Source organism: Grampus griseus (genome assembly GCF_964374135.1).
Source record: "Grampus griseus genome assembly, chromosome: 15".
NCBI classification, from domain to species: domain Eukaryota; kingdom Metazoa; phylum Chordata; class Mammalia; order Artiodactyla; family Delphinidae; genus Grampus; species Grampus griseus.
In genome coordinates this window covers 54,087,311-54,231,489 of record NC_139009.1, presented here as the reverse complement: position 1 = coordinate 54,231,489, position 144,179 = coordinate 54,087,311, and the positions used below count along the sequence as shown (strand labels likewise).

The window sequence follows — 144,179 nt, the reverse complement described above, 5'->3', positions numbered from 1 at the left end:
CTCAAGTGTCACGGACTCTTGTTGTTCATACTGAAATTTAGTAGATTTCCTTGAAAAAATATTTCTTCATTTGCTGTATGAACTTAGGACAATTTTCAGAGATTTTAAATGGGTGCTTTTATAGTTTTCACCAGTTATAGTTATTTTGCTGGGGAACAGATCCACGGAGCACCTCGTGCTGTCATTCTGGAGATAGAGCCCCTTAAATTTTAGTTTTTGAAAGAATCCTAGAATAATTAAAGTATCTGAAGCTTTTTTGGGGAAAATATTCTTATTTATAAATAAATAACTCCTTATTATATGCTCAGTTCTTCTGCAAATAATTCTATTGGCTAGATTAATAAGAATTATTTTTTTTAAAAAAACGTGTTCTTTTTAAAGTTATAGTTCACTGCATTCATATTTACAAACCCCATACACAAACATGTATTCCTCCTTTATTAGGTGGACTTAAACAGATACTTAAACATGAAGGCAGTGATGATTATAAAACACAATGAAACTCTAAGTTAAGGCTTTATATTTGTTTTAAAACCCATATTCATAGATAATTGTGTCCAAATCAAACCTTCACCTACAAGATTGAGCTCATCTGTGTTTATCTGGTACCAACAATTCCTTTTACTGGATTGTATGAAATATGAATTAGTAGTAACCACAATCATCTCACTTTAATGAACCGTTGGTTCCTTTCTTAGGTTTTGGTCCTTAGTTTGATGATTTAGCCTTTAGTAGCATAAGCATGTGCAACAGAATGAACAGAGCATTTCTATGTAAACTTAGAAAACCTACAAACTGTACTAATTCTTATTCTCTTGAAAGTTGGCCAACAGTGAACAATTCAGGACATCCTAAATACAGAAAACACCAAAACCATATTTGACCACTCTCCCTTTTCAAAACATAGAACATGTTAAGGTAAAGGTGGCAGGATTTCTTGATGGATAGAATATGAAGTGTGAGAGAAGACAGAGGATGATCTGATCGATGGCTTTGGGCCTGAACAACTAGAAGAATGGAGTAGCCATTAAATGAAGTAGGCAATTCTGTAGGGAGAACAAGTTTTTTGGGGGGCGTTTATCAGAGATATTTTAGTAATTAAAATATTCAGGGTATGTATTAATCACAACTCCAGCTCTTACCTCATTTGAACCTCTTCCCTTCTCTCAGCTCTGGCTTGCTTTAGGCTGAGGGGGGTTTGGGAGCAACAGTGGGGGAGAGGGCATGGTCAGCTCTGAATCTCTTTTCCCACTGTGGTTCTCCTTTTCTCTCCTGGCCCTCACCAGGTTGTCTCTGCTCTTTTTCCAGGACAGGAAGGGACAGAAAAATCTCACTGACAGGTGCCTTATGAAGGTGCCCTCTGGGGCAGGCAGACCCCCAAGGCTAGATCTTCCTCTTATGGGCCCTTCCTTGAGTCCCTCAGAAATTCCCACGCTGGGCTCTTTGATGACAGTTCTTCTGACTCTGGCCATGTCCCTCCTCTAACTGCCATTCTTGACTGCTCCCTTTTGTCTTTCAGGCCACCTCTCTGTTGGGATCTCATGGCTGCTAAGGACAGGATCCAAGAGGGACCCAAGACCTGCATTTGGTCCATAAGAGCCATCCAGCTTTTGCCCTGCCCTCAGAGGGAATGTCACACATTAAATGCAGCCCTCTGTACTCTGCCACAACCGGCCACTTTGGCCTGGAGAAGTTTTTCAGAACTAGGTTTGGCACTCACCTCTGTACCACACCAACTGCAAGGGACACGGGTCAAACTCCAAGGGGTTCTCTTGAAGTCTCTTCTTTATACATTAGAATAAAAAAAAAACACCTAACAACACCAAGTGTTAGCAAAAATGTGAAACAACTGGGATTATCATATACTGCTGGTGGGAGTGCCTCTTTGGAAAACCTTTGATAGTATCCACTTAAAGTGACCTGGCAATTCCATATCTAGTTATACATCTATCATACATACATACAATCAACAGAAGACATATATAAAGGGATGGTCATAGCAGTGTAAAATTCATAAACTGAAAACAACCTAAAAGGCCATCAGCAAGAGAATGGATAAATAATAATGGTATATTTTTAAAATGGAATTTTTAAAAAAGGAATGAACTACGGCTACATGCAACATGGGTAAATTTCACAGGCATCCGTTAAGTCGAAGAAGCAAAAGTACAAAAGGGTACATACAGTTTGATTCTATTTATATGATGTCCAAGAACAGACAAAGCTAATCTATGCTGTTAAAAGTCAGGATAGTGGCTAGAAGTTAGGATAGTGGAGTAAGTAGTGACTGGGGGTGGGCAAGAGGGAGGTTTCTGGGCTGCTGGAATAGTCTATATTTTAATTATATTTGTAATGTAATAGGTTTATATATTTCTAAAATTTCATCTTGCTTTACAGTTAAGATTTGTGTACTTTATAACTTGTATGTTTCACTTTATTAAGTTAAAAACAAAATTTAGAGAGAAACTTGTGTCCTCCAACTATTCATGCATTGCATTTTCATTATTTGATAACATGAGCCCAGGATTATTTATAAAGGGTGCTTCAGTTGTGAGGACATTCTGAGCCCAAAATCCCTGGCAGAGACATTTTGAAAAGTGAAAAGGTCATGTCTAAGTAGAAGCAGCCCTCTTCCTTTGCTGCCGGCGGCTACAGTTTTCACTGACCTTCTGGTTCGACTCAGCCAGCAGCTGGGCTTCAGGGCTTCTACCAGAATTGACCAGCAGGGGTCAGCCCTATACAAACCCCTCAAGCTTGAGCCTTCTGGGAGCTGAAACTTTTCTTCCCAGGTCAGCCAAGTCATCCTGGCCTTTTAGTTTTCTCACTTCACATCTTCAGCCACATTTTCCTCTACTCTGTCACCACTGCCCACTCCCATGATCATAACATGGACCAGAAATTTCCTTGCATTCCTCACTCATTCAAACACGCTGTCCTATCCCTCCTCTTTCTCCAGTAACTCCAGCAACATTCTTTTCACCTTTTACCAAGCCCTTCAGGTCAGTGACCAGCTGTCTTCTCTCCATCCTGCAGTCCCACCCTCTATTCGACCCCTCATCCAGCCCTGACATCATGGGTCATCAGTGTAGTCACTTTTGCAAACACCTTCAACTCTTTGACCATGCCAGGCCCCCGCTTTTAACCCACTAATGATTTCCCATTGCACTTGGGATAAAATACAAAACCCACTACAGGGCCCTCATGCCCTAGCCCTAGGCTGGTACCTCTCCCACCTGCCTCGTATACCACACCCCCTCAACCATACTTGCTTTTTTTTTTTCAAATTAAAAAATATATATATATATTGGAGCATAGTTGATTAACAGTGTTGTGTTAGTTTCAGGTATACAGCAAAGTGATTCAGTAATACATATATGTGTATCTATTCCTTTTCAAATTCTTTTCCCATTTAGTCAACCATACTTTCAATTCTTCTCTCCACCAGTATGAAAGACATATCCTTCAAGTCCATTCTTTTGTTCTCTTTCCTGACAAGGTATTTATTTCTTTTAAAACACAATTTAAAAATTACACCCATACTTGTGTACTTGCTTATTTAATGTTTGTCTCTGATTTGAGACTGGGCACTCAACAAAGGTAGTGATCATATCTTGTTCACACACCTTTTACAGAAGTAGTGCAAAGCATTTTTTGGGTCCACGGTAGATGCTCAATCTGTTGAATTAGAATATCAATCCAGACCTTGACCCTACAAAGACAGGGACAGACGGGGGCCCTCTGTTGCTTTAGAAAAAACCCAGCACTTTATTATTTGTATAATATTTGTCCTTTAAAGCACTCACAGTAATTACTGTAATAATTGCATGATAGGTTACGTAAGATAGACATGTTGTGATTCTCATTTGATAGATGAACAAAATGAGGTACAAAGAGAATCGACTAAAATGTCAGAGTAAGTACTAAAACCAAAATCTCTCACCTACCCATCTACACGTCTTAACTAGGATACGTAAATGTTCTGATTCTTGACCAAACCTGCAGTAGAGAAGATAGCATAATAGTTAAATGCTCAGGCTCTCAGGACAGACTGTTAAGTTTCCAAACCCAGATCCAATACTGAACTTGCAGTGTGACCGTGGGCAAGTTACTTAACTTCACCGAGTTTCAGTTTCTCCATTTCTAAAGTGGAAATAACCATACCTATATGAGGAGGTTGGAGTGAGGTTTTGATATATATGTATAAGATACACACACATAGAGCTGAACATGGTACATGGGAAGCACTTAATCAAAGTTAGTCTTTTGAGAATAATGATTATGTTTCATACTCCTCGGTAACTCTAACAAGAAGTACAGAGCCTTTCAAAGTGATGTTTAATACAAATGTTTGGCATGTCCTTCTGGCAACAATGGGATTTCTGTTTTCTTGAATTCACCCTTATCTGTGAATACTGTTGCCTTTGAGGAGTGAAAAAAGTGTTGTATGTACCCTTGGTGTGACCACTCCCATGTGTATACCCTTTAAAACCAATAATTAGGAGCAGACTTCTAGACGCCTGTTTTCTCTTAGTTCACTCATTTTAAAGTCCATTTTCCCGTCCTTCTTTGAAAGAGTGTAATTGATATAACTTACATCCTCAAACCCCCTTTATTCTGGAATGGGTCATATACTATAACCATGGCAGTTACTGTGAATTGACCTAATAATGCATTGAGCAAATGGGGTAATCTCCACCCACGTAGGACAGGATAGAAAATTATAGAGTAGGATGCAAAGTAGGTAGTTTTCATGACGGTATTCTAAAGAAGTTTATTAGAATGGAAAAGTCACATGCCATTTGAAAAACTGCTTTATGCAGGATAAAGTGATAATTTAAAATAAACCTACAGACAGAAGTAAAGTTCATGACATTTAATTTAATTTGGTTGGTCCTTTTAAAAATATGTAATGCTGTAATATTTTTGTCTCCTGCAGTTTTTAATATAAATGTATAGGAATAATGGCCCACAATGGAACTTGTGAAACATACCAGTGCAAAGTTAAATGGAGATGTCCCTGTAAAACTAACACAAATGACTAATGGGTTGCAATCTGTTAGAACAGACTAACATGTTCTGTTTAACTATGTATGATGACGCCTCTTCCTCTTTATCTCTGTCATCATTCATTAACGTTTTTACATAGCTAACTGGGGTTATGAATCTGCAGTAAAAATTTGTTAAAAATACAGTAAAAGCATTCTTACCCAGTTTCTTTTACAGAATTCAGTAAACTATGAACAGCATAGAACAGAATGATCTCCATCTTAATGTTCAAGGATCCAAGGTAACAAGGTCCAGCCTTCCAGTTTTAGTTGAAAAACTACAAATTAATTAGCTTCAACAGGTTCTCTTGTATTACAGTCCATTTTTTAGAAATAATGAATTGGTTCTCCAGCATTCTCCAAAAATGATCAGTGAGTTTTTTTGAAGTATAATTTTGAACTATTTACACATAATGTGCTTTAATTCATTACAGCTATTATTCTTTTTTTATTACTAAATTGCTTTCATTTGTTTAATAGAACAATTTTTTTTCTTTCTCTCTCTCTTTTTTTTTTTTTTTTTTGGCTGTGTTGGGTCTTCATTGCTGCGCACAGGCTTTCTCTAGTTGTGGCGAGCAGGGGCTACTCTTTGTTGCGGCGTGCGGGCTTCTCATTGCAGGGGCTTCTCTTGTTGTGGAGCACAGGCTCTACGCACACGGGCTTCAGCAGTTGTGGCTCGCAGGCCCTAGAGTGCAGCCTCAGTAGTTGTGGTGCATGGGCTTAGTTGCTCCATGCATGTGGGACCTTCCTGGACCAGGGCTCGAACCTGTGTCCCCTGCATTTGAAGGCAGATTCAAAACCACTGTGCCACCAGGGAAGTCCCTAATAGAACAAGTTTTTGCAGGTTTTTTTACATTTTTAATTGAAGTACAGTTGATTTACAATATTGTATTAGTTTCAGGTGTACAGCAAAGTGATTTGGTTATACATATATATATATATATATACACATACTTTTCCAGATTCTTTTCTATTATAGCTTATTACAAGATATTGAATATAGTTCCCTGTACTGTACAGTAAACCTTTGTTTATCTATTTTGTATATAGTGATGTGTATCTGTTAATCCCATACTCCTAATTTTTCCCTCCCTCCCCGTTTCCCCATGGTAATCATAAGTTTGTTTTCTATGTCTGTGAGTCTATTTCTGTTTTGTAAATAAGTTCATTTGTATTATTTTTTAGATTCTGCATTATAAGTGATATCATATGATATTTGTCTTTGACTTACTTCACTTAGCATGACAATCTCTAGATCCATCCACGTTGCTGCAAGTGGCAATTTTTCTTTCTTTTTATGGCTGAGTAATATTCCACTGTATATATTTACCACCTCTTTATCCATTCATCTGTTAATGGACACTTAGGTTGCTTCCATGTCTTGGCTATTGTAAATAGTTACAGCTATTATTTGTATTGATGCTTATGTTGTCCCATCTTTGGCCAGTAGGAATGTCTTCAAGTTTGTTTCTGACCAATTTTGACATGGTCTTATTAATCTTTGATAACTTCTTTGATTTCTGCTAAGATAAGCTGGTCCAGTGATCATTGTGTATATTTTCTACTTGAAAAATAGACCTGGAATTAGCCATTTCTTCAAGAAGCTACGTTCTTTCTAGTAGGAAACTCTATTTAGAAACTAACTGCAAAAGGTTCATTGTTACTGAGCTAGTCATTATTTGTAGGCTTTTCTAGCAAGCTACTTTTAAAAAAAATTCTAATGATCCATTGATGTATGTTGAATCTCATTCCATGGCCTCATTTTAGAATGTCTTGTTTTCTCCAGGCTTCTAATGTCTCCTTTTATGGTCTTGAACACTCATCTTCCTACCTGGTTTCAGAGAAAGTACCCTTTCTTCCTCTGAATAAAATGTTTTAATTGTTGGAAATCAATAGATTTTGAGGGGCTTCCCTGGTGACACAGTGGTTAAGAATCCGCCTGCCCAGGCAGGGGACATGGGTTCGATCCCTGGTCCGGGAAGATCCCACATGCCGCGGAGCAAGTAAGCCCGTACAACATAACTACTGAGCCCGCACACCACAACTACTGAGCCTGCGCTCTAGAGCCCACAAGCCACAAATACTGAGCCCACGTGCCACAACTACTGAAGCCTGCACGCCTAGAGTCCGTGCTCCACAACAAGAGAAGCCACCGCGATAAGAAGGCCGCTCACGGCAATGAAGAGTAGCCCCCGCTCGAAGCACACACACACAAAAAGCCCACACGCAGCAATGAAGACCCAATGCAGCCAAAGATAAAATAAATAAATTTAAAAAAAAGATTTTGAGAACATATGATGTCTTCAAGGAGCCTGTTGTGGCATAATTCCTAAGGCGGCAGGTATTAGAATCAGATTGCCTGGAGTTTCACTACGGCAGAATGGACACCTCTCCTATTGTGGAGCACAGGCTCCAGACGCGCAGGCTCAGCAGCCATGGCTCACGGGCCCAGCCGCTCCGCGGCATGTGGGATCTTCCCACACCGGGACGCGACCCCGCGTCCCCTGCATCGGCAAGCGGACTCTCAACCACTGCGCCACCAGGGAAGCCCTTTAATCAGTTTTGACAAACACATAAACCTGCATAAACCATACCCCAAAACTCAGAAAGCTACTTGTGCCTCCTTCTCGTCAATCCTCTCCTTCTCGCTTCATCTCCCAGAAACAATCACTGTTCTGATTTCTTTCATCATGGATTAACTATGTTGTAGAACTTTACAAAAATATAATCATTCAGTAGGTACACTTGTGTTTGCCTCTTTGGCTCAGCATCTTTTTGAAATTCATTCATATCATTGTATGTTATCAGTAGTCCCTTCCTCTTTATTGCTGGATAGTATTTCACTTTATGAATATACTTTACTTTATTTATCCATTCTCCTGTTAATAAACATTTAGGTTGCTTCCAATGTTCAGCTCTTATGAGTAAAGCTACTATGAACATTCACAGACAACTCATTTTGTGTCTTTATTTCTTTTGAGTAAATTCCTAGAAGCATAAATAGTTGGGCCATGTGGTAGGTGTATGTTTAACTTTATGAGAATATGATTAACTCTGACAAATAAGAAAAAGACAAACAATCATATAGAAGAATAGGAGAAAGACTTAGATTTTACAAAAGAGGAGATCCAAATGGCCAATAAATATATGAAAAGATGTTCAATTTTATCAGTTATCATGGGAAAGCAATTTAAAATTATAGCGTGATATTCTACAAAATCATAATGCAATACATTATACATGCACCAGAGTGATTAAGTTAAAAAGATGGAAAATACCAAGTATTAGTGAGGAGATGGAATGACTAGAAAGAACTCTCATACACTGCTGGTGTTGAGTGACAGAAATCAGACACACAAAGATTCTTTCTTTATGATTTTATTTACACAAAGTACAAAACCAGTCAAATTAATCTATGAGTGTGAGGTCAGCATAGAAATTATCCCTCTGTGGGAGTTATGGTAGTGCCTGAAAGGGAACATGAGGAAGCTTTTGGAATAGTGGTAATGTGCTGTTTCTGGATCTGGGTACTGATGACATAGTTGTGTTCAGTTCATGAAAATTCAATGAACTCTACACTTATTATACATGCATTTTTTGGGAGATATTGCATATCTCATTCCAGACCACAGCAATAAAGCAAAAATCAAAATAAAAAGTGAGCTACAGGGGAGGGGGAAGGGTAAGCTTTGACAAAGCAAGAGAGTGGCATGGACATATATACACTACCAAACGTAAAACAGATACCTAGTGGGAAGCAGCCACATAGCACAGGGAGATCAGCTAGGTGCTTTGTCACCACCTAGAAGGGTGGGATAGGGAGGGTGGGAGGGAGATGCAAGAGGGAAGAGATATGGGAACATATGTATATGTATAACTGATTCACTTTGTTATAAAGCAGAAACTAACACACCATTGTAAAGCAATTATACTCCAATAAAGATGTAAAAAAAAAAAGTGAGTTACATGAATTTTTTTGGTTTCTCAGTGAGTATAAAAGTTATATTTATACTGTTAAGTGTGCAATAGAATTATGTCTAAAAAGCAACGTACATGGGACTTCTCTGGTGGTCCAGTGGGTAAGACTCTGCGCTCCCAATGCAGGGGGCCCAGGTTTGATCCCTGGTCCAGGAACTAGATCCCACGTGCATGCCACAACTAAGAGTCTGCATGCCACAACTAAGAAGTCTGCACACTGCAACTAAAGATCCTGCGTGCCACAATGAAGATCCCACGTGCCACAACTAAGACCTGGCACAGCAAAAATAAATAAATAATTTTTAAAAATATACATCCCTTAATTTAAAAATAATTCATTGCTAAAAATGCTAATCATCATCTGACCCTTCAGCAAATCATAGTAGTAACATCAAAGATCACTGATGACAGATCACCATAATAAATAAAATAATAAAGAAAAAGTTTGAAATATTGCAAGAATTACCAACATGTGACACAGAGACACAAAGTAAGCACATGCTGTTGGAAAAATACTCCTAATAGACTTGCTTGGCACAGGGTTGCCACAAACCTTCAATTTGTAAGAAGCACAACATCTGCAAAGTGCAACAAAGTGAAGTGCAATAAAACAAGGTATGCCGGTATGTATAGTATAATTCAATAAAAAGTTTAAAAAAACAACCAAACAGAGTACAATACAATACCACGACATACCCACCAGAATGGCTAAAATTAAAAAGACAGAAAATACTAAGTTGGCGAAGATACACAGCAATAAGAATGGCTGTACAGGGGACTTCCTTGGTGGCGCAGTGGTTAAGAATCTACCTGCCAATGCAGGCGACATGGTTTCGAGCCCTGGTCCAGGAAGATCCCACATGCCGTGTGTCAACTAAGCCTGTGCACCACAACTACTGAGCCCTCATGCCACAACTACTGAAACCTGTGTGCCTAGAGCCCATGTTCCTCAACAAGAGAAGCCACCTCAATGAGAAGCCCACGCACTGAAACAAAAAGAGTAGCCCCCGCTTGCCGCAACTAGAGAAAGCCCACGTGCAGCAACAAAGACCCAACACAGCCAAAAATAAATTAATTAATTTTAAAAAAAGAATGGTTGTACAATTCCTTTGGAAAACTGGCAGTATCTACTAATGCTAAAAATATGTATACATATGTGTATATGCAATTATATGTATATCACCCAGCAATTCCATTCCTACGTATACATGCCAAAAAGAAATGTGTGTGTGTACACATATATGTGTGCGTACATATATGTGTACACACACACATATATATGGCTTAAGACTGTTCAAAGCAGCAGTGTCCATAATAATCCAAAGCTAGAAACCGCCCCAATACCCATCAATGATAGAAAGGATAAATAAATTGTGGTATGCACACACCACCAAATGCTATGTATCAATGAGAATGAACAAACTCCAGTTGCATGCAACAACATAGATGAACTTCACAAACTTAAAGTTGAGAACCCAGATATCAAAACATATGATTCCATCTATATAAAGTTCAAAAATAGGCAAAACTAATCTATGATGTCAGAAGGAACATATGATTAACTTAGGGGCCTTTGTGACTGGTTCGCAGAGACATGAGGTCTCTTGTGGTTGTGAAAATGTTCTGTTTTGTGATCTATGAACATTACACAAGAGTGTGAAGTTTGTGGAAATTCACCAAGCTGAGCATTAACGGCCTGTGCTTTGTACTTTTCTGTATGTATATTACACTTCAATAAAAATCTACTTTAAAAATGCCCTCAGATCTGAGATCCAATTAGATCTAACCCTACTCACATGCTATCTTGTCTCTTTGGGTCATCTTTTCTTTTTTCCTTTCAGTGTTACCAGAAACATCGTACTATCAAAAAGGGAAGTTCTTTTGCTCCTTGCAACACTGTGAACATAATATATACTTGTGTTCTAGAACAGTCTAGTGACACAGCATTAAGCTATGTCATCAATGTATAATAGCTGACTAGTTTGGAAAAACAGAAAAAAAATGCAGCGTTGAAGTGGCATATGGTATCTACCCCCGTTAGATAAATCATTAACCCGCTGCTCTGTGGTACAGGGTATGTGACTAAGCTTGCAAACCAAGTCAGGGAGCAAAAGTAAGGACACTGTGGCACTTTCCTCTCTCAGGGAACCAGGGAAGAGAACTAATTTGGTGAGGAGCTCCAAGCACCAGCTGTCTCAGTCCAGCTGTTGGTTCTCTCACTAAAGATGCTTCCCTCTGATCTTTAAGGGAAAAAAACACCTTCAAGAAAGGTTTTTAGGTCCTTCTGTATAGCACAGGGAACTACATTCAATCTCCTGTGAGAAACCATAATACAAAAGAATATTTTTTTAAAAGTCTATACGTGGGGCTTACCTGGTGGCGCAGTGGTTGAGAGTCCGCCTGCCGATGCAGGGGACACGGGTTCGTGCCCCGGTCCGGGAAGATCCCACATGCCGCGGAGCGGCTGGGCCCGTGAGCCATGGCCACTGAGCCTGCGCGTTCGGAGCCTGTGCTCCGCAACGGGAGGGGCCACAGCAGTGAGAGGCCCGCATAACCGGAAAAAAAAGTCTATATGTGTATAACTGAGTCACTTTGCTGTACAGCAGAGGGTGGCACAACATTGTAAAACAACTACACTTCAATAAAAAATTAAATTTTAAAAAAACGTTTTTAAAAGGCTGTAAAGTTCAAACAAAACATCCCTTTCCCCCCCTCAATTAATTCACGGGAAACTTTCTGGGGGAGTTGAATGGGTTGTCGATTTATCTACTACAAACTGTTGAAAAATAATCTAAGGAAAGTTTACACGATTTACCTTTTTCCAAAACGAACTTCCCCCGCCCTTGCGGATAGCAACTTCTCCGTCAACGTCTCGATTAGTGGCAGCTGCAATGAATACGGATCATGCAGGAATGTGCGCTTACTCAGCCGGAAGGGGGCGCGCAGGGACGTTACCGAGGATTTCAATTAAATCAGTTTCTGTTTCTATTCCAGGGTGGCTGCCTGATCAAACTACCTGAAGCGAGCTAGGGTGAAACTGCCTCAGAAACTCGGAACAGCTCACCACCGCTTAAGCGCAAACTCTGTATTCTTCAAAGTTCATTCAGGGTGACTGTTTCAGTGAAAGGTGCCGGTGCATTTTGGTCCTTGCCGGGAAAGTATGAAATCAAATACAGCATATTGTAGGAGTCTGGGTAGTGGGATCAGTGACAATTTTGTTTAGCCTCCTCACTTCTTCCATCCCCCTTTGGTGTTAAAAAGTCCATTGTTCTTGAGGGACAACAGAGCAGAAAGCCAGCATTGGTAAAGAAATAGCAAACGCCCAAAATGGCTTTCTCTGGTATTCAAATTTAAGCAATTATTTTCAGCTATTCTCAATACTCAAACCTGGGCCTTGTCATTACCTGTAAAGAAACTACAATAGTTTCAGGACTACCACATTTTTCAAGTACCACCGGAAAAAAGTCACAGATTAAAAAACCCTCACCTGATTTCATTTTATCAAATGGTTAATATTTCTCAACTTCCTGCTAACAGAATATCAAATGCTAGGTTAGCAGCTGGACTAATTATTTTTAGTTGTATATATTGCTTTCTCAACCATATAGGAAACGTTTGAAGACAAAAGTGGCTCCAATTTAGCTTTCCAAGAGAGTTTTTCAAACTCTCTCCCGGTCCAGTCCAGGATATCCATACGTGTCCCATGTGGTGTCTGGAATATGGTGCTTTGCAAATAAATGTAGATAGAAAAAATAAACTAATAAACAGAAGAAAATATGAGGTAATATTTGTATAACCTTGGGTATAGGGAGGTCTTCTTAAGCAGGACAGGAAACCCAGAGAAATTAAAGAAAAAAAATAGACATGTTTGACTACATAAAAATTAATATTTCTTTGCAAGGCAAAAGATATCATAAACAAAATGAAAAGAAAAAGTGAGGGAAAATGTTTGTAATAAAAATGACAGAAAATGGAAACTATGTTAATAAACTGGCTTCCTACAGGTTAATAAACAAAAGACAACACAATAGAAAAGTGAGCCAGTGTATGAAGACGCAATTCATAGAAGAGGAAATAGGAGAAGATGCTTAGTCTCAGTGGGGGTCAGGAAAATGCAATGAATTCATGAATATAAATATGCAAGAAAAGCCTAAAAATACCCAATCTGTGAGTGGTTGTCTCAGGGCCCAGGGGCCTAGGGGAGGGTAATAGACCTGGGATTTGAAGTCAAAAGGGATTTCATCTTTAACTGCAATGCTTTATTTCTTTTATTAAAATATATTAAGATTTAAGAGGAATGTGACAAATGGTAACAGTTATCAAATTTAAGTTCTGTCTTTCTGTGAACATACATTTGCATTTCTTGGGTAAATGCCTAGGAGTAGAATTGCTAGGTCATAGGAAATGCATGTGTTCCAGTAATGTCCTGTTTCTTAATCTGAGGTGCTGGTTACAGGGTGTGCTCAGATTACGAAAATTCACTGAGATATATCCTGATATGTGCACTTCAATAAAAAGTTAAACAACAAAAATAACAAAAAGTAAAGTTTAACAACTTTATTGATATAACTTTGACATATAAAAATTGTATATATTTAAGGTATACAACTTGATGTTTTGGTATATTGTGATACCATTTTTTCCTATGTGTGATACCATTTTTAAACCATCAGATTGGGGGAAAAATAAATTATGAGAGATCAAAGGTATGAACCTTATACAAATTAAATCAATATACATTGACTTGGGGCTTCCCTGGTGGCGCAGTGGTTGAGAGTCCGCTTGCCGATGCAGGGGACACGGGTTCGTGCCCCGGTCTGGGAAGATCCCACATGCCGCGGAGCGGCTGGGCCCGTGAGCCATGGCCGCTGAGCCTGCGCGTCCGGAGCCTGTGCTCTGCAACGGGAGAGGCCACAGCAGTGAGAGGCCCGTGTACCGCAAAAAAAAAAAAAAAAATATATATATATATATATATATATATATATATTGACTTGGTGGGATGTCCCTGAGGAGCTAAGTGAAGAAAGCAAGCTGTATATAGACTGCCTCATTTTTGTAAAACTAAAGAACAAAGATAAAACTCCTTTTATGTGCATTTGTGTATGTATAAGCCAGAAGAAAAGACTGCAATAGATCTAAATTTTATTATGGAAGGGTAAGATTAAAAGAGGAATGAAAAGAGAGATGATTAGCTTTTCTTTAGTCAGCTCTGTATGGTCCGAATTACTAAAACCAGAATTGTTTCTAAGTATTGTTTTTACACTTTTTTTTTCTTTAAGGTTTTAAGATTTTATTTAAGTCTGTGATCCAGGACATCATCTCTTGCTGAGTTAGATTATATTCTCAAGTGTATTTTCACAAAGGTACATCAATCCTCTTTGAGTATTTAGAATGCCCTTCTACTGACTTTTTTTCATTGAGGTATAGTTGCTGTACAATATTATAAAAGTTTCAGGTGTACAACATAGTAATTCACAATTTTTAAAGGTTATATTCCATTCATAGTTATAAAATATTAGTTATAATCCCTGTGTTTTACTATATATCCTTGTAGCTTATTTATTTTATATATAGTAGTTTGTACTGCTTAATCTCCCACCCCTATCTTGCCTCTCCTCCCTTCCCTCTCCCCACTGGTAACCACTAGTTCTCTATATCTGTGAGTCTGTTTCCTTTTTGTTATATTCACTAGTTTTATTTTTTACATTCCACATATAAATGATATAATACAGTATTTGTCTTTCTCTGTGTGACTTATTTCACTTAGCATAACACCCTCCAAGTCCATCCATGTTGTCATAAACAGCAAAATTTTATTCTTTTTTATGGCTTAGTATTCCATATATATATGTATATAATCTCACATCTTCTTTATACATTCATTTGTTGATGGACGCTTAGGTTGCTTCCTTATCTTGGCAATTGTAAATAATGCTGCTATGATCATTGGGGTGCATGTATCTTTTCAAATTAGTGTTTTCATTTATTTCAGATATATACCCAGGATTGGAATTGTTGGGTCATTTAGTAGTTCTATTTTTAGTTTTTTGAGGAACCTCCATACTGTTTTCCATAGTGACTGCACCAATTTCCATTCCCACCAACGGTGTATGAGGGTTCCCTTTCCTCCAAATCCTCGCCAACATTTGTTATCTGTGTACTTTTTGTCAATAGCCATTCTGACAGGTGTGAGATGATACCTCATTGTGGTTTTAATTTGCATTTCTCTGATGGTTAACGATGTTGAGCATCTTTTTATGTGCCTGTTGGCCATCTCTATGTCTTCTTTGGAAAAATGTCTATTCAGGTCTTCTGCACATTTTTTAATCTGGTTGTTACCAGATTATTTTCTAGGTACTTTTGTTTGAGAAATAATTCACATATGATAAAATTCACCAATTTAAGGTATATAATTCAGCAATTTTTAGTATATTCACAAAGTTGCACAAACGTTACTGCTATCTAATTCCGAACATTCTAATCACTCCCTGAATCTCCCCAAAACCCTGTACCCATTAACAGTCACTCTCTATTCCTCCTGCCTTTCAGCCCTCAAAACTGCCAATCTACCTTCTGTCTCTATGAATTACCTATTCTGCACATTTCATATAAATGGAATCGTATAATATATATGTGCCTTTTTGTGTCTGGCTTCTTTCACTTAGCATAATGTTTCTGAGGTTCAACCATGTCGTAGTGTGTATCACTAATTCATTCCTCTTTATGGTTGAGTAATATTCCATTGTATGGATATAACACATTTATTTATCCATTCCCCAGGTGATCACTTACATTGTTTCCACTTTTTGCCTCTTACGAATAATGCCACCATGAACACTGTGTACAAGTTTTAATGTGGACATAGTTTTCCAACTTTCTTAGGTATACACACAGGAGTGGAATTGCTGGATCATATAGTAACCCTGTGTTTAACCTTTCGAGGAACTGCCAAACCACTTTTTAAAGCAGCTGCATCATTTTACATTTCTACTATCAATGTGCAAGGGTACTAATTTCTCCAGATTCTCTATGACACTTGTTATTGCCTGTGTTTTCTAATATAGCCATTATGGTAAGTATCAAGTGTATCATGTTTGTTTTGATTTGATTTCCCCTGATGGCTAATGACATTGAACATCCTTTCATGGGCTTATTGACCATGTGTATATCTTCTTTGAAAAAAAATATATATTCAAATCCTTTGCCTATTTTTCAATTTGGTTGACTTATTGTTGAGCTGTGAGTGTTCCTTATATATTCTGTATAAAAGTTCCTTGTCAGATATATGATTTGCAAGTATTTTCTCCCATTTTGTGAGTTATCTTTTCATTTTCTGGATTAATGTCTTTAAAGCATAAAATATTTTAATTTTGATAAAGACCAATTTATCTATTTTTTCTTTGATTGCTTGTGATTTCAATGTCATATTTAAGAAATTATTGTCTAATCCAAGGTCCTAAAAATATACACCTATATTTTCTTCTAAGAGTTTTATAGTTTTATCTCTTAAGTATTGGTCTCCGATCCATTTTGAGTTAATTTTTGTATGTGGTGTGAAATAGGAGTCTACCTTCGTTCTTTTACATGTGGATATCCAGTTTTCCCCAGCTTCATTTGTTGAAAAGTCTATTCTTTCCCCCACCTTGAATTGTTTTGCTATGCTTGTTGAAAATTAATTGGTCATAAACATATGGGTTTATTTTTGGACTCAATGCTACTCCATTGATCTATAGGTCTATCCTTATGCCAGCAGCACATGTCTTGACTACTATCTAGGTAATTTTTTTTTTTTTTTTTTTTTGCGGTACGCGGGCCTCTCACTGCTGTGGCCTCTCCCGTTGTGGAGCACAGGCTCCGGACGCGCAGGCCCAGCGGCCATGGCTCACGGGCCCAGCCGCTCCGCGGCATGTGGGATCTTCCCGGACCGGGGCACGAACCCGTGTCCCCTGCATCGGCAGGCGGACTCTCAACCACTGCGCCACCAGGGAAGCCCTATCTAGGTAATTTTTAAAAAGAAACTGATTAAAAATATATATATTTGATTGAATTTAGTCATGTAACATCAAAGGACTTATTAAAGCTCTCTCTGGCCACTTTATTGTTTTAAATTTTATTAATCCAGGTATTAGTTTTCTTTTGCTGCTGAAACAAATTACCACAAACTCAGTGGCTTAACACAAAAACAATTTATTATCTTACATATCTGTAGGTTATAAGTCTGACATGGGTCTCACTAGGCTTAAATCAAAGGGTGAGCAGGGCTGAATTCTTTTCTGGAAGTTCTAGAGGAGAATCTGTTTCTTTGTTCAGCTTTTCGTCCATATTCCTTGGCTCACCCCTTCTGTCTGCTTCAAAGCCAGCAGCATTGCATCTCTTTGACCGCTCTGTAGACACATCTCCTTCTGACTCTCTTCTGCCTCCCTCTTCTACATTTAAGGACCCTTGTAATTACATTGACCCACTTGGATACTCCAGAATAATCTTATTTTAAGGATTGCAACCTTAATTCTAACTGCAACCTAATTCCCCTTTGCTAATTTATTCACAGGTTCTGGGGATTAGGATGCAGACATCTTTTCTTGGGGAGGGGGGGACCATTATTCTGCCTACTACATTCCCCGTCACAAACTTTGAATCATAATACAAATGTTTTTTAGTAGTTTACATCAATGTATGAGTAGCTTTAAGATCATATAGCAAGTAAATGACAGGGCTGAGGGAGGACACAGATGTTTTAATTCCCCAGATGGTGATCCACTTGCCTCATTTTTTATTCAAGAAATATTTAATTGAGCATTTAGATCATGTGGCAGGCAACCTTATGCTGCTTTAATAAAGGCATTTTAGACTTGTTGGGTTTTGAGTTCAAGATCTCCAACATTAAAATTTTTAAAATAATTTTAAAAGAATATTTAAGGAGGACTGATAATTTCTAAAGAGCTAACGGTACAAAACTTATTAATCAAGTGAAGTCAGAAGTCATTCAATTCACAAGGATTGTGATGCCAAGGCAGGAAAGGCTAGTGAGGTTGGTAGGAAAGGAGCAACGGGGGTGGGACTCAATCAAGGATGGATGGCCAGTCCTTGCAGGGATGCTCACAGAATGGACTTGTGGCTTTAAAAACAAAACAAAACAAAACAAAACAGATGCTTTCACATCTACTCTAGATGTTCTGTTACTAGGGAAGAGCTTGAGAAAAAGAGAAGTGTATCCATGCAATGGCAAAAAGGGAAACTCAATATGTGACCTAAGTGGGGAAAAAAAAAAACTTGTAGAAAAGTGTGTATTATAGAGTTAGTTCATTCATTTACTCAATCATTCAACAAGTATAAGCTCCAGGCATTGTGCAGGGGGTCAAGAATATAGCTCTGAAGGATGCATGGAGCCCCTAACGCAGGTTAGGAGCCCCTAACCTCCCTGGCCAGGTCCTCCCTTGGTTGGGTGCTGCCCCTCAGAGGAAGGGTGGGCTGAGAAGGCTGTGTTCCTCCGTGTCTGCCTGCTGCTGGCCCTGTCCTCTTCAGTTCTCTGAGGGCCTCCACCCCTATCTTCTTCCCGCAGAGCATGGCTCCTCCCCTCTCCCAAGTCCCAGGATAATCCTTAAACCATAATGATCCCAAACAGTCCATTTCCCAGGCTGCATTTTTCAAATAAGCATGCCGGGGTGAAGCAGGAGTGGTACACAGGACTGGAAGAAGCCAAGAGAGGGGGTGTACAGGACAGGGTGTGAGGGAGGAGAAGAACCCTCTAGTTTCTGTCTTCTTAAAAGCGCAGTGTAGTGAAATGGTTAAAATCTGGTGCCTGGAGGTCCAAGTTGCCTGGGGGTTGGAGCCTGGGCTTTTCCGCTTGCCACCTGAGCCACCTGAGACACATCCTTGAACACTCTGTGTACCTGTTTTCCCAATCATAACATTGGAGGAATATTGTTATTTCCTAAGGCCGTATTCATAATATGGACAAAGCATTCCAGCAGCACCTCAAACATAATAAACATTCTATGTTAGCTGAAAGCGCAATCTGGGGAGCCCTCTGCCACTGTGACATCAAGGTAGGTCTGCTCAGCTCTCTGTCTTCCTCTGCAGCTCTATTCCTGGTGACCCGTGGGTAGCTCTCAGGCAAAACTCAACTTACTCAATGGCTTAACAACTCCTGGGGACAACAGTCCAAATTCATAATGAGTGGAAAAAGGAAATTTGCATCAAACGGACAAATCTGCAAATGTTTGCGTGGTCCCACTGTGGATAACCTCTGAGGTTATTATGCAGAGTGATTTCATTCCTGTTTTCTCAACTTCCTGCTTCTAGACTTGGCCCAGGAGCCTACCTCTGCCTAACAAAGCCCATTGCAGTGCCTTTCCAACAAGATTCCTCCCTTGGCAGCCCTCCTAGTATGCAAGCAGCTATTTTAAAATAGAATTCTTTTTTCCTTTGGTCCTTCTGCATTTAGAATTCAGGGAACTAAGTGGAAAAATAGAGTCATCATAGTTTTTTCTCCCATTTTCTTCCCTCCTCTGTCCCAACCCTTTTCTTCTGGGTCTCTTTTCTTCCTCTTTTATCGTCTTTGCTCTTTGTTCCCTTGAACTTCTCAGGATGGAGCTGATATTGTCCTGGACTTGATATTGTTCTGAACCAGATAGATGATAGTCTAGCTAACAGTACTTTCTTTTCTGAACTTGGTGCTTTTCTGAAAAAGGAGAGATGAGAGGTTCTTGGATAAAGAATCAGAGCTGGAGAGAGAAGCAACCTACTCCAGGGAAAAGACATTCTGGGAGCTGATTAGTTCATTTTTGGAGCAATCACTCTCCAGCTTCCGAGGATGCCCAGACTTAGTTTCTCTTAGACTTGGAGGAAAATGCATCATGCTGGACCCAAGTGTTCCCCTGGTCTTCAATCCAGTGTCTTTTATCTCTGGGTTTCAGGCTGTAGATGACATCAACTGTTTTATTATTTATTGTAAAGTGACTGTCACATCTTGGATCCACATATGATTTATTTTGTTGGTTATTATTTCCTGAGTCATGAAGGGAGGGGTTCCAGTGTTCAGGAAGCCCAAGAATGGATGAGATGTGCTTGACTGTTTAGGAAACTCTGTCTAAAAATGAATCTTTTCAGAGATATGCCCAAGGACCAAATACAGGGTGGAATTTTGCTCTTAACCTACAGATAACCTATTTATCTCAGTTATGGTTAGACTATGAACAGCATTTCAAGGGAAAGAAAATATTTTTAGTTTTTAACCACAGTATATTTTGTGTAGGTAGATGTGAATAGCACCTTTGGAAAAAAAAAAAAGGAAAGCTGTGTGATTAAAACAAAAAATCAAGTTGTCATCCAACTTCTTTTTTTTTCCCCCCTTTAAATTAGTCTTTTAATTTGATTGATTGATTTGAGTTAGTTCTGAAAACTGAATTGATATTTTACCAGTTCAGACAGCCATGTTGAGACTTGGCCTCCTGCTCCTGTAAAGGAGGAAAAGTAATTTTTCCTCTACTCTTCTGAGTTCTTGGTTGAGACCCCTGTGATGAAAGACAGATGAGTGAGAGAAAAGCAAACAGAAGTCGATTCACATGTATACCTCATGTACACATGAGAGATACCCAGGGAAAAATGAGTGACACTCCGAGGTGGCTTCAGAATTCAGGATTAAATTCCATCTTAGTAGGGAAAAGGGAGTAAGTCCCTTAGGGAGATTAAACGATTTTTAGGAAAGATGAACAGGCCCTTAGAAGAACAGATGGGAGACAGGATAGTTTGACGTCGACTTCTAGTCTCCTTTCCTGTGATAAGAGTCAGTCTTCTCTGGTTGATGAAACTCCTGGGGCAGATTTATGAGAACTGAGCTCCTTTTGGAGGGTCTGTCTTCAGGCAGATAAGAAAAGTCTATCCCAGCATTTGCTGTTTTTCAAGTGCCTTCAGCTCAAAATAATCAACATACCAGAGTTTTGAGGTGGTATATTCTGCTACATTTTGACGCTTCACAGAATCTATGACCTGGGGCTTATTAGGTCGCTCATTTAAAACAATCCAAGGGAGTTACCAGATTCCTCGCATAATGACTCCTGTCTTAAGTAGACCAAGGAAAAACTAAATGATCAGTTCCACAAGTGTGAAGGAGAGAAACTCTGAAGTTAGAAGGACGGGTCCCATGAATGGCTTTTCTGTCTCTTTACTTTTCAGTAAATGTAAGCAGTCAGAAGAGAAGGTCTGCTACTATACTGCAGCTCGACATCTTTCTTGTTTTTTTCCTCCCTCTGTGGCTGTTCCTTCTGGTTCTTCCTCTTCTCCCAGAACTCTTACCCTTGGGGAGCCCCAGGGCTCTTTTCTTGGCCCTAGTCACCATCTGCTTTCATTCCCCTGTTATCTCATTCAGTCTTGTGACTTTACATTCCACTCGGGCATTCAGGAGTGTGTAAACTTGAAGCGACAAGATGCCCGCACTCTCAAATGGTTCTTTAAACAAAGAAAACACAGCGGATGTAAATAGAGAAACATGGGGCAAAATGTTAATAATTTTTTTTTTTTTTTTTTTTTTTTTTTTTGCGGTACGCGGGCCTCTCACTGTTGTGGCCTCTCCTGTTGCGGAGCACAGGCTCCGGACACGCAGGCTCAGCGGCCCTGGCTCACGGGCCCAGCCACTCTGCGGCATGTGGGATCCTGCCAGACCAGGGCACGAACCCGTGTCCCCTGCATCGGCAGGCGGACCCTCAATCACTGCACCACCAAGGAAGCCCGTTAATAATTATTGAATGGAAGTAGAAAGTATATGTACTAAATATATGTACAATTCTGCTTTTATAAACATACATGTTAAAAGAATGGAAATAGGTAAATAAATATCATCTATAATATAGATGATATATACTGACGACTCCCGAATCATGTCTCCTGCCCAGACCTTTCTCCTGAACTCCAGACTCCAACTGCCCCCTGACTTCCCCATTTGGGGGTCAGAGTAACATACCCCAAACTGAACTGATCTGCCCTCCTCTTTGCAACGCCGCTCCATCAGTAGCTTCCCCACCTCGGTTGATAAGAGCTCCATTTTTTGTAGCAGTTCAGGCCAAAATCCTTGGAGGCACATTGACTCCTCTTTCCCTCCCAGCCCACATCCCATCCTGCAGGAAGTCCTGTCGCTTCTGTCTGCAGAGTATATTCAGGAGATGGTCACTTTCCCCAGCACCTCTCTGCACCTCCATCTAAACCGCTCCCAGCCCTTCCTTGGATCACTGCAGTGGTCTCCCAACTGGTTGCCTTGTTTCTGCCTTGTCCCCCTATGTCTATTCTCAACTGAGAAGCCAGAGAGACTCTTTAAAAATGAAGTCTAATTGTGTTCCCTCTCTGCTCAAAAGCAGAGTCTCAGCCAGAGTAAACAAGGAAAGAGTGGAAGCTGAAATCTTTCTACAGCCCCGGGCCCTACGTGATCTACTTCCACTTCCCTCCGGCCCGCTCTGCTCCAGTCACCCTAGACCCCTCACTGTTTCTGGGAGAAGCCAAAATGCTCCTGCCTTCTTGGGACTCTGTACTGGCTGCCCCCCTTTCCTGGAAGCCTCCTCCTCTAAACATTTACACCTTTCCAAGTCTTTGCTTACAGTTACTTCTTAACAAGGCCTCCCCCTGTGACTGCAGCCTGCTCTCCACACAGGCTAGATCCATGTAATCCTGCTCTCATTTCCCTACAGCACTCGCCACATTCTAACACACTCGCTATTTCACTTGTGTATTGATCACCGTCTCTCCCACTTGAATATCAGCTTGGTGAGGCTAAGGATGTTTTGCCTGTCCAAGAATACTGCCTGGGCCAATTATGGAGCCTGGAAGGCAGTAAGTATTTGTAGAATAAATGAATTCAATGAATGGTGACACTTTGGTTGTATTTCTTGAGCCAAAAACCTATACTGTGAACTTTAATAGGCCATAAATTAAACTTAAGTCAAAACTCTTTTAAGTTCAGAACCCTGAGCTACACTCTCCTGCCACTCCAGTTTGTTCTTTATTTTCTTACTACAGTGGTGCAAAGCTGTCTGTGAATGGCCTCTTCTATGAATGATCTCATTGTTCTTTTTATTCCTCATGTTGCAATTCTTGGAACTCGTATCAATTCAGCTGTTTCATTGATTTCACTTAGTACTTCCTTAAGGTGAAACGAAACTACTCAATAGGTGAGAATCAGTGTGAGTTAAGTGTGAGTTAAAGTCCGAATAAGAATAATCTCCCTTTGAACTGGCAGAAATTAAACAAGTGTCCCATGGGATATGAAGATGCACCTTTGATATCTATTCTCCCTAAAACTCACTCCCACCTCTACATCCAATGACAAGCCAGGTTCTTCCTAAATGTTATTAGTCCCTTGAACTAATGCAGGATTATCATTATGCTCCCAGAAAGGGCTATATATGTAATGCAACATTGTTCTTTTCTATAGTAATTCTGCTACTAAAAATAGTCTATTCTAGAAGATGGCCCCACTTTTTTCTAGCTTGACCGTATTCATAGACATTTTAAATGCCTTTCTTGGTTTCTCAAACTAAATCTTATAGTTTTAAATGGATGAAAGCCCAATGGCTACTGAACAGAATAAGTTCATCTTATCCTTTCTACTTCATCTCTTCCCTTTCTATTAGACATGAAAATTGGTGAATTCAGAGAGAAAAGACAGCTAATAAAAGCACTAAATGGAAATGAATTTTACAGCAGTAAGTTGAACAGAGGTTTTTAAAAAGATCTGATCCCTGAGAGAGAAAATGTGGCAATTCATGTGGCAATTCATGTGGCAAAATCCTCACCAAAAGCCAATTGGTGAATCTGGGCAAAGGGTGTCTGGGAGTCCTTTGCACAATTCTTGCAGCTTTTCTCTAAGTTTGGAATTCTTTCAAAATAAACAATTTTTTTTAAAGGTTTGATCCTTTTGGGCTATGTATTAGTAAATAAGGCATCAGCATGTATTAAGCATTTAGCAGTCTTGCTGGGGATACATAAAGATGAATAGCATTCAGATCTTGTCCACATATTGTTCGCAGTCCAGAAGGGGAGAGAAACATGTAAATAAATGTCGCAGGATAATAAAGTGGGGTATCCCTGTCTCAGCTTCAACTGAGGTACCAGTGAATAGCTATCAGTGTAATAAAGAAAGTTGATGGTAAGACTCATCTCTCCCCATGCAGAATTTACACAGGAAATGAGAAATAATGAAGTCCTACACTTCTTAGTCAGTTCAAGGCTATAAAAAAGGTAGAGGGCCAATCCCTGAGAGAAGAGAGTTGGAATACGACCTCCTTAATCTCATGCTTGAGGGGTACTCTGAGCGGATACCTTGGAGGGCTTTCAAATGTATTTTTCCAGAGGGAATAAACAGAAAACAAAAACCCAAATGGCAGACTTAAGCCCAAACACACTGTTAACATAAATGTTCTAAATAAACTGATTGAAACAGAGGGCTTGGTGGAGTCAGTAAAACACATGACCCAACTGGATGCTGTCCACAAGGAGCTCACTTCAAATATAACCGTATAAGTATGCTAGAATGTGTTTCTTCCAGTTGACAGTTGCAGAACTCAAGCCTGAGACATTTCAAACAGACCACAGAACAGGGTTTGAGAGAGGGGGTTGCTGCTTTGGTGGTAGGGTCAGGAGACTGCCCGGCATTGGAATCGTCCTGCACTTCCTCTGTCCTGTCCAGTAGGACTGACTGCCTAGAACAGAAGAGGCTGGAAGGGGCCCCAGAGGCCAAGGGGCTGAGGATGGAGGCACAAGTACTCTCCAGAGGAGCAGCTCATCCCCCTGGGCAGGGAAATGGCAAGGAAGTGGCCCATTCACCTCTCTCCCAGACCCCAACCCTGGCAGTAGTAGGGAAGGAAGTGAGCACAGAGAGAAAATAAAGAAGATCTAAGTTCTCCATCCTAGTGCAGTAGGAAGATATACCCTAGTTGAGGCTCTGAGTTTTGATTATTACAAGAAAGTGGACACTCCGATTTCTGAAATGAGACTGTATTTGCTACTTAAGTTGACTGTAGGAAAAGTGAGCATAAGTCTATCTATTTTCTAAGACTGAGCAGAGGCATCACAGGCCAACTGGAATTTTCAACTAGTGCCAGGAGAAGAGGAACTCCATTGAATAAAAAATGACAGCGTTTGTATGAACATTGATATTATCAAGAAATTATGGTTAATTTTTTAAAGAGTGGTATTAATATCATTATTATGTTTTTTAAAAGATTTCTTGTCATTTAGAGATACATCCTGAGGTACTTATAGATGAAATGATATGAAGTCTGGGGGCTTCCCTGGTGGCGCAGTGGTTGAGAGTCCTCCTGCCAATGCAGGGGACACGGGTTTGAGTCCTGGTCTGGGAAAATCCCACATTCCGCGGAGCAACTAAGCCCGCGAGCCACAACTACTGAAGCCTGTGCACCTAGAGCCTGTGCTCCATAACAAGAGAAGCCCACGCACCACAACGAAGAGTGGCCCCTGCTCGCCCCAACTAGGGAGAGCCCGCACGCAGCAGCGAAGACACAACACAGCCAAAAATAAATAAATTAATTAAACTTTTTAAAAAAGAAATGATATGAAGTCTGGTATTTGCTTCTGAATAATACTGTTGAGGGGAGGAAATGAGTGCAGGCATAGATGAACAGTTTTGGTCATGAGGTGATAATTGTTGAAGCTGGGTGATGGCAACTATTCTACTTCTATATATGTGAAGATTCCATTATATAAAGTTAAAGAAAAAGAAGAGTGGAAGAAAGAAAGTTAGATTTTGATCACTATGTATGATGCTTGCTCAACCTCCTGGTTCAACAGGCAAGTTAAACATGTGACACTAAGGGCATAAGATAACAACAAAGGGTGATATCTGCTCAAAACAGAGAACAACTCATGCAGGGGAGTTAAGAATGGTTTACACAATGGGCTATTTGTTTTGGGTCTGGAAAGTTAACTAGGAGTTTCTAGGCCAGAAGTGGGGAATGACACTGCAGATGGAAGAAATCATCATGATCTGAGGCAGGATTGTGAAGAGACATGGTATGTTCAGAGGATGGCAGCAAGCGGAATATGGCCACAGTGAAGGGTGTGTGATTGCAAGGTGGGGAATGAATGTTCTGGTAAGGATGGGGCAGGCTTTGAAAGCCGCATATAACATGTTGGGGAGTTTGCGTTGTATCCTGTAGCACGTAGAACAGAGCCTGCAAAGACTTTGAAACAAGAGAGTTACGTGATTCAGTTAGGTTATATTTTAAACAGAGACTCTAGTGACAAAGAATGAAAAATGTCCCACTGGGCAGGTGAGGCCAGCGACAGGGAGACCAGTAGGGAAGTTATTGCTGCAATGCAGTGCACACAGGAAAGGGAATAATGGAGTCAAATGGAGTCTTATCAGAGCCTCGGGCATTATTTCATCCTGTCTTCTAATAATCACTCCTCAGTAGAAAACCCACCTAAATTCTCAAGCCACCTAATAATAACAAAGGTAGAACATAGAAAATCCAGAAGCTGAAAGGAAAAAACAGGGAAGAAGACCAGGTAAACTGTGTTGGACACACGTCTCTTGTTTTCTCCCTGGGCACTTGCTAACGTTCTACTAGGGACTAGGCACACAGGAGGCAATTAATAACTACTCTTTTGGGCAACCAGATATTACTGTGTCTTCTGATGTAATGCAAGGAAGTACCAATATCACCTATGACACAGTCTAGCCAAACATGTTTAATTGGAACACATGAAATATTTCAATCTAATTTATAGTTTGTAGGAAATACAGGAGATAGAGGATCAAGCTAATATACACAAGCAAGCAATCAGACAAAAACCAGGAGGTGGGAAACCTGGCCGAGTCTCTTCACTAAGTCAGTGCAATACTGCAGCAGACTAGGCTACATTAAAAGAGACTTAAGTGGCAAAATAACCAGATGGGATTGAAATCCTGGACTGAATCTTCTTAAACAAGATAAGTGATAAAGACAGTTAGGGATGTTGAGCATCCTTTCATGTGTTTGTTGGCAATCTGTATATCTTCTTTGGAGAAATGTCTATTTAGGTCTTCTGCCCATTTTTGGATTGGGTTGTTTGTTTTTTTGATATTGAGCTGCATGAGCTGTTTCTATATTTTGCAGATTAATCCTTTGTCAGTTGCTTCATTTGCAAATATTTTCTCCCATTCTGAGGGTTGTCTTTTTGTCTTGTTTATGGTTTCCTTTGCTGTGCAAAAGCTTTGAAGTTTCATTAGGTCCCATTTGTTTAGTTTTGGTTTTATTTCCATTTCTCTAGGAGGTGGGTCAAAAAGGATCTTGCTGTGTTTTATGTCATAGAGTGTTCTGCCTATGTTTTCCTCTAAGAGTTTGATAGTTTCTGGCCTTACATTTAGGTCTTTAATCCATTTGGAGCTTATTTTTGTGTATGGTGTTAGGGAGTGATCTAATCTCATACTTTTACATGTAGCTGTCCAGTTTTCCCAGCACCACTTATGGAAGAGGCTATCTTTTCTCCATTGTATATTCTTGCCTCCTTTATCAAAGATAAGGTAACCAAAAGTGCATGGGTTTATCTCTGAGCTTTCTATTCTGTTCCACTGATCTATATTTATGTTTTTGTGCCAGTACTATACTGTCTTGATTACTGTAGCTTTGTAGTATAGTCTGAAGTCCAGGAGCCTGATTCCTCCAGCTTCGTTTTTCTTTCTCAAGATTGCTTTGGCTATTCGGGGTCTTTTGTGTTTCCATACAAATTGTGAAATGTTTTGTTCTAGTTCTGTGAAAAATGCCAGTGGTAGTTTGATAGGGATTGCATTGAATCTGTAGATTGCTTTGGGTAGTGTAGTCATTTTCACAATATTGATTCTTCCAATCCAAGAACGTGGTATATTGCTCCACCTGTTTGTATCGTCTTTAATTTCTTTCATCAGTGTCTTATAGTTTTCTGCATACAGGTCTTTTGTCTCCTTAGGTAGGTTTATCCCTAGGTATTTTATTCTTTTTGTTGCAGTGGTAAATGGGAGTGTTTCCTTAATTTCTCTTTCAGATTTTTCATCATTAATGTTTAGGAATGCCAGAGATTTCTGTGCATTAATTTTGTATCCTGCTACTTTACCAAATTCATTGATTAGGTCTAGTAGTTTTCTGGTAGCATCTTTAGGATTCTCTATGTATAGTATCATGTCATCTGCAAAAATGACAATTTTACTTCTTCATTTCCAATTTAGATTCCTTTTATTTTTTTTTCTTCTCTGATTGCCATGGTTAAAACTTCCAAAACTATGTTGAATAATAGTAGTGAGAGTTGGCAACCTTGTCTTTTTCCTGATCTTAGAGGAAATGGTTTCAGTTTTTCACCACTGAGAATGATGTTGGTTGTGAGTTTGTCATATATGGCCTTTATTATGTTGAGGTAGGTTCCCTCTATGCCTACTTTCTGGAGAGTTTTTATCATAAATGGGTGTTGAATTTTGTCAAAAGCTTTTTCCGCATCTATTGAGATGATCATATGGTTTTTCTCCTTCAATTTGTTAATATGGTGTATCACGTTGATTGATTTGCACATATTGAAGAATCCTTGCATTCCTGGGATAAACCCCTCTTGACCATGGGAGAAATGCAAATCAAAACTACATTGAGGTATCAACTCATACTGGTCAGAATAGCCATCATCAAAGAATCTACAAACAATAAATGCTGGAGAGGTTGTGGAGAAAAGGGAACCTTCTTGCACTGTTGGTGGGAATGTAAATTGATACAGCCACTCTGGAGAACAGTATGGAGGTTCCTTAAGAAACTAAAAATAGAACTGCCATACGACCCAGCAATCCCACTACTGGGCATATACCCTGAGAAAACCATAATTCAAAAAGAGTCATGTACCAATATGTTCATTGCAGCTCTATTTACAATAGCCAGGAGATGGAAACAACCTAAGTGTCCATCATCGGATGAATGGATAAAGAAGATGTGGCACATATATATAATGGAATATTACTCAGCCATAAAAAGAAATGAAATTGAGTTATTTGTAGTGAGGTGGATGGACCTAGAGTCTGTCATACAGAGTGAAGTAAGTCAGAAAGAGAAAAACAAATACCGTATGCTAACACATATATACGGAATCTTAAAAAAAAACAATGGTTCTGATGAACCTGGGGCAGCACAGGAATAAAGACGCAGACATAGAGAATGGACTTGAAGACATGGGGAGGGGGAAGGGTAAGCTGGGACGAAGTGCAAGAGTGACATGGACATTTATACACTACCAAATGTAAAATAGATAGCTGGTCAGAAGCAGCTGCATAGCACAAGGAGATCAGCTTGGTGCTTTGTGACCACCTAGAGGGGTGGGATAGGGAGGGTGGGACGGAGATGCAAGAGGGTGGGGACATGGGTTATATGAATACATATAGCTGATTCACTTTGTTATACAGCAGAAACTAACACAACATTGTAAAACAATTATACTCCAATAAAGATGTTTAAAAAAAATAAAATAAAATAATTTAAATTTAAAAAAAGACAGAGATCTGGATATTGAAATAAAATTTACTAAAATGAAAAGATAGAAAGCACTGACTGAAAAGAGAATTAGGTTACAAAGCAGTATGTAAAATATAATCTAATTTATTATGTAGTTAATAATTACAAAGATAAAGATTTTGAATATGAGCTAATGTGATGGTCTCTGGTTTTGAGTTCTGCTTATCTGCATTTCAATTTTTCCACTCCATCTATACTACATCTGTAATAATGAGGTCATTTTTTAAATGTTAGAAAATATTTTTTTTACTTCAATAGGTTGGACCCAGCTCCATTTCCTCTCCCTGTGATTTCTCACAGTTTATTCACTATAAAAAATAATACTGCCATGCAAAAAGACAATGTTTAATTGGTTTAATTGTGAGGGGAATTCAACTTTACATATAACACTCCTGAGTTAGTTATTTATTGAAATTAATGAATGTTGCAACAAATGATGTTTAATAGTGTACAGACAGCTTATGCACAGCAATTATTTGTGCTTCAATTTATATTCCAGTGGCTTTATTCATTGTTATGTATTTGATGATAATTCAATAAATACTTATTGATGATTATGTGAAGGAAAAGTGAAGTTAGAAGGTTTGCTTTTCCTTTTCCATCAGCACTACAGTTTGGAGACCAAATTATATGTTTCTGTCCTCATTTTCATTTTATTCCGTGGTTGAAGCAGATGACCCAGTTACTGTTTCCTGAATTTGAAGTAATTATATGCAGGCATTTGTGCTATTGCTATTTTAACTTCTAATAGATCTATAGAGCAGAGACAGCAGTGGACTCAGAGCTACCGTACTTAAATTCTAATCCCAATTTAGTCACTAGCTAGCTTAGTTTTTCACATATTTGAACAAGGCTAGGTGACATCTAGTGTTCCTCCTAGCTCCAAAATTCCATAATTCTAAAACATTGCATATTTTTTCCAAAGTGAGATTCTCCAAGCAAAAACAAACAGACAAACAACAAAACCCTATATATATTGTAAGAGCTTAGCCAGTAGCAAGTTGTATGAATGGTGTCCCATAATTTGCACACGATGACTCCATAAAGAGATTGAAACAAAAAATTATTGTTATTTTTTATATTTCCAGGACAAATAAAAGCAGTAGTTTGCCTTTAGTTCTACAGATGATCTAGTAGATTCCAAAATAACTGTAGTCTCGAGCAGACTTTAATAAACCTAGCAATATAAAATGCCCTATTATCCATCACAGGGAAATACAAGTTTATAATTCAGGTTAGATCATGTTAACAAATGTAAGATATCTATCTTTTATTTTCGTGGGCCTTGGGGTCAGCCTAACTTGGGCTTAAATGACAGTTTTGTTACTCTGGTTCATTTTCCAAACCTTCTATAGAGTTTTTTTATTTTTAATTTCCAAGACCATTCTCTGAATGTTTTCTTTTTTCCCTAGTAGCATACTGTTCTTGTTTCATAGTTACTGATTGTCTTCTCCCTGCATCATCGCTGTTTCCAACAGTTTCTTTTTCCTGTTTGCTTGTCCTGGTCCACATCTTTGACACTAGAAGCGTTCTTCTGATGTCTATTAATCCTCAGGTGTCTGCTTTTTTTTCAATTGAATTCTTTGCTTTCTTGTTGTTGAGTTGTGACTTTATTAAATATTATGGATACTGGACCCTTACCAGATACGTGATTTGCAAATATTCTCTCCCATTCTGTAGGTTGCCTTTTCACTTTCTTGATAGTGTTTTTTTTTTTAAAAGAGATGTTTTAAAATTTGACAAAGTCTAATTTATCTATTTTTTATTTTGTAGCTTATGCTTTTGGTGTCATATCTAAGAAACCATTGCCTAATCCATGGTCATGCAGATTTTCCTGTTTTCTTCTAAGAATTTTATACTTTTAGCTGTTACATTTAAATCTTTGATTCATTCTGAGTTACTTTTTAAAAAATTAATTAATTTATTTATTTTTGGCTGTGTTGGTTCTTCGTTGCTGAGCGCAGGCTTTCATTGCAGGGAGCGGGGGCAGTGTGTGACCTTCTCATTGCGGTGGCTTCTCTTGTTGCAGAGCACGAGCTCCAAGGCACGTGGGCTCAGTAGTTGTGGTTCGCGGGCTATAGAGCGCAGGCTCAGTAGTTGTGGTGCATGGGCTTAGTTGCTCCGTGCATGTGGGACCTTCCTGGACCAGGGCTCGAACCTGTGTCCCCTGCATTGGCAGGAGGATTCATAACCACTGCGCCACCAGGGAAGCCCATTCTGAGTTACTTTTTAAAATATGATGTGAGGTAAGGATCTAACTTTTTTCTTTTATGTGTGAATATCCAGTTGGCCTAGCACCATTTGTTGAAGTAATTATTTTTTTCCCACTGTTGGGAATCAGGCACACTTGTTGAGACTCAATTGACCTTAGCTGTATGGATTTACTTCTGGACTTTGATTTTATTCTGTTGATCTATATGTCTGTTGGTATGCCACTACTATACCACCTTGATTATCGTAGCTTTGTAGAAAGTTTTAGAATCAGAAAGTGTGAGTCCTCAAAGTTTTTGTTTTCTTTTTCAAGAATGCTTTGGCTATTCAGGGTCTCTTACAATTCCATATGAATTTTAGGGTCAGCTTATCCATTTTTGCAAAAAACGCTGCTGAGATTTTGATATTGAATCTGTAGATCACTTTGGGTAGTATTGTCATGTTAACAATATTTTTTTCTAAATCATAATCATAGGGTGTCTTACTACTTATTTAGTTCTTTAGTTTCTTTCAGCAATATTTTTTTTTTTAGTTTTCAGTGTACAGTTCTTATACTTCCCTGGTTAAATATGTTCCTAAGTATTTTATTCTTTCTGATTTTATTGCAAATGGAATTATTTTCTTAATTTCATTGTTGAATTGTTCATTGCTAGTGTATAGAAATATGACTAATTTTTGTGTGTTGATCTTATATCTTACAACTTTGCTGCATTCATTTATTAGCGCTAATGGTTGTGTGTGTGTGTGTGTGTGTGTGTGTGTGTGTGTGTGTGTGGTTTCCTTAGAATTTTCTATATATATGGTCATGTCATCTGAAAACACAGATAATTTTATCTCTTCCTTTACAGTTTGAATGCCGTATATTTCTTTTTCTTACCTAATTACTCTGGCTAGAACTTCCAGTGTAATATTGAATAGAAGTGGTGAAAGTAGGCATTCTTGTCATGTCCCAATCTTATAGTACTCTTGTTTGAGCGTGTGGGTAGATGGAAAGTCTGATTTGAAGCTTTGAGTGCAAACATGGACCTTACTGACTGAAATTCTCTGTAGTTGATCTGGCTGAGCCAGTTGGTTGGGTGACCTTCAATGTTATTACCTTTAGGTTTCTCTGTTCTGCTAAATCCCTTGCCCCCTGCTTTCCAGCTTCCAAAACTGTGATGCTATTGTCTCCTCTCCCATTCTTCCTGTTCTTGTGAGTTTATACCTTAAAAAAAACTCCCTTTAAAATGTATTACTGGGCTTCCCTGGTGGCACAGTGGTTGAGAGTCCACCTGACGATGCAGGGGACATGGGTTCGTGCCCTGGTCCGGGAGGATCCCACATGCCGCGGAGCGGCTGGGCCCGTGAGCCATGGCCGCTGGGCCTGTGCGTCCGGAGCCTGTGCTCCACAACGGGAGAGGCCACAACAGTGAGAGGCCCGCGTACCACAAAAAAAAAAAAAAAAAAAAGTATTACTATTGTCTTACTGGGCAAAAGTATTTACTATCTTTCCCTGGAACTCTGGGAATGAAATTAATAGGTTTTGTGCCAGTTGCTATTTGTCATTCCTGACTCAAGCGCTCAGGCTTAATCCAGTTCCATGGATAAAATATGCTTTTCATTTCTTAGTAGACTTTCAAAGTTTAGAATGGCCTGAACTTTCTCCTTAGATCTTTTAATAACCCAGAGACACCACTGACATGACCTACTGGCCCTGAGAGGAGTTGTGGTGGACTGTGCCTTGGGAACACCAGAGTTATCCAGCAATAACTCTGGAAGGAGCTAGTCACCAGCTAATGGAAACCTCCAGTGTGGTTTCCATCATACTATTCTTGTGCTCTTTTTGTTTATCTGCACCACAAAATAAACTCTAATTACAAAAACTACTCGTGAATTGGCCTTATATCCCATCAGGAAAAGCCCTTCTCGTAATCTAGTTCATTGGAAAGCTGTGGCACCAGGAAGCCACTAAAGGGCCTTCAGCAGAGCCATATTTAGACACTTATCTTCTGGTCGTTCCTGGGAGTCATTGGTTTCTCTGGTTTTAGGGCATGGGCTCTGAACCCTGACTGCAATGAGAATTATCTAAAACTTAAAAATAAAGAAAAACAAAAGCTTGTCCTCAGTCCTCACTCCAGACTAATTAATTCAGAATATCTGGGGATGGAGCACAGACAGTGGTATTTTTTTTAAGGTCCTCTGGTGATTCTAAAGCACAGCAGGGGTAACAGCCCTGACTCAAGGGGCTACTGGAGGGAAGTGACTAGCTGAAGTTTTGGGGGCTTCTCCAGAGCTTATTAAGATAGTTCCTCTAGATAGGGCCAAGCCAGAGGAACCCAGGCCACCTCACTTCAACTCTGAGAGTTTGGAAATGAAGCAACAAGATCTTTTGATTGTTTTCCTTCTGAGGAAATTGTTTGACCTATGCAGGCTTTTATATATATATATATATAAAAATTTATTTTTGGCTGTGTTGGGTCTTTGTTGCTGCGCGCAGGTTTTCTCTAGTTGTGGTGAGCAGGGGCTACTCTTTGTTGCAGTGTGCATGCTTCTCATTGTGATGGCTTCTCTTGTTGCGGAGCACAGGCTCTAGGCACGCAGGCTTCAGTAGTTGTGGCACACGGGCTCAGTAGCTGTGGTGCACAGGCTTCGTTGCTCTGCGGCATGTGGGATCTTCCCGGACCAGGGCTCAAACCCGTGTCTTCTGCGTTGGCAGGTGAATTCTTAACCACTGCATCACCAGGGAAGTCTCCCTGTGCATATTTTTTAAGGACTTATCCCTTGAGTGTGGCAAGGAGTGCTTAGGAATTTTATGACACTCTTGAGCAGGCCGTATAACATCTCTTAGCCTCAGTTTCCTCAAGTATAAAAAAAGAGAATTAAAATCTCATAGAGCTCAATAAATAGCAACTCTTCAATTGTTTAAAAAATAAAAATAGGGCTTCCCTGATGGGGCAGTAGTTGAGAGTCCTCCTGCCGATGCAGGGGACGTGGGTTCGTGCCCCGGTCCGGGAAGATCCCACATACCGCGGAGCGGCTGGGCCCGTGAGCCATGGCCGCTGAGTCTGCGCGTCTGGAGCCTGTGCGTCTGGAGCCTGTGCTCCGCAACAGGTGAGGCCACAACAGTGAGAGGCCCGCGTACCACAAAAAATAAATAAATAAACAAATAAATAAATAAATAAAAATAAAATAAGAGGCAAAATGAGAGCTTGAAAATGGTACTACCGAGGTCAAATATGCTACTGAAGAGCTGCTCTGAACGTAATATGTCTGGTTAGCACTGTGTCTGGCAGGGATGTTGCAAGGATGGTGTTGCAATAACAGTGCCTTGCACATTTTAATGTTCCTACAAATCACCTGGGGATTGTGTTAGGATGCAGATTCTGATTCAGTAAATCTGAGGTAGACCTGAGAATCTGCATTTCTAACAAGCTCTAGGTGATGCTGATGTTGCTGGTCGAGGGACCACACATCAAAAAGTGAAGCAGAGGACACGTCTGCCAGCCTTGGTATCTGCCAAAACTGACCACCCTCCTCCATCGTCTTCCATTCAGGACTTTTGTGAGGGTTGGGGAGAGGAGGATACTGATTGGACTCGTGATGGGCCTCTGAGCCAAGAAGGTCTTATCCACAGGGAGGGCTTCAAAATATAAGATGGCAGAATGTAAGGGGGCTTGGTCATTAGCTGAGCCACTCAGACTAGGAATTTGCACTAAAGCAAAGGCCAGGCCCCAAAGGCAGTACCTGTAGTTCCCAAAGAGCCAGATAGGCACTAGAGTTCCATTCCATGTGTATCTATAACACCCCTCCCTTTCCTTCAATGAGCCTGGAGGCATTCGCTCACTCACTGTTTGTTCAACAAGTATGTTCCGAGTACCTACTCAACTCCAGGCACAGTTCCGGATTCCAGAGCTACAGCAGAGAACAAATTGAGGCCTCTGTTCTCAGGGAGTTTGATTCTAGGGGAAGACTTCTTGCAACCAAACAGGAGAGCTAAATGCAAGAGGAATCCCACCAAAGGGCATCCAGGGTCGCTCTGTCACGTTCTGTTAAACACTTGGAATGTGTTTAACTACATCAAGGGAGCTTGTTATGGAGGAGACTGTGTAAGCCAAAAGTGTGAACACATTTTAGAAGGATCAGACACAATAAAGTATGATGGAAACTTAACTGTCAACGTATGAAGTATATATGCACTCAGATTACAAAGATAGTGGGACGTACATGCAGGCACCCTTTAATTTTTCCGAACTGTACTTTAGAGAGCATTTGTTTTTAAACAACTGGATCTGAAGATGGTTTAGGATAGGCACTTGGCCTCGCTTTCATGCTAAACGTTTTAAAAGTACTATATAAGCTACAAAAGAAAGACAGTCACTTATATTGAATGTGTAAACTCGTGAGAAAGACGATGAGTCTCTTTCTACAGCATTTAGTAGCAAAATGACAAAATCATGCATATATGCAAACTGCAGCCTTCTTAAGTGTTTTATAAAGCAATAGTTAAAGCATAACATGGAGCAATTAGCAGCATTTGCAATTCTGATGTTCCCAACCTGTCCTTGTTTTCTGCTTTAGGAAGCAGTGAAGCATAGCAGTTATGGACATAAGTTTTAGAGTCAAACATACTTGGGTTCTAATCCCAGCTCTTCCTCTTGGGAGCATGTGGCCTGGAGAAAGTTACCCAACCTCCCTGAGCCTCGATCTCCTCATCAGTAAAATGGGAATAATAAAAACACCACCCTCACAGAATTATTATAGGGGTTAACTTTAAAAACCTATATGTAATTCAATACTCTCTGACTTTTATGAATCACTGTACTCACTATACTCACAAATCACAACACTCCCATCTCCTCCCCGCCCAGTGACCCAGCATTACTAATAGGAGTGTTTCAGTAGAACCTGTCATGACATCCTTCCCCATCTTCTTCTCCATATTTGAATCACCTTATCCACTGCTGCTGTCTGTAGCCTCATGGTGGTATCCTCTGATTCCCATACCTAAGCTGTGGTCTCTGGGTTTTCTCGACATTTCCAAGTTCTCAGAGCCCAAAAACAGTGCTGAAGCAAACAGAAGGGGGAGGAAGGAGCTTCTTCCTCTCTCTTTCCTGTTATTGACAGGTCTCCCAAAGCCCCTCTTGAATAGTTCCATCAACTTCTGCTTCTAACTCTCTCTCACTAGTGAGCTCAAAACCAGTCCAAGGAACTAGGTGGACACCAGAAGCCCTTCTATTTCCTTCCATTCCCCAATTCCTTAACCTCAGCCTCTCCCGGTCCCCAGACTTCCTCTCCACATCCTGTTACAAAATAAGAACTCCTTACATATGAATGTGTACGTGCTAACTGATATGAACCTGGGTGTAGGATTGGTGATGGAAGTAGGGTGTCTATGTTGACAGTAGCCAGACAAAAAATGCCCTGTTTTACACAGAAGTGTTTGGACAGTGATTGTACTTCATCCCACATATGACAACTCTCTTTTCCAACTTTTAATTTCATTGACAAGTGTAGAGTATCATTTTGTACACAATGCACTCTACTAGAGACAGACACTAATTTTTTTTCTATTACTGACGGAACAAATCAATTCCACAGTGTCAGATATTTATCAATAGGGTTTGGGGCAATGAAAAGAAATGGGGTGCTGCTTCCCTTGTTTTCCCAGTGGGTGAGAGAAACAAGGTTCATTCTCAACTCTTAATGATCTGAATGGTTTTTGAGGCTAGTGAACTGAATCCAAGGTTGGCACTCAGAAAAAAGCATAGAGAGGGCAGTTCCTTTTTTTTGAATTGTCCACAGCAATTGGATTTCAGGGATGACTGAAATGGCTGAATTGGCCACAGTGCCATTCAGCAGAACAGCTGGAGACACATTCAACCAAATTCCAAGGAACAGTGCGTGTGTCCCTGAATATCATAGTCATGTCATGCCCTTTGCTCCAGAGAAAAGGGCTTTTTGTGAATGAGGTATTATGTTTGCACATTCTTTATGTACATAGTCTTTTTATATTGCTGAATGCTACAATTTAATTTTTTATTGTGACAAAATACACATCACATAAAACTTATCATTTTTATCACTTGAAGTATACGGTTTATTGGCATTAAGTGCATTGTTGTCCAAATCATCACCACCATCCACCCCCAGACCTTTTTTTATTGTCCCAAAGAGAAACCCTGTACCCATTAAATAAAAACTGTCAATTCCTCCTTCCTCTAGCCACTGGTAATCGCCATTCTACTTTATGTCTCTAAGAATTTGACTATTCCAGGTACCTCTTATAAGTGGAATTGTACAATATTTGTCCTTTTGTGATTGGCTTATTTCACTTAGCATAATGTTCTCAAGTTCATGCATGTTGTTGCATGTGTTTCTTTCCTTTTTAAGGCTGATTAATATTCCATTGTATTTATATTTCACATTTTGTTTATCCATTTTGTCCATCCGTTGATGAGCATTTTTTTTTTTTTGGCTGCGTTGGGTCTTTGTTGTTGCATGCGGGCTTTCTCTAGTTGCAGCGAGCCGGGGCTACTCTTCCTTGTGGTGCATGGGCTTCTTATTGTGGTGGCTTCTCTTGTTGCAGAGCACAGGCTCTAGGCACGAGGGCTTCAGTAGTTGCAGCACGCAGGCTCAATAGTTGCAGCATGAGGGCCCTAGAGCGTATGGGCTTCAGTAGTTGTGGCTCGTGGGCTCTAGAGCACAGACTCAGCAGTTGTGGCCCATAGGCTTAGTTGCTCTGCGGCATGTGGGATCTTCAGGACCAGGGATCAAACCCATAACCCCTGCTTTGGCAGGCAGATTCTTAACCACTGCACCACGAGGGAAGTCCCTGAAAGGTATATTTCTTACTGAGCACTTTTTAATTCTATCAAAGTATTGATACATTGATAGATACAAAGTATTGATATCAAAGTATAGTTACTTTTGCATGAAAAAATTAAAAAGTATTTGTGTAAATTCCTCAGATAATATAGTTATTATACTTAAGAAAAAATGAAAGAAAATATGTTATAAATCTAAAACAAACATAAGAAATTATTGAAAATATTAGAAAAATATCAAGAAATGGCATTCTATGTATCGTAATAGGTAGATGAATGCAAACCTGTTGTTAGGTGTGTGAACCATACAGTTCAAAGATAGTTACCTGGGCTTCCCTGGTGGCGCAGTGGTTGAGAGTCCGCCTGCCAATGCAGGGTACGCAGGTTCGTGCCCCGGTCCGGGAAGATCCCACATGCCGCAGAGCGGCTGGGCCCGTGAGCCATGGCTGCTGAGCCTGCGCGTCCGGAGCCTGTGTTCCGCAACAGGAGAGGCCACAGCAGTGAGAGGCCCGCAAACCAAAAAACAAGATAGTTACCTACTCTTGGCTGCCTGTCTGCTTTAATAATTCAATTTGCATTCAAAATCCAGTCAGAGAAGATCATGGGGGAAAATTTTGATCAAATTATAGAGTTCTATTAATGCGAGAATCTTGTATTGTCTTTGCTATACACATTCCAGTTCTCAGCTGCAACTTTTTGATCCTTGGGTATAAAATGAATTGAGTTTGAAAACATATTTAGAACAAACCGACTAAACTAATGGTTCTCAATTGGAGAATGGTCTGAGATGTTTGCCAGTGTCTGAAGACAGTTTTGGTTGCCACAGCTCCAGGGGTGCTATTGACATCTAGTAGGTAGAAGCCAGGATGGTGCTAAACATCCTACAGTGCACAGGACAGCTCCCACAAGAAAGAATTATGTGGCCCAAAATGTCAAATATCAATAGAACCACTGTTGAAAAACCTGGCACTAAACAGACAAAATATATCGTACAATTACAATCAACTCAAACAGAATTGAGGTTTGAAAATAGTTGATCACAATGAGGCTATATTTCCACTTCTCATAAAAAATGCTGATTATGGGGCTCTGATATTTCCTTTTCTCTCTCCCTCTCACTTCCCCTTCAAATTTCCTTTCTTCCTTTCTTTGTTTAGTGACATGAAAGAAACTTATCTACCATCTTCTCCACTCATTTTGGACTTTCAGTATTATTTTAAAGTGGTAAGAAATGTGGTGGGATGGATGGGGTTTGGATTGGAAGTCAGGCAGCCTGGAACCAGTCCTACTACCTTGAAGTGGAAAATATTGACTGTGTGACCATAAGGTACCGTTTTCCTGCCTATTTCCTCCTCTCACAAATGGGTAGAGCCCATTTTCCTCGTGGGCTCTGCTCCAACTGCAATGAGAGTTCACTGCCGGTGTCACTTCTTATGGGTTCGTGCCTCATTTAGACCCGTGGTGCCCAAGCCAAATATTTTTACTATTGCCACAGAAAGTGGATATAATAACTATACTACCCACCCCAAAGAGTTTGGAAGGATCTTGTACAGTAACTAAAAATACTTTCAAAGAATAACAATCATATCAATGTAAGGCCTTAGGGAATGAAAGGATATTAAATTACCAAGGACGAAAACCCAAAGATCAAAATGTGCATGGCCACATCTGGGGGCTCAGGATGAGGTTATTTTAAATTTGTTTTGCTTCTTAAGCTGAGTCTTTGTTTCTGTTACCATTTAACTTTGGGAAAACAAAGGCTGCTATGGCCTTGAACTTTATCTCAGAGTAGTTCAAATCCTTTTTTTGGTCACAGGAGAGCAAATTATGGCAGAATAGAAAAAAAATCTTCTAAATAATCGGGTCTTCATGGCCTGGATCCATGTGAGACCTTCTGGGACAAGATTTAATCACTTTGTAAATTGCGTATGGTGATTGTGTTATAAATAATAGTCCTATGTGCCTCATTAAGCCCCAAAGGAAACTCATTGCTCTCCTTGCCACCTTGCATTATCTTTGAGGTTGTCTTGGGAAACAGGTGCACCTGGTTCAGAGTTAGGCAGGTATGAGATATGTCAGTGAAATTTTATGCTCATCAATTTTGACAATCCATGCTGTAGATCAACTATCAAGGTGCGCTCTCTCTCTCTCTCTCTTAATTAACTGGTGGATCAATTAATAAAAATTGCCAGATAAGACAAGTAGCTTACCTCCTGAGACTCTGCATAGCTGTCATATTCTATATTTAAGGCTTGAGATGGAGTTTTACAAAATGCCAGCCTGTCCTAATTTCTTCCACCAAAACCATTTAAAATATATTTGCTTAGAATGAGCCAACTTCCTTCGATGCAGCAATGAAAAAGAAACATAGATGTTGAATTCCCATCTTTCTATAAGTAGTTCACTTACAAGAGACCTCTTTATTGTGAAACTCGAAAGTAGGAGATTTGCTTCTTAAGACAGCGTTGTAGGGCATTGCTATTCAAAGTGGAATCCACTGACTGCGACCAGTTGGCAAACTCTTTGTTGCTTGTCCGTGACAACGTGAGCACAGAAATTGAGAGTAAGTATCTAGGAAGTTTTACAGCAATCTAAGCACGTGATTATTTTTCTAGTACTTTATTTTCATTTCATTTGGCAAAAGTGTCAGTAGATGTTGGACTGGAAATTTAAAAAATCTGGTCCTTCACTGAAGATAGTTTGAGAAGTGCTGTTGTAGGGAATCTTTCAGCACTATGCTATCTTCTCCAAGCATAACTGTCTACATAAAATTTTCGTAGGCTACAGAATAATACTGCTCTGTCCTTCTGAGCTGCTCTACTTCAAAGTGTGAAGACATGCAACATCTGGTGTTTTCATTGGAGAAAATACCAGCTCTTTGATGGAGAACCAGTTTCCGTTCCTTCTGCCCTGCTAGCCTCCTTAATCATTTCCTTCCAGAACTTATGCAGTACAAAAGTACGCCCTTTGTAATGTGTGTGTGATACACTGGCCGGGCCCCTGTACTTAGAGGGTGCTGAGGAATATCTCCTCTCTCTGGTGCCTCCGCATTCCTCTGTCCCATTCCAGGAGGAGTTGTGTGTTATAACCGGTAATGGGAGATGAGATGACCTTCCCACATTCCGTCATAGATTGTGAAGGAAGCTGCTCTGGCTTCGGTGCCCTCCTAGCCTCTTTGTTATCCTTTCAGCCCGCAAGCCCTTCCCCACCCTGAGAAGCACAGACAAGAGCCTCTCATAGCTTCAGGGCTCATCTGGCAGGCGACATAGCATCTGATTAAAACTGATAGGTTTAGGGTCCCTTCTGTAGACCTATATCTGCTTTTTGGAGGAGTATGTGTGTATTGCAGGGTAGGGGGAAAATGGACAATTTTTTCATTAAAAACTTTCAAACCTAGAATTAACGAATGTCAATTTTATCTTTCTTCCAGATATTTTTTTGTTTGTATTTTAAAAACGAACACATTAAGTTCTCCCCAGTCTAAATCTTCTTCCCTCCCTTCCCAGATGTATTTACTATCATGAAGTTGGCAGGTACACTTCCTGTCTCTGTTTTTATACTTTTACTGTTTCATTTACTTTAATAAACACATATATACACCATACAGTTATCTGTTGCTGCATTACATATCACCCCCAAACTCTCTGGCACAAAGTAACAACAATAATTGTATGATTATCTCTCACGGTTCTGTGAATTGACTGGACTTAGTTGGGTGGTTCTCTCATAAAGCTGCAGTCAGATGGTGGCTGGGCCTGGAGTTACGTTGAAGGCTTCCTCACTCACAGATCTGGTGGCTAATGCTGGCTCTTGGTTAAGACCTCAACTAGGGCCATCAGCTGGAACACCTACATGTGGTCTCTTCGTGTGGCTTGGGCTTCTTCAGAGCACGGTGGCTGGATTTCAAGAGGAGCAGGTAGAAGTTGTAACACCTCTTATGATCTGTGTTTGGAAGCACGTGGCATTATTTCCACCATAGTCATAGGCCCATCCAGATTCAAGAAGAGGGAACATAGACCCTCCCACTTCTTGATAGGAAGAATGTAAATGTCACAATGTAGGATGAGAAGTCTTGCTGTGGCTATCTTGGAAAATGCAGCCTACTGCAAGCGCTTATTATGTGCCAGGTACTATTTTAAGTGTTTTACAAATTGTACATCTCCACAGTCAAGATGTGATACTATTTTCTCTGTTTTTAATCTTTTAATAAATGGCAGCATATGTTATGTACCATTTTGTATCCTTTTTTGCTCAGCTTTATCGTTTTGAGTTCTATGTAGCTGATACATGAGTGTTAATTCATTTTTTTAATCGCTATTTTGTATTGCATTGCAGGAATATATCACAATTTATTCATTCTCCATGTCCCTATATCTTCATTTTCTAATTGAAATTATATAGTATGTATTACTTTGTGACATCCTTTTAAAAAAACTACAGTAAATGGTCAGCACTTTCCCATGCCACCAAATACTCTCCACACACAAAAATGTTAGCGGCTACATGGTATCCATCTATCATACAAATGGAACATAATCTTTGACTAAACGCTTAGAGTTGAAACTTTAGGTAGTTTGTAATGTTTTTCCCCATTAGGTGGTTATAAATAAAGCCACCACAGCCATCCATATTTATAAGTATTTGTGTACATTTTTATTATTTCCTTAGGAAAATTCCTTGTAAGAGGAATGAACAGATAAAGGGTATAAAGAATTTTAAGGCTTTTAATACAAATCGCCGATCTTGGGTCCACTTTTGTTTATTTTTACATTATGATCAGTACCAGAAACACACATGTATCCCTCACCCAACTTAAGTAAAGCAATGCCAACAGTCGAAGTGTTCTGTACGTACTTCCCATTTCATCCCCTCCCTCTTTCCGGAGGACCCCACTATGCCAAATTTGGTATTTGTTATTCCCATATATTTTTATATTCATGTAAAAAATTAATCTGCACATATAGAGATGCTTTCCATGTATTCATATTTTATATAAATGAAATCATACTATATGTATCCTTCTGCCACTTTTTTTTTTTAAGATTTTTTTGACGTGGACCTTTTTTTAAAGTCTTTATTGAATTTGTTACAATATTGCTTCTGTTTTATGTTTTTTGGTTTTTTGGCCGCAAGGCATCTTAGCTCCCCAACCAGGGATCGAACTCACACCCCCCTGTAATGGAAGGCGAAATCTCAACCACTGAACTGCCAGAGGAGTCCCTCCTTCTGACACTGATCAACATTACATTTGTGAGATTTATCTGTATTGATACATGTAACTCAGGTTCATTGACTTTTAATCGTGTGTTGGATTCCATTCCATTCCAATCGTGTGTTCCATTGTTGGATATATCCTTCAATTTATTTACCCAGTAGCAGTTTGCCACACTTAGTACTGTCAGATTTGCCAATCTGATGGGTGTGAAGTAGAATCTCATTAGGGGTATCACGTTTTAAAAAGCCTCTGAAAACTGGTCTTATATCCAGTGAGGAGTGTTGAGGTTGATGAAAATTATGCAAACATATCACATTAAGAAATAACTGAAGAAAACGAGGCTACTTAGAAAAATCAGAAAACCAAAAGGGTTATGATGACAGTCCTCAAATATAGGAAAAGCAATGATATGGAAGAGAACTTGAGTTATTATCTGTCACTCCAGAGAACAGATTTACTTAAGGACTCCATCTCCCAGACATGGTCAAGCAGAGGTGAACGGCCAGCTTTCAGGGATGAAGTGGAGCATTGGGAATCTGGAGAGTGGGGTTAAGGATGGACTTTGGGAGTCCAGTGATGCTCCTGGAGATGTTGGCAAGCTGCTGGTTCTTTGGGAACAGAGTTCTTAGCTTTTTGTCTCAAAGAGGTATGACCCAGCTGAGACAAGCAGGCTTGAGATCCACCCCAGGGGCCATTTCACCAGCTTTGGGGTTTTGCTTTACTAGCGGAAGATGCTGAGAGTTTATTGATGGGGATAATAGAGGGCATGGAGAGTAAGGTAGGGAACAGACTGTGGAAGGAGATTAGGAATAGTCAGTTGAGGTAGGAGTGGTTTGAGAAAGAGAACAGAGATGTCTAATGGGAACTTTCTGTTGTTTGGCTCCATCTCCCCATGAAAATGTCAGTGAAATCAATATGACTCAACAATGCTTTGGGAACAATTTTGGGGGGTATATGTATAAGGAAATAAATGTGTGGTCTCAAGGCAGGGCAAAGGACAAAAAAAGGTCTAACCACATAGGCAATTTCAGGTTACATATGCATACACACAATAGGAATGTTTGCATTTTGTATGGAAGGTTGCACTATCTAGTCTCCAAGCATCCTTCTAAATCCAAAACTCCAACCCATTCACAATACTGATTCTCCCAGAAAGGACTGCATTTTGAAAGATATAAGCAACACAAAACGCCAAGGAATGCCTCATTAATTTCAGAATTTCAATCATAGGCTAAGATAGGTAGATGATTAGTTTTAGGAAACTTCTTGGTTCCCCTCAAATTGTATAACTATAGAAAACAGCCTAGAAGCATAGAATTTGGGGGCTAAATTTCATTGCAAAGATTAAAAACAGAAACACAGAGACTTCCCTGGTGGCACAGTGGTTAGGACTCCACGCTCCCAATGCAGGGGCCCTGGGTTCAATCCCTGGTCCGGGAACTAGATCCCACATGTATGCCACCACTAAGAGTTCACATGCCACAACTAAAGAGCTGGCAAGCCACAACTAAGGAGCCCATGAGCCACAACTAAGGAGCCCACCTGCTGCAACTAGACCTGGCACAACCAAATAAATAAATATATTTTTTTAAAAGTTAAAAAAAAAACAGAAACAGAGAATTCCCCTCCTCATGAATATGGGCTGGAATTAGTGACTGACTTCTAATAAATGGAGTATGGGGGGGAGTAATAATTTTATAATGGAGAAATCTGGCAGACACCATATTAACCAAGGGATCAAACAAACATCACCAGTAATGTCATGCTGATATCATGAACCCCCTGATACGATGAGAAGGGTACATCACCTCTGTAGTACTTTCCCCCCAAATCCATAACCCCAGTCTAATCATGATAAAACATCAGACAAATCCCAAATGGAGGGAATCTGTACAAAATACTTCACCAGTACTCTTCAAAAGTGTCAAGTTCATGAAAAACAGGAAGAGACTAAGAAGCTGTCATAGATGGGAGGAAACATGATGAGTAAATGGAATGTGGTATCCTGAATTAGATTCTGGAGCAGAACCTGGATGTTAGTGGAAGAACTGGTAAAATCCAAATAAAATTTGTAATTTAGTATTGTACCAATGTTAATTTCTTAGCTTTGATAAATGTGCAGTAATTATGGGCAATATTAACATTAAGGAAAGCTCGGTGAAAGGTGTATGAGAACTCTATCATCTTTGGATTTTCTATAAAGTTAAAATTATTTCAAGATAAAAGATTAAAAATATAATTTCAATGAAAAAAACTACTGAAGCACTGAGAGGTTAACTGATTGCTTAGGATCACACAACAAATAAGCGGTTTATCTGAAATTAGAACTCAGGTCTCTAGACCCAAACCCAGAATCATTTATCCCCAAAGGAATCTCCAACAGGCCACCCTAACCCTGGGTCCATCATTCTCCTGCTCAGCTTGGTGGATATATTTATGAATTAAACTTCTTCTGAACTTGCTGGGTAGGAACCAAATAAGATTCTTCCAACTACAGTTCTTCCTGCAACACTGCAAACCCACCCTCCCATTCTCAGAAGCAACCATTTCAACTTACTCCACTCCTCCGTCTTCGATCCTATCACCGTCTTTCTCTCTCCCTCAGATGGTCCAGTCTACTTCACAGCAAGAACAGAAGCCATCATAGAACTTCTTCACTTTCCTATGACCCAAGCTACACACCCACCTGCCTCTCTCCATCTCCACCATTCCACCAAAAGAAGTGTTCCCCGTGATTGTGCCTGTCGCCTGTACCCTGGATTTTCCTACTGCTGCCATTTCAGGGACCTCTATCTATCAATAAACCTCTCTCCAACTTCTCCCCTCTACTGACATCTTTAAACATAGTTTCTCATCTTCAATCTTAAAAAAATATTTCCTCAATATTACATCCACCTTAGACCTTACCCTTCACAGCCAAACTTCCTGAAACAGTCATCTCTTTCTTCACCTCCTACTTCACTGTTCTTTTTCTGTTTGATTCCTCTGAGCATTTAATACTATGAACCAGACCATTCTTCTTTTTTTAAAAAAATTGAGATATAATTCACCCATTTAAAGTGTACAATTCAGTGGTTTTAAGTATATTCACAGATATGCACAACCATCACCACGGTCAGCTTTTCATCAACTCACAAAGAAACCTAGTACCCTTTAGCTGTCACTCCCCTTTCTCGCTATCCTCCACTCCCTTCCCTAGGCAGTCATTAATCTACTTTTTATCTCTTTACATTTGCCTATTCTGGACTTTCATATGAATGGAATCACATAATATGTGAACTTTTGTGATTGGCTTCCTTCACTTAGCATGATGGTTTCAAGATTCATCTAAGTTACAGCACATACGGGTACTTAATTCCGTTTTATCAATGAATAATATTCTATTGTATGGATAGATCACATTTGTTTATCCATTCATTAGTTGATGGGCATTTGGGTTGTGTACACCTTTTACCTATTATAAGTAATGCTTCTATAAACATCTGTGTACAAGTTTTTGTGTGGGCATATGTTTTCATTTCTCTTGGGTATATGCCCAGAAGTGGAATATCTGGGTCATATGGTAACACTGTTGAATCATTTGAAGAACTGCCATGCTGTTTTCTGAAGCAACCACTTTATATTCCCATCAGCGCTGTATGAGGGTTCTGATTTCCTTGACAACTCTTGTTAATATCTGACTTTTTGATCTAGTCATCCTAGTGGGTGTGAAGTGGTTTCCATTGTGACACACCATTATTCCTTTTTTTTCCTTTTTTTGGCCGAACAGCACAGCTTGCAGGATCCCACTTCCCAGACCAAGGATCGAACCCGGGCCCTCGGCAATGAAAACGTGGAGTCCTAACCACTGGACTGCCAGGGAATTCCCCCATTATTCTTGATTATAAACGATTACCTTGGTTTCCATGAAGCTACACTCTTAGGATCAAAATATAATTTTCAAAAGAGCTTAAAAACATGACCCTTATACAAATCTAAAATGCAAATGTGTCAAAATGTAATCAATTCATTAATTAATGAGTAAACAAGTAAGATGGTAGCGCTGGCTCAAAAAGTATTTTGAGAAACCAGAGTTTATATAACTTATTCCTTTTAAAAAAGAATTTTAGAGTAATATTGCTAGGTTAGAGACAAAATTGGTTAATGTCCTACAGGATAATAAACCATAACTTTTGAGGTCGCCACGTGTTGTGCTGGAGCTGGGTCATACCAGCTGATTGTTAAATATTCAGGATCTTTGTAAGCCAGTCCCTCGTCCCTCAGCCAGTTTATCAGTATGCCATTTCTAGTGGAAATAAATTATTCAAATCTCTACCAGACACAAATTGACATGTCAGTTAGTAATTTTACAGAGTCTCAGTCCTTAATTAGTAATAAAGAGCAAAGCCAAACATGGCACATTCTCCTCAAAAACTGAATCATCCTTGGGTGGGCCTGTTAAAATAGTGCTTCACCATAACATTGAAAGAACATGCAAGGACTTCCCTGGGGATCCAGTAGTTAAGACTCTGTGCTTCCACTGCAGGGGGCCAGGGTTCGATCACTGGTGGGGGAACTAAGATCCCCCGTGCTGCACAGTGAGGCCCCCCCAAAAAATATTTAAAAAAATAAAGAAGATGCAGTCGCCCTCTTCACCTCATTTCCAAAGTTTTGGACAATTTTTCTAAATACTCATTTTCTTCCAACCTCTCTAGCTCCTACTTTTTAATCTTTGTGAGCTTCTTTTCCTCTACCTCCCCTTAAATAAGGGTGTTCTTCAAGGTTTTATCCCCAGGGATTGTCCTCAGCTGTCTCTCTTTTCACTGCTCTCAGTCCTCCCCCATTGCTGCCTAATTAACTACCACTCATCCGTTAACCTGCCTGTCTCTACAATAAGCCTTCCCCGATTCCCCAGGTAGGATCAGCTTTCCCTCTTTGAGAGCACTTACCACAATTCTAACAACAATTCATTGTGTAATTAGTTGTTTAATGTCTGTCTCTTCCACTAGACCATAAGCTCCATGGCAGCAGGAAACATGACGATCTTTTCTACTTCCAAAATCCTCAGAGCCTAAATAATTACTTGTTGAATAAATGAATGAGTGCGTAAATGGAGAAATAAACAAGTGGTTTGATGGTGATCTCATCATCCCCTTTCATGGCCTCAGTTTTCAGTATATTGGTGACTGAAAAAAAAAGGAATCTTGCCCATTCTCTTTCTTTTTTGAAACTGAATAATAAAATTATATTCAGGGAAAGTCTCTTATATTCTAAAACAAGTGCTAGAACATCAGAATTCCATGCAGATATTTTGAAAATGCCAAATGTCAACAAAGGGGGCACAGGATTCAGCGATTGTTTGATCTAGGAAATAGGATTTGATTCTTTTTTTTTAACTTACTGTTATTTTTTTGTCTGCGTTGTGTCTTCACCGCTGCACGCAGGCTTTCTCTAGTTGCGGTGAGCGGGGGCCACTCTTCGTTGCGGTGCGCGGGCTTCTCAGCGCGGTGGCGTCTCTTGTTGTGGAGCACGGGCTCTAGGCACGCGGGCTTCCGTAGCTGCAGCACGCGGGAAATAGCATTTGATTGCCCACAAAACGTTGGGAGACAATTCTCCATGGATCTCTCACGTTTCTTCATGTCTTGTGAGCAAAGGCACCAACAGGCTTTTGTTCTACACTATTTTTTCAAGGATAGTGTAGCATGGGAAGATGGAGATAGGGTCTCCCTCCAGAGCAGAAAGTTTGTTTGCTATGCAGTATAATAAAGATAGTGTCTTCCTTTGGGACACCTGTAGGAACTGGAGTCAGAGAACCGATGCAAGAAAACGATAGTTCTCTATTGCTCTGAGTGCTAAAGTGTCCTTTGTCACTAACCCAGGAGAGTTGTCTTTGGTCAGCCTCCACAAAACTGTGGCAGACTAACTTGTTAACTTGTAAGTGGGATAAAAATCTCGAATCCTTCACAGTTCTTGACACAAAGCAGCTGTTTATAAACATTCATATTAATCGTCCGATGATCAGGAAGAAATGTTTTAAGCATTTTACACCCTAAAATAATTGACTGTCACTCATATATGGGTGCATTACAGTGTTTTAATTTTGACTGAGAAGATTGATCAGGAGTTTGGAGTTGATGTGTAACTGATTATACTTTTTCCCCTTTAAATAATACAAACTGGGCTCCCAGTTGGGGTTTTTACACAGAGTTTCCACTTTTCAAAAGAGCTTTTCTGCTCCTGAGTGGAAGCTGCCTGTGCATTTCTCTATACTGACAGGTATGTAGTTTTGGAAGTAACTTAACTCATCCTCTCAAGTGTTTAGCGTTGCCAACAACCACCTCAGAGGCGAGAGCCATGCACGTTATTCTTTTGCACGCCTCTCCTCCTTCTTATAAGGTTTGGCACAAGCTTCTGCCCAAATATTATCACTATTCTAATATGGTAGATCGTACTTTTCAAAGGTTGCTGCAGTGATATCTCCCACCCCACCCCCTTGCTCTTGTGCAATGTGACCTTTTCCCTCCCTCATCAAGAGATGGAGTCTATTTCTCTATCTCCATGAATCTGAGAAGGCCCTGTGGCTTCTCTGACCAATAGAACATGGCAGAAGTAACACTGGGGAAGTTCCACCCATTGTCCTTTACTGGCCCAACAGCTTCTGCTCCTGTCTCTTGGAAGGTTACATTTGGGCTGCTTCCTCTCATAATTCAGCCTTCATGCGGTGAGAAGTCCAGGCCATGAGGAGAAGCCAGATGTAGGTGCTCTGGGTGACAGCCTCAGCTGTGCGCTCCTGACCAACATCCAACACCAACCGCCATCTGGGTTGAGCCATCTGGGTTATCTAACTTAGTTGAGCAGTTAGATGACTGCAGTCCCGGTTGACCTACAGCTGCAATTGCATCAGAGACCCCAAGCAAGAACTGCTGATCTGAACCCAGACAACCCACAAACCCACAAAAGATAATAATAACTTGTTGTTTGAGGGTAGCTTGTTACACAACCATAAAGAATTGGAACAAAGAGGCCCTGAATAAAGAACTTCATTTGACCATGTAGTTCTAAACCCATCCTCAATTGCTTAGAATCTTTAAAAACAGGAAGCAGGTTTTATTCAAGAACTAGCATAGCAGCTGGTACCTAGCAGACATTAGTGAAGTATTTTTATGAATTAATGAATGATTAATCCCAGATTTTTAAAAAGAATGTTGACTAGCTCATTTACAAATCAAACACATGAGAATTACTCTTCTTCCTTAATTTATCTGCCTTCCTAGGCATGGCCAGATCTCCAGACCGGTATCAAGACAACCTGTTTGATCACAAGTTTGAGTTCATGTAGGAGGATATACTAGAACTGGTTTTGCTATTGTTGGGCAACGGTTTGAATCTGATGTTATGAGCCTAGCATGGAGGCTCATTCGTCACCCCTTTTAAAGCTTTGAGAATGTTAGATTGAGATTCTGGGGATACAATCTTCAGATCTAAGAGCACAAAGTGTTTTTTGTCTCAAAAAAAAAAAAATCATTGTGAAGCAGTGGACAGCAATCTCTTCCTCACGCCACAGCCAATTATCTCATCTACGTGCGTCTATCCTCTCAATCCTTGTGCTCCAGCCTTGCTGACCTTTCAACAAGTCCTCTAATACACCATGTTCCTTCCTGCCATGGGACTTTTGGACATGCTATATTATCCTCCCATCCCCACTTTTCCATTTCTTCCTCAAGCCAAACTCATCATTTTGCATCAGTTTAAACACAAGTTCCTTAAAGATGCTTTTCCTGACCTTTGCAGGGTAGGCAAGGTGCCCGAGTTACATGCTCCCATAACACCGTATATTTGTCCATCACAACATATTTTGCAATTATAATTAATTGTGTAATCACTTTATTTCTCTTAAGATGCATATTTTTCACGTTTATAAGCCCACCTACATAGCTTACTCCATACATTAACATGACTTTACTATTCCTCTGCTGTCATCAACATAATTTTACTATTCTAGGAAACTCTTGACCAGGAAGATAAAAGTTACAAATTCCTTTATTGTTGATTCCAGGGCCTTCTTGAAAGACCCATAAACTCTTCAGAATAAAGCATCAAATGACAATTTATACTCCAAGACTCTTTGAGCCCATTGCCTCAATTTCTGTGTCTACCAATCCTAAACTATTTTATCGTGATCCTTATCCAGTGCTAACCAAGACTTCCCTCTTTCCTCAGTGAAAGACTCACCTTAAACCAGACTTTTAAAGTTCAATAAATAGCCCAATTTGCCCTTGCTCCTCTTTGAGATGCTATGAAGGCTGTCTAGTGTTCTCCCTTACTTTGGTAAGCAATAAACTGAGTTTTGTCATAGCAACTCGTTGCCTTGGTGATATTGGCAGGGAGGCATTTTTTTTTTTTGCGCTACGCGGCCCTCTCACTGCTGGGGCCTCTCTCGTTGCGGAGCACAGGCTCCGGACGTGCAGGCTCAGCGGCCATGGCTCACGGGCTCAGCCGCTCCGCGGCATGTGGGATCTTATCGGCAGGCGGACTCTCAACCACTGAGGCACCAGGGAAGCCCATGGGAGGCATTTTTGATGCTAACATCCAATCAGTGTACATGTTTAGCACTTTTTTTCTTGAAAAACTGCTATTAAATCCATGATGGAAATCAATGTTGCCTTAGCTTTGAGGAAATACAGTAGTTCATTGATAGACCTCTCAGGAGAATTTACATTCTTTGTAAGGACATAGACCTGGTCAGTTTTGTTCATTGGTTTATCTCTGTGTCAGAGCAGAATAGGTGCTTAATATACAACTGTTGAATAAATGAGTGGATCAAAGAGTAGATGAGAGACCAAGACAGATTTCATGGCGTGCAAAGGCAACTCTTAGTGATGAGACTTCCTGACTGAGACTCTTGTGGCAAAGTGACTCAGAAAAGATAACTGCACTTTCTTACCTTTCCACTCTAGCCCAATTCCAGAGAACATCATGCAGTGATGATCTCATATTGTCCTACAGCTGCTTATCTGCTAGATCATAATTTTTATTTGCTCAGCCTACTTACATAGCATTGCTGTTATATGAAATAGAAGTTGTCCACACAGGTTGCCATTGTTTGAAAAGTGAGTAAAAATGAGTTCCTTGCATATGATATGTCATTGTGGCTTGGCTGATTGAAGAATGAAAGGGAACAGAATATGCCATCCCAAAATATGCCACATTGGCATAAGGATTATTTTCAGCTGAAGGCAATAGAGAAGAAGCAGATGTAAGAAAATTTCTCTACCCTCCCATAGTTGCCTAAAAGCAGGACATATATTTGTAAAGATGTACCACTCTCTCATCTCTACCTGGAAGGACAGAAGTTAATCATCAGAGACAATTCTAGACCCTTATCAGCCCAGAGATGGCACCAGAGGAATCTACATAACAAATCTCACTAATTAGCCCTTTTCTTCCATTGGTTCCCCCATATATATACCTTTCCACAATTTGCTGCTGCTAGAAACTCAAAGTCCTTTCCCTTCCTTTTCACACTTCTCTAAAAGTTTATTATTCTTTTGTTAAAGTGCTAACACCTATGTGAGTAACTCATCTCTGAGTTACTTTCTCTGAATGCGCCCATGTGTATGTGCAATGCACATGTTAATAAACTTCTGTTTGTTTTTCTCTTGTTAATGTCTTTTATCAACCTAATTTATGGGGCACTAGCCAATGAAGCTAAAATGAGTAGAGGAAAAAGATATTTTCCCTCTACAAGAGCATCAGCTGAAATTTGAGTGATCCTGTGCAGAAGTTTATGGTGCTATGCCCATAGGTGGTGTCATGGCAACAGCACTGGGACATGCCGCATAAGAAGAGCCATCACTGAGGTTTGTCAATCAATGGTGTGGTTGATAAAAGCCGGTCACTGTTATGTGTTATACATTCAGCCTGTGTCCTGAATATAGTCTCTCGTGGAGAAAGATACCAACACCTGTGTGTTCAATATAATTGAACATTTGTTAAAATGTATTTGTTGATTTTACAAACAAGTCAAACACTAGATATTTACAGAAGATCTGTTATGGGCTAAGCCCTGGAGACATAAAGAAGTTTACAATCCTCAAGAAACATACATGGGTGGGAATGTAAATTGATACAGCTACTATGGAGAACAGTATGGAGGTTCCTTAAAAAACTAAAAATAGAACTACCGTGCGACCCTGCAATCCCACTACTGGGGATATACCCTGAGAAAACCGTAATTCAAAAAGAGTCATGTACCACAATGTTCACTGCAGCTCTATTTACAATAGCCAGGACATGGAAGCAACCTAAGTGTCCATCGACAGATGAATGGATAAAGAAAATGTGGCACATATATACAATGGAATATTAGCCATAAAAAGAAATGAAATTGAGTTATTTGTAGTGAGGTGGATGGACCTAGAGTCTGTCATACAGAATGAAGTAAGTCAGAAAGAGAAAAAAAATACTGTATGTATTTTTTTGTATTTGTAAAAATTACATTGTATATGTAAATATGTATTTACATATATATGGAATCTAAAAAAACAAAAATGGTCGTGAAGAACCTAGGGGCAGGACAGGAAAAAAGACTCAGACCTACTAGAGAATGGACTTGAGGACACAGGGAGGGGGAAGGGTAAGCTGACACAAAGTGAGAGAGTGGCATGGACATATATACACTACCAAATGTAAAATAGATAGCTAGTGGGAAGCAGCCGCATAGCACAGGGAGATCAGCTCGGTGCTTTGTGACCACCTAGAGGGGTGGGATAAGGAGGGTAGGAGGGAGAGGCAAGAGGGAGGGGATATGGGAATATATGTATATGTATAGCTGATTCACTTTGTTATAAAGCAGAAACTAACACACCATTGTAAAGCAATTATACTCCAGTAAAGATGTTAAAAAAAAATAAAATGATACCACAGGAAAAAAAAAAAAAGAAGCATACACAGGAGGGTAACTAACAAAATACCCAGGCCAGCAGAGTCGTGAAGGACTCACTGGTGTTGGTAGTGGAAGTTCAGTGGAGAGGGAGATCATTTCCCACTGGGTGGTCAAGAGGGACTTCCTGGAGAGAAAGGAGACTTTAAATTGCATCTTTAGAATGGGTGAGACTTAGAGGAACAAGGAAAGGAGGTGTAGCTCTGGGCTAGATGCCAGAGAGGGAGACAACAGCAGAGGGAGTTGACATTTTTGAGGTCTCGTCCGTGGCAGGCACTTTCACAAACATTGCCTTCATTTAATCACCTCAAAAAATGTGGAGTACAGTGATGGCAACGAGGTCGCTGCTCTCAAGGGTACAAGTATTACGCTTAAAACAATTAGAAAATAAAGAAGCTCTTAGAGGAGAAAATACTGGACTGAATATAATCAAGCATGGTTCAACTCTTACTTGCTAGTGGATTTCTGGGAGAGATTAGGTTTTAGTAACTGAGTCCAGAAGCCCGACTGATTGAGATCAGGTCGGTACCTGAGAGCTGGTGAAAGTCAGGCTGTTGGAGGTATGCTCTGTTGGAGGTCCAAGTTCACTAGCTGAGCCCTTTGTCACCCTGGATCTGGGGTGTCTGGAATGGTTCTGAGAGCTATTTAGGGAATATTCAATCTGATTTTATTCGACACACCTGTGGCCTGCCCTACTGATTGCTGAACACTGTAGTGGTCTTGGCAACACAGAAATATTGCAGATTGGAGACAACTCCACAGGAGGTGGAAGTCAAGGAACTAGGCATTCAGAGAGAGCTCTTTTCAGAGGGTCAAAGGCCTGGAGTTTGATATCCGTGCCAGCCATAGTACACTGTAGCCAATCTCTTCCTTTGCCCTTTCTTCCTGCTGACCATGCCTGGGTGGACAGGAGTTTCTTATCTGTTAGGCTTTGATGCATTGTTCCTCTTTCTGGGAAGATGGACTGAGATTTATTTTTGGCTGAGGAAAAAGCAAAAAGATTTAAGTAATCCTAGAGCTTACTAATAAGGCAATGCTTTCCTGAGGACCCAATCAATGAATATGTTGGATATTTATTAGGTATAAATCACTATGTTAAGTGCTGGTGGGAAGGGATACAGAGTTTGGTAAGGTGTGGTCCCTGCCCTCATGGAGCTCATAGTCTAGCTGGAAAAAATAAAATATATACATAAAATATTATAACTAATGGTATGTAGTCTAATAGAACTTTCCGTGATGATGGAAAGGTTCTATAATGTGCATTGTCTAATAAAGTAGGCATTTAGCCACATGTGATTGTTGAGCATCTGAATTGTGGATAGTGCAATTTTTAACTTACTTTTAATTATTTTAAATAACCATATGTTGATCATGGCTTCTGAATTGGACAGCTTTGTATGAGGAATTATGTGAGCACTAAAACAAGAGCTGAGGTAAACAAGAGGGCAAAGGTAGCCCACTTCAGGTTGATGTGGACAGGAAAGGCTTCCAGGAAGGGGTGTGATTATAGTTGGGTCCTAGGAATATGTGGAATTCTGACGGGAGAATAAGTAGAAGATAGTACCAACTTCTGGGAATTTTCAGAGCCCTGTTGGGGGTACTAGAGAGTAAATATTGAACAGAGTAGAGTCCTCTTCTGGTTTTCATTTCATCTATTGTGTTAAAAAAAAATGGTTGGGTTTGATGAGACAGTTCCCTTTTTTTTAAGTGCCCTCTGACACTTCCCTTCCAGGGGCCTCAGCACATAATCCTAAACTTAATGGGAAGAGCACTAGAATGCGAGTTGGGAGGGATGGGTTCTACTCCTCCTGTGTCGTTAACTCACCCACAGGATTTAGTTTTCTTGCCTAAAATTAATCAAGCATTCTTTAGTAAATATTCTCCAAGGTTCTCTCCCGTACCAGTGTTCCCTGATACCCACCACATTTTAGTGAAACAGGATGGTTCAGCCAATGCCATCCAGCTTCAAGTCTTGTGCAAGGTTGAGAAGACTCAATGGGGGGGATGTAGGGAAGCAAGAGTCTACATCCTCTCCACCTTCCTGTTTTGGAGGGAGAAAGCAGAGGTGAAGTGGTAACCTCGCCTTGAAACTCTCTCTCAGCCCTAAGGCAAGAGATGTTCTGTATGTTGGGAGAGGTGAGGAAAAGTAGAGGAGGAGTGGAAAACCCCTTAAACTGAATTGGGGATGAGCTGAATGTGTGTTGTGGGTATACTTTTAGGGTAAAGTTGGGTATGGGGAGGGGGTATCTGGAGGAAGGGGCAGGTGATGACAGAAATTCAAGTCCTGGAAACCTTTTCCAACTTTACTAAGATTTTTCACCATTGCTGCCTACTTTCTGTATCAAATGTGGTGCTTTAGAGTCACTGAAATAAAGGGGTGGTTCTCACACAATTGTTGGACATCTTAAAGCCAGAGTTCTGTCTTGACAAAAACTCTCTCTTTGGCCAAAATCTGGTCAACTTCCTTTGAGCCCTCTTCTCAACTAGGTCTCAACCTTGGCCTATAAATATTATGGACTTTCAGCACAAATGATTTTGTCTACACCACCCACCCCACCCACTCACCCCTACACACCAAGAGATTTGAACAAACACCAGGATAGTTTCTAACAGCTCGAGGCCACATTCTTAGGATGACCCCAGCCCGCCTTAAAATGCCTGCCTGAGAAAGCGCAATACTGCCTGGAGAATTTACTATTTATTCCAGCCAAAACTTGGTGACAGCCAGACAGGCCACAGGACCCCCTCTTAGAGCAGTTACTTTAGAAAGCTTGCAATGATAAATCCTTTTCTGCTTCCTATATCTTTGTAATGCAAACATTCAAAGAGATAACTCTTACTCCCAGCTCAGTGGACAACTTGCTCTAACTTGCTCCACGGCCTCTTGTGATAAAGATGCAAAAAGTCTGTCTTCTGCAAAATTCAACATCCATTCATCATAAAAACTCTCATCAAAGTGGGTAAAGGGAACATATCTTAACATAATAAAGACCATTTACAACAAACCCACAGCCAACATAATGCTCAACAGTAAAAAGCTAAAAGCCTTCCCACTAAATTCAGGAAGAAGACAAGGATGCACACTCTTGCTGCTTCTATTTAACATAGCATTGGAAATCCTAGTCACAGCAATCAGACAAGAAAAAGAAATAAAAGGTATCCAAATTGGAAGGGAAGAAGTAAAACTGTCACTATTTGCAGATGACATGATACTTTATATAGAGAACTCTAAAATCTCCACCCCAAAACAATTAGAACTAATCAATGAATTCAGCAAGGTTGCAAGATTAATATACAGAAATGCATTGTGTTTCTATATACTAATACTGAAATATCAGAAAGAGAAAGTTAAAAAAAAAATCCCATTTAAAACTTCATCAAAAAAATCCCCACAGGGCTTCCCTGGTGGCATAGTGGTTGAGAATCTGCCTGCTAATGCAGGGGACATGGGTTGGAGCCCTGGTCTGGGAAGATCCCACATGCCGCGGAGCAACTAGGCCTGTGAGCCACAACTACTGAGCCTGCACATCTGGAGCTTGTGCTCCGCAACAAGAGAGGCCACGACAGTGAGAGGCCTGCGTACCGCAAAAAAAAAAAAAAAAAAAAAAAGAGTATTTCCATCAAACCCAAAAGTTCCCTTGTGTCTGTTTGTGGACAATTCCCTCCTCCCATTCCTAGGTCCTAGCAGTCACTGATCTGATTTCTGTCTCTATACACATTGTATTATTTAAATTTATTTTTGCATTTTCCCCTCTAAGCCTTATTTGTGTACACATCTTTCTCTCAGTAGGTTGTTATCTTGCAGCTAGAGAGCTGTAATCATTCCCCTTTGTATTCCTCATCGTTCCAAGCACAAGTTCCAAGCACATTTATTACATGCCAGGTCATAAATATTTAATAAAAGAAAAAGGAAAGAAAAGGAAAAGAAGGAACGAAGAAAGAAAGAAAGAAAAGAATGAGCCAGAGAACAAAGAGCCAAATGGCCTTAGGAGAGCTCTGATTTAACAATAGGGCAATCAACAGGGCTCGTGCTAGTTTAATGAATTATAGAGTTATTAATCGGAACTATAAAAGTAGCTAATCAAACACCTAGTATGAAATATATTAAAGTTTGAATCGGCAAAACTGTCACTTTTTTGGGGAAGGAAGTTAATGTAAATGACATACAAGGTGTAGTACGGGGTGGGAAACACCCACACACCACTGCCTCTGATCTCCTTGCATACTACAACATCACAACTATGATATGAGGCATTCTGTCCTTGGTATACAGCAGGTACACTTAAAACTTTCAGGAAGGGGGCTTCCCTGGTGGCGCAGTGGTTGAGAATCCGCCTGCCATTACAGGGGACACGGAGCAACTAAGTCTGTGCGCCACAACTACTGAGCCTGCACTCTAGAGCCCATGAGCCGCAACTACTGAAGCCCGCGTGCCTAGAGCCCGTGCTCCACAGTGAGAAAAGCCGCCACAATGAGAAGCCCGTGCACTGCAACGAAGAGTAGCCCCCGCTCGCGCAACTAGAGAAAGCGCGTGCGCAGCAACGAAGACGCAACACAGCCAAAAAAAAAAAACTTTCAGGAAGGTAATTACCATTTACTAAGTGCTCCCAAAGTCATTGTACTACATGCTTTTTCATGTTTCATTTAAATCTAACAACTACTCTCGCTTAGGTTAAAGTTACTAGTTATTTCTTGGGAAAGGAAATAAGTAATTAAAGGAAGTATAGGGTTATACCTCCAAGGGAAGTAACAGGTTAGAATTTTTATCTTTGGCTCAAGATGAATTCTTTTTTTTTTTCTTAAATAAATAAATAAATTTATTTATGGCTGCGTTGGGTCTTCATTGCTGCATGCGGGCTTTCTCTAGTTGTGGCTAGCAGGGGCTACTCTTCGTTGAGGTGCGCGGGCTTCTCATTGCAGTGGCTTCTCTTGCTGCTGAGCACGGGCTCTAGGTGCACGGGCTTCAGTAGTTGTGGCATGCGGGGTCTAGAGAGCAGGCTCAGTAGTTGTGGCGCACAGGCTTAGGTGCTGCGTGGCAGGATCAAACCCGTGTCCCCTGCATTGGCAGGCGGATTCTTAACCACTGCACCACCAGGGAAGTCCCTCAAGATGAATTCTTTAGAGATTTTCTGAGTTTTTCTTCTGTGAAATCACAATAAGCAGGAAGGGACGAGAGTCTAGGGTAATAAACACTTTTTGACGTCTATCATTGATCCATTCAGGGTATTTCTGACGTGTTGACCAACGTTCGTTTCAGAAGCCAACATGATGAGAAGGAATTCTAGTGTACTATTTGATGAGGTGGTCAACTAAAGTGCATGCGTTAAATTTGTGAGTTAAAGGGGTGTAGTTAGTAAATGGGTAGAAGTAAGAACTGCCTTCTTTCCATATTTTGATGTCATGGGAATTTAAAGTGATCATGCAACCACACTTTTGAGATAATTTTCTCGGTTCTTAGAACAAGTTGGAAGATAAACTTTGGCCAATGTATTACACTATGCCCTGTGTAATTAAGTAACCCGAGATAATGTGTTAAAGTTTAGTGGAGATTTAAATTCCTGAGCTGATTAAAGAGAGCTGTTAAGACAATAAGCTTTTTAAAAAATGTAGTGTTAATATTACTCCTGAAGTTTCCAGATATTGTATAGTGATGATCTGCGTTATTGCTTATTACTTGTCAATCTTGTAGAATGGCTCAGAATTAAATAACAACTAAAAATAAGTATAACTCAACCCGAAGGCTGGAACCAGGGCAGGAAGATCACGATTTTTGTCTGGCTCCGGGTTGTGCTCCATCCACGCAACGTGGAGGCACTGAAAGATGTGGGGTTAGGGATGGAAATGTTTCAGGAAGATACGTCTAGATATGGGTGCAAATGGCATGGGGCAGAGAAGAGACTGAGGCAGATAGTCCACTCGGAGGCTGCTGCAATATCCAGGCTGACGTGATCAGAGAGGGGCTGGAAAGGGAATGGTAAGAGATCAAAAAAGAAAATGGTAGTGCTTGCGGCCAACACTGGTCGATGACCAGACCCAGTGGGGTTGGGTGAGTGAGGAAGAGAACTGAAAGAACGGCTTCGTGTTTTCCGAAGACCCAAAGTTTTCCGCAGAGGCCCCTGGACTCTTCTTCCATCCTTAGAGCGGAGGTCCTGGGACCAGCCGGGAAGCTCAAGCCTCAAGCTGGTCAGGCCAGCAAAACGCGCACAGGAGGCAAACCTTCCCCCCGCCTAGGCACTCAGGCGGTCCCTCGGGTTCCAACCCCTCTCTCCCCGCCGCTCAGGGCCCCCTGATCCCCACCCCCTTCTTCCGCCAGCGGCCGGCACAGCCCTCAGTCCCTCCCCTCCCCCGTGGGGCGCTGACTCGCCTGGCTGCCACGTCTCACTGATGACATCACCAGGGCCGCTCGGCCTTAGCCAATCCGCTAGGGGGAGTCCTAGCGAAGTCCTAGCCAGCGAGTCCGAGGGGAGGGGAGCAGGGAGGGGCGGAGCGGGGGGTGTTGGGAGAGGGGGGGAATAGGGCGGGCGACAACCTCTCAAGTACGCGTGCGCCAGAAACGCGGAGCTTGGCGGGAAGCTGAGTCCGGGTCGCGGCGCCGTACCGTCGTTCCCCAGCGCCCGCAGCGACGCTCGCAACTCTCTTTCCCGGCATGCCACGCGGTGCGGCCGCCCTTTGGGCTGTGTAAAGGCCCCTTGGTCTAAGGCTTTCCTATTTCCTGGTTCGCCGGCGGCCATTTTGGGTGGAAGCGATAGCTGAGTGGTGGCTGCTGCTGATTGTGTTCTAAGGGGACGGAGTGGAGGGAAGACGATTGCTCTCTCGGAACAGCGTATCTCATTCCTCTCCCTTCGACTACCCGTGGCGCGGAGAGTCAGGGCGGCGGCTGCAGCAGCAAGGGCGGCGGTGGCGGCGGCGGCAGCTGCAGTGACATGTCCAGCATGAATCCCGAATAGTGAGTGCAGGAGAGCGCCGGTCGGCTGGGTCCGTGGGCCAGCCTGGGAAAGCTTAGAGGGGGCGAGGAGGGCGGAGGCGGGGGCCTCGGCCGGGGTGAGGTGGGGGTGATGGGGCAGGAGAGATTGGCGGCGGGGAGTCGGGCACCATTGTCTGACGGAGGAGGGGCGGTCGGGGGGAGGGATCGGGTCGGAGGGGTGAGCCGTCCGGGCCTGGACCCGGTCTGGTTGGAGTCCTGGCCTGAGTGCCAGGCCGGTGCGGAGGAGCAGTCTGGTAAGGGGGTTGGGGTGTCGGGGAGTCGGTGGTGGGGTCGTGGGAAGGGGTAGCTTCTCTTGGAGGCAGTGACTTTTGAAGGAGGGCCTGTTTTTAAGGGGAGGGAGGGGATGGGGTGGGAGAACTCTCCTAGAGGACACTGTTAGACCCTGCGCCCGCGGTCTGCGGAGCTGTCAGAGCCGTCGGGGTGGAAACCAGCGTTACTTGCAAATCTTGAGCTTGTTGGCTCTCTCTTCCACCCTCCGCGCCAGGTTGTAGGTAATATGGATGCTTTTCAGGATTGCGTGGGATTTAGGGGAATGGGTAGATGGTGAGAAGAGATTTAAAATTTTTAGTTCTCTTTTAGTTTTTTCCTGGAGCTCTTTACGAACTCAGCGGTCCCATTGCCTTCCCAAAAACCTGGGCATTTGTGAGAATTTTTTATTTTTTTGAGGACACTACAGTCATTTTGCCATGTGTAGGTCAAGGGAAAAACAAAACACCAGCACTAAAACCTAGGGACATCTTTGTGATATTACCAACTAAAAGGAAGACTTTGCTTTCAAGTTGAAAGAGAAACGAATGGGCCCTATGATAGATCTGTAGGGTTTGGATTACCTACTTGAATGCTTGCAGATAGGGAATGAGGTTCCATGACGTGTCATGAAAAGTTAATGCATTTCTTTTTCTTGCTTACTCAGTAAGTCACCACAGCAGATGTGACACACCTGGCACCTTTCCTGGGAACTGGTGTTCACTTTCCTTGGGAAGACTTTCTTGGGTTCTCCTTAATGGCCCTTAAAAACATCCTTCTACAGTTTGCATATTGAAATTAAGGAATAATTGAAAGAGATTTAATTGGTATTCCTCTATAGTGTCAGAAGGCTTTGAGGAATTTTTTAAAGCAAAGATCAGTATTTGACCTAAATGTTGAATTTATTTGCTGCTTTGGTCAGTTACTGCCGAACATTTCCCCTAAAAGGTCCGCCCATGGGTTTAGCTGACTGTCATGTGTGTGTCACATGGCTCTTGCAAAATGCATTCTGACTTCAAGTTTTGTAATACTGTGGTTTGATGCTGAAATGTCCCTTTTTTTTGTTTTAAATAGAAGTCATAGTATTTTATTAAAATTTTATATACCTTAAGAAGTTGAAGAAAGTGTTCTAATAGTGTCGTATTTGCTGTGTTGGCAGTTTTTTATCAAGGGCTCCAAGGACAAAGTTGGTTATGCATAGTTGGGCAGAGTTGAACTTGAGGTCCCTAATTTAGTAGTTCCTGGCAACAGTAAAGCACATGGATTTTCCATTTTATGGAGGTTTGTCTTCTGTTCAGGAGTTTCTTAAATTTGCTACATATATTTAGTACTGTAAATAGATCTTGAAGATTAGTTGGACAGAACCATGACAAATGATTTAGACTCTGAATTTGTTTCTCCTTTTGTAAAATAGGAGTCATCTTTATTCCTATCCGGGTAGCTGTGAGGCTCAGGTATATATAGAACAATTTGGTAAACTGTAAGAGCACTGTAGATGGTGTACATCATTATGTGAGGCATTCCAGTAGTGCTGGGATTTAGGAATATAATCCTTACTTGCAAGGAACTTATAATGGAATATAAAAAATAGATTTTATATATGTTGAATACCAGTACGTATGGCAAGTTCCAGATGTGTGGCATGGATTGGAGCCACAAGATTTTAAAAGAAGGTATGGGATTGTGGTTGGCTAGTAGGGTTTAGAAAGACTTTATAGAAAACAAACCAGTAAGGGAGTTACTAGCATTAGATTTGGAGAAGCAGTGGGAGTGAGAAGGATTGTTCAAGAGAGAAGAAGAAAGAAGAATGGTTAATAAATGGCAAGGGTAGTAATTCTTAAGTAAATAGAGTGCCAAACCATTCTTTCTTTTGAGGACTCTAGATTAATGACCTCAACAGAATCAGTCCCAGAAATCATTTGTATATTTTTATGGCCTTGAGTGTGCCTGTACCTGGGTTACTGTATTTATATTCTAGACTGTCTCTTAAGTAAGATAACCTAGGAGTTTGGAAAAATGTTTGGAAAAGCACTAGTGAAAAGTACTAAGGTGAGAGGAGGTGGTATTTTATTACAGAAGGTCACAAAGGCAACCAGCAAGCAGATTTTTAGAAATCTGAGTTCAGCGGTTTCTTCTTTTTATCTTTAATAAAGTTTGTTACCATCATAAAAGTAGAGCAAAATTGGAAAATAGAGAAAAGAAGGAAATTCTTACAGTTTAATCGCCCAAACACAAGTCCATTTGCTTTAAAACCTTGTTCTAAACTTTAAAGTCGCATGTTTTTTTCTTAAGTTAAAACTTTTAATGGATGAATGCCTTTCATGATTCCACAGTGTTATCCTAATAGCTAACATTTATGGCCACTTATTATATGCCAGGTACAATATTGTACATTATAATACATGTATATTATAGCATACACTTTATATACTAATTTGAAATAATAGTATACTAGGTAATGTTTACAGGTGCACCCCCAAATGTTCCTTGTTTTGGTTTATCATCTACTATTTATCTTAATCCTTTTAGAAACTTTCAAAATCTGCTTCATGGGTGCTGCTGAATTTGGTACTGAAGATGTGTTCTTGACAAAAGAAAAAGTTTGGTTCTCTCAGAATGAACAGGATTTTAGATTTATATAGGTTGACATACGATTACCTGTTGGTAGCTTTATTATGGAATGCTTTTACTTTATGATCTTTAAGTTGTAAGCTTTTGGTTTGGGAGTGAGGAGAATAAGAAATATGTCAATCAATGATTAAATTTTAAGCTTTTTCTTTTACTACTTTCTATGTTATTTGGCTGATTTGGGAGAAATGATGGCCCTGCGTTATCTTTATGGTAGAAATTAAGGTTAATGACTGACTCACTTGAATTACAAATGCTACAAACAAAAACAAAATGCAACTGAAGTGGAATGTGAGCGGTGGAAAAAGTAGATGGAAAGGATCAGAACTTTCTTTTTTTTCTGGAGATTTGAGGAAAGATTTTGATTTTCCTGAGCTAGGTGGTAAAGCAGGCAGTGATTATTTCAGCACACTGCTTAAGAAGTACTTAACATTATTCTCATATCAGAAGCATTTTTCGTAATCCATTAGCTTCTAGCAGATTTTTTTTTTTTTTAGTGTCAAGAAAATAATTTTGGCCGTTTCATCAAGGAGTGTGTTAAGAATAAAGTAGGTGTACCTATCATGAATATACCAGTTAACTACGGTAGGAAGAACTATATGTAGTAGTCTCTTTGGATCGGCTAGATCCATCGGTTAATGCAGAAAAAATTTGTTTAAAAAAAAAACTTACCTTGTTTTTAACTTTTTAAAATATCATGGCTTAAGTTTTAGTCAGTCTCTTAAACTTTGTTTTCTGTTATGGTAGACTCAAGGAACATCTGACATTTTTTTTTTTGTCAGCACTCTGCTTTGAATAAATCTGTCTTTTAACTTAAGGGTTTAAAGGTAAAAACAAGTTAATCAGTTCTGTTATTTGTCTGAAAGAGTGTAATTTCATTAATAAGTATATCATTACTGCCTTTTACATAATTTTTAGTTAGAATTTTTTTATAAGAAAAGAAGCAGAAATCAACTAAAAATAGATTTTCTTTTTGTAGGTTGCCTTGATGACTTTTTCGTAGTGTTGGTAATGATTTGAGAAATTCAAAGAAGTTTAAAGAAGAGGTATTCTCACTATTCAGAATATGATTATTTAATGTCCGTAGAGAATCAATGTATGTAATTCTTTGGGTAATGTAAGTTACCAGTAGCTATATAGACTTTCCATCTTAAGAGTTTTGTGTGAATGGATGATCTTGAAGGATCATTGAAAGAAACTGAAATTTTGCATTTAAAATTTTCTTCTTCCTTTTCATCATAATTAGGTTAAAGTATAAGATGTTGACGGTTTCTTACATATTCAAGGGTTTTTTTGTTTTTTTGTTTTTTTTTTTTGTCTTAAAGATGGAAGAGCTTCAGAATCACGTGTTCTCTTGCCGACTGTTTAGTTGACTTTTAAAGAGAATTTTGCTTTCTGAGCAATTTCTTTAATATTTCAGTTTTTATTCTAGAAGCAATCTTAGTGATTTATCTAAGTGATTATGATTAACAAATGCTAAGCATCTTGCTGGATTCATATCCTATCAGCAGTCCTTTGGCCGTGTGTGTTTTCTCTCCTTGGCAACTTTTGATTGTACATATATGATGGTTTTACTATTTGTAGTTGTAATAGTTAAGTTTCATTTTTGATAGTTAAGAATAGCTTCCTTTTGCTAATGTTACCCACTCTTGTCTCTTTCCTAATATATAAAAACAGGGTTAAATAAAATGCTTTTTAAGATTTTGAGATTTTTAAAGATTTGCTAAAAAATACTTTGAGTGTTTTAAGATGAAGAGAAACCGAAAATGTCCCCCCCACTTTTGTTTTTTAATCTTACAGGGAGAGGGGAACAGTCAGACTATTCCACTGTTTTCTTGTAGAAGGTGGGGCTGAGAAGAGATTGCTTCTTTGATATCTGGAATAGAATTTAGGGAAAAAAACCAAAGTCTTGGCTTTTCTTTGGAACCACCCTGTGATGTTTCAGATTATAAAAGGATAATGGTGTAATGATATTTTGGGGAAAAAAATAGTCCTGAGGCCTTAGGAAACAAGAGAACAAGTGTTTGTTGGTTTGTTTACTGACTTAAACATGTGAAGAAATAGGGTACAAAGGAGAGGTAGGAAATGAAATATTCCTTGGTACTTTTGTGACTGATGGCTCAGTTGGTCAGAACACCCCACTTTATTAAATCCAAGATTGTTGATAGGTTCCAGTTGTTTACTCTGTTCCATGTTTATAGATTCCCAATTCTGACAGGTAGTGTTACCTTTGCTCACAAAGGTGACCACTCTTTGGAAACATTGTTTTTAATAATAATAGCTACTGTTTAACAAGTGCTTACTCTTTGTGCCAGCTACTTGGCTAGGGTCTTTACCCAGGATATTTTATGCAGTCTGCATCTCAAACTAGTGATCTTTACAAAGGAAATTGAGTGAATTATATAATTGAAGTTTTCTAGGAACAGTGATGGATTTAACTTGTCTGAATGTATTTTCTTTGAATAACAATAGTACTTAAGTGGAATTGTTCTTTGTCCTTCCTACTCTGCCCATAGATATTTTCCAGTAACTTGATTTAGGGCATTTATTCCTTTTTTTTTTTTTTTCCCCCGGTACGCGGGCCTCTCACTGCTGTGGCCTCTCCCGTTGCGGAGCACAGGCTCCGGACGCGCAGGCTCAGCGGCCATGGCTCACGGGCCCAGCTGCTCCGCGGCATGTGGGATCTTCCCGGACCGGGCCTCGAACCCGTGTTCCCTGCATCGGCAGGCAGACTCTCAACCACTGCGCCACCACGGAAGCCCTGAGCCTGTTTCTTTATAACGTGATTAGTACCGCCTCAGTTCTGAGTCTCAAGAGTAAACTGTACAGTGCTATGCAGGAGTTGACACGTGTATTCCAGTAAGGGATGTTAGAATATATGTAAGAATATATGTAATATATATATATGCAGGTGGTTTCAATTTTAATGTTTTTCTAACACATTTAATCATTACACATTGATCTCTGACCTTGTCTATTTGAAAAATGTTTTCAATACAGATACTTAAAATCTTCCAATGAATGTACACACACACACACACACACACACACACACGCATGCACACGCATGCACACACAATCTGATTTCCCTGGAAAAAAAAGCTTGGTAAAGAAAATAGCCAACCCTTTCTTTCTCTTTTATCAGTTAGACTGTGCTAGGAGTTGAGGGGTTTTTATTTTTTAATTATAAAACACGGACTTTGCTCCCAGGTGCTTACCAGTTAAGATGACGCAGGCTCAAACAAGCATAATCAATTTAACAGTATTAGCAGAAATTAAATCTTGTGATATTTTTAAAGAATAAGATGGCATAATAGTGCAAAAGATTCGAAGAAGGGGCCTAGGATTTCTATTATTAACACAAAGTTTTAGTTATATTGCTTTAGCTGGAGAGGAACAGAGCACTGAGGAGGACTTTCCAGAAGCCCTGACACTAGTCTTGGGATAAGGTCAACAAATAACAATTTGAGTTCCCACCACTACTCAGAAATTTTATGTATGTCCATTATTTCCCCTAATAGTATGAAGAAATAGTGTCCTAATTTTACAGCAATCAGAGCCAGAGAAGAGTTAAATGGCTTGCCCAGGGGCATTCAGAGGAAGCAGTAGAATTGGAATTTTAACTCAAGGGCCTGTGATTTTACAGTCCAAGTATGCTGTTTCCAGTTTAGTGTGTGTGGTTAACTTCTAGGAATTTAAAATTAAGCCAGTTAATTAGACGACTAGCATTTTTGTGGTCAATTATGTCTAAAATTCGTGATTGGAGAGGCCTTTTTAAAAATGTTAAGAAGGGCTTGTGAGGTATGTATTGTGAATGGCCCTTTGACTTTCTTCACATCTTGTGTTGGATTGATATTTAAAGCTTCTCTAGGCGTGAAGTTAATTATCTTATCCATTCTCAGTTTTTCTACCCTCATGACTATTCTTGAATACTTATACTTGGGGCCTTAAAGTCATGGATGTCCTTCTGTGAGAAAAGCAAGTAAAGCAGAGAATGCCTGTCTCTTCCTGGAGAGGCAGGCACATTTGCTGCAGACCGTGTTACTGTTTCATGTGTTGCTAGACTTCGGGAGTTGTGATCATAGTACTTATAACTGTTAGCTGGTAATTTTTACACTTTTACTTTAGATTATACTGGTAAACTCCTGTGATACTTTGTCACCCATCATCTGTACTGAAACTTTGGATAAATAGCTTCAAAGTTTTTGTCTGTAGCTCTTGAGATTTTTCATTAGGTTGCATCCTGATTTGGAGGGAGGAAGGAAAAATAATAATAATTGCCACTTATTGTGCCCCTGTACCAGACACTGTGCTAAATGCTTTAGAGGCAATATTTATAATCTTGATCAGAGCCTAATTGGGTGGTAGAGAGTGCTAATTGAATCTTTTTACAGATGAGGAAATAGAGCCTCATAGTGATAGATTAAGTACCTTACCTCAAGATCTTGTAGCTAGTATGTGATGAAGCCTGAATTCAAATACAGTTCTTTCCAGGTCTAAAACCCATGCAGGCTTTGAAAGGTAAGGAGGTATGGACACTTACAGCCCCTCCTTGGTGCGTTTTTCACTAAATATTTGCTGTTATCTACGTGGTAAGACCATTTACTCTCTTGTCCTCTTGTATGGCTTACTACTTCAGAACACCCAAAGTTTCCCTCATTTTCAGAATTCCAGCTTTGGATTTTTGGAACACTGTTTTAAACAGAGATAAAGTGGAACATGGAAAATTAATCTATTGTCTCTAAATATTTTTTTAATGTAGTTTTAGGGGTCAGTTATGGGGAGAGTTTTTTAAAAATTGCTTGGCTGTTTTCTTAAATATGGAGGAAAGACTGTTGCCCTCTCAGATTCTTGGTAATTATTTATTTGACTAACAGGCTGCTTTTGTCCATAGCTGAAGGTTTATTTAGTTTTTTTTATTAATTTAATCACAAAAGTAATATGTACTCTGTAAAATTCAAATGATATAGAAGCATATGAAGTAACTAAAAGTTCTTACCTCTTTTATCCAGCCTGATGGGCAATTTTGTTGCTGTTGCCGCCACACCACATGGCATGTGGGATCTTAGTTCCCTGCCCAGAACCCACGGCCCCTGCAGTGAAAGTGCAGAATCTTAACCACTGGACCACCGGGGAAGTCCCCTGATGGTCAATTTTGAATTGTGTTCTGTGGAGCATACTTAAAGTGAGTGAAGAAGAAAAGTAGATGTCAAGCACAATTATTGCAGCTCAAGTTTTATTAATCATTCCATACCCCAAAGACTAATAGATTAGTGTATAGTTTAAAAGTGAATTCAAGTTTATTTGGCCACTATATCATAATATCATAACCATGATTTTGTTTTAAATTTGTTATATGAGCTTAGTTTTAGGGTGTTTTCAAGTATGATTTTATAAAAAGATAAAAACTAAATGATTCCTATCATGCAGGTGAACTTGTTCTAGGTGAAAGAGAACAAATTTAGGTTCCATTGAACTTTTTAATATAACAGGCCTTTTCTAAGGTATACTTATAGCTGACACTGTGAAATTTGTATTTTGGGGGTACTGTTTGGATAAAAACAATTATATAGTTCTCCACTGTTTACTTTTGTCTTCCTTGGTGTGTTTCCAAAGGGTAGTTGAAACTTGTGTTAATGTCAGTCAACTATCTCTTATATTCATTGACAGGTGAATTATGTCTGGTAATCCAAATTTTGTTTCATAAAAGAAGAAAAAAATGTTTATTCTTATTTAATCCAAAAAGTTGACTTCATATCTTTGTGGCTATATTGGGAATGTGCCAGTGCTGTCTGCTTACAACCTTGACCTACTCTACCTACTTAGATGTCATTTGTGTTCGGACAGGTATGCTGAAAGAACTTGTAAGGTTGTTCAGTCATTGAATAAATCATTGATTAAAAGTTTTTCCTCCCCTCAAATGACTTTTTTTTTTCTGGTTAGAAAAGTAATACAGTCTGACTGCAGACTTTTTAAAAAATATAAAGAAAAGATTGAGTGTAATCGTACAATTTAGACGTGTCCATTTTTCCCCAAATCTTTTGTGTGTACAAATTTTTTTTAACAAAAATGGGTTATACTAGACAAACATAGTCTGTAATCTTTTTACATAACAGTATCATGTAGTAGTCTCTTTTGAGATTATAGAATTCCGAGTAGTATTTTAGATTCAGCAACAAGCAGATTCATCTCCTACTTCATATTTTATAGATGTAGTTTGGTAACTTCATTAAAAAGGACAACATTTTACCTAAATAGAATTTTGAGTCAAAATGGGTTTTGGTAACTTTTTAAAAATATTGTTTCATGCTCTCTCAATAGTGATGTTTTTTAAGGTATAGAAAATGTTAATGCTTACATGCAAAAATGGCATGAGTATCACGATTATGTTCAGATCATAAATAATGGAAATAGAGGATCTAGAGTATTGCTGAAGTAGACCAGGAGTAGACTTAAGGAGAAACTGATAGCAAAAATAATTTTTCACTTGCTACCATATTTGACATTCCACCATCCAATTATTAAAAGGTTGAATCTGCCCCTTTCCATCGAGCCTTAATCTATGTCAGTCTTAACTGTCTTACTTTCTCACTGAATTATTTCCACTTTAATATTCTCAAAACATACTTGTGCCTCAAAAGCAAAGTTTTTATTTTACAGAATCCAGCATGATTTATGATTGTTGATTTAACTCGAGAAAACACAAAATATGTCTCTCATGTTTAAAAAATATCAGGGGCTAGCTTTTCAACGAGATTGTACCTATTTCACTAATGTCCTCATAGTTTGTTTTTCTAAAACCTTTTTATTTTGAAATAAATATAGATTTACAGAAGAATTGCAAAAGTAGTACAGGGAATTCCTGTATACCCTTCACCCAGCTTCCCCTAATATTAACATCTTATATACCATGGTACATTTATCAAAATTAAGATATTAACACTGGTAAACTATGAACTAAACTATAGACTTTTATTCCAATTTCTCCAGTTTTTCCACTAATGTCATTTTTCTGTTCCAGAACCTAATCCAAGATACCATATTGTATTTAATTGTTATGTCATGTTAGCCTCCTTCAGTCTGTGAGTTTCTCAGTCTTATTTTTCATGACCATGACAGTTTTGAAGAGTTTAGATACTTTGTAAATTTCCCTCGGTATGCATTTGTCTGATGTTTTCTCATGATTAGACTGGGGTTATGGATTTGGAGAGAAATACCATAGAGGTGAAGCACTCTACTCATTACATCATATCAGAAGGTACATAACATCAATATGACTTATTGCTGGTGATGTTCACGTTGATCACTTAGTAAAGGTGGCATCTGTCAGGTTTCTCCAGTGTAAAATTACTATTTTTCCCTTTCTACACACTGTTAGAAACCAGTCGTTAAGAACCCACACTCAGGGGAAGGGAACTAAGCTCCACTTCCTGGAGGGAGGAGTGTTCAAAGAATTTGTGGGCATATGTTAAAACCACTGCAGTAATAAATATTTGGGGGGGGACAAATTTTGAGGCCGTGCAAATATCCTAAGTCTCCTTGAAGTTTCACCCACTAATTTTAGCATTCATCAGTGGATCTTGCCTGTAGCAGTTAATCTACCAGTGGTTTTCTATTTCTCTCATCCCTTCTACATGCATTAGTTGGAATCCTCATGTAAGGAAGTGTTGTCTCTCCTCTCCTATTTATTTAGTTAATGATTTATACACTTATGGACTCATGGATATTTATTTTATTCTTTGGGTTATAATCCAGTACATGATTGTTTACTTTGTGGCTCAGATTGTTGCCTTGGCCATTGAGGTTGGTGTCTGTCCTTTTAATATGCCATGTCCCTGTAAATTTTTTTCTCTAGCATTTTGCCCAAAATGTTACTCAAGTATGGCTATAGATATTCTTTAGGTGTTTCTCACAATGAAAGAGACCTGATTAAAAACGCAAAATTAAAATGTTCTCTGATCTTTTAGCACAGTGCTTTGTAAAAGGCACGGTGTTATATTTTGGATGAATAAGTCAGTTTACCTTCACACAGATAGGTATGTTAAACATAAGAGTGGGGAAAAACAGACTCCAGACTACTTACGGGGAGAAAATATGAAGTGTCGTTGTCATAGTAAATTAGACATGAAAAGGACCTGAGGAAATTCTGATTGGGAACAGTGGATAGGATTTACTAGAACTGTCTGATTTAGGTGAGTGGTGATTACAGTTGTACATAAAGATTTCTCAACTGATATAATTCAGTTTTTTCACTTAAGTCAAAATGGTATTGCAGACTGAAAACTTAATCCAAATTCTTGAGAATAAAAGAAAAATACATTTAAAGTCTTACTATTTGCTAAATTATTCTTGACTCTTTGTACCAGAATTCTGATATTGAGCTTTCTAACTTTAGATTTGTATATTTCCTATCAACATTTCTACTGGGTTCTGTTTTATAAATATAGTTACAGAAATGTCTTTAAGTGATCTCAAATATGAATTCTCTTGTACATCCTGTGTATTAATAGTTTAGAAATAAGGTACTATAGGAGTAGGTAATTTAAAACGTTCCAGTGCAGGTAGCATGCTGTTGATCACAGTCTCCTGGTGTGTGAACTCAATAAGGCAAGAAGTTTGTTAGTTGATTTTGTTTGCCATTCTCCTCCACGTCTCTTGTGGTGTTAGTGAAGCTGATGGTTTGGGAGAGAACAAAATAGCCTTCTTTGACAAGATTCATTTTGGAACAGAGTGCTCAACTCTTCATGTTATTTACAATGGCTCTGAGGCTTAAATTATCAGGAACTCAAAAATAACGTTTCAAAATAACGCCGCTTGTAAAATTTAAAAAGAATGATAATTGAAAAGTAATTTTAAAAAAATTGACTACTAATTTCCTTGAAATCATAATGTAACTTGTAGCACAGTTAGGAAGCTTTCATGTTTTTTACAGCCTTATGGTTATTCTGAAAGAGAGAAATTGATCTTTAAGGTAATGAATGACACCACAGGCAGCATATGTGGGCCCAGTGCTGTCTTTTACTGTAAAGGGGTCCAGTACCACTGATTCAGAGGATGTTTATTGAGTGTTTACTGGATGCCTGGCACTGTCCTGAGGGAAACTGGTTAATTCAGGGCATTTGTTGTATCAAAATTTTTGTTAAAAACTAAGTAATTGTAGTAGTATCGGTGGTGTGATTTTCTTTCTTGCTGACTGAAATGTAAATTCATTGCTAATGTTCAGTGTTCAGCATTCTTAAGAATTCATTTGGTCTAATTAAAGAGAAAGCTATCAGTAGTACTGAAGTGAGTCAGCACAGCAACTGTATTGACTAAAAGTTGTTTGGTATTAGGTACCAATAATTTATTAAGAGTAAATTTTTATAATCATTATCCCCACTACCCCCTTTTTTCCTTAGGATCTCAACTGGAAAGGATGTTAGTTGTTAAGTTCATCCTGTGTTTCAATCAGCTCTTCCTAATGACTTATTTAAAAGCTTACTTCCTTCTGTGACCTTTATTTTGCTGCTGACTAGGGCACTTTGGATTTTCAAAAAAATTCTTTCCTTTAGGTATAATTAGGAACAATAAGTGTACTATGGTAATTCGGTTAAAGCCAGAAAGCTATGTTTTAAGTAATACATATCACTGTATAAACCTAGGTAACAGTTGATTAATATTCACAGAGATAATCACTTCTAAACATCTTGCTTACATGTAAATCTGATAATTGTAATCTACACTTCATTTGCAAGTGATACTTGGGGTTCACTTTAAGTACATAGCATTTTTTTTTTAACTAAATCACAAGGAAGAAAATTAAGAATCATGTATATCTTCTGAAAAAAAAATCTGTAAATTCTGGATTTGTTGTCATTTTGACATTGCTTTAAAAGAACATACAGAGGGCTTCCCTGGTGGCGCAGTGGTTGAGAGTCCCCCTGCCGATGCAGGGGACACGGGTTGGTGCCCCGGTCCGGGAAGATCCCACATGACGCGGAGCGGCTGGGCCCGTGAGCCATGGCCACTGAGCCTGCGTGTCTGGAGTCTGTGCTCCACCACGGGAGAGGCCACAGCAGTGAGAGGCCCGCGTACCCCCCCCCAAAAAAAAAAGAACAACATACAGAATTGGTCAGAGTTGGGAACAATCTATGAGAGATTCCTTTGGAGACCGTTGGCTGACTGTCTGTTGTCTTCAGGTTCATGAAAAAATTCCTGGGAATGTTTTGTTTTGTTTTTTAACATCTTTATTGGAGTATAATTGCTTTACAATGGTGTGTTAGTTTCTGCTGTATAACAAAGTGAATCAGCTATACATATACATATATCCCCATATCTCCTCCCTCTTGCATCTCCCTCCCACCCTCCCTATCCCACCCCTCTAGGTGGACACAAAGCACCGAGCTCATCTCCCTGTGCTATGCGGCTGCTTCCCACTAGCTATCTATTTTACATTTGGTAGTGTATATATGTCCGTGCCTGGGAATGGTTTTTTGTTAGGTTTGGCAGCGGGAAAGGTGCATAAACGTAGCCTAGCTTTCAGTGTTTTCCAAAGAATGCTTTAATACAAGCTTAGAATGTTGGGAAAGTTGTGCATTTACACAGCCTTTGATTTTACTGCATCTCCAGTTTAAGATATTTATAATACAGACTTTCAGAAGTTAAATGATCCATTTTAAAGGGAGAGAATTCCAGGTGGATGCTAGGGAAGGATCATAAAAGCCCTTCGTTGGAGGATTCTTATGAAATAATGACTTTAGATTGGAATTTGAAGGAGAGATACATTTCATTGGCAAGAACAATGAAAAGTTAACTCCTGGTATTCTAATATTGCAGAAGAGTGGGATTTTTCTAGCATAGGTCTTCGGCCCTCCAAGAATGCATATCACTTATGTTTCCTTTCATTCATTGCTTGGCAGTGGAAGTTCAGCTGATATTAGAGATCATGGGTGGCATTGCCTATCTTATTTTTACATAATTCTGTCATGTTCAGTGATTCATCAAAAGGGCTCCTGCTGTTTGTTGCAGTTTGGTCTTCTGTTAGGCCGTTCATGGGCTTTTCAGGAGCTGTAGTCTTCCTCGGTGAGCTGTTATTCTTGGCTATATTTTTGTTGCTGTAGAACTTAAAATACAATGTGCTTTTTATTAATGTGATTTTCTTTTTCTCTTTGCAGTGATTATTTATTCAAGTTACTTCTGATTGGCGACTCTGGAGTTGGAAAGTCTTGCCTCCTTCTTAGGTTTGCAGTAAGTTGAAATCAAAATGCTTTTAAAGAAATTAATGCTGTTTATGTTTTCTAGGGAGACAAAAGTTTAAACAGTTTTATTCAGAATATTAACTCTTCCAGAATTTATATATTATATATAAAGCCTCCAAGTGTACATCCCCAGTGATATCTAGACTCTTAAATAGAAGAAATGCTGTTGCTCTTCAAAGAAATTCAAGCAAAGTGTAGTTATAAAGTCAGAGTGTCTAATACTCTTCTTGGAGATCAGTGTTTCATTCCAACATAAGTAGTGAGGTAAGGGGAAAATAATAGGTCTGTGTTGAAAGTGACTTGATGGAAAACAAATCTTCAAGTAAAACTTCAGTAGAATAAAAAGAAAAAGCAGGGCCTGGTACAAAATTCTTTTGAAAATGGCATAGTGTTCTATATACTGAAATTTACAAACTGATAAGTAACTTTCAACCTAATAAATAAAATCTACAGTCTTATTCATAGTCTTATCAGCTGCCTTTAAATTTAGCATGTTTTCCTTCTCACTGTCTAGATCATTGGTTCTTAAGAGTATGGACCAGTAGGGATTATCAAGACCGTCTTGGGGTCCAGGAGATCAAAACTACTTTCCTAATAACACTAAACCATTAGTATTTACTAAGTAAATAATTACTTAGTACTAAGGCAAAAGACATTTGCCTTTTTTCACTCTATTGATCTTTGCTCTGATGATGCAAAAGCAGTGGTGGGTAAAACTGCCGGTGCCTTATTAGCACCATGTTGAAGTAGTGCTAAGCCCCAAATTATACTCACAGTCCTGGTGTTTACCTCTGTTCACTCACAGTGGGGAAAAACACCATTTTCATTTAAGAGTGTCTTTGATGAAACAGTAAAAATGATTAATTTTTTTCATATTTTTTTAAATTGAGGTATAGTTGATATACAATATTATATGTTTCAGGTGTACAACATAGTGATTCACAATTTTTAAAGGTTATATTCCATTTATAGTTACTATAAAATATTGGCTCTATTCCCTGTGTTGTACAGTATGTCCTTGTAGCTTTTTATTTTATATATAGTAGGTTGTACCTCTAAATCCCCTACCCCTATCTTGCTCCTCCCTCTTTTCCTCTCCCCAGTGGTAACCACCAGTTTGTTCTCTATGAACAAACTGTGAGTCTGTTTCTTTTTTGTTATAGTCATTAGTTTATTTTTTTAGATTCCACATATAAGTGATATCATACAGTACTTGTCTTTGTCTGACTTATTTCAGTTACGATAATACCCTCCAAGTCCATCCATGTTGTTGCAAATGGCAAAATTTTATTGTTTTTTATGCCTGAGTAGTATTCCATTGTATGTATATGTATATGTATACACATTTATTCATTCAATCTGTTGATGGACACTTAGGTTGCTTCTAAAAATGATTAATTAATAAAATCTTGATCCTCGAGTATTCTTTTTTTAAATATTCTGTGAAGAAATGAGGAGTTTGCATAAAGTAGTTTTACTGAAGACTGGAGTATGTTGGTTGTCTCAAGGGAAAGAAAAGCACTTGTATAGTTGTTTCCATTTTGAGCTAAACTAGCTGCTTTTTTCATTGAACATTTTTTTTTTTTTTTTACTTGAAAGAACAACTAACAAACTATAATTATGTAGAATTGAGTATTGGGTACACATTTTATCAGATGAACAGACATTATCACTTCAAGGAAAATATCTAACAGCATTTGCTGTCTGTAATAAATTCAAGCTTTTCAAAGGAAAATTAGAATTTTAGAAAACTTAAAATTTACCACTGCAAGCTTGACAGCATCTCAAATACTTAATATGACTTTTCTGATGATATAAGTGATATTAATGAATCCCATATATATATATATGTATAAAACTTCACTATATATAATAGTTAAAAAATGAGACCATGGAAGTACCAGAATAAAACCTAGGTGGCTCTTTAATCTTGTGTGAAAGTATTTTCTAACACAGAAAAAAAATCAGGAAAGAAAAGATTGTTAAATTTGATTGCATTAAGATTAATGCTGAGCACATAAAAATGTTGGAAAACAAATGGTACTAGGAAAAAAATATATATGAGGAAGGGGTGATATTCTCAATATATAAAGCACACTTACACATTAATAATAAAAGGATGTTTGCCCTGATGGAAATATGAGCAAATACATGAGCGGGCAGTTCACAAAAGGAGAAATACAAATTGCCAATAAATATGAAAAAAAAGGTTCAATTTTATTTGTATTTAAAGGACTTTAAAATTAGATATTACTTAACTTTTATTAAATTGGCAAATATTAAAAATTAATTAAAATTAAGAATAATTCCTAGTATTAAATCAGCAATTCAAAAAAAAATCAGCAATTCTAGGTAGGTGGGAAGAAGCTGGCCTCTCTTGAGGAAAATGGCTATAGCCTGAGGTATTTTTGCTTCAAAGAAAATTCTTTGCAGGATGCCTATTGACCTAAGTCATAGGTTTTCATACTACCTACACAGTAGAATCACCTAGGATGCATTTTGAAAATACTGATTCTCACACCCCTGAAGTAGAGACAAGCTGCAAAAGGTGTGATAAATGTATAAGCTTTGGGAGTACAGAGGGAAGAATCTCTTAACTATTGGCTGAATAGTTGGGGAATGTTTGGACAGTCAGTATTGCCTGAGCTCAGAATTGAAAAATGAATAAAAATTGTCATGTGACCCAGGGACTGGGGAGTAGGGGGATAAAGCTTGGGAGTGGGGAGAAGGAGATACTGAGAATTTGGACAGTAGGAAGGGCATGTGCAATGGTTCAGAGGCACGCAAGTGAGGGTCATTTAGGGGTTTATAAGAATTCTAACAGCATTTATAAGTATTTCTAACAAAGTAAGTGACATGTACGAGTGCTGAATGAATGTTTATTGCATTCATTTTGTTCTCTATCCACTTTCTATAGTACCTGATGCTTATTAGACAAGTAAAAAATTTGAATTTAATGATGAGCATTTTGTCAAATTGCAGTCAATGCTTCAAGAGTATCCTTTTATCCAGTGATTCTATGTATGCATTAATGTGAATATATGTGGAGGATAAGTCAGCATAGCTACCTCCAGCCACTTGGAACTCTTCTTTGATCACACTTTATTCTTTAGTGATCTTTGTTTCAGTCTCATGTACACATCAGGTTCAGCATTATCAAGACTTCCCCACACTGGCTTCATTTAATCCTTTTTCCCCTTCTCTTTGTTGGGAGTGCCACAAATGCAGATCCCAGATGTGTCATTTTCCCCTTATATACTTCAATATGTATTTCTAAGAACTGGACATTTTCCTATTAAATACATTTGTGGACTTAACAAAATAAATTTCCCTAGTTGTCTAAGAAGTGTGGTGTTATAGTTGGTTTGATTCACGATTCAAAACATGGTTCACACAGACTCATAGACATAAGACAGTTGTTGCCAAGGGGAGGGGAGGATGGGGTGGGATGGAGTGGGAGTTTGGGGTTAGCAAACGGAAACTATTATATATAGAATGGAAAAACAACAAGGTCCTACTGTATAGCACAGGGAACTATATTCAGTTTCCTGTGATAAACCATAATGGAGAAGAATAAAAAAAAGAATTTGTATATACGTATAATTGAATCACTTTGCTGAACAGCAGAAATTAACACATTGTAAATCAGCTATACTTCAATTTAAAAAAAAAGGTGTAATCTAAAAAGTTTAAAAGTTTATTGTTCACATAAAAACTTGTACACAAATGTTCACAGCAGCATTGTTCATAATAGCCAAAATGTAGAAACCACCCAAATGTCCACGAACTGATGAATGGATAAACAAAATGTGGTATATCCATACAGGGTACCATTTTTCAGCCATGAAAAGGAATGAAGCCATTAATTTTGGAATTAAATAGTGCTGATGGTTGCACGACCTTCTGAATATACTAAAAACCACTGAATTGTACATTTTAAAAGGGTGAATTTCATGTATGTGAGTTATATCTGTTTAAAAAAACTAAGAAATAAAATTGACTTGTAAAAAATTTCAGGAGAGTGACATGATCATAGCTTTGTGGTGAATAAGTGGATGGGGAGGAGCAAGAGTTCCACTGATTAGAAAATTAGAAAAATCTTTCATAATCATTGAAAATATAAAACCTTTCTCTGTGTGATGTATGTAAAGAATTTGCCAAGAGATGTTTGGAAAAATTAATAGCTATTGAAAAAAAATGTTTTAAGAAGAAACCATTAAAAAAAAAAAAAAAAGAAACCATTGTTAAATAGCACTTTGTCTTCAGAACATGAACAGAGTGCAGGAGAGGATGGAGTGCCTGTTCTCAACATGTTATGCCTTATAAACTTTGTTTATCAGCTTTGTAGATAAAAATTAACTTTATATTTTCTTATTTACTCTATTGAACATTCATTTTAATTGTTAGCTTTCTTTCCCTTCAGGATGATACATATACAGAAAGCTATATCAGCACAATTGGTGTGGATTTCAAAATAAGAACTATAGAGTTAGATGGGAAAACAATCAAACTTCAAATAGTAAGTAATTTTTGGACTAGAAATTTTTGTGGAAATTATTTTGGTAAATTTAGAGTGTATTTGTTACTAATATGTTAACAAAATTAAAGTATCTTAAGAATCATTCATCTAATGACAGTGGTAGAATAAGAATTGTTTAGATTAAAAATGATATAAGATTACCTTCCTCATTGAATTTTCTATTCATAAAGCAGAGAAATACATGTTTTTAAGTCAAACTTGGTCCTAGTTCTTTTTCTTGTGCTTTTATCAGTGTGGTCTAAGGGGTCTAAGTTGAGGTTTACCTTGTCTTATAGCAGAAGTATATTGAGCAATTTTCGTGTTTTTTATTGTGCTGAATACTATGGAACATTCGAAGAAACCTAGGAGAGGTTCTTCATATGTGGTTTAGTTGAAGAGCATTTATTAGATAGTATGTACCAACTTTGTAGAAAAGTAGAATTTTATTGGAAGGGAACTTAGCTTTTCTTACATATTTTACAGCTCAGAAGATGGATGCTAAGAGATTCAGTGACTTGCCTACAGTTACTAGCAGAACCAAGTAACCCATAGCTCTCTGTTTTCAATATTTTGTGTCCCTGTGCCGTCCTCACTCCCTTATCCATCCTTATATCCTCAACCCTGAATTAGAAGTAGGCAGTTGTAGTAGAAACTTAATATGGGTCTGGCTACTACCAGTGTGGACATACCTATGGTCATAAAAAAAAACCTCTGGGTATCTTTTAGAGTTGGCTATTAGTATGAGGTAACATAGAAAACAAGTGACTGTTCTTTATATAGAATTGATAACACCCTGAACTGGAAGGAGTTCTGAATTTGGAGTCAGAAAACTTGGATTTGTTGTCTTCATTCTGCTATTTATTAGAGTCATGGGTTTAACTTCAGTCTTTTTCCTGAGACTCAGTTTCTTACCTCTAAAATGAGTGTGATAATGCTTGATTTAGTAACTAATAAGGTAGTTTTGAGAACCAAATCTATAGCTCTGTGTATGTGTGTATGATAATATATGTGAAAGCCCTTTGTAAACTTTTAGGCAATATACAATTGTTACTGATGATACGACACACCCAGACGAGTGGATATTTGATAGGTTATTTTTTTTCTTTGTTCTCTCATGTGACTCTGATAAGGAAAAGAAAGGTACATTACAAAAGAATTGTGGATTTTGATACAAGTGACCAACACCCTTGATGTCCCAAATTAGGACTTGCAAGGATGTAGTTATCAGAGATACCTTGAAATACTTTCAACCAATGAACAGAGTATCTTCCATATTGATTTTTCCCCATTATATGTAGAGTGCCAGCTTGGCACCATAAAGAATATTTCAGAAAGAAGCACCCAAGCCTGTAACTACTGATGTGAAATGATTGTGTTATGTGTGATCATTGGTCTTCATAACATTTGGCTATGTATTTGTGAAACACTTATATATTGCTACTTCCTCTGGCTGGAAGGGATCTTATAGGTCACTCAGTCTTCTTTCATCTTCAGTAGGAATTTCCTTTCCCTATCTGGTGCCTTTTTTGAACATTTCTGAGAAGCTCACCATTTTTCAAAGCAGCTAGTTCCATTTATAAATAACCTCTTAGTTATTAATTCTTTATTTTGAGCCAAAGCCAGTTTCCTTTAACTTTTGTCTCTTACTACTCAGCCTTTTGTAGCTGCCTGATAGAGATTAATTTCTTTTCTATTGGCAGCCTGCCATTTAGATTGATCTTACCACACCTTCTACCTCTGAAGTCGGTCATTCCCTTCTGGAAGCATGTTTTCAGAACCTTTTACAATTCGGGTTTGGGTTGCTCTTACATTTTATCGTGTCATTTATTAAAATATGATTCCTAAAATCAAATACAAAGATATAATCCAGCCTGTGTGACTACATGGGGTAAATTCTCTATTGATTCGGACTCTGAATTTCTTTTTTTCCTCTCACACTTCAGGGACTCATGCCATTTTCTCACCATTGGCCCATTCAAGGACATAAAAAGAAAACCTGCGTTTACTACATTTGCTGCCTCAATAACCATTTTACCTACTAGTTTGGATCTTAAAGTTTTTGATTGTTTTTTTTGGTTTGATTTTAAGTCTTATATTTTGTGACTAGGGCATTAAAAATCTAAATGCAGGATTTTACTTTTAACCCTGTTACATTTCATCTTGCCTGGTTTGAATTACCCTTCCAAGTTTTCTGGATCTTTCAAAATGATTGCGTTTATCTATATTTTAATTATCTTTTCTGCTTTTCCTGTTCAAGTGTGCCATCTGAGTCTTTATCAGAGTTGGTGATTACAGAACATTCAGCAGTGCGGGGCACGTACAGAGTGTAGTCCCATACCATGAAAGGCCTCTTTCTGTGATGGTTTATTCAATTTCAGAACTTTATGGAAATGCATACGTTACACAGACATTCAGGTAGATTCAAGGTTGCAGGGATGAATGAAACACAGCCCCATAGGAGGAGATCCCATTTCAGTGGGAGAGACAAACATGGGAAAATCAGTTACCCTGTGATTATGAGGGGTAATGAGGATTATGTACATAAAGGGTGATCAATTACAGAGGAAGGTACTGTTAGGATATAGAGTCAGCAGAGTTTTCAAGTGGCAAGGAGACCTCAGAAGTTTTGCTCTTTGGATGCCATTGCTTAGTCAGCTACAATTCTTTGTTAACATTTATGCAGAAACATTTTCTTCCTGTTGCTGTGCTATCTTTGTGAAAGGGGTTGGTGGGCAGAGAAGAGAAGGGAACTAACATTTTATTGAGCAGCATCTATAATCAGGCGTTGTGCTAGGCATTTTATTAGTTCATTTAAACTTTGCAATTCTACAAAGTGAGCGGTATCTGGGATTTATAGACGAAGAAACTGTTAGGTGACTCTCCCTAGAGTTAAGTATCCAGGAAGCTAAAGATGTTTTGAAGTCACGTTGGCTTGGCTCCAGAGGTCATGCTTCTCCAAGGATATCCTGAAAGACTTGAGGCTCCTTACTGATACAGTAGATCTAGATAGTCTCCTGACTCTCATAGGCTAGTACTTTGGACGAAAAAGGTAATGAAGCTATGGTGGCTTTTGTTTGTTTTAAGTTAACAGTTGTTAACATACTACCTTATTTGCTTCATTATTACTTCTCCCCGCCCTCCCCCCTCAGTATGTTAAATTATAGATATGATACTTTACTCCAGAAATACTAATTATGCATCTCTATTTTACTATGTAGCCACCATTATTACATCTAACAAAACTGACACTAATGCCTTAATGTTATCTAATATCCAGTTTGTATTTAAATTTCCCCAAAATTAAAGCTTATTTTTAACAGCTCTAGGTTGGCTGGGTCTTAGAAAAGGAAGTGATTTCACTGAGTGCTCCTGAACTTTTTTTTTTTTTTTGGCCATCTAGGACTAGTGGGGATCAATGTCAAGTTCACAGATATATTCCAAAACTTTACAATTCCTTCCCACTAAAGGCTGTTGCATCTTAATCTCCACTCGTCTTAGGCTTTAAGTCCACTTTTTGTTTTTGTTTCCTTAATGGTAATCATTAAGTAACTCATTCTGTTATTTCCCCATCAATCAAGATGTTATCTTTTACCGGTATTTTTTAGTGGGGCAGGTATCTTTTCTAAACAATTTTTTTTAAGAAAAGGACATTGTCTAGGAGCAATTTAAACAAAATTCTCATTGCCCTGGTTAAAATTGTGGCTTTAAAAATCTGTTTCTTGATTTTTTTTTTTTTTTGGCTGCATTGGGTCTTCATTGCTGCGCGCGGGCTCTCTCTAGTTGTTGCGAGCGGAGGCTACTCTTCGTTGAGGTGCGGTGGCTTCTCTTACTGCGGAGCACGGGCTCTAGGCGCACGGGCTCAGTAGTTGTGGCGCACAGGCTTAGTTGCTCTGTGGCATATGGGATCTTCCTGGACCAGGACTCGAATCCGTGTCCCCTGCATTGGCAGGTGGATTCTTAACCACTGTGCCACCAGGGAGTCCCTTGGTATTTTTAATAGTTTTTTTTTAACCCAGAACTTTAATGTAGCAATGTTATTTGTTTCCAGTGTTGGAGCCTGAATGAAGTGTGGTAAAGTGCTCTTAAAATGAATTTTATAGAAGTATTTGGAATCATGTTACCTACATTGTTTTCCCTGGGATTAAAATAATTGTTCCAGAGATGGCTAAAGTGCTGTCTTGACGGGTGGTTATCTGCATTAGGTCCTGTCAGCGCTTTCCATGATGATAAATTGTGCTAGCAAGTAATTCTGTCTTATGTGTGAGAGTTGTACTGTGTTACAGGGGTGTTAGTAGACCAGTAGCTTTCCTAAAACCAAGTCAGCCTGTCTTTGCATTCATACTAGCCTGGCACAATGCTAAAGGCTGTAGAGAATATGAAAAGTATGACAGTTTCTGATCTCAAAGAGCTTATAATTATAGTATTGGTAGCATTACTGCAAGCTAAATTAGATACTACCTTCTTTTCTGAACCTTCGGGTATTTGGCAGTTACCCTGCAATTTAGTAGTGTGAGCACAGAGAGCTAATGTTTCTATATCAAATCCTGGTAATCCACAACTATGTAAACTAAACTGTTCTCCCTCCTCCCTCCTTTTCCCCAACTCTGTTTTAATGGAATTGTTTGGATTTCTTGATTGTTTTATAACAGTGGGACACAGCAGGCCAAGAAAGATTTAGAACAATCACCTCCAGTTATTACAGAGGAGCCCATGGCATCATAGTTGTGTATGATGTTACAGATCAGGTAAGCTCCAGGAAAAATTGTGTTATACTGACAAAGTAGTAAGCTACTATTTGATAAATAGCAGACTATTTTACTTTACATATAAGCCATTAGTATCATTTATATGGCAGAAAACTTTGTCCACCCCTAAGGAAGTGAATGACATAAAAAACGTTTTAAACCAATGTTATCTTTTAAGGACAGGTACATTGTTATTTTTCTCCCCTACATCATTTGAACACCTAATGAATGGGTCAACCAAAATTTCCTAATATTTTCCTTTAGTAAATAGGAAATTTAGTAATTGGTTTTACATTTGCTTTCAAGGGACCCAAGTTCTATTTATTATCAACTAAATAACTGATCATTTTGTCAAGAGTGTGTAGGGACTGGGATTGTTTGGCTTATACTGTGTTTTTGGTGCCAAGTGTTAACAGGAATTTGCCTGGTAATTAGACCTGTCGGAATTGCCAAAAGTAAGATTAGAGGCTTCTGCCTGTGGAGTATGTGGTTCAGAAATAGGATGAGCTTTGAGGAAGATTTTAAGAGGAGAGTGAGTAGCTAAAGGTGAGCTGTTGAAAGAAGGTAGGGGGATGTGGAGGTAGTGTGAAGAATGTGATCTGAGGGCCATAATTGTTCTTTTGATCAGAAAGTTAGAAAATTTCAGGGTCCTTTTATTTTGCCCATCAAAGAAAAGAATGAAAGATGAACTTTGAAAATTAGAATATATAATGCTTGTAGGAGATGTTAAATCTCACCTCAACTATGAAATCATAGCTAATTAGGAGACAGCTAGAATTACAGACTAGATTCAGCACCATTAGGAGTATTGGGTGAGTGATAGCAACATGAGGAAAAAAATGTTGCTAGTTTTAAAAATCTCAAGTAATGACTTGTAATATTTAAAAATGGAAAATTTCCTCCCTTAAATATGACTATGGAAAAAACAAGCATCTTTACTTTGGACCCGTTTATTTAATGATTTTTGACATCTCTGGTAGTTCACATTTAGTAGGCTTATTCATAAACCAAAATTTTGTCACGTTTCAAAAACCAGGTTTTGTAGTGCATATAAATGGCATACTCCAAAACAATTTGATTTGCCTGAGCTGTAGTTTAATGCTGAGCTGTATTTCCCTCTCAGATAAGGCATTTTCATCCTCAAGCCTTAAAATTCTGTTTTCTTATTCATGTACGTATGTATCATTTTAATATGTCAGTTCACTTCTTTCCCAGCATTAAGAGTTCTTTTTTTGTAGCTAGATTGTCTCACTAGCTCGTCTTAGGTCAGGAGAGATGCGTCTGTTTATCACTTGCTTCATTAGAACAGTTGTGTCCAGAACTATATTATTCTTTAAAATGTCTATCTTTTTAGGAGTCCTTCAATAATGTTAAACAGTGGCTGCAGGAAATAGACCGTTATGCCAGTGAAAACGTCAACAAGTTGTTGGTAGGGAACAAATGTGATCTGACCACAAAGAAAGTAGTTGACTACACAACAGCAAAGGTATGTTTAAAGTTTGATTTTCAAACTGAATTGGAAGGTGCTGAATTTGAATTATATATGGGTATGGAGTCACACAAGGGCCGCAACCGCCTTAGCTTTTAAAAATACATGCGCCAGAATACTTGGACAGTAATAATTTGTGCAGTGTCTACTTGGATTCAGTAAACTTAGTCCTTCATCAATCCCCATTTCAGATGATGAAATGCACTAAGTGAAAAAGATTTTTCAATTAATTGTGCCTTATATATTCTCTTAGGAATTTGCTGATTCCCTTGGAATTCCATTTTTGGAAACCAGTGCTAAGAATGCAACGAATGTAGAACAGTCTTTCATGACAATGGCAGCTGAGATTAAAAAGCGAATGGGTCCTGGAGCAACAGCTGGTGGTGCAGAGAAGTCCAATGTTAAAATTCAGAGCACTCCGGTCAAGCAGTCAGGTGGAGGTTGCTGCTAAAATTTGCCTCCATCCTTTTCTCACAGCAATGAATTTGCAATCTGAACCCAAGTGAAAAAAACAAAATTGCCTGAATTGTACTGTATGTAGCTGCACTACAACAGATTCTTACCGTCTCCACAAAGGTCAGAGATTGTAAATGGTCAATACTGACTTTTTTTTTATTCCCTTGACTCAAGACAGCTAACTTCATTTTCAGAACTGTTTTAAACCTTTGTGTGCTGGTTTATAAAATAATGTGTGTAATCCTTGTTGCTTTCCTGATACCAGACTGTTTCCCGTGGTTGGTTAGAATATATTTTGTTTTGATGTTTATATTGGCATGTTTAGATGTCAGGTTTAGTCTTCTGAAGATGAAGTTCAGCCATTTTGTATCAAACAGCACAACCAGTGTCTGTCACTTTCCATGCATAAAGTTTAGTGAGATGTTATATGTAAGATCTGATTTGCTAGTTCTTCCTCGTAGAGTTATAAACGGAAAGATTACACTATCTGATTAATAGTTTCTTCATACTCTGCATATAATTTGTGGCTGCAGAATATTGTAATTTGTTGCACACTATGTAACAAAACAACTGAAGATATGTTTAATAAATATTGTACTTATTGGAAGTAATATCAAATGTATGGTGATAAGTATTGTTTTAATTCTTATGGCTAAAGGGAAATAGAGCCTTGCATTATACTCAAAACAGCCATTTGTGTGTGCAACCAGGGCATTGTAGACCTATCTTAGAGCAGCATCCAATATGCTTTCCAGATAATATAACTAATAAATGACCTAGGGAGGCTTCCGTGCTGCATAGGGATTTAACCAAGTTTAGTGGTTCAGGGAGATGTATGCTATCTAGCCTGTTATCTCTGATCCTTCTCTAAAACCATTTGAAATGGCTTCATTGATCAGCATTTTAATTCTGTGGTAGAGGTGGAAAGCAGCACACCTTTCCTAAGTGGCAGATGATTAGACTAACGTGTGCTAATATTGTTTCTTCCATGCTTGGAGTCAGATGTCAGCTCTCTTATCCTCCACAGCTGTGTAGGTTGGAGGAGAGTTAAAGCATTGAAGTAGAACGCAGGAAATTTACTCTTTGCCCTACTTTTAGAAATCATTATCTCTTAAAATTAGCTGAGAACAGGAATGCTGGGTGGGAATGATAAATGAGAGAAATATATTTATTTCAGTCGAATTTTGCACACGTGAAAATTTTGTTAACCAGGACCTTAAAGATCCTAGGGTTGGTTTTTATTGTGGGGAACAAAAATCTTTTGCTAGTAACACTGGCATTTTAAGGTGATAGAAGTCAAAGAAAGATTGTTTCCTTGGGGTTGAACTAGCAGCCAAAACATTCTTTACTTAGGGGCTTGGGATGTGGCTGTTGGCAACGCATTTCATGGTGGGGTCTTTAATTCAATGGTAAAATTTAAGCTAAAACAAGCCAAAAATTATAGGTTTCTTTATTTTCACTAAACAGGCAATTGAAATACACGGTACAAAAATAAGTGGTAAGATTATTGTAAAATGAAATGGACAGAATAAATATTCAATTTAATTTTCCATCTATGAGAATTTCACAATAAAATCACAGTTTACTTTGTATTATAGATGTGCTTGTTGGATCTATTCATCCTCACATAAGGCAACTGAAAAATTCCTCAAGTTACCAGTAGTTATTTGGGTGAAGATTTTTTTTTAATGCTTCAGAAGGTTTGTTTTTTTGCCTTATCAATACAGTATACAGGGGGAAAGAATTCAGAAACTGTGTTTTAAAGTAGATGATACAAATGTCAGAGGTGTGATGCAGTTCAGTTTTATACAGCAAGTTGTTCAAACTGTCAGCTTATTCTTGGTGAGTTAGCAAAAAACGTTACATGAATTTGAGATGTAAGCATATTTACATACTTACTTAGTTTGGAAAATTCTAGTGTTCTTTTTCCTCCATGGCAGTCCAGACTGGGGCTTACTGTAAGATATTTCAGCATGCTTCACTACTTGGCTATTTTAAATTTGCCAATAAATGCAGTTTGGGGGGGGGAGAAATTCCCATTCCTACCCCCATTTTCAGGCACAAATATTTCAAGCTACTATGGGCTTTTAATAATACGTTCAACTCAGTAAAGGGAATTATTGCTTGCCATATTTTAAATAGTATAAGTGGCTGCCATGAATTAGCTTACATAAGTGAAGAGTATTCTAAACCTAAGCAGTCACAGTCTCTGGGAATCCTTACAGAATGATGATAGCCATTCTGGTATGAGCAGTAACTTCCTGTTCTTTGACCTTGGACCAAAATTTCCTTTGGCATGTATGTCGCCATTGCAGCATATTTTTCATCGGCCCTTCTTTATGTTCCCATTTAAGCTTCAAAACAGCCCTGTATTGACACTGTCTCCTATTTGCAGATGAGCTTAGCCATGGAGCTTCAACAAGAACCCAGGTTTTGAAACTGCCAATCCAGCTCCTAGTACTGCCACTTCCCTGTGGACTTAAGTTCTACTAATTTAAGGGGACTACTAGGAAATTATAATACAGGTAAACTTGGGATTTTGGAACTACATGATATGTCACTGTAAGGCACTGCTGTCCTTAAGGTAATATGTACCACAGTGCACTGGCTAGCCAGGCCACTTGAATCTAACCTGGCTGTATTTGCTCATGGAATGCTGCTGGCAGCGTCTTCCTAGTCAGAAACAATTTCAGCTTGAGTTGTAAGGGAGGTCTTAAACAAACTTCTTATAGCACTGCCGAAGACATCATTAACAGCTGTGTTGATACTCTTCCGTGGCATTCACAACTAGGTCCAGAGTAGGCACCCTTCAGTCACACCTTACTTCAAAGGAGGTGAACAAAAATATCTTAGATCATCTCTAGGTAAAAGCAGTACTTTGTTGGGAAACAGGGTACTCCGAAATAAAATATTCTGTGAAAATTCCTGTCAGCTGAAGCTGATTATAATTATTAGGTTGAATGGTAGAATGGCATGTTAAGCATTCAACTGCTATAAAATACCATCAGCCAGTTAGTTTCTCTAGGGTTGTCATCTTCAATTTTTTTGCTGACTAGTAAGACTTATTTTCATGCCGATCAAATGTTAGTAAATAAATGGTTTAACTCCCAAGGGCTGTCTTGTAACACACTCATTGGAAAGGCATGTACCAATTTATAGCCACAGAGAGAAGGTGAAATATATCAATTTAAGAACACAGGCCATTAGATAGGCCTTTTTAACCAATTCTAGGCTTTTAAAATACTTTACATATATAATGATCTGCTAGGAAGGTGTTTTGTCTTTTTAAAATCTCACTATGTGTGGAACCAAGATTAAAATAGAGATGGCAGAATCATAATACACAGTTTAGTTCTGATCATGCCCTTAAGCATTATGACAAATCATACCAGAGTAACAGAGGCACTTGAAATACTGCATTTTATATAGCTACTATTGAATTATATAGTTTTACTTCATAGTTAATCTTTAAATATTAGAACTTATAGCTCATTTTCCAGCATAAAGTCTGAGAAATTTTGAAGCAGAAGTCACTTTCATAGGATTTTAGTTCACACCTAGGTGGACGAGATGGTGTTAAGATTATGTGGCTCAGCCCCCAAAATTAAAGTCCACAACTTCTCTTAAAGAGGCTAATTTTGTATTAAATGTTTTATTCTGAGGGGACATCAGAAGTCTGCTCTACGAGAATAACTTCTAATGTTACCTTCTGGGTTCAGGTGACTTGTTCATTGCTTTATAAACTTAAAAGATCTTCCTTTCTTAAGCACCCTCCTCAAATGAGAATCTGCAGTTTGAAAAAAAGATCTGTAAGTGTTTATCTCACATATTTAAGTGTGAAGAACCTTTCCTCAAGTCTTAGCCCACGGTAACACTAAAAGTAAACGGGGAAAGTGCTTTCCTCCTTCTATGTTCATTCACAGCCCAATAAAACTTTTTTTTAAGTGCTTTTTTATTTTTGCAGAATCTGTGGTTACCAGCAGTAGCTGATCATTTTGCTTTAAAAAGCCATAGAATTGGCTTTAAATGGCTGATCCATAGATTTTTTTTTTTTCTTTCTCTACAAGATACTTACTTACATGTCAACTCCCAAAGCAACGAAGAATTACTTTTTTCCCCTCACTATCGACAGCCTTAGCTTCTGTAGTTAACCAGGCTGTGTGATCCTATCCATGCCCTTCTCTGACCCTGGACTACTCTTATAAGGGAGAGCAGGAATGGAGGAAGGCTCCTCCTGGAGGTACCCTTAAAGCGGATAATTAGTCCGTAGTCCTGCTGAAGCTCAATGGCAGTTCCCCAAGTCCCTAACACATTCTCCTTTAAGATGTTAGGCAGGCAGATGGAGCCCTGAGCACTTAGGATGATAAAAGATATCCTAACAGCAGCCCAAAATAACTGACAGAGGTTCTATTTGTTCAGAACCTTCTATTAATTGGAAGAGTTAAAAGTCTCTTCAAAGAGGAGGGATTTATAAGCCTATGCTTCATTTTATGAAAAGACCCAAGTTCCTGGTCCACCAGTCTCTTGGATCCTCTTGTATGCCTGAGAATACCAAGTATCGGGTACCTGCTTTCTCATACCTTCTTTAAATGATCTCAGCAGGTGGACTAGTTTAGGAGCGCTCTCTCCTCTTTTTAAATGGACAGAGGAAAGACCTGTAAGCCTTATTTGCATTATTTTATCAACAACTGCAAAGCTACATGCTCTTTGTAGAGAAGCACCAAAGGAAAACTTTAATTTGGAAGGATTCATTTTAAATAAAAATAGTTAACTCAACAGCCCTTACTTCAGGGAAGAGAAAGGCATTTTAAAGCTAGTACATGAAAGTTTCCCCCTTGATTTCAGTACTGAATGGCTCTCAACAAGGACTTCTGAAAGTTTCCCAATAGCCAGATTTGGGCTAACAGATTACATCTCTTCCTGAGAAGATGCCTGAAAGAGAAAGAGAAGCATCTGTTACAGGCAGAATGCTGCAGAGGAAGAAATGACAGGGCAGTCACCTGCATTCATTTTAGAATTAAAATGACTACTGCTCAGATTTGAGGCAAATAAAGGGACTCCCCTGCTCTTGATATACCTGGATTTATCCTTTACCTTCTTTTTGTCTACAGTGAATTCTCACCCAGAAAATCTATGAGTTAAATGCCAGATTTTGGCTGTAGGACAGGAAGTTTCAGAGAAAGTATGCTCCAGTTGTGGAATCATCATGTTGGGCAGCGGCCACCCCACAGCCAGCAGTGATCCCTCTGTTCTCTTGGCCTCCCTTCCCTATGACTCCTGCTTGACTTTTCCAGAGATACGAAGTTGTACTGTTAAGTCTCCAAGGCATGGAACTCCCATCTTATCCCCCTAGCCTTTTTTGGAAGGGAGCCTTTTCAGGAAAAGGAGGTATGGAGAGGGGTCAGCAATTCTGGATCCTGTGGGTACTTGGTGCTGTTAAGAGTTGCTTAGAGATGGGGCACCAAATGCGTTGGGTGAGAAGAGTCTGCAGAACAGAGGCAGCTTGTACTGGACAAGTGTACATGTGCAGACATAAAAAAGTGGGTACAGGTAAATTTTGCAGTTGTTCTCGTGGGGGGCAGTGTCGGGTCTGCATAGACACCGGAAGCTAGAGCACCCTAGTCCTCAGCAGGTGCAGGGCTGAAACTGAGTAATGGGAAGCACCACAGTGAGCTTTCATCATCACTGGAAGACACCCCTCCAGCATCTCCCTTTTTCAGTTTCAGGGGCTTCTCCCAGCCTCTTATTTGTTTCATCAGCTCTTAGCTCGACAAGCTTCTAAGAAACAGCCAACTGTTACAGCAGGAGCTCTGTACCCTAATTGGGCACAAGGACAGATGTTCTCTTGGGTTGCTCTACTTACCAGGCTAATCCCCTTCACACTGGCGTTCCTGTGTGCCATTGGTGTGTTCTCGGGGATGAGGGTGCAGCCAGCCAGGGTGTCCAGAGAGGCTAAGATAGTGTCATACAGGTGATCTGCATGGCTCTCCAGCTCGCTGGGCTGCCTGGAGATCCTCCCGAGGATGTCCTTTAACACTAACAAATGAGGTTTAAAGCAGTCAGGCCAAAGAGGCAATGCAAGTGTGTTTTCAAAAGAACATATAAGGGTGTAGCACTTTATACAAGACAGGAACATGGCAATCGTTTCACAATGTCCACTTTTTTTTTTGACAGTGACTCTCCAGGGACTGTATTGCACTGTAGGACCTATGCTGTTAACTTCTGATTAAAGCTGAGAGAATTATTTCACTGGCTCCACTTTGGAGTTAACGTAATCCACAAAAAGGCACAGAGACATAGGTGTCTGGTGACAGGAATTATCTGACTTTTAGAGATAAGACCCAGGGCACACACCCAGATCCTGTGGGGCAGAAGTCTGAAATGAACCAAAACATGCCAAGATTAGGACTCTGGGTCCTGCTACCAGGTCCTATCAGCTTGTTGGCTGTGGGACTGTCCTTTAGCACATATATGGGTGATCTGGTAATGTAATATGGGAATGCTTGTGAACCCTTTTTTGTGGGTCCTAAATGAACAGACTTCAAAAGAAAATTACCTGAAAGCAGGCTAAGACAAGATGGTTAGTGAGGCCAAGATTCCATCCCCTACAGGTCAAGTGTTCATCTGAGGAAGGGATGGGCTAGGTTCAGAGTGCATCACCCACAGCAGGCTTGTTTCTTTCTCTTAAAAACTTTACTTCCTTTGTTAAACACAAAGGCTGCTTTTGCTTCCTGCGCCTTTATCAGCTGTGTTCACACTCTCCCTAGTTTCCTGCCACAGCTGCAACATCTGCTAACAGAGGAAGGGAAAGGGGAAGCTGCGTATCTCCAAAGGATACTGACAGAGGGGTGGAAGAAGGAACAGGGGCTGGCTGTGTTGAGATCAGCCCCTGGGGAAGCCACGTCAGTGCAGCATCATCGGGGCAAAGTGCCGACCTGACAACTTTTATGAGAGCCAGCAAGGCAGGCTGAGGAATGCAGCCAGGGCACGCGGCACAGCTCACCTGGAAAGGCAAATGGGCTGGGTTCTCCCCTCCCACACTCACCAGACCTTTGCCCAGTCCTCCTGTGAGTGGTCAATGGAATTCAGGGGACCTTTATTTTTTGAACTTTTATTTTACAATGTTAGAACATTTGGTTGGCTCCAAATAAAAGGAAAGCTGGGAACAGTAACAAAATTATCTTTCTCAGTTGAGACTTTGATGTTTTAATTGAATGCATGCATACAGGGGCCTGGTTCAGCTTGATGCCAATGGGTTCTAGTTATCTGATCCAGTAATAACGAGAAATTAGGGTGTGAGACAGGACCGTCAACTCATGCATCAAAGTAACTGGGTCAAAATGTTGTGAAAACCTGCCAGATAGCCATTGGGGAGGCCTTTGGCTGGAGGCCGAGATGGGCAGGTTTTGAAGGAATTAATTTGACGACCTGTCCCTAAAGTTATACTTGTGGCTGAGGAAGAAGGCAGGCTCTGAAGAAGCTTGAGGGGGGCGGGGGCGGGGGACGGGATGGGAGGTGTCCGTGCTCAGGCTCCACTGTCTCTGACAGCATGCTCTGGAAAGAGGAGTTGTGCACCTAGCTGGAGAGACCCTGTGAATGTCTAGGGAAAGTTGTGATTTTCACAAAACAGCCAAGTTTCTGACTATTCTAAGCAGAGGGTCGGGAGGGGCAGGGTGTCACTCTGAAACCGTAGAATACCCAAAAGCCTCTTTTTTTTGTTTTGGCTGTGCTCTGCAGCTTGTGGGATCTTAGTTCCCCAATCAGGGATCAAACCCAGGCCCACAGCAACGAAAGGGCCGAGTCTTAACCACTGGACCACCAGGGAATTCCCTAAAAGCCTCTTATTTGGGCAGTAAAATACTTCTAGACTCCTTTGGAGAGGAGGGCAAAGTGGGTTGTTATTACAGATTCAGCACTGAGAAGTATTACTGAATCACTTTTTAAATGAAGGTCCAAGAACCTGAAGCTTGTAAGAAGCCCACTGTTACATGTGGCCTCCAGGAAGTGTCCTGGTATTGAGCTCTTCTGTGCTGCTGAGTCTGGAGGTGCAGGAGCCTGAGCCGGGGGGTCAGCACACAGGGGCTGGAGCCAGGCTGCCACTCCTTGTGTGGCCCAAGGCAGATGCACAGCTCTGTGAAATAAGAGTAATAATAGTATCCATCTCACAGGGCTGTGATGGAATGAAAAAACTGGTATGTCAACTGCTTCAGCACACAGTATTCAAGAAAATACTGGTGTAATTACAAGTGGCAAAGGAGCCTGGCATACTGAATTTCTGCCCCAATAAAAACCAAAAAACCCTAAAAACCCTAGTGCAAGAGAACATCAGAAGAGCCAAGACAGAGGCCTCCCGCAGGCAGGGGATCACCAAGGGCTCACATAATTCACACTGGATAAGCCACGCCCTGCTGAAAACCCTTCAGTGGCTGCTCGTCCCATCCAAACCCCTCTGCCCATTCACAGTTTTCAATCTCGGTTTTTTCTTCCCAGGGGACTTTTGGCAATGTCTGGAGACGTTCAGGGTTGTCACAACTGGGGAGGTGCTGCTGGCGTCTAATGGGTAGAGGCCAGGGACGCTGCTGAACACCCTGCAACGACAGGACGGCCCCCTCACAGCAAAGCATCGCATGGCCCAGAGCGTCAGCGGTGCTCAGGCTGAGAAACTCCGGTCTCCACCACCTCCCTACCGCCCACCACCCACCACTTCTGGTCAGGAAAGCGCCACCTCTTCCCATCTCAAGCCAGTGGGTCCTGCCCACTTCTGCTTATGCTGTTTGCTTCCAGCGTAAACCCCATTTCACTCCAAAACTGAGGCAAGACATAGACAGGCTCTTTCAACACTTGGTGGTTCAGCCTTACAGGAAAATAGCGGCTGCTCTTGGCGGGGGCGGGGGTGGCCGGCCCATCAGTTCACTGCTTTAACCTAGCGTTCTCCTAGCTCATCCTATCATACCTGCCCCCGGCAAGGTCAAGGCCAATCGTAAACCCCTGCCCCCTGCACGCTGAGATGTACTCTCGAAGTCTGTGATTTTCACACCTTTCTAACCTGGGACCCCATCCTGCAAAAGGGGCTCGAGCTTAGTTTGTGCACTGTTGTCCACTTATCCCCTCTCATCAGTTCACTTCTTCCTTCAGTCTCTTCCTGTAGAATAGACTGACTGCTCTCAGATCCTGGAACAAACCCCTCCCCAAACAGATAATCTGAGAGGGGTCCAGCCTGCACTGCGAAAGGATGGGAACCCTAGGGGCTCCCCGCTGTGAGCACCCTAGCCGAAAGCCAAGGACAGGACTAAAGCCAGCATTCCCATCCAGGACACCACCAAGGAAAGATAAAAGCAGAAACTAGAGAGCACGGTTCTTGCAGGCTCAGTGCCTAACTTCTTAGCACCTGCAGGGCCGTGACTGCCTCATCAAGTGTTTGCGGGGCCGTGATATTTCGACGGGCTGGCAGATGGCTGTGGGAGTCGAAGGCAACGGGTACGGATGGGAGGGACTCTGGCACTAGGCTCCTTCCCAGTGACAGTGTGGGTCCCGGACTTACACTGAGAGGTATTAAGCCCTGGCTTAATTCAAAACCTCAAGCATCTCACCTGGGGTATTATCCAACAGGCACTGAAGTAGAATCTCCCCTTTCTGTAAGACGCTCTCCGTCAGGGACTGGTGTTCATCTATATCTTTCTTAAATTGCTTAAAGCATATCAAAAAAAAAAAGTTTCATTACTACCATTTCGTAGAAGTTATTAAAAATGATCCCTTGTTCAGAAGCTGGATTCCCCTTTTAACCCACCCAGTCTTCAGAATCCAAGTAAACAGTTTAACTTCACCTTCTCTGAGCCCAAGGCAAACACAGAGTCAATCCTTTTTTCTGTTTACAGTTTGACAAAAGAAAAGCTTTCTTTTCCCTGGCAGAGCCTGGCTCACGAACAGCCTGGAGTCAGGGTTTCCTGCTTGTGCCACACCTCACAGGGTTCTCTTTAAACTCACAGGCCTGTAAGAGTCTCAAAACACGGACCTGGTAAGTAAGAGCCACAAGGGCAACGCCTTTCACATGACCACAGGGAACTGCTGCCTCGCCCCACGTCCTCCCCTCAAGGTCCTGCTTTCTGTGGACCTCAGGACATGGGAAGGTGTCAGGGAAGCTGACAGTCTCCTAAGCAGCTGATTTCTTTTCCCCTCGCAGTATCAAGCCTTGTAGCCGTTTCTGGTTTTTCCTTTAGCTGCTAAGACGTAAAGTCAAATCCGTGACCACCTTCAGTACAGGGTGCAGAAACTGGCAGTTTAATTTTGAAGTTACAATTTTACTTTTGGATTTACTGTATTCCTGTCTTCAGTTTTCCTTTGCCCTATTACCTATACTTACTATTTTATTCTTTAGCACTCTCTGCAGTTTATATGCTGCCAGGAACCCACCTGTGTTATTGTGTTATTAAGACAAAGTAAGTACGACAGAGTCACGAGTGAAAATACATGAACACAAGCGCGCGTGCTTATATTAGGTCAAGGTAGCTCATACGTGTGCCTGAGCCAAGCCCCATTCTGTGCAGGGAGGGATTGACAGTGTGGTCCCACTCTGTGACACAGCTGTGTGGATGACACAAGTGGGCTAGGCTTCGTTGACCTGCAGGGGTAACTCCCAGCTCAGACCTCAGCTCTACCCACAGAGCAAGATAGTTGCTTACGACCACCCTGGAAGTGGAGGTGCAGGAGGACAGAATGCGGGATAAAACGGAGGGCACGGAGCTGTTCTACGTGACACCTGCTCTGACGGGAGCGGGGCTGGGGCACTCCAGAAAGGCCACCCAGGTAGATCCAACTAGGGCAATTTCCAGGCACTGTCCTCTCCTCACAGTGGTGCTGCCCCTGGGCCTCCCGGGGGTGGGCCCTGCCCAGCTCTGCACATACTCTGCGGGGGTCCCACACAGAGGACCCTTGCACTCGGCCTTCCTCTCCTTCCTCCAGCGTACTCCGGGAAAGGAACTCTGGCAGCCTCTCTCCAGACAGCAGGAAACAGCATTCCCACTAGGGTAGGGCAGCTGGCCCACCCAGGCAAGCCCCCTCCCCTAAACCTTAGTAGGCTCCAAGTTGTAAAACAAAGGCCCTCCCTCCTGCCTGGGTGTGGTGGGAGCTCTGAGTGGGGTGGTACGGCCCTGGCTCAGGCACAAGCAAATCACACGCTCTCCTACTCAAAGAACTGTCCCAGAAAACCCTTCCTAGACTAGCATCAGGTTCAGACCACAAATACCACCTCTGCTCCTTCAGAAGAGGTGAGAAAGGCTTGGCCAACCAGACACGCCAGAAGTCAGTGGGTACTTCAGTCACAGTTAATGTTTATACTTAGGGTAACTGATTATCATCCAATTCAGAACACTTTTGAGAATGAAGAGGGACCTACTGATAATTACGCCAGAACAGCACAAACTGTCACCCAAAATACACCTGTTCTAAAGTCAAGTTAACCGGAACCCACAAAGAGATTTTTAAAATAACAAAATCTAAAAAGAGGCAAACTCCACCCCCAAAAAATACCTTGAGAAGCAAACTGGATCCTATTTTTGTTTAAATACCATCAAAATGCCTTGTGTATATTCTGGAGTCAGTACAATTGCAGCTCAGATCCTTAAATCCAGTCAGTGTTGTCCAAAAGAGCTGTGATGCTGGAAAGGTTCTGAATGCTCTGTTCAGTCAATACGGTAGCCACCAGACAGATGTGATGACTGAACACTGGGAACGTGGCCAGATAACTGAAAAATCTGATCTTTAATTTTACTTAATTTCAATAGCCACGTGTGACTCATGACTTCCGAAGAGTGCAGATCTATGCCTATCAATCCCTGAGATATTTGGGAAATCACATCACAAATAACCCTGAAGTATTTTTGATTGAGGATAAATAAAATGCACTTTCTTCAAATTCTATTTGGTCTGGGAAATAACTCATACATGTTACAGTTTTTCAGCTCTAAGAATTTGAAAAGAACCTCTGATTAGATTTCAGGTGAAAGTCAATGGACCACAACACACATAGTGTCAGTTATTTGAACTTCTACTTTCTAATCAAGTAATTTAGCCACCACTCTCGTGAGTGAACAGTCAGATGCCAGGACCACACATTACCCGGTAAAGCTGCAGAGAAGACTTGAGGCCTGTAAGGCTGGACCTGGATGCAGTCAGGTGGTCAGCAGCGTCTGCTACATTATACAGCCAGCGGATCAGCTCTTCCAGCTGACAGCAAAATGTCTGTGTAGACAAATTAACACGTGGTGTTACCCATGGAACCAGTTTACATTTTCAAAGGCTAAAAATACCTGGGGGAATCCCAGGATACAGACTGCACCTTTCGAGAGCAATCCCCACTGAGGCGCTGTCTCCTCTCTCCTCCATGCCTGTCCCCACCCCGTGACTCCAGACCTCCGCCAGGGCAGTAAGAAGAGCGCACCTGGTTCTGTTGCCCCCTCAGTCTGAGAAAGTCCAGCCCCGCAGGTAGGGACAGAGGAGCTCAGATGAGGGCAGGGACGGGGACAGCCCAGAAGGGGCCTGCCTGGCACAGAGACCAGTTCCTGGGTCAGCACTACCGCCAACTCTAGAACTGCTCCTGGGGAAGACGTGGACGTAAAATACGTGACTGTGATTGTGACTTACCTGATCCTATGCCTGAAAACGACTGAATTAAAACTGCTTGTCCCTGTTCTGCTCCCACCCGCCCAAGGAACTGGGGCCCTAGACTCCTGCCACCCACTCATCAGGGGTGGCCGTGACCCAAGCACTTCACCCCACGGTCTCTCTCAGTCTTTCATCACAAAGGAGGGCACACGCTAATACCTGTCCTACCTGCTCCACTGTACAAATGAAGTCATCCACGGAACATCAGGGGGCAGGTTAAAGCCCTCCATGAGAGCTAGAAAATTTCTGTGATGTCGCTCCTGGGGACACAGCCCTCGGGCTGGCTGCCCTGCTGCCGTGTGGACACAGCACCTGGGCGCTCAGCCGGAAGGCAGGCCGTGGGCTCTCCGAGTGTGTGTACAGCCACACTCCAAACATCCTTGTGTCAGGGACTATGCAAAGCCCTCGGCATGAATTACTTAATTTAATCCACACGACAGTCCCACAGAGGCAAAGCTCCCCATTCTATAAACGAGCAAAGCTTAAGAGACGGAGCCAAAGTTCACATCTGCCTGATGCTGACAACCCGATTCCTCGGAGTATTAGCTCCATCTCCTGGTGGTCTTAGGTGGTCCACAAGAGAAGGTTCAGTGACCGAGAAGCCCAGGAAACGGCGATCTGATACCTCCAACCCTGCAGTTACACCTTTATCAAACTGAAGCTCTGAGAAGTCCTTCGGCCAAGAAGCACTTTCACTGAGCCCCTATTTCCTGAAGGCATCTGAGCACCGGTCCTTCCTGTGCAGAGTACCTGTTAATCCTCAAGGTCAAGTGCCTCGGGGAGCAGCCTGGGTAGTGGTTAGCAGCTCAGGCTCCAGCCCTTGTTAACTGTGAATGGGTAGGTTACCTCATCTCTCACTGCCTTTTTCTCCAACTGTGACATGAGAACGCCAGTAGAAAGTCATGAGGGTTAGACAGGAGAAGGTGCAATACAGTGCCTGGTGCGTAAGTACTCAGTGTCACTAGGTTTTATTATGAGGCTAGTGGACTGGGGGAAGAAGAAAGAAGACTCCTCTGAAATGCTGAGTTTACCTTCACACACTGCACGAGCGACTCTTTTCCCTGCTCTCCTCCTTTCCTGGGAGGCTGCCCTTCGGCATCTGGATCCGAGGATGCCCGCTGGTCCAACATCGCCGGCAAGCAGGCGCGTGTTCTCAGTGGTCCAGAGGAGACCCCCAGGGCCTGGCTGCTCAGCAGACTGCCCTCTCCTCCTGAGCCCCTTGCGCGGACGAAGGAGCGCAGCGAACAGTGGTTGTGGTCCTCAGGGCTTCGGGACCCTCTGAGGGCAGCCCCAGAGGGAAGCTGGCTTTGGCTGGAGTCTGACGGGAGGGAAGCTGGCCCATCACTGTCTGACACATCCAGGGATCTCTGCCCTTCGGCAGCATCAGTGGGCAGGGGCACCAAGGTGGGAATGCAACCCAGATACGAAACCAAGCTAGAAACCTGCGTCAGCCGAGAGGGCAGGGCCAGATACTCGTCCTCACTTTCCGCCTCCTCCTGTGGTTTCCACCCAGACTCCGTGCAGGCGAAGCGCTCGATACCCTGGCTGGCCCCCTTCTCCCTTTCCAGCCTGGGCGAGGGCCACCCTCTGTCCCGTGTTCTCAGGTAGGGAGAGCCCAGCTCAAGGTGCTTGCCCACAGGTGGCCAGTGCTTCATGCCCCTCAGGGCTGGCTCTCTGCTCTCCCAAGGAGTGTCCCTACTGCCTGGGGCTCTGGGGGTAGAGGCAATGGGGCTACAAGATGCCAACCCCACACTGCCCTGCTTCTGGGGTACTCCAGAGGGCCACCGCTTGAGGATCGGCTCTCTGGGCCCTGAGAACGGCAGGGCAGCAGCCTCTGCTGGTGGGCAACTGTGCGAGACATTAGTGGGTGACTTCAGGGTGCTTGCTGGGGAGACAGAGAAGCTATCCAGGTCTATGCCTGAGTCCTGCAGGACGGGCTCAGCCAGCACGCGGCTGTCAAGGTGTTTTGGGAGCTGAGGCCCGGGTCTGAGGGGGTAAGTATAGTCCAGCAGGTCTTCATACTCTTTATTCGGGCTCCAGAGCGGGGAGTGGCGGTCAGGGGAGGGAGGCAGGGAATCCGGCAGCACGCAGGCCCAGTACTCGGCCTGGAAGGAGAGGCGCCTCCTGCCCAGCCCGGGAGCATCGCCCCCTGAGGACACTGGCTGGGGCGACCACTGGAGCCGAGGCCCCGGCCCCACCACCGAGGGGGCCGACGGCGGGACAGCCAGCTCCAGGGAGGAGGAGACCTTGGCAAGGGAGCAACTCTGAGGCTCCACCTTTTCCTGGTGACCCTGGAGGCTGCTGCCCGGGGATGAGGCACAGACGCTGCAGCTGGAAGACTGAGGCGCAGTGGCACCTGGGCTCACCGCGGACCTGCACCTTGACGGGAACGGGAACCCTGAGACGTGAGACTGTGGGCTGTGGTCTAGCGCCTGCGGCGACTCCACTGGGGACGGGTCATCTTCAGTGTCAGCATCATGTCCTGAGCAAAGGGCGGCGGTTCTGGGAATGGTGTGAGTCTGAGGTAGCTCCTCTGAGGCAGAAGGCCTAGTCTCCTCCATCTGCAGTGACAGGAGGGAAGGAAAAGGTGAAAATAAGCACGCCAAATTTCCTTCCTCAATGACAAGCTGGCACTTTTCTCTGGGGACCCAGATGATACTGAGGAAAGGTCTTGAAAGGAAGAGCCTGCTACCTGGTGCGAGAATCAGCAGAGTGTGCTGCTGGTGACTGGAGACGCAGCCTGCTCTGGGGAGCAGACTGCCTGCCCCGAGCTGATCCTACACCCCCGTCCTTTCCAAAGTTCTTCCTCCGCAGATGCCTAGTTCGTGAGTGAGCAGAACTCAAATAGCTCTGTCGTGCTGAAGCCGGAACACACTGCCTAACCTTTGAGAAGCGTGTCCTGGGCAGGCAGAACCTCAACCATTCTGTCGCTGACTCACATCCAAACCTGGCAGTCAGGCAGCCCACCTGGCTCAGCTCACACCCAGCGGTGACGCGTGGCAAAATGAGTCATTCACCTCAGCCTCTTCCCTTCAAGTTTTTAACATGCTCGATGAAGAGGCTGCCCCCAAGGCGGGCAGGACAGCACAGAGGTTAAGGGCATGGGCTTTGGAACCAGACAGACCTGAGGCCAGCCCCTAGCTGCCAGCTTCCAGATGTACGACTCTGAGCCTCACTTCTCTCACCTGTAAAATGGGGGTAGTGACAGGACCGCCTCCTCAGGACATGTGGATTAAATGAGCTCAAGGGTGAAAAGCACAGGGTGAGAGCTCAACAAACAGCAGAGTTATAACAGCACCAGACTCACACTCAGGAAACAGCCCATTTCTGTGTTGGCTCACGTGCTGCCAGCCTCACTGAATCTGACTCAGGTGCCCGAGCCCGGCACCGCCCCTAGCCCCCAGGCAGGTGGGCCTAGCCTGTTTTCTCCCAGTCAGCTCAGCACCTCCTCACAAGATGGGGCTCTGGGGGCAGCATGTGGCACTCAATGCCACAGTGCCGTGGAAGAGATCAAAGCCGTTCCCATGAAAGGCCTTGGCAAGCAGAACGCAACAGCACGTAGAGATGGGAGGGGCAGGTCCATCAGATAATCTTCCCAACTATACTGAGGGCCTGAAAGATCCGGTGACTTGCCTGAGGTCACAGACACAGGCAGGACTCCCTGCTCCACGTGACTCCCATTAGGCGAGGCTGCCCTGTAATCAGGGAGGCCCCCAAAATTCTCCTTGCCCAGAGATGGTGCTGCTCACCACAGGGGCTCTAAGGTACCGCCAGGTTCCCTGGGTCCTGAGGAGATACAGTCTCAGAGCCCTCAGGAGCCCACAGCCCCGGACCCTCCTTTCGCACGTCTCCTCAGGGGCCCCGTAAAGCCTACACGTCACCGAGTCAGAAACAGGACGTGGCTCCCCCTGTCGGGGCTCCCCGGCCTCGCCCTCTGGACAGCAGGTCTGGGCCATAGCTTCCCTGGTCCTCAAAAGGTCACCAGTCACACTCCTGAGGAACAGGAGCTGCTGTGGACAGAGCCCCCTGCTGGCCCCAAGGCCCAACTCTCCATGTGAACCTGTAAAACAGAAATCATCACACCCAAGCTCCCCGACTTCCCCACCTCGTACGGGGGCTGGGACAGCGTGCCAGATGCTGAGACAGTGCTGGAAGGTACTCTCACAGGACAGCTTTAGGTGACACTACAGCCCCACTTGCCTCAGCCCCTACCTGGCTTCTCACGGAGTGCCAATCTCCAGTCCCCAGGCTGGCAGGGGGAAGCAGGGAACTGAGAGCCGGCTTAGACCCACCCGCTGCCGGCTCCCTGCTGGCCCCGCTGGCCTGCGGCTGGCAGGCTCCCGAGGGGCCAGGGCCAGTCCCACCGTGGCAGGCAGGGGCAGGAAGCCCCTGGGCACCCCTGACAGGGGAGGCAGGCCCCCCTCGGCTTGCAGGTGGGGCGGCTGCTCCCCACGCGCAGGCCCTGCGGGGTCCAGCTCCTGATCCGGGCAGCTCCACCCCCCAGGGCACGGGGCCTTCGCGGCCGCAGCTGCCTCTGCCTTTTCTTCTCCCAGGGCCATCGAGATGTTCCTAGATCAGGGCTCTGCTGAAGCTTCAGCTCCCTACAAAATGGGAAGGGGAGAGAAGAAGAGAAGCTTTCTGCATCTACGGCTAAGAAACCTTGTTTTTTACCTTTTAATGATTAAGACAAACACTTTTTTGGCCAAAAGAGCAAATGATGGCTCCCTCCTCGAAGGAAAACAGAGAGGCCTGGCTTTTCCTCAGCTCCAGACCCTTCCACAGGGGACACGGGAGCACGTCACCGTGTCCTCTGCTGTTGTGTGGCTGGCAGCAGTCCCAGCAGCAGGTGCCAGGAGGCTCAGTGCAGGCCCCAATTAGAGTCAAGGTCTGTCCTGCCTCAAGTCGCCTTTCCGCCCCTGTCGCTTTGGCCTAGCCCCGCTGGGTAAGGGGCCCGGCCTGGGTCCTCCCTGTGCCAGCCTGCAGCAGTTGTCGTCGCAACACACCCAGCGGCCGAGAGGCAGCCTCGTACCCACACCCGGACTGGGGGTCTCCAAGATGGCCCGTGACCGGAGGGAGAGGCAGCTCTCCTCCTGCTGACTGGGTTACAGGTAACCGGCGACTGAGGGAACCGTGGAAATCCGGCTGGTAACAACAGCAACGGTCACGCCGTGTGCATGCACGTGACAGTGAGAGAGAAGCACACCGGGCAGGCGGCGGGCAGGTGGGCAGGCGGGGCAGGGGACCAGGGTGAGCACTCGGGGCAAGAGAAGGAACAATCTGGAAGCTGGATCTGAAAACAGAACCGTTCCAACAGGAGCTTCAGGGACCACAGAGGGAGACCCCCCCCCCCAGCCTGAGTGTGCAGGCAGGGGCTCTACCAGGAGCCCTGGCTGGATGGGGTGGGACAAAAAGCGGGCAGGAAGAGAACTCCAGGAGGATCTGGACACGGAGGCGAGGGAAGCACAAGCACCCAGGATTTGGGCGGCCGCCTGGAATGCACTGGGTCAACCTCAAAGCTAAAACCTGGCCAGAAACAGCCCCGTTCCTCAGAGACGAGAAGGCGGGTGACGGCAAGAGGAGGCGCTGGTGGCAGCAGGGAAGCCTGAGAGGGCGGAGGGCTGGGGCTGCAGGCTCATCCTGCTGGGCCCTCACACTGGGAACCACCACTGGTGCGGACCGGACCGTGTGCCCGGAAAACAAGAGTGTCCTGCCCTGCCTGCCTGGCGGGGCTCCAGACAATCAGAGGCGAGCCTAGAGCACATGTCACACGCACGCTCATCGCCTTCTCACAGCCAGCAGCACGTGCGCAGGGACTAATCAGAAGAACGACAGTCTTAAACCGGTCACACATGGTTCAAATAGAAAATACACTGCACATGTAAGTCTCCCTCCAGCCCTGTCCCCATTCCTAAAACAAGCCAGGGCACATGGGGCATGACGACAGCGCCTGTGCACAGTGCATGCTGAGTGTCAGCTAGTGTTTTGGGGGGAGGGGCGGAATCAGTGCAGAAAGTCACCTTGCGAGGAACGAAGGAGTCCAACAGAGGAAGAAAAAGCAGGTTATTTTTTCATATAAATCAAGCAAAATGCTTACCACTACATACTCCCACAAAAACAGGTAAATATGCTAATTAAAGTCATGTGTGTTTCTCACCTCTTGACTGTATATGCAGACAAACACAAAAATCTACTTCATCCATCCCCCTCTTTTTACATTAAAGTAGCAAACTGTACAGGACACACTGTTCAGAACCTTGCTTTTCTTTCTTTTTTTTAAATGAAATATCTTGGAGATCCTTCCTTAGCAATAAACAGACAGCGCTCTCTCTTTTTTAACCACTGCCCAGCACTGTACTCCACTGTAAGGATGCACGCCAGCGTATTCCACTGGTCCCCTACTGGTGGATATTTACGTTAGATCCAACCTTTTGCTACTACAAACAACGCTATGATCAACAACCACGTACACACACCACTGCTCGTGTGCTAGCACACCCACAGCGCCAACAGTCAGAAGGAGAAGTGCTGAGGCGAAGGGGACCCGCATGTGTACTTCTGGCATATGTTCTACCTCTACCAGGTGGCATCAATTTATACTCCCACCGGTGGCCTGAGAGAGTGCCAGTTTCCCGCAGAAGGCAGGTCCTCCTATCCTCATTTCACAGAGGGGAAAACCTCTCAGAGAGAGTCAAATCCAGGCCTGTGTGACTCCAGAACCCAACCTCTTTATGAACTGGGGAACAAGTTACAAAACAGACAGACACACAAAGTAGAAGAGGGGAGAGACTGGTACAGGAACAAAGAGATGAGTGACCAAGTCCTGCTGAGAACGATTTTCTTGGAGCCACATCCTCACCTAGTGGCTATTTAAGGAAATGCACATGAAGACGATTCAGGCAATCTGTGTTTTCACAATTATAGGAATAAGCTGAGCCCACAAGCTGGAAATATTAGGGTGACGGCTGAACCTAGTCTGCAGCCTCCAATTTCTACTTCTTGCTCCACCTCTAGAAATTCTCTCAATGGCCAGAGTTGGGCCATGATGGGTAGCTAATACCCCTTTTACTCTCCTAGTCCCCTCCCCCTCCACTAAAGCGTGTGGTCATGACAGGACTGGAATAAGATGATGCTGGGGCAAAAGAGGGGTGCAAACAAATGATCTCTGTCCTTGTTTTAATGATGTATTTTTGATTTGTCTTGTCTGGATCTCGTTATTCAAAAAAGAAGGTATCCATTCATTCTGGGGGTGAGTGGTGAGCTAGAATTATAAGCTATGCAGGAGATATACCTCTAGATAACTTTCAAGTATACATACAAACTTGAACTAGGTTAACAGTGTCGCCAGAGGCCCTTCAGCAACCAGGAAAGAAGGTCTGAAATTCAGTGATTTTCATGGAAATGGTACTTCTGAGGAGACAGATTATAGGTGGTTATTTTCTCAGTCTGGATACGCAGTCCCTTCATAATCTTACTTATTAATCTGCCTAACAAATCATGCTGTTATTTTCCCTGCGCCACAGGGTTTTATGTGAGAACTAAGACAGATTCATGTGAAAGAAAAAAAGTCCAGGAGTGTCCATTCCAAATTCTATGTAAAGTACTACAGAATACAAAGGAAAGAGAAATCAACTCGGAGCGAGATAATCAGGGGAAACTCCTTGAAGTGATGACTGCTGAATACATCAATCATGCCGAAGAAAACATCAGCCTAGCAAATGTATAAGCTCTGGATTTCTAGGGCTCAACTCTGTCTACATCTGCCAGGTGGGCGTCTGTAATACTGCATGAAAGTCCAGTCCTCATTTCCATAGATGCTAGATTTTACACATCATCATTCCTTCTAACCCTCTGAGGGTGAGGATGGAGATGGGGATTCTGCTTGAACCCTTCCAGTGAGACAGCTTACTCCTTTCCTAAACACCCAATGGACTGCTCAGATGAAAACAACTTGCTATGCCGTCAGTAGCTTCAAACAACCTACTACTCTACGTGGGTCCTCCCTGCTCTCTGATCACACAGTTTACAGTGTTTCTGGAGGCTAGCAGCTTCTTGGTGGGCAGAGGCCTCAGTCAGCCTCCTTCCTAACCGGGAAGCAACAGGAGATTGGACAGAGTGACTGGAGAGCTCTGAGCACAGACGATGAACAATGAATTCAAGCCTCCCATCTGAAAAGGGTCTGCACACACCAGTTCACCCCTGTGCTTGGCCAGACCAAGCGACAAGACACATAAGCTTCAGGATGTTCTAGGGACCACCTGGAGTTTGGTATTAAAATTCTCCATTAGTTTCTACGACCTGCAGAGACCGTATGACCTACCAGATACAATGAGGAGTTATGTAGGCTTGGCTTACTCTTGCCCTACAGAAGTATGGGGTCACACTAACTGGGTAAGCCTGGACTCCTGACGCTTCCTGCTATCTGCTGCACCACCCTCATGCAGGCCTGTCACAGCTACCAGGACTTCCTCCCACTTGCTCCTGTCCAGGATGGAGAACAGAGGACAGGGAGGTGTGCATGTGTATGGGGGGGGGGGGGATGATGCCCCTCCCTTAACTAAACCAGTCAAATGTACAAATGATCGACTTAGGGAGCAATCCTCCTCTGATCAGAAAGACTTTCCCCACGATTCTGTAAATCACAAGCTCCCCTTCCAAACAATCTGATTACTACCAACTCTGCCCAGGAAGCTGGGTTCTGATCAGGGCCTGTCTCTGTAGCCAAGTGCACAGACGGCACCTGTACAGGCCACGAAGGCCAGGTGCTGCCTGACAGAGCCAGTCCTACCTGTTCAGGGTCCAAAGTCTTGAAGCTCCGTGCTGTTTTTGCAGGAGCCCACAGGTGTAAGTGGTCACGGCGTGCACACACAGTGGCAGAATCTGGCCAGAGAAGCAGACAAAGAGGCTCTCAGTGCCACTCTTTCTCTAGGAACATAAAGCTACCCACGAGGAAAGGGGGCCAGTGGGGAGGACCCAGCACTGTCAGGTTGCTGGAAGGCTTCTGGGGGAACTAGATGGACAGCAGAAAGGAGCTCAAAGGCAGAAGCCAGTCCAGGCATGGGAGGCAGCATGAAAGCGGGTAAAGACCTACGCGGGGGAGGCCAACAAAAGGGGCAGTCACAAGAGGGCCAGGCCCGCCTCAAAAGCGGGGGGGGGGGGGGGGGGGGGTGCCGGGAGCGCTGTGGCAGGAGGTTTGAGACTGGGAGGCCGACGGCGGAGAGCTACCGCCGTTCCACCTGCTCCTTCCTTGGACGTACAAGCCCTGCAGCACCTCAGTCCTCCACACTGGCCCTGTCTTTCCCTGTGGGGCAGGTCACCCCAAGTGTTCTGTCCCCCTCCTTTGCAGGTGAAAGCAAGCAAAATGAAAAGGGAGAACAGGCTCAAAGCTATGAAGGGGTAGACGTGTCTCCCACAGCTTGGCAATAGGTCGACGCCATCTTCAGGATCCTTGGCCCCAGCAGCCCTTTTCCTCCCCCGCAACTGGGGCAGCTTCCTTACCTTTTGCTTGGAGACAAAGAGTCCTCCAGGGCCCTAGGAGGCACACTGGGTCCCTCTAATAAAGTGGTGGGAAGGCTGCCACCAGGCTGCTCTCCCCTACTTTCACACTCTCACTCAATAGCTGGCTGACTGACTGGGGCCGCAGAGAACCTCACAGAAAGGCCAGTCTTCTAACTTGTCATGAGGTCTTTAGATGACCTATGAAGAGGTGCAACTGCCACATCTACGAGGATCTTAACTGAGCTTCCAGCCACCCCTCCCCTCAACCCCAAGCTCTCTGGCCTCCTCAGCAGTCACTAGATTGTTGCCATCCAACAAACTCGAAGTATGAGGATGATGGGGACTGAACATGTCAATCAACTGGACACTCTGTTCCCACCAAAGAGCAAGGCCGAAAAACTGCTGCCCTGTAACAAAAATCATTCCTACTGTCTGAAGAAGCTGGCCCTGGACCACATGGCTGCAATTCCACAGGCCACTGCTTTTACTGTACTGACAGTTTTCTGTGAGTCTGTTGGGCTACATTGTATGAAGATTGATAAGAATCTTACTGATTTTCTGGAGATACTATTCAGAACACTTCTCTTTGGAGAAGAATTCTCAGGTCTCAGGAATAGAAACAGCTGTTTCACTGAGTAGCCAGTTTGTTTTTACTTTATATAGGTACTGGCAAAACTGGTTCCAAAAAATATTCTCCTCTTTGCTCTTGCTGCTTGGAAGCTCAGAACCAAATCAGTAGTCCCACCCAAGTAAAATGTATAGCGCAGAGAGGAACTCACCTTTTGTACTTATCTTTGACTTCTCTTAATTTTCTTTTACCCTATCTGCCTCAATCACTTTTCATTAAAAATCTTCTTACACTGAAACTATTTTGGAAAGATTCCTCAAATCATTTTTGGAACAAAATAGAGGAACTGTTAAAAACAGAAGGAAAAAAAACAACTCCTAAATCCAAGACTTCATCTCAATACCAGAAAGAAACAAAGCCTGTTTACCAGTACATCTAAAAAGCAAACGTAGATACTTATGTTAGTACCTTTCTACTCAAAGTCCACGGAAAAGCAGCATATGCAGCACCTCAGAGCCTGTTGGGAACGCAGATTCTCAGGCACTACCCCAGAGCTTTGGGATCAGAATCTGCATTTTAGCAAGCTCTCGAGGTGGTTGGTAAGCACAGTAATGTTTGAGAACCACCAGGCTAGTAAGCCTGTTTCAGCGCCCTGAACCATTCATCAAGCGCCTACTTACGCGAGGCACACAGAAGAAGGAAATTTATGGTCCTTGTCCTCAAGGTCTTTCCAACAGGACACTAGAAAAAGCTCGCACCTTGTGGCAGGTTTTTAATGGTTAATTATAGTATGTCACAACTGGAAGGGCATCTTCAGAAAGAACAGTATTCCCTAGAAAGGATTCAAGATTCATGTGACTACACTAAAAGCAGAATCAGAGACCAGAATTCTCCTGAGACAGTTATAAGTGAGAAGAGGTATGGTCTCTGTTTTGGGGACTCCAAATAATTTTAGAGAAACTGACACGCCAAGGGGACCTACAGCTGGAAGGAAATGGACAACTTAGCCTGTTTCCTGTGACCAGAAAGTGGTACAGGAAAACCTGGAAGTGAGGCAACATCCTCCTAGGGGATGTATATGCCACCTCAAGGTCTGGCAAATAGATTTAGAGCTACCAGAAGACTTCTTCCACTTTTCACAATTTTTGTGAACTTTAAAGACAGGAGACAGTTTTTAAGAGAGAACAGATTTAAGTTAAAAGGAGAGAAGCCATTTCAAGTCCGCCTCCAACTGAACCAACATTTTTGTCAGCCATATCAGCCCCCATCTCCTCTGCTTTCACATGACCATTTTGAGAAACAGACCACGTGAAGAGTGCATCAAATACTACTGTACTACTTGGCCAAACTGTTATTCGGCACTCCATCAATCTCCAGTGGGTAGAGGTACTCTAAAGGCATAAACAAGTAATCTTCCATGGAATACTTTTACAGTGGGGGGAAAAGTCTGGAATGGCTTAAGGGATTTTTTAAAATCAAGGAACAGATAAGGACCAAGACGCAGACAGAACCTGAAGGGTCAAATACTATACAGATACTTAGCACTAGTAAATCTGTTCAAGTACGTTTATTTTTATCCTAACAACTGCTAACAGCTACTGAACATTTTCTTTGTGCCAGGAACTATGCTAAGCACTTTATGTCAATGTTTTACTTAAACCTCAGAAATAATGGAGTAGGACCTATTGTCACTCCCACTTTATAGAGACTGAGGCATACGGAACTTAAATAACTTGTCCAGGGTTAGGAACATGGCGGAGCTAAAGTCTGATTTGACTTGAGAGCCAGAGCTCAACTGTCTCCCTCGCCTGTAAGAATAATCGGGCCGAGTTAAAGGAATTAAAGTTTTTATTTTGTCAACTTTTGGTTACACTGCTGATTTTTTGTTTTCTTTTGGCTTCCTTCAATCACTGAGTGCCTTCTATGCTCCAAGCACTATGCTACGGGCTGGGGAAACCACAATACAGTGTGATGTATAAAATCAGAGGCTATGGAAGGCAGCTGTGCAAAGGAGGGAACGATTATTAGTTGTGGGGTAGGGCAAGGGCTTTAAAAAGCTTTCCAGAAGACAGAAAACCTGAATTATTTGCTCTTTTCTGTACCGGGTGGCCCAGAACTGATCGACTCAGGTAGTGGAGGGAACAAGGATGAGAAGGGGTGACCTCTACCTCTTTTAACCAAGCCCTGTATCGTTGACTCCTTGACCCAACCCATTTTGTCATGCATTTTAACAATACCCTTTACACCCTAGGTCCAGGAACATAAGGGTATTTATGAATGCCATCTATCTTTGTGCCCGCCTTCCCCCACCCACTCCAATGAATTCCCAGTGAGGTCCAAATTTGCTCTGGCACTAGCAGGTTTCCGCTCATTTTTATTACAAACAATACACCGAACCCAACCTAATAATTATAAAAGGCCTTGAAACAGGTTTTGGACTTGTGCCCCTGGGCTGAGAACCGTTCTAGCGATGACAGTTGGAAAGGGTGGCCCCTCCAGGCAAAAAAAGTGAGACAAATTGCTTTTTCCCCTCGGCAGCGGGGCTGCTGCATTCAAGGTGACCAGAAGGCATCGTTCGTCTCCATCTTAACAGTGGTAATGATCCTGAGCGGGTGAGAGAGGGTCTCTGCGGTAGACCAGGTACGGGAGCAGCGCGGGCCCCTAACTCCCGGGGAACCTGGGCCCGGCGAGCGCGCAGTGTAAACAAGATACGCCCAGGGCGAGGCCGCGAGGGAAAGTGAGTCCCCAGCAGCTGAGGCAGCCCCGCGGCGCAGCTGCTTCGACCGGAGGATGCGCGGACACGCGCGCTCCCGCGGCCCGGCCTCGCGGCGCTCAGGCTTTTCCAACGCCGGCCTCCCACCTCCGCGCCTAGACTCCCGGCCGCTAACCTCACCCGCCGTTTCGCCTGCAAAATGGAGTCTCAGGCACGAGGCGCCCCCGCCTCCGCGAAGCCTCTGCGCCCTTCCAGGCGGGGGACGCGAGGCCCAGAGGCCAGCCCGGCCCGCCTCCGCAGACCCCGAGAACGCAGGGCAGAGGGGGCCGGGCCAAAGCCCCCTGCGCCGCGGACCCCCAAACCCCGCGCCCGTACGCCGACAGCTACATACCGCGCCTCAAACCCTTCGGCTCCCGGACCGGGCCGGGGGCGAAAGCAGCCGCACGCAGCGGCCCCGAAACGGGATTCCCAGGTGGACACCGCCGCCCTCCCGCCGGAGTCCTGAACGCCTGGGGCGGGACCGAGTGATGACCACGCCCTTCGGGCCCGCCCTGCCTCCGCGCGGAGGGCGTCTTTGGAGCCTCGCGACCAATCCCAGCCGTCAGTCCGGAGGATTGACCAATGTACGACCCACTCCTGCAAGAAGAGCCCACCCCTGGCACCGTCTTGGCCTATGGGAGGTCTGACTTTATTCTATCTGCAGTCCTCCCTCGCCTTCCGCGCTCGCCGCTCGCTTTGCGTGTTTTGGAGCCAATGGGGTCGCAAGAGGGCGCGTAGTCCCGAGCAGCGAGGAGGGGAGGGTGACTTGGGGCGCTCTCCTTGCGAGCAGGCCGCAGCCGGAGGCATGCGTTCGTTGATTCATTTTGCGCAGAGCGCCGGGCAGTGTTCCTGGCGCGACGCTGCCAGGGAGGCGGTTCCACAGTCTTTGTGCGTCTGTTTACGTTCGCATGTAAACAACCAGGCGTGAACCGAGGCCTGAACAGGTGCCACGGGGCACAAGCACCGGAGGAGGGCGAGGTCATCAGGTCGGGTGGTTAGAGACAGCCTTAGGGGGCAGGTGGGACTTAGGCAGGCTCGGAAAGGATGGGAGGGGTGTGGATAAATGAGCCAGGAGCTGCTTAGCGGCTCTCGGAGCAGCCTGGTCCGATGGGAAATCGGTAATGGAATTTGAGGGGAAGTGGGATCCAGCTCGTGGGAGGCTATGATGCACATCTCCTTCCTCCACCTCCTCCTCCCCTCCGCTCCCGCCAGCATGAAGCCTGGGAGGATACTGGCACAGCTCTTTAGCTTGTACCACTCAGTGGAGTCCCACCGGGCTGGGATGGGGAAAGGATCACAAGGTAACCCCTCTCAGACCGGTCCTGCCTTCTGATGCTTTTACCTAGCAGCACTTTCAGCAATCTGGGTTACGTTGAATGCCTAGCCAGTTCGTAAAACATGTCCGTAAATGTCTGAACCCCAGCTGTGGGCAACTTGAATTCCAGAGTACAAATTAGTTACCGTGGAGCTCTTGGGCGTCAAAGAGCTTAGGACAGCACTCCCCAATCTTTTTGGCACCAGGGACTGGTTTTGTGGAAGACAGTATTTCCGGGGCGGGGGGGAGGGGGGTGGTTTCGGGATGATTCAAGCGCATTACATTTATTGTGCACTTTATTTCTATTATTATTACATTGAAATATATAATGAAATAATTAGACAACTCACCACAATGCGGAATCAGTGGGAGCCCTGAGCTTGTTTTCACTTGCGACTTACTGATAGGGTTTTGGTATGAGTCTGCAAGCAATTGATTTATTATGGTCTGTGGTGCAGTCAAACCTCTCTGCTAATGATAATCTGTATTTGCAGCTGCTCCCCAGCGCTAGCATCACCACCTCAGCTCCACCTCAGATCATCAGACATTAGAGTCTCATAAGGAGCACGCAGCCTAGATCCCTCGCATGCGCAGTTCACAGTACGGTTCGCGCTCCTATGAGAATCTAATGCCGCTGCTGATATGACAGGAGGCACAGCTCAGGCAGTAATTCGAGCGATGGGGAGCGGATGTAAATACAGATCAAGCTTCGCTCGCTCGCCCGCTGCTCACCTCCTGCTCTGCGGTACCCGTCCGTGGCCTGGGGGTTGGGGACCCCTGGTTTAGGAAATAAAAGACTTGTTGGGTTTTCCAGAACCTGTCATGACAGCTGGAGGTTTTGTCTAATCCAAGGGTCACAAACTTTGACAGCAAGAGCAGAAACTAGCCCACAGATATTTTTATTTGGGCAGTCTGTTGATTTTATTTGCTTTTGTTTTCTTATTAAGAATTTAAATCCCACAAGCACTACTTCTGTATTAAGTAACAGCCACCCACTTCACACATTTATTACCTGCCTGACACTGAAAGATGTTTACGTTTGTGACCCCTGATCTTCTCTGAGTACACAGAAGACCTCTGGCGGTGTCACCTAATCCCACTGGTTGAGACTTGGGTCTTTCCCAGACAAGACAACCAGCTGGACAGAGAATGGGGCCAAGTCCAAATGGGTAACCAGGTCAAGCATAGAACCAGGGCACCAAATCCAAGTAAAGGGAACTTGAAAACAAAATCAAGCCCAAATGAATAAGCTCTCAAAAAGCCAAGGAAGTTATGGGTGGTGGAATTTGAGATAAGCAGACTATGAACATAAAAGTAATTCTGGGGGCTTCCCTGGTGGCGCAGTGGTTGAGAATCTGCCCGCCAATGCAGGGGACACGGGTTCGTGCCCCGGTCCGGGAAGATCCCACACGCCGCGGAGCAACTAGGCCCGTGAGCCACAACTACTGAGCCTGCGCGTCTGGAGCCTGTGCCCCGCAACAAGAGAGGCCGCGATAGTGAGAGGCCCGCGATGAAGAGTGGCCCCCACTCGCCGCAACTAGAGAAAGCCCTCGCACAGAAATGAAGACCCAACACAGCCATAAATAAGTAAATAAATAAAGCTGAGCTGATTTTAAAAAAAAAAGTAATTCTGAAGTTAGCAAAAAAGCCGCCCGGTATACCTGCTGTATGTCAGATCCCAGGTCAGATCCCATCCTGATCTCCTCAACCAGATGTGCACTCTCCCTCCTTTGAACTCTGCAGCATCTGTGTTCACCTTTCCCATAGCCTTTATAGTTTTCTACCCTGTATGGTTTCCTTATCCGTAAGATGGCATAGGATGGATGGCTCCTGAGGTTCCTTTCAGCTATGACGTTCTGTACTTTTGTGTTGTGAGCATCTTTTGCTTTTGCCTGACAAGTGATCTTTCCTTTGAGGAATTGTCTGAAATCCCCTGGACCAGATTATTCTTTAGGGGCGTCTCATTTCTCTCATTTCTCCTTCCAAGGCAGGAAAGGTGGAGAGTGAGCAGGCTTGGCCAATTATAGTCTCCTTCCTCTTCTCCACAGAGACCCAACCTGAGATGGTCTGAACCCTTGCCTGGGATTTTAAAGAATGAGGCTGGCAGAGAGTTTATTTCCTCAGGTGCCTCTAAGCTTAAGCAAAGTAAACCTAGAGCTGTGTATGGTTATATTCCTTATTATCAGAAAACCTGGGGGACCAGGTCTGGAAATGGTAGAAATCCAGGAAGGTCAGGCAGCAAGATACTCAGCCCAAGTCAAGCTGCTTGAGCTGCTCTGGTTAGGGTGTATGCGTGTACTTTTAATGCCACCATGAATTATTTTTCAACTCTTCTGTGATGTTAGGTATTCACTCCAGATTCAAGTTTTGGGCAGGACCATTGACTTGTCTAACTGTAGGTCATGTTCCTGTATTCTAACTGCCAACCAGCAAGGAGAGTTCTGGTTTCTACTGTGGCTTGTACTGGATCAGTTGGCTTCTAGTGTGGGAGGAGGGGCCCAATTTCCTTCCAAGACTCGGAGTAAGGGGGTTCCCTCCAAATTAGAAGGATATTCAGGTGCTAGCAGCCAAAAGGACCTCCACTATAGTCCATTTCTTAGGCTGCACAATGCAACCATCTCTCCTACAACAACAACAAAAATGCACTCATGCCCTCCTCAAAGGAGAACAGTTCAAAGTCTCATCAGTCATTTTATCTGGCCCCAAGTCCAAGTCTGCAGGTGACGGTCCATTTGAGACAGGCTGGGACCTGGGACTTGGGACCTTTACTGCAATGCTGGCAGCTAGACATCTCCTTGAGCAACAGAATACAAAGAAACTATAAGGGACTAAAAATAACTGTGTGCATGAGTAGTTGGGGCAAATTATGAACAACAAAATACAAAAAAGGCCCAAACCCAGCTGCCTCTTCTGAGGTGCCAGGAGCAAAAGCAGGGTGCCACGCATGATCCCTGCACACAGCACCACCAAGGGGGTGGCCAGGCCACCTAAGCCATGCCTCCGGCTCCCGCCGACCCACTCCAATCCTCACTCCATTTGAGGAACCAGGTCGCCCCACCTCAGGGAGTGAGCAAGGGAATCTTTTACTTGTTTTTGCTCCCTTGTGCTACAGCAGGAGTCCCAGTAAAGCCTTGCCTGAATTCCTCATCTGTTCTCTTATCAATTTCTATTGATTGAAGAGTCCAAGAACCCAGGTTGGTAACACATCCTTCTTCTAAGTTTTCATCATCATCCTATCTCAGTGTTGTAATATGTAGACTAAATTTTGGAATTAACTATCACTAATAAACTTTAAATACAATAATGAAGAGAAGGAAGATGAAAGAAAAAGACAGTCACTAAAAACTTTACATTTATAAATGCAGCAAGAAAGGAAATACAAGTAGAGGCCACAATCCTCATTTTTGAAACTAGTCATGAGGCTCTATTTGCATTTATGATTCCCCATCTTCAATACCTATTCCAGGTCTCCAGTTACCTTCAAGCTGCCCAGGATTCTTTCCTGGTGGGGTTAACTAAACTTTCATTCTTGAGGAATCCTACTTGGTGAGCCTGCCTATATGTAGTACAGCACCTTTCCATTAACTTGTATCCCTGGTGTGGGGGTGATGATGTGTCCCAGGAGACCTACTGGGTTCCAGTCATACCCCTCCTGCCTCTATCCCCTTGATAGTCAGGACCAGGTACCAGCCAACACTGTAACCTCCAGTGGCATGAGGAGACCACATCAGTTTCCAGTTAATAGGAGCCATTGCTGTAAGGCTCTGGTGAAAGTATTGCACTTGAATATTTAAATCAGCTGATTTGAGTAAAAGGGAAGCATGAATTTGGGAGGAGAATCATTAGGTATAATCTGAGAGGTGCCACACCCACTTTCACCAGTGAACCAGTTGGTTCACTGACATTTGCATTCTGCTGAGGAAGAAAACTCTATTCGTCCTTGGTTCGGAACATACACTTCACCTAGCAGGACAGTACTACAAACTCTCAGAGTACTGTCTCCTGGCTGGCACTTGAACTGATCTTTTTTTGAAATTACATTCTTATGTTATTAAAGTAATATATGCACGTATTCTTTTTAGAAATCATGTAATACTAGAAGATTAATAAGACAAAGGAGTCCACTGCCCATTCCGCCCCCTTAGTCTCCTTTATTAGAGGCTTTCATTTTCAAAATTTTAGCTTTCTCTATTATCTTCATATTTATAAATAACATACTCATTGTGTTATTATTGATTTATGAATTTGATACCCGATCTGTTGACTTTTTATTATATGAGAATTTAGCCCTTTCCCATTTTCTCTCATCCACTTTTTGCTATATCACAATCTTTATAATTTAAGATAGACACCATTTGAATAGACACCACTTATATCATTATGACTTTGTAAATATTGTTTACTGCTGAGCCAAGTTCTATACCATAGTTATATTTTATCTTAAAACTTTTATTTTCCCTGGAGTTAATGATTTTTTCCCTGCAGAGATTTCATTGTATCTCTACTTATTTTTTCCATCAAATGTGTCATATTTCTACCATTGTTTTAAAATGCTCACACTCATCACATATTCTTCCATGGCCATTTTCCCCTAGAGATTTTCTTCCTAAGAAATCTTCCTCTCTTCCTTGCTTGCTTGTTTACTTCCAACCTCTTGCTCCAACCTTGACCTATTATTTTACCTTAGGCCTCCTATACTGTAATCTCCCCTCACTAGAAAACCTTGTTATTTCTGGTTCATGAAGATCCAAGACTTTCTGAAATAAACAGAAAACAGCAAACACCATCCATATAAATCAACTATAAGAAGAAAATAACAACCCTTTTCAGCTAATGAAAATACAACCAAAAAATAGGGGGAAACTGCAACACAGCACTCAACATGAATTAAATATCATTTGGTAAGCAACTGCAGCTACAAAGAACATAAAAAATCATACACTGAAAAGCTCAAGATAGAAATGGACACAAAACAGAAAGCTGAGAAATGAGGATTGACTGATTCAGAAAAGAAAAAGAAGAACAAAATAATAATCTTGGGCTTCCCTGGTGGTGCAGTGGTTGAGAGTCCGCCTGCCGATGCAGGGGACATGGGTTTGTACCCCGGTCCAGGAAGATCCCACATGCCACGGAGTGGCTGGGCCCATGAGCCATGGCCGCTGAGCCTGCGCGTCCAGAGCCTGTGCTCTGCAACAGGAGAGGCCACAACAGTGAGAGGCTCGCATACCGCAAAAAATAAATAAATAAATAAATAAATAAATAAATAATAATCTTGAGATATGAAAACTAAATTATATGGTGTCTAAGGACAAATGGGTTAGACTAAGAATTCAGTAAGGAACATTGAGAAAAAAAATTAACACAGGAGAACCAAAAATAAATTTGGAAAAGAAGTAAACAATCAGAGAAAAAGTGAGAAACACAGAAGATAGACAAAGAAGAGCCAACATATGTATCATCAGGGTCCCCAAAAAAGAAAAACAAACAAACAAAAACACCCATGAAACTATAATACAAGACAATTTTCTGGAAATAAAATAAGACATGAATTCCTCCAAGGGACCAAAGGGACCTGGGGAAAAAATGGACTCAATATCATTAGCCTCAGGGAAATGCAAACCAAAATCACAATGAAATATCATTTCACATCCACTAGGTTGGCTATAATAAAAAAGGCAGGTAATAACAAGTGTTGGTGAGGATGTGAAAAAATGGAACTCTCATACACTGCTAGTAGAAATGTAAAATGGTGCAGCCACTTGGGAAAACAGTCTGGCAGCTCCTCAAAAGGTTAAACATAGATTTACCATATGATCCAGCTGTTCCATTCTTAGGTATGTTCCCAAGAGAGCTTACAATATGTTCACATAAACACTTGTACATGAATGTTCATCGCAGCGTTATCCATAATAGTCAAAAAGTGGAAACAACTCAAATGTCCATCAACTGATGAGTGGGTAAATAAAATGTGGTATATCCGTAAGATGGAATGTTATCTGGCAAGAAAAAGAATGAAGTACTGATGTATGCTGCACAACATGGATGAACCCTGAAAACATAGTTGGAAGAAGCCAGTCACAAAAAAACCCACATATTATATGATTCCGTTCATATGACATGCTCAGAATAGGCAAATCTATAGAGGCAGAGAATAGATTAATAGTTGCCTAGGGCTAAGGAACTTGGGGAGAATTAGAAGTGACCACTAATGGGTAACAAGTTTCTTTGTGGAGTGGTGAAATATTCTAAAAGTGATTGTGGTGATGATTGCACAACTCTGTGAATAAACTAAAAACCATGGAATTGTACATTGTAAATGGGTGAGCTGTATGGTAGGTGAATTACATCTCAGTAAAGCTTTAAAAAAAAATGGATACAGGAGTCAGCTTCAAAGAGTTTGTCATTGGCCAAATTTGGAACAATTTGCACATCAAAAAGAATAATGTTAACCAATTATAATAATTTAAAAAATACGTCCATTGTAATTCTTGAACAAACAAAACATAAGAAAAAGGGGAAGAAAAAGAAAAGTTCACCTTTACAAAGTGGTAATTGTATAAGGAATAAGAAAATAGACAATCACCATTTGCAACCCCAAATGTAATAATTAACCAAGTCAAGGATTATTAATGAATGCTAAAACTATTGGGAAAAGTTGTTGGGGAACAGGATATTCACACAGACTCCAAGCATCACCCCACAGATTACTTATTAATTACAAGAGGAAAGTTATGCATTCATAAAGGATAAATCAAGCAGTCATCACCATACCCAAGTGACCAAAATCACTAACAATGGGACTACCAAATTTGTGCCTCCTAAGAAGTATTTTTTCCAAAAATATTTAACCTAACTTCCCACTACAGGAAATACAGTGGATACTTGGACAAGTTTAATACCACCATAAGGAAATAATTGTCTCCAGAATATGGGATGTTCTACAAAACAATTGGCCTAGACTCTCCAGAAATGTCAAAGGTATGAAAAAATAGAAACAGATGGTATCGGGATGAACTGTTCTAGATTAAAAGAGACTAAATAGATTAAACAACCAAAAAACATATGGGAACCTCAACTGAAAACTGGAGCAAAATGAAAAAAGAGCTATAAAAGATTTTAGGGGGAAAGTTGGAGAGAGTTGAATTTGGGCTGATAGTAGATTATATTATAGCACTATTATTAAGATTGTAGTTATATAGGAAAATGTCCTCCTTGTTAGGAGACACATGTTGAAGTAATTAGAGGTAAATGTCTTGATGTCTATAACTTATTTTTGGTTAGCAAAAAAAGTATATGTGTGTACCTATAGCTATATAAAAATAGCAACTGTTAACAATCAATGAATCTGTGGTTGGCAGCCTTTTAGATGGCATGCAATGAATCCTGTCCTTCCCCCGTGAAATTCACACCCTGTGTAATCTCTTTCCTTGAGTATGAGCTAGAGTTAGTGATTGGCTTCTGCATGTGGCAGAAATGATGGGATGTCACTTCTATGCTTGGGTCACAAAAAGACTGCGGCTTCTGTCTTGGACATTCTCTCTCCCTCACTGGCTCGGATTGAAGCTGGCTGCCATGCTGTGAACCACTCCATGGAGAAGTCCACGTGACAAGGAACTTAGGGAGGCCTCCAGCCAACAGCCAGTGAGGACCTGCGACCCTCAGTCCAACAGCCCATGAGGAACAGAATCCGACCAACAACCACATGAGTGAGCTTGAATACAGACCTTTCCCCAGACCAGCCTTCATGGGAGTCTGAAGACCTTGACTGCAGCCTCATGAGAGACCCTGAGCCAGTGACACCCAGCTAAGCAGTGCCTGGGGCCCTGACTCACAGAAACTGTGACATGATAAATATTTGTTCCTTTAAGTAGCTGTTTTGGAGTAATTTGTTTCACAGTGACAGAGAACTAATTCACTAAGTAAAGGATACACCTATTGTACTCTTTTAATATTTCTGAGCATTTGCAGTTTTTCTCACCACAGGGACACTCTGGCCTGCACACTGCTGTTGGCACCATGGCCCTGCATACTGAATCCAGCCACTGCTGACATTTGATGTTCCTACGGTAAATTATTTCTCAACGGATTCACTAGCAGGATCGTCCTGTGCCCAAGCTCAAGCTTCCAGGTGTAGGGCCAGAAACGACCTGGCTTTCTCGGCTTCCACAGTGGGAACTGTGTTCCTGCCTTCTGCCAGGACTCATACAATGGGGGATTCCTCTCAGATGGGAAAGTTATTCAGATGCTGGGTAGACCAAAAAATAATAATGACGGGGAGGTGGAGGAAAAAAAGGGGAAAAGAAAGAAAAGGAGAAAGGAGGGAAAAAAGAAGATAGGTGGGGGGGGGGAGGAGAGAGAGAGGAGAAGAGAAAACACCTCCTGTACTTTCTTCTGCTCCCCAACTGTCTGGAAAGCTTAACTGGAGGTCAGGGCTGGAGGTGAAGATGGGATAATTGATCATATACACATGTAAAAATTAATAAGCAGAAACCTCAATTAAATAATTTGGAGACCAGAATGGGGAGCTCTCACACCCTGCAACCATAGCGGAGCCCAACAGGAAGAAGAAAGACTCCTCTTCTTTCCTGGGAAGGAAAAGCCATGGACTCTGTTTACTACAGCTCTCCCCACTTCCTTTTCCCTTCTATAAAAGTGTTCTCCTTCCCTTGCCGTGGGAAACTTGCATGGCAGGTTTGCAGACCCTGACTTGCAAATTCTGACTGATCCTGAATAAACCCATCTTTGCTGGAGAAAAATCTGGCAGTCTATTTGTTTTAGATCAACAGACGTGATATAGCAAAAGCTACAGACAGGAAAGAGACTTCCACAGGCGTGGAAGAGATTAGAAAGCTGGAAATGCAGAGGGCCACTGCTGTAATGATATCTATTCCTTCAACCATTTTTACCTCTTCCCCTTCCTCAAGCAGGTAGCAGGCTCTGTGTTTACTTTCCTCAGGGGAGGTTTGTGGTGAGATGAAAGAAGTTGCCTAGGAAACATTCCATTCCTGGCTTTGTTTTCAAAAGTCTAGCCCCCCTGAGGTGATTTAGTGCACAGTGGGGAGAGGAGACAGGAAATGGCTTTACGGGAGCAGAGGCACTGGTGAGGTTTCTTGGGCTTCCCTGTTGGCGCAGTGGTTGAGGGTCCGCCTGCCGATGCAGGGTTCGTGTCCCGGTCCGGGAAGATCCCACATGCCGCGGAGCGGCTGGGCCCGTGAGCCATGGCCTCTGGGCCTGCGCGTCCGGAGCCTGTGCTCCGCAACGGGAGAGGCCACAACAGTGAGAGGCCCGCGTACCGCAAAAAAAAAAAAAGATGTCCTCTGGCTGGGGGAAGGGTCCAGGCTCCTGCGACAGCCAGGACCTGTGCCCTGCTCCCTGACAACACCCCAGGGGCTGGGTGACCTCGGAGGGAACAGTGAGGGGTTTCCAACCTCACCAAATCTCCACATGCGCCCAGGGTGACATGTAAGCTAGTGGCTCCTCGAACTGAGGGAACCAGGTAAACTGAGACTGGGGGCCTTGGCAGTGACGAGGGATGACCCATAATGGCAGGGTGTTCCAAGGGCCTCCCAAGGATGGCCTGAGACAGACCTTCCTGTTGTTTGGAGGTGAAATTAACTTGATTTAGATAATTTATTCCATAATGGAGTTTTTAAAAACTTGGAGGGGATTAATGCACTACCTCAATAATGAAATGCCCAAGGTCGCGAGGCCCCTCCACAAGACCACCAGAGTCGAGAGTCAAAGCCAAACGGCAAGGGTCATTTATTGCAGGTTCGAACCTGGACCTCCGCGCACTCGTTGCCGGTGACGCTAAGAGGTCCTGGCGGAGTTTAGTACAGCTCTTTTATAGACCGGTACAAACATAGTCGCCGATTGGTTGACTTTTAAACAGAGACACTAGTCGCCGATTGGTTGACTTTCAAACAGAGACACTAGTCGCCGATTGGTTGACTTTTAAACAAAGACACTAGTCGCCGATTGGTTGACTTTTAAACAGAGACACTAGTCGCCGATTGGTTGACTTTCAAACAGAGACACTAGTCGCCGATTGGTTGACTTTTAAACAAAGACACTAGTCGCCGATTGGTTGACTTTTAAACAGAGACACTAGTCGCCGTCTGATCGGTTGGACGGTTGCGGGGGGGGGGGGTCAGCAGGCGTAATTACAGAAGCGAGAGCGGCTGGTTAAGTTTCGGTTTCCTGAGGTTTTGTTTCTTAATTAGAAATACTTAAGGCGGGGCCATGGTCGCAAAAAGAAATAGTGCAAACAGGAGGACTGATACAACCCTAGCAGTGCTGCGGCCTCCACCAGCCCAACGGCAGGGCGTCGGGAGGCTGCGCGCCCAACTTCAGGCGGCGCTCCCAAATGTGGCAAGCCCAGCGCCGCGCCCTGGAATGGTCCTTTTTCGGCCCTTCCCCTCCGGAAAGAACAGAAAAGAAATTCCAGGAAAAGCACAAATTGAATGCAGGGCGTCAACTCAGTCCTATTCTCACCAAACTATAACATAGCCCCCTCAATAATACTGCCCTGACCATCTCTGTGCACTTAGTTTTTTCTATCTACGGGATGCTTTTTGAAAGGTAGATTCACAGAAGTAGAAGAATTACTGATTGAAAGGGTATCGACATTTTTAAGGCTCTTGATACATATGACCTAAATGTCCTCCGGAATCTTTGTGACTTTTCAGATTTAGATTTTAAAACTAGGACCTCTCCTCAGTGAGGTTGGGTGGGAAGGGACGGGAAACCTGTTGGGAGGCTCTTGCAGTATTTCATATGAGACATGAGGAAGGGCCAAAGTAATATTATGGCAGTGGGGAAAGAGGAAGGGACAAATTCCAGTGCCATTTAGGAGGTGATGTCAGTAAACCATCTCCGCCTATCGGTGAAGGAGAGAGAGTAATCAAGAGCAACTTACTAATTTCCAGTTTCAAAACTGGGTAGATGAAAATCCTATCAATCAGGAAGCAGTGAGCTTTGGTGGAAAGAGCCTGTGTCATGGATCTAATGGACCTAGCTCAAATCCCAGCCCTCCACCCCCCACTAATTAGCTGTGTGGCCTTGGGCAAGTTACTGAAACTCTCTAAGCCCACACGCCTAGATGTCCTCACTTGTGAAGTGGCCATAGTAACATATGTTAGTCTCCTGGGTTACTGTAAGGATTAGATATGAAAATGTTTTTAAAGCGCCTGGCCTATTGTGGCTTTGAAGAAATGAAAGAAAACCTATTATATGGATAGAAGAGGATATAATCACTTGGAGAATAAAGAATATATGTGGTTTGAGAGGAATTGTGTTTAAGATGTCTGCAGGAGGTTCCATGCAGTAGAGTTTATCTTGGTATACTATTTTAAGAGACCCACGTGTATGAGAAGGACTAGAAAAGAGGGGGTGGTGATCCTGCTACCCTTGGGCAATGGTGCAGTTCTCAAGTATGACCACAAGGTGAAGGCCCTTTTGTGCAAAAAGCTCCTTAGACTGTTGACTGGTGGGGTGGGAGCACCATATTCATCTGCCAAACATCCATGGAGATGTTCTCTGTACTGGGCTCTGCCTTCCAGAAGCTTCCTGACTTGTATAGTGGGGGCTTCAGCTCGGTGGGAGGACAGTGAGTTTCTCTTTTTACCACTGTAGGCTTTTAGACCTTTACCTAATCAGGGAAATTTTCCTTCCAGGTTGGTCACTGATATATCTGACCAGGTGTAGAGTGAACTGCAAAACTGAGTTCCCTAAGCCTGAAGTCCTTTTTTGTTTCTGACAATGCACTTAGAAAAAAGATAACATTTAACAGAACTCAAGAGATTTCCTGGGGCTTTCTACCAAAGCTCTTCCCTACCTTCCAGTCCTTTAAAAAAAAAAAAAAAAAAAAAACCCAGGACACTGACCCATTTGAAAAGTGCAAATCTGACCAAAGGCACAGATCTTCCCTGTAGAGAGTGTTGGGGGACAGTAAACCTCTCCTATCTAGAGAAAATAAAATGCCTTATTAATAGGAAGTACAGTGTTATCAGCATTATTAGTCTAACTGTATGTTGAAGAAGATGGATTTATGAGTTGTAATCCAAACAGCAACTTTAGTTTTAAATCCCATTATCCCTTTTGGGAGTGGGGTGTAAGTAATTTTCCCCCTTCATCTGCATTAAACCCTGCAATCCCCAGTATTATCCTAGTTACTTTAAGTAAAAAGAGGTCATCACTCTACATCATAAACAGGCTCAGTTTAGCCATTGAGATGTCAGTCCTAAAGAATCAGAACTCCAAACATTGTTTTAAGCCTTCTCCCCTCTCCCTACAAGGGCGCGCTATGCAGTGTGTATCGGGGACGGAGGCGTCTGTCTCCTCCTGTCCCCAGCTCCAGGCAAACCCCCTCCACCCCAACTTTCTAACTCTGCTTTTGGACCCTCAGGATTACAGGAGGTGGGAGGGGGCCAGGTACATTTTTACTCAACTGGTACTATAGTAGGATGGCTTCCTGCTCTTCAGGTCTGGAGGTGTTTAAAGCTGATTTTCTCAGGCGGTTCTCTTTCAAGAATCCCAACACTGCTGGTTTCACCTGAGTTCCCTTGACCTGGGAATTCAGCAGTTTCTTTGCTCCCTTCACTGTCCCTAAGAATCCACTTCAGTCTTCTTTTGGCTGAGGTTGCAATGTTCCTCTAGACGGCCCCATTGGTGGTGGTCTAAGACAACCCCAGTGGCTCGCTTTCTCTCTGCTACCATCAGGTCCATGAGACACACTCTCACTCTACGTGGCCTGAGAAACTGGGCATGCAGGTCCATCCCAGGGCAGAGGCAACTCTTCTTCATTCTCCTCCCAAAGCAGCTCGTCAGCCCACCTCTTGCCTCTAGATTTCCTGAGTGCGGGCGAGACACTCATCCGCTCTGCCTCCGTAGCTGCAGGGCACACGGATCCAGGTTTCTAAGGGCTCTGGTTGAAGCCCCTGTCGCTTAGCCTGGGCAAAGGCAGGCACTGCCCTACCCCATCAGTCAGGGTCCAGTCAGGATCAGAAACCACATCTGTTATTTTAACCGAGAGAATTTAACGTGAAGAATTGTTAACGAGGTATTGAAGAACCGAAAAAGCAAAAGAGCGTGAAGATATCATGGAGGTGGCAACGACAGGAAGCCTAAGGCTGGAAGCACAGAGAAGCCGTTGGAATTATTTACCAGGAGAAGCTTGTTGGAGGGGCCAGCAGAGCTGAAACTCAGACCTCTGAGGACGGGGTGCCAGCCAGCTGGTGCTGCATGCCCAAGGGGGTGTGATTAGCTGGATCAGAGGTGGAAAAACTGTACGTTGGAACCAACTGCTGCTACTGGAACGAACTGCTGCTGCCAAGGTGAAGAAGCATCGTTAGGGTGATGGCAACAGAAACAATAAGCAGACGGAGGGGAAGAGCCCTTCCTCCCGCTCCAGCCTTGCGAGCTCCTCTAACGCCCCTATTGGCAGAACCTAAAAGGAGCAGCTGGCAAAGGAGAGTCCCCACCAGGAATCACAAAGCCTAGTGCAGAGGGTGGGTCTGAAGCTGAGAGACCCTAGCTTAAACACTGCCACATCCTTTCTTTGTTACTCTAAAGAAATGCTCCAGAAATTATTCTCATTTCCAACCACCAGTACTCTCTGATACACTTGATCTGGGTAATTTGTCTAATAGATCTCAGTCCTCTACTTTGAAAATCCTACAGATTATTCTAACTCACAACACACATTAGTATCCAAAATCTATTGTATCTTGGTGCCTCCACTGAAACTTCTAATTTAATGTCCATTACAATAATACTAGCTAACATTTCATAGGCATCTACAAGGTACCAAGCAGCACTAAGGAATTTACATATTAATAAATCTCATTTAATCACCAACAGTTTTACTATTATCATTAAATACTATTATTGATCTTCATGTACTTTTTCATCCCCATGTTATAGATGAAGAAACTGAGGCACACAGAGATTAAGTAACGTGCCTAAGACCATACAATAAGTAAGTGATGGAGCCAAGGTTCAAACCCAAGCAACCTGGTTCCACAACCTGCAGTCTTAGTCACTATGTTAATTGTGTTGTAGACTGAATGTATCTGTTCCCCCACCCCCAATTCATATGTTGAAACCCCACCCCTCAGTGTGGCTGTACTTGGTGAAAGAAAGTGATAACAGTTGAATGGGATAATAAGGATGATCTGATAGGATTAGTGTCCTTATAAGAAGAGACACTGGAGAGTTCTCTCTCTCCCTCTCTCCCTCCCTCCCTCCCTCTCTCCCTCCCTCCCTCCCTCTCTCCCTCCCTCCCTCCCTCTCTCTCTCTCTCTCTCTATCTCTCTCTCTCTGGATGCACTAAGGAAGGACCAGATGAGCACAAAACAAGAAGGCGACTGTCTACAAGCCAGAAAGAGAACACTTACCAGAAATCAAATTGACCAGTACCTTGATCTTGGACTTCCCAGCCTCCATAATCAGGAAAGTAAATTTCTGTTATTTAAGCCACCCAGTCTGTGCTATTTTGTTATAGCAGCCTGAGGAGACTAACATGGACTGATAGTTTTATTATGTAACTTGAGTTTATTGGTTTCCAAGGGAATAAATGTATTCAAAATAAGGCATCATTAGTAGTCCCCAGCTAATTTCATGTCCCTCATATTTTGATGGTCAGACTGTTTCCTTCCACTCCTGGAATAGCTGAGTCACTGCCAGGAGAAAGGGAGTGTGAGATGAGGTTATGTCCAGACTTCTATGACAGTCTGTTAGGAGCATCCAGCTTCCTCAGCACATGGAGTAGCACTCGGATGTGCTGCTGACTGTTGCAGTGATTATTACAGCCAGGTGGGCAACCATTCATGGGAGGACACCGTAAGTGGGAACGGCTTAACCTGGGCAGGAGAGGGGCTTAGCAGGGTGCAGGATCAGATTCCACGGCAGCCACAGAGCCCTCAGCCTACTTCTGCAGGTGAGTCCCATCTAGCCTTTCTCCTGCCTTGTGGTGACTGATCTTTCAAGCTATCAAGTTAATCACAATGACATGTACCAGCCTCAGTGCCCCCCTCTCCACAGCACCCCAAAGAAACCATAAAGAAAATTATTATTATAAGCACATTTCAACTTTTCATGCCTCACCATTGCCAATTGCAGGAGCTCCCAGACCCTTGACCTGGAAGTTCTAGGGCTTTCACTCTATAATCCCAACTGACCTTTCCAGTATCTTCTCCTAATACTTTTCTGCTCGACCTCTAGGTTCTAGCCAACTGCCTACCCAAACATAGATCCCTAAACATGTTCCTCATTTTCCTACCTTTGTCTTGCTTATCCTGTTCCCTATTTCTGGAAAGTTCTTTTCCCATGTCTGCTTGTTGAAATCTCAATCATATTCAAAGACTCATTACATCTGGGAGGGCTCTTTATGTTTCAGGTGACACTCAAACAATAAAGGGAATCTATTGGCTCATACAACTGAGAAACACAGAGGTATACGGCTTCAGGTGATGCCTGATCCAGCAACTCAGCACCACAAGTGACGTGGTTTTGCTCTATCCTTCTTTTCTGCCTCTTGCAGGATCAGCTTGTCTTCACACACCCTCTCTTCCCTGTTGGCTCCCCTCTCCCCTCTCCTAGTGGTGGTAGGTGTCCTCCATGTCTTTGGAGGCTGACCTGGATTACATTAGTGGGCTCCTGTGTTCTCTGCCTCCCACTTGGGCTTGGCCAGTGTAGAGCACCAGCAAGGGCTCAGAAGATGGTTGGGGTGTTTATCACACCTCTGTCTTTCATGGGGCACATCCCTCCCTGATGAGGTGACGGTCTCTATACAGTACTCGCTGTCTCTGCATTCCAGTAACCATCCTCTGTGGGTCTAGAGTAGTAACGGCCCCAAGATACTTTACTATTCCTTGAGTTTTCCCTGCACTTTGCTCCTACCTTTGTAAATAGGCCATTAATTAATTGCTTCTCAAACTGCCCCACGGAGTGTGCCTTCTATTTCCTGCTGGGATCTTGACTGATATAGCAGGCTTTCCCCTTCCATGGTAGCAAAATGATTTGCAGCAGTCCCACATCATACATCTTCACCCTGCATGGTTCAAGGGAGGGAGCAGTTCTCGTTTAGCTGCTTCCATAAAAGGAAGATGAAGCTTCTTGCCTGGAAGCCCAGCACATATCTTCATATTCTTTGGCTTCCACTGTACACTCATCCACTCATGAACCAATCACTGTGGTGGTGGTGGTGATGGTGATGAGAACGGAAGTGCGCTGATCCAGCTAAACGAATAAGAGTCTTCCCTGGTGCTGAGGTTGGGGTCATTTCAACCCAAACCCTGTGCCTGAAATAGATGAGGGGTGATGCCCTCAAGACAAAACAAAGGTGCGGCTGTCCTACATGGAAAGAGGAGGGGATGCAGCACACTCGCCCCAATGCCATCTCTTTCTTTGAAGCCTGTGATGGTAAAATTTACACGTCAACTTGACTGGGCTGAGGGATGCCCAGAGAGCTGGTAAAGCATTATTTCTGGGTGTGTGTCTAGGAGGGTGTTTATGGAAGAGACCAGCATTTGAATAGGTAGACTGAGTAATACACATTCTATTATCTCCTATTGGTTCTGTTTCTCTGGAGAACTCTGACGAATACAAAGTCTGTCCTTATTTCCCCAAGAGGATATGATGTAATGGCCAGCACGATAGGTGTGGTTCTTGCCCTCATGGAGCTTACAGTGTAGTTAGGGAGACAATTTACATTATGCTAAGTGCCAGAAAGGAAACAAATGAGGTGCTGAGAGAAGAAAAATATTGATGACCTACTTTAGGTGGTGTGGTCAGGGAAAGCTCCTCGGAGGAGGTGACATTAGCCGAGCTGGAGAGTTGAGGAGCCAGCAAGGGCAGGGGGAAGGCAGGAATTCCAGGCATCCTGATGTGCACAGGCTTGTGAGTGGGTAAGTGCCAGGTGCGTGAGGAAACTACACAAGGCCAGGTGGCTGGAGTGAGGTGGGCAAAGGGCACAGCTGCCTGGATGAGACAGGAGAGGTAGCAGGGCTTCCTGAATCAGGGTGTGGATTCCATTCTGGGTGCAGAGAGGAGCCACCGAAGGATTTGAAGCAGGGGTGGGCCTTACTCCAATTCACATCTTAAGATCACTCGAGAAAAAGGGGCACTAATTTGGAACTTGCTGCAATTGTCCAGGTGAAAGATGGCAGAGACCCAGACAGGTGCCAACCGTGGGATGGAGAAACCGAGCGAATCTGAGACCTATTTTAGAGGTAGAATCAGCAATGATCGATTTACCGATGGGTGGGAAGCGGGTGAGTAGGAGGTGAGAGAAGAAGAAAAGTAGAGGGACTCCTCAGTTGCTGGCCTGAATACTGAGTTGTGGTGATGGGGGTGAGAATCAGGAGTGTCCAGCAAAGGCCGCTCCACATCTCAGGTCCTAACCACAAAGTCTGGCAAGAGTCTGATTGGCTCCCTTTGGGTCAAGTGCCCCGCCCTGGTCCACTAGCTACGCTGAGATGGGGGAAGGTATACGGGAATGAGTGATGAGGGACTGCTTAAATTTGCTAACAATTTTTCCAAAAGGTGAAAATAAGCATACAAATAACTAGGATACAAAGCATTGTAAGGCCTGAGACAGATACCATGTGGGGTATCTTTGCACCCCACCAGCCATTCATTCCCCTTTCTCTACAGTCTGGCCCACCTGCCCTTGGGTAGAGGCCAACTACAGCTGATGGCAGAAAGAGACTCTCCTATGAGAAAACAAAGAACAACAGTAAAATGAAGAACGAGGTGCAGCATGTCTGTAGACACATCTCTGGTTTTGTGTCCAAAGAATTGACAGTTCCAAGATGACTTTTGTCTACTTTGATTTCTCGCTGATTCCAAGTTACCTCATTATTTATATATATATTAATCTACACAGTAGGCTGCTCTTTTTCACATGCCAGGATAACTTTAAAAAATGATTTTCAAGTTATTTTATGGGTCTATTTAAATTTTCTGCCTGCTTTCTGCTCTGCATCCATGGAAACTTCTCCATGAATCCTTGTTTACAAACGATTCAGGACTCCTGAGTATTCTGGGGCACTGATGTCTACCAATTCACTGGTATAAATGGTTTCTCTAACTCTATGTTTTACTAGAGAGAAAGAAATACATGTATAATGTAGGCCTAAAATTTACCCATTTCCTGTTTCTATCTTAAAAGATTATTCACCGCTTTTCAGCTGGGTGACCTTGGACAAATCACTTAACCTTCAATTTTTTGTTTGTAAAATGGCAATAGTGCCAAACTCACTGGGCTGTTCTGAGGATTAAATGGGATAATCTGTGTAAGCCACTTAGCACAGTGCCTGGCACATGGTAAACTAAGCACTCAGTCACAGTTGACAGCTCTCCACATGAAAGGAATAAAGAATATCTCTAAATGCTACCATGGTGTGGTCTCCAGCATGTATTGTGAAGTGAGAAGCAAGGTAGAGAAAAGTGTACAACCGTATTAAATATATAAAATATTAAATATATATACCTATAATTATGCATATACTTATATTTAAAAACCAAATAATGGGAGAATAATCAATAAAATTAAAAAATGGTTACCTATGGGGACAGAGGGAACAGGGTCATGTGGGAGGAGAAAGACAGAGAAGCCAGGCTTCTCTGAACATAACTTCATTTGTAGATATGACTTTGGAGCCATGTAAATAACTTACATAAATATAAAATAACATTCTAAAATTTTAAAGTCATCCCTAAAAGTAAAAACTAAATCAGTTTTGGGGATAACTACCCAGAGAAGGAACTCTACTAAGTTGGCAGGTGGATTCTTTTCTTAAGCTTACTGCAAAACACAGTAAGCTTAAGTGTATATCCCCGGTCCAATATACCCTGAGGACAAAAAAGAACGGCCAAAATGGAAGTATTAAGATGTGTAAAGTAATCATGTTTTTGCTAGCAGAAGTATTTTTCTGATTGTTGTGTTTGTTGCGGTATGATAAAGCAATACAATATGTGACACTGCAATTCTGTCACTCCCAGAGTAAATGAGAGCCAGAATTCTCAGTGTGGGAGAAAGGTGATATGGGTATAAGGCAGAAGAGGTCAAGTAAAATCCCTGTGGTCCTGAATTTGAATAGGAACTATTGGGATGAATTCAGAATGTATTTCTTAGCTCTGTCCATGGAAAAGACCTAGAAATAATGACCAACCCATACCAATAATGAGCACTCCTAGCCTCCAGATTGTGGCATCATGTGTTAAAATGTACCCATTTTATATTAATATTATGATATTATATTAATATTAGGATATTAATTTATGGAGGTGACTGAGCGATGACACAGAGAGGTAATGCCATTGAAAGAATTTATTACTAACATTTTCCAAGAGAGGAGCATGCTACACCACACTGGGCCATGTGGGGAAGCACCAGGTTTCGACAGAAGGCATAAGGAGTGAGGAGACAGCAAGGTCCAGAGCCTTTACTGTGTTTTCTGTGCGAAAGGCCAGGCAGAGCAGGATAAACAGTTTAGGACTGAATAGTCTGCATGATGTTGGTGGGCTCTGGGATGGTCTCTAGCTGTCCGGTACCTGGCCCTGGGTTGATTTGGAGCCAGGGAAATATTGGCTTGGTGTGTGAGAGTTAGATAAAGGCTGTGGTTGGGAGTATGGACTAAGGGTTTGTTGGTTTGCGTATGAAAGGTGCAGTGCAGGTGAGTTGTTTTTTAGGAATTGGCTAGCTCTGCGAGAGTCAGTCTCCTTCCAGTCAGCAAGGCTCCCCAAGATGTCAAAACATCATAGGGGCTTCCCTGGTGGCGCAGTGGTTGAGAATCTGCCTGCCAATGCAGGGGACATGGGTTCGAGCCCTGGTCTGGGAAGATCCCACATGCCGCGGAGCATCTAGGCCCGTGAGCCACAATTACTGAGCCTGCGCATCTGGAGCCTGTGCTCCGAAACGAGAGAGGCCGCAACAGTGAGAGGCCCGCGCAGCGCGATGAAGAGTGTGCCCCGCTCACCACAACTAGAGAAAGCCCACGCACAGAAACGAAGACCAAACACAGCCAAAAATAAATAAAAAAATAAAATTTAAAAAAACACACATAAATTTAAAACATGATTAATACATCTCAAAATACCATTTCCCCCTGAAAGGAACCAGTCGCCCTTGGAGAAATTGTTGGCTCCAGGAAATATATGAGATGAGCCTGGAAGGTCTTGTCATACCAGAAAGTAAGGAAGCTTTCAAAGATGACTTGAGTCATCCCAAAAGGACTCAACAGCCAACTTGAGGTGCCTCCCACTGGCCGAAGATGGGATGATTTCAGCCTCAATAAAGATAAAAACTGCAATGGATTAAAACATGTCAAATATATTTAAAGCTACAAGTAACAATGCTACTAAAAAGAAGTATATTGTTCCTGATTGGAGGATGCTAGGAAGTCAACTCAGTGTTTTGAAACCAGTAAATAAAGAAAAAGAATCAAGCATTTATCCTGTTTTTCTGAACTGTGCCACTGGGTAACCAAATAGTAAATGAAGGGTGTTTTCTTTGTTTCAGTGCTATATAAGGAATGGTGGAATTAGACTATCACCATTTGATAAGCCCTAATATATTAAAGGATCTAAGTATTGAGTGTCAACACCTCTTGTCAGAACAAAAAGAGACAGCCAGACAGCCTCCTGCTAGAATATACTACTACTTAGGAAGCCGTTTTACAAAAACATTGAACCTGAATCTGAACGAGCCTACAACCAATTTATAAGAAATTCAAAGGCGAGTGAAACACAATATATGATGCCACCTCAGAGCTGTAATCAGCAAAATCCAGACTATGGGAAATTCTCCAGGCCAAAAGCCCTGTTGTATTCAACAAATTCATTTCAATGAAAAAGTATTAAATGGGGCAGAGGCGAGGGGCGTGAGGATACCTATCAATCGGTATCAGTGCAGACCTGATACAGATCCTAATTCAAATAAACCTTTTAAAAGTTATAATTTTATAAAGTGATTGGAAATTTGATCTCTGACTAGAAATTTGATTACATTAAAGAATTATTGTTAATTTTTTAGATACAGTAATAGAATTTGGGGGACTTTTTTCAGAGTCCTTACTTGTTAGAAATATATACTGAAACATTTATGGCTAATTATATGATGTCTGGTATTTGCTTCAAAATAATGCAGGAAGGAGATGTGGATGGGTATAGATAAAATGGAATTGGTCAGTGGGTAATGAGCACATGAAGGTTCTTTATGCTATTCTGTTACTTTTGTGTGTATTTAAAAATTTCCATAATAAAAAGGCTTTAAAGGAAAGAACACAAGGTGACAACAACAAGTTAGCGATTACCCTCTCTATTCCCAGACCTACACCTCTGGCTAGCCTGTAGCCCATTAATGTGAAAAGATCCAAAGACTAGCCATCTATTGATATTTGGCCAGTCAAGATTTCAGTTTTCAAATTTTTCCTTAATAGAACTTTCCAGGCACATTTGTAATAACATCTTATTAATTCTTTTTTTTTGTAATAAATTATTTATTTATTTATTTTTGGCTGCGTTGGGTCTTTGCTGCTGCGCTCGGGCTTTTCTCTAGTTGCGGTGAGGGGGGGCTACTCTTCGTTGTGCTGCATGGGCTTCTCATTGGGGTAGTTTCTCTCGTTGCAGAGCACGGGCTCTAGGTGTGTGGGCTTCAGTAGTTGCAGCATGTGGGCTCAGCAGTTGCGGTGCACGGGCTTAGTTGCTCTGCGGCATGTGGGATCTTCCTGGACCAGGGCTCGAACCCTTGTCCCCTGCATTGGCAGGTGGATTCTTTTTTTTTTTTTTTTTTTGCAGTACGGGGGCCTCTCACTGTTGTGGCCTCTCTCGTTGCAGAACACAGGCTCCGGATGCGCAGGCCCAGCTGCCATGGCTCACGGGCCCAGCTGCTCCGCGGCATGTGGGATCCTCCCGGATCGGGGCACAAACCCGTGTCCCCTGCATCGGCAGGCGGACTCTCAACCACTGTGCCACCAGGGAAGCCCCCCTATTGATTCTTATGAAAGCTAGATAGATTTAGTTAATCATTCAGGCGACTAAAAAATAACCCCTTTATGTTAAATGCTAATTATTTTGATTATACTTTTTTTAATGTCTTGTATCACTGCCTGTCATAGGAAATTGAGTCACTAACAACTTTTTAAAAAACATTTTATGACTCAGAATCATTGTTAGGAAACCTCAGGCACTGAGCTGGCTGTAATCTAGCCTAAGGGGCTATGTAATTACCTGCTGTTATTAGTGTTAATTCAAAAGCCCTGAGACTTTGCTTCTCTTCTAGATGGTGATCTTCCGTTTCCTCCTCCTTGCTGCAGTCAGCATATCTGCTCCCCACGTCCCCACCTTGTAACTGTAGTCTGTTCTCTATCCCTCTTACACTCCTCATAGCAGCCTAATAGGGGGCCCTGCTCACAGTAAGCACCCAATAACCATTTACCGAATTGGATTAAACCTGGGAAGAATGGAAGTTTGCCAAAGGAAATCAAATGATTAAGCTTACTAAATCATTAACTTTAATTTTAGACACATCCCTTAAGCCGCTGAGTGAGGTTTGGGAATTCATACCTGACTTCCAAATGGCTGAGGTAGCCAGGAGTCTGGCTACGGAATTAAATGGGGGATGTGGCTCTAGTATGCATCAAAATGTATGTTTGCGGGTACACGTAACTGCTGCTGATTTGTACCGCAGGAAGAACAACAGTAGCAAATTGATAAAGGAGTTCTAGTTCCACTTCTAATATGAAGAACAGCCCTTGATTACCTTAAGTACAGCCCCTACCTTCATTGTAGATACCAGTGTACGAAAGTATTGTCTGAAATTCCAGGCTACTTGTTGAAATTAAAACACTTTTTTATAAAAGATGATGAAATATTTTGACTAAAACAAAGAATTAGATAAATTGTGTGGAAGGAAAAACCCATAATCTCCAGTTTGTCTTTCCTACTAAAACGTTTGATCTTTAACTATGAGATATATCTTAAGTGTATCTTTAGTAGGCACCTTATTTCTCACTAAACATAGTTTTGTTCAGGCACAAAACCTTGGAGTCATCCTAGATTTCCCTTGGTCTCATCTCACATCCAATCCATCTGTAAATCCTGCTGACCCTACCTTCAAAATCCATCCAGGGTTGAGCTGACACCTCTGCCACTACACCCCAGTCCAGGACCTCCTCTCTCCCTCTCCTGAGTTTTGTTTTAGCTCCTTATCTGTCCCCTACTTCCACCACTGTCTGTTCTCTATCTATACCTGGAGTGATTGTTTATGAGAAGACAGTCTTATCCTGTCTCTTCCCGGCTCTGTACTCTCCAGTGGCTCCCATGACACACCACGTCTCATCATGGTCGACTGTCTACACAGCCAGCCCCTGCCTGCCTCTCCAAACTCATTTCTTCCACTCTCCCTGTTGGCGGCTCTGCTCCCATCACATGAGCTTTCTTGCTGCTCTTTAAACATGCCATAAATCTGTGTTGAATGAATGAAATCCAATAGTTGCTGAATGCATGAATTAGTGAATTAAATTCTATAATTGTAATCAATATAACAATTAGTACAAGCTGTTACGCTAGCCCGGCCCAGGGAGATGCTTTTTTTTATCCAACTGGTCTAAACTGGTGGTTCTCAGACTTTACCTGGCATCAGAATCACCTGAAGGGCTTGTTAAAACTCAGGTGATTGGCTCCACCCCTAGAGGAGTTTCAGATTCAGTAGATCTGGGGTGGGTCTAAAAATCTGCATTTCTAATAACTTCCCAGGTGAAGCTGATGATTCCGACCCAGGCACATACTTGGGCTTAAATATTCCAGCCTGGAAGGTCAATTGAACATTCTGAGCAGAATTTTGGCAAATTTTGTCCTGGTGTTTGGACGTGGGGGAAAAAAAACCCGGACCTCATTTTTTTTAATACTTAGCCACAAGGTGGCCCCCTAGCTCCGGTAATGACTCCACTGGCCCCCAATTAAACCAGCTTTTGTTATCTGGAGAAGTTCCCAACCATTTCTTTTGTTTCTTTTCCTTCCTTCCTTCCTCCCTCCCTCCCTCCCTTCCTTCCTCCCTTCCTTCCTTTTTTTTTTGGTGAATTTAGCTGTAGGGCCAGTCGTTTGCTGTTCACAAAAGGCTGTCTCATGGCGGGGGCATGCTGGTGGCCTCCTCAGCAATGTAAGCTTCTGTGCTCTGTTAGAAATCACCACTGTCCTTCACATGGAAATGACACAGGGGAAAATAGGTGTGTAAGTGTGAGAAGACACTGTATCAGAAAATGAAAGGAGATTTCACTGGAGCCTACAAGGAAGGAAACACACACAGGACAGCCGTCCAGCTCTGTGTAGCCCAAGGCGCCCTGCACACAGTAGACGCCGCATAGGCTGATCAGCCTCTCAACCCCTCACACCTCTCCACCTACCTCCTTACTGTGGGTGAGGAGGGCGCCTTTCCTTCAGCGGCCACCTGCCCTTCCCCGGCGTCTTCACTTCACTCCCAGCCACCCAAGGGGGCCCTGGACCAGCAGGAGTCGGAGAAAAGGACGGAGGATTGAGAACAGGGCTTATCGCTTTCCTGGGTGAGGTCTTGGTACCAGCGGAGGGGCTGGGCTGGCAGCTGATGGGCCAAAGTGGAGAGTGCTGGGCGGGGCAGCATGCAAGGACTCAGTGTACGGCTCTCCCTCTTCTCCCGTGCACACCTGTTCTCTTGCTTCTCTTTCTTTGTAGACTGAAACATACATACATTTCATACATTCATGGAGCCTGGAAAATGCAGCCAAGTGATAATGTGCAAAAGTTAAAAACAGCCTTCCTGACATAGATACACTAATATGTATAAAATGGGTAACTAATAAGAATCTGCTGTATAAAAAAATTAAATTACAAAAACTTATAATTAAATAACTTATATTTTTATAAATTAATTTTTATGTATAATATCTAGTTTAGAATTATACAGTATTATCTAAATAAATACTCAGAACTCCAAAAAAACCCCGCAAAACCAAAAACAGCCTTCCACATTACAAGGGGGTTTCCATTCCCAGAAAGGATGTGTTCTTTATATGTTGATCTTTTTGTCACATAAAAGGGTCTCACTGAGGCTACAGGTGGACCTCTTTGGGGACTCCTGGTAATCTTTAGTCTTTGTTTCAGTTTTATTAAATTTATGAGAACTTTGTTTCTTACCACAAATATCATTACTCTCATATCTCTGTTTTCTACTCATTTGAGAGAAAAAAGAACAAGAGGAAGTAAAGTTTCAAATAGCTGTAAAACAGATATTGCTGAACGAAGATGGTGACACCACAGAGACAGACCCACTGGCTAGTGGGCAGCAGCATCACGAGAGGGTTTGCGGTATTTGTTCACTTATGGAGATCTGCAGGTGTCATAATGCAGGCATTTAGGGGAATCCAGACCTTGTCTGGAGTAGCGAGATATATCCTGTAAATGGGAGCTGTAGCAGACCCAGCCGACTGGCCCCTCAAGTCTCAATGAAACTCCCTCAGGAGTAAAGCCTGAAAACCTAGAAACCCCTTTCCCAGACTCCTTCGAAGCTCTGCCGAGCAGAGGCCCCTGTGTGAAACTTAAAAGGTGCACCTGGGAAGGTGCAAGTGAGGAATACAGGGCAGAGCTATACGGGGACGTCGAGATGCAGTAGCTGGGGATGGGGTTCTACTGCCTGGTTCCTTGTATCCAAGGTGTGGGGCAGTGGGCAGTGCCAGCAATGGAACTTCTGTTAGAACAGTTCTTCTAGAACTCAGAACTCTTAGCTGCATTGTTCCTGGCTACTGGCTATTAGTAACCTGTTTCCCTATTATTCTCAGAAATTCTGCTTCTTACTCATACCCGGTAATCGATGCTTCTCGTAACTAGAGTGGATTCTGTTGTCTGTAACTCGGAACTCTTACCACTAGGTTCCTCTGTCTAAATCAAAGCTATTCAGACTGGCTCAAGGAAATGTGACATCATTCTCTTTAAATCCCCTGAAGTTGTAACAAATCTCCTGTTACCCTTTCTTCTGGTTCCTGTTCACAGTTTGGATCTCTTCCTCCCATGTGCTCTGATGCGTATCAGTCAGGGAGGTTCTAGCACTCCCTACCTGACTGCAGATTCTGCTGTTTCCTCATCCAGTTCCCTGAAGGTGTTCGTTTTGAAAACCAGCTGACACTCTTCCTTGGCACTTTCGTGGCACCTCCAGTACTGTCACTTGGATGTTTTTTGACAGCTGTTACCATGAGAACATAAACACCACGGAGAAGTGAACACATTGACTTTCATGACTCAAAATGAAGAAACACGGCAAAGTGCTCATTGATCAGGGCTTACAGTACAGGATGCCATGACAGCTCTCGGCCGAGGGCGTATAATACTCCATCTACTTACTAATGGGTATTGTTAACAAATATATAGATGTTAACCCTAGTCTTCAAAACTGTAATTCCTCATGTGAATGGCACTATCAGCTTTGCATAGAACAATGCTAAACGTAGTATACTTTTATTGTACAAAGACACACGGCAGGAAAATCGAATATAGGGACTGAAGGCCGCCTAGAGATGTTTCATGTCAATAGCACTGACTAGACACTGAGAGAAGGCACCTGTGCTAAGAAAGGACTAAAGTGGCTAGCTCCAACTCTAACAACAAATCCCAGTGTGCAGGTGGGAGGGGGGCTGGGTTTCTCACACCACCAATCAATTCTCCAACACCATCTGGGCGTCCTAAAATTCAGCTCAATTCTGACACTAGCCACCAGGAGAGAACATCAGATTCCACAGGTTAAGGGCTCACTCCCACAAGACTGCCCCCACTTCAGATGCCAATCGCAAGTCCAGGTTGTCACCTGTGCTTCTGACTGATTGGTTATAAATCAGGGGTCCCCTTTGTCCCCTCCTTGGGTTTGATTAATTTGCTAGGGCTCACAGAAAGTACTTACCAGATTACAGGTTTATTATAAAAGGATATAATTCAGGAACAGCCAGATGAAAGATGCATAGAGCAAGATATGTGGGAAGGGGCGTGGAGCTTCTGTGCTCTCTGAACGTGCCATTCTCCCCCAAAATCTCCATGTGTTCACCAATCCGGAGGCTCTCCGAACCCTGTCCTTTTGGGTTTTCATAGAGGCTTCATCACAGACTACCTAGCCAGATATGATTTTTGTAGAGGAAGACGTTTAGATTTCATTAACACCTTTACTGTGATACTGACATACAACAAATGGCATTTATTTAAAGAAAAATGATTAAATCATTGGCCACTGGTGATCAATTCAACCTCCAGCCCGTCTCCCCTCCTTGAAGTTAGGGGGTGGGATTGAAATTTCCAACCTCTAATACCGGTTGATTCCCCTGGCAACCAGCTCCCATCCTTAGGTGCTTTCCAAAAGTCACCTCATTAACATAAACCAAGTTGTAGAAAGGGGCTGGTTATGAACAACAGGACATTCATTTCACCCTTATGGCTCTGAAGCAACTTCAGGAACTGAGCACAAGAGATCAAATACTGTGACAAAAGATGCTGTCGTGCTCCTAGCACTCAGGGAATTCCAAGCATTTGGGGAGCTGTGAGCCAGGAACTGCGGATGAAGACCAACTCTATATGAGAAGTAGATTTTGGTCACCTGAATGACCAAATCTATATTTATTATAAATCACTAGCTCAGCAGTTCACAGCCTTGGCTGCACATTAGAATCACCTGGGACTTAAAAAATGAAAATTATTCAGGTCCAAACCTAGACCAATCGAATCAGGCTCTTTGAGGGTGGGGCTTAAGCAGTTATTAAGCTCAGGTGATTCTAATGAGAACCCCTGGGTAGGACTTTCTACTTCGCCTCATTTATCCTCATGAATGTGGCTTTTTTCTCCTCTCACTATAGGCATCTGAGGATTTAAGTTTTTCTAGTAAGTAGCATTTGTGGCTGGAGGCCAACTTACGGTTAGAAGACTCGTTCGCAGATGAGGCCTACTTGGTGTGGATGGGAGCTCCACCAGGGCATGAATACTCGCAGACAGGGATTGCTGGGGGCCGTCTTGGAGTGTCCCGGAGATACGTGCCTTTGTCTGTCTTCCAGCTAGTAAAACCTGCAACCAGCCAACCAACAAGCCTCAGGCCATTGTCCTAGGGTTGGGGTGGCTGGGCCCTCTTTCCTGGGCTGAACACTACAGCACAGTTTACATGACTTTCCAATTTCCACCAAACCATACCAGTGGCAAATCGGTCAGGAGAGAGGGAACATATTTTCCTCAGAGCAGGGGTTGACAAACTTTTTCCATAAAGGACCAGATGGTAAGTTATTTAGGCTTTCTGGGAGAAAAGCCAAATAGAGGATATAGTGCAGGTTCTTATAGAACAGAAGAGAAAATTCCTGCCCTGCTCCATCCTACGCCATTTGCCTGGGGTGGGCCATTCCCAGGAGTGGATACCTTGACGCCCAGGTGGCATCATCTTGGAGACATTTTCAGGACAGAGAGCCACTGGCCTGATGGGGAGAGGCTTGATAGATGGGGCGGGAGGCTGGGCTGCCACAGTCTGTTTCATTCTGCCAGTGTCACCTGAGCCTTAGAGCATAAGTCCAGTCATCTCAGCTTGGGCCACTGGCCAGAGGGAGGCAGTTTGCCAAGCTGCCAACACCTGGACTGGGCTTCTACTGCCTGGTCCCCAGCATTTGCCAACAGTGAAGTCCCCAACATGCAGGTGGTGACCAGTGTGGACCCTGGGCAGGGGTAAGATGCAGCCACCAACCAGGGATGCTGGTGCTGGGAGTGGAGGGAGGAACGGGGAGCAGGGCCACACATGCCTTTCTGTCACATGGACCCTTCCACCATAAGCACGTATTAAAGATTATATTTTAGAGCTGTGATTATATTTTATAAACACAAATATAATCCAGGATGGGCTATATGCTTTCCTTCTGATTTTAAAATAAATTATCTTTGTGGGCTCCTACACATATTGTGGGCCCTAGGCCCTGTGTGTACTGTGCCTAATGGGTGAGTTGGCCCCGACCCAGTGGATGGGGCCACTCAAGCTTGGTCTCCACGGCTCACAATGCTTGTCTGTTGGAGCAGTGCCTGAGGGCCACGTGAAAGCAAGAAGCAGGCTGGATTTGACGTGGGGGCCGGTTGGCTGAACCCCTGCTCTAGATGACCAAGATGCAATTAGCTGAGAGCATTTCCCGTGGGCCACAGGACAGCTAAGAAAAGACATGGTCACCCAAAGTAACTGGGACCCCCTACAGAGAGCTGGATCTCCTGTTGGGTCCTGCTACCCACCCCTATTCTTTTTCCTAATGAAGTATTACTCACTTATGGAAAAGTATATAAAATATATGGGGTCAACTTAATTCATTATCACAGAGCAAACACCCGTCCAGATCAAGAACATAGCCAGCACTTCTGGAGGCCTCGCTAGTCCCCCTCTAATCACCACCCCCTCTCTCCACCTGAACAGGCTACTCAACCGACTTCTAACTCTGTAGGTCAGTTTTGTTGGTGTAAATGGAATAACACCACACAGAGCATTGCACGCTTTGGTGTCTGGCCTCTTTCAGTCCTGGCCATTGTTGCTCTTGTGTTTCTGGAAGGACGGAGTGGAGTGGGCCACCACTCACAAGATCCTTTTGTCACGAGATTGCTTCTCTTACATGGGCTTGGCTGGAGGTCAGGAGGGCCTGTGAGCAGCCCAGCCAACCAGCCCAGGGTGCTCTGGCCTAGAGATAAAATGTACATTCATGCTACAAAGTAGCTGGCAACAAACCCTTGTGACAGGCACGCTAACAGGAAAACCAACCTGACCAGGGAAGTTGATTAAGGATGTTCCTCTTAACTTCAGCCTCTTTGCCTCTGAGACTCATTAACCACTACTTATTAAAAGGAAAAAAAAATATTTTTACAGGGCAGACATATTCCACATGCTTTATGTTTGAGCGTGAGTCAAATCTTTTAACTGCAACTCACCTCCCGAGTTCAGGGCTGCCATGTGTAACCATGAAGTCTGCACACTGCATAACTCCAGGGGGCATCGCTGACAAAGAATATGATGTGCCTGGGCATGGAACCACACAGTGCAGGGAGCAGAATGTTAGCAGACTCAGTTGCCTGGATCCAGACCACATTGTAACTTAACATGTGGTCTGGGTACCTAGACCTTTATCAGTTACACATTTGGGGAAAAGTTCTTCAAATTAGTTGTGTTCTGGTTAATCCATTATTATTAATTAATTAATTACTTTATTTATTTTTGGCTGTGTTGGGTCTTCTTTGCTGTGTGCAGGTTTTCTCTAGTTGTGGCGAGCAGGGGCTACTCTTTGTTGTGGTGCACGGGCTTCTCATTGCGGTGGCTTCTCTTGTTGCAGAGCACGGGCTCTAGGCGCACGGGCTCAGCAGTTGTGGCGCACGGGCTCAGGAGTTGCGGC

General features: G+C 42.2%; 2 protein-coding genes across 2 annotated transcripts; one reads left to right on the top strand and one right to left on the bottom strand.

Moving 5' to 3' along the window:
• Positions 1-61,406: 61,406 nt before the first annotated feature.
• RAB1A (RAB1A, member RAS oncogene family) lies at positions 61,407-87,295 on the top strand. Its single transcript, XM_082672232.1, has 6 exons — positions 61,407-61,626; positions 75,693-75,765; positions 80,200-80,295; positions 84,945-85,040; positions 86,395-86,526; positions 86,783-87,295. The coding sequence occupies exons 1-6, from the start codon at positions 61,604-61,606 to the stop codon at positions 86,978-86,980; spliced, it is 618 nt and encodes a 205-aa protein (XP_082528358.1). The 5' UTR covers positions 61,407-61,603; the 3' UTR covers positions 86,981-87,295.
• Positions 87,296-88,720: 1,425 nt separating this feature from the next.
• Positions 88,721-112,931, bottom strand: CEP68 (centrosomal protein 68). Its single transcript, XM_082672231.1, has 7 exons — positions 112,813-112,931; positions 108,431-108,522; positions 100,677-102,206; positions 99,100-99,222; positions 96,576-96,672; positions 92,849-93,021; positions 88,721-91,917 (listed from the first exon to the last, which is right to left on the bottom strand). Exons 3-7 carry the CDS (start codon positions 102,204-102,206, stop codon positions 91,894-91,896), a joined length of 1,947 nt encoding a protein of 648 aa, XP_082528357.1. The 5' UTR covers positions 108,431-108,522; positions 112,813-112,931; the 3' UTR covers positions 88,721-91,893.
• Positions 112,932-144,179: the final 31,248 nt, after the last annotated feature.

What these genes read in the sequence shown, in the direction of transcription:
- RAB1A (XM_082672232.1), top strand. Translation starts at nt 61,604, where the DNA reads ATGTCCAGCATGAATCCCGAATA. An exon ending in AAACAATCAAACTTCAAATA is followed by an intron (nt 80,296 to 84,944) that starts GTAAGTAATTTT and finishes GTTTTATAACAG; the next exon opens with TGGGACACAGCAGGCCAAGA. An exon ending in TTGACTACACAACAGCAAAG is followed by an intron (nt 86,527 to 86,782) that starts GTATGTTTAAAG and finishes ATATTCTCTTAG; the next exon opens with GAATTTGCTGATTCCCTTGG.
- CEP68 (XM_082672231.1), bottom strand. Translation starts at nt 102,206, where the DNA reads ATGGAGGAGACTAGGCCTTCTGCCTCAGAGGAGCTACCTCAGACTCAC. An exon ending in CGCTCGTGCAGTGTGTGAAG is followed by an intron (nt 99,223 to 100,676) that starts GTAAACTCAGCA and finishes TTGTCTACACAG; the next exon opens with ACATTTTGCTGTCAGCTGGA. An exon ending in GTGTGAAGGGGATTAGCCTG is followed by an intron (nt 91,918 to 92,848) that starts GTAAGTAGAGCA and finishes TTTCTCTTTCAG; the next exon opens with GCATCTTCTCAGGAAGAGAT.